This window comes from Staurois parvus, unplaced genomic scaffold (genome assembly GCF_062004578.1).
Source record: "Staurois parvus isolate SC_StPar_1 unplaced genomic scaffold, SC_StPar_1.0 ptg000090l, whole genome shotgun sequence".
In the NCBI taxonomy this organism is placed as follows: Eukaryota; Metazoa; Chordata; class Amphibia; order Anura; family Ranidae; genus Staurois; species Staurois parvus.
Genome location: NW_028317886.1, coordinates 8,899,738 through 9,021,633, shown reverse-complemented (window position 1 = coordinate 9,021,633; position 121,896 = coordinate 8,899,738). Strand labels below are relative to the sequence as shown.

The following is a 121,896-nucleotide window of genomic DNA, read 5'->3' as shown; positions in this document are numbered from 1 at the left end:
AATACATGCTTTTCTGCAGCATTCCCATTGAAGTCTATAGAACCAAAAACGCAACATTGTGCGTAAAAAAAAAAAAAAGTCTGACCCTTTCCAAGAAATGCACCGGGTGAACACGCAGAGGTATGAACCTGTCCCATAGGAAATCATGGTAAATGGACTGTACCGAGTTTCTGCAAAACGCTGCAGAAAACACTTAGGTGTTAACCAAGGGTTAAATGGTTTCTTAGACAATTGTCAGGACAAAGCAACACAATGACCCAGGCCTTTGAGCAGGAGAACTAAATCAAATTTTAGCCATCTCCTGATTAGTGGTGTCAAATCAACTTATCTAAAATCAAAGGCTCCTATCAGTTAATGCTGCAATTATCTAAAACCAGCTGACAGCTGCTGCACATATTCAAAGAATAAGGCCACCCATCTCCCTAAAGAGAAGACTGACAGCAGCCACTAACTCCCAATATTAAAGAGGTCAAGGCAAAGAACTAATTGGGAAAGGGGTGTTGGCGTAAGGTCAGCTTAGATCACCTCATCTGCATAGCAGCAACCATCCCAAACCAAATGATAACATGAAAAATGAAGCTGACAAAATATTTTACAACCACTAAACCTCTCCTGGTTTTGTGTCAAAAGATAGTAAATAATTAAAATGATGAGTAATACAGTTTACCTATGGTATGTGTACAAAACCATTACATTACAACTGACTGCCAACTTACCTTCAGGTCTTTCACAGTTGTACATACTCCTCTTGTGTATAGAAATTGCTTACTCTGATTTTACTGCACACTGGAGTTTATTTACTAAAGCTGGTTCATGCAGAATCTCATGCACCTGTGCATGGTATGTGAAAACAAAAATCTGCACTACACCTAACATGTAATGTGAATAAAAGTGAAAATATATGTATATCTATGAATTAAATAAAAATTTATATAGTGAACTGCAGCTGCTCTCTTCCTGAATACTAGAATAATCATAAATAAATAAGTGCACTGTACACTGATTAATCCTGACACGATAAACAAAAAATGAACCACAAATTCACATATGCAAGTGTACAAAGAATGCATATAAGGTGCTATGAATCAATGTCCGTAACATAAAATACTTAATAAGTCCCAAATTCAATGTGAAGGTGCTGAACATAATCTTCAACAAATTGCTATGGTGTCCACAAGTGCTCGCCACACCAAACAAATCAGCCTCCTACCAAACCAATTTGATCCCAAATCAAGAGATCAAAACGAGCAGATGGTGTCCAGATTCCACACGGACACCCGTGCTATCAATATCGAGGGAGATGGATGGACAGCTACGGGCTCACCTGGACGAATTCCTCACACCAAACCACTCGCCCTACAGTGTAGAGAAGGATTAGAACAGAAGAGACTTCATAGTGCAACCCGATAAAACACAAAGATTTATTCAATACAAATTCAAATCAACTGCGGTGTCGTTCCGCCGGTCAGAACGTGGTGACATCACAGAAGACTCCGTCCGATGAGTTTCTCTTTTGATAGGTTACTACCTGAAGAAGTCACATGACCTTTGGTGAAACATGTTGGGTGGAGTCTAGTGACATCACTTCAAGTCATGCCCAAACCGGCACGAGGGATGTGAGGAACCATTTCGATTGATGGCTGTGATATGCTTTTGATTCAATACTTTTGTGAATTAATTTTTTATTTGAATAAAGTGTTCATATTATATGGGGTTGCACTATGCTCTATTCACTTTATTTTTGATCATATACAGCTTAATTCCACTGGATATACAAGAGCATGTTCCCTTAAAGGGCCAGAACTAATGAAGTAACCAAGGATCGGCAGTGGATAAGCAGAATTTGGTTTCATCCCTAAGCGTTTATGACCTTTTTGTTACGTCAGGGAAGGGGAGTGCATGATGCACCTACCCGGGGATGGGAAACACAATATAGTTGGCACGGTGGAGTAATGCATATATGTTCACTATAATTCAGAATTGTATATAATTTGTTTAATGAGAGTGGATATTGTAACACGTTTAATTTTTGGTTATATAAAACAGTGTTGCACTATGGTATGTTTTTGTTTTATTTTGCACGGATCTGGAGATTAAAAGAAGCATAATACTTGGAAGGAAAACGTCACAGATCAGAAATTTGGAGACACATTTTCCTTATAAAGCAAGTTTTTGGCCTATTATAATTTCTAGGTCAATGGTCAAGGTGAGCAGGGAGTGTGGCCACAAGTCAAGCATGGTGTTGATTTTGCTGGATGTTAATGCAACATATACTGGATTGGACATTTATTATTGGAGTAAAATATTTTCTTGGACTGTCACTTTGTGTTTCTAAAGCTTATGGTTCTATTTATGATGAGATAGCACACCACACATTTTTATTTCCCCATTTATATGGATTACATAGCTTCAGGGAGTTTCTGGCCCTGGGGCACTGTGCATACTTCTACATACACATTTTATCCAAGAGTGGAGTTATTACTAAACAATGCAATATATTTTACACAGATATTTAATAAAAATAAAAAAAAAAAAGGCATGATGGTTCTGAAAACAACACACATCCATAAGTCTGCAAAATGTCCCAAAATGGTGTTATTAAATGTAAAATTCCACCTTTAGGACTAGTATTGTCAAGCAAGGTCAGTTTGTGTTTCATTATTATTCCTCAATGTGAAAGTGCAGCTAAGCACATGGCAAAAGGTATCTCTTACATCCATGCCTGCTAGCAGTTAAAGTGTATGGTATCCTGTCAGGTAAGATGAGAAAGAAGTCATGGCCCAGATCCTGGAAGCTCTGCCACAGGGTCAGTGTTAGGCTGCAAAGACTGATAACCCTCTTTCAAAAGGTTTCGCCAGGCCTTCAGGAAACGGGCATTTTCTGTGCATTTAGCTGCAAGCTCTTCCACCTGAGATGATAAAGTTGATGTTGCTTCAAGCAGTTTGGTCAATGAAAAGGCAGCCTGTAAAACAATCATAGCAATAATAAAACTATAAATGTTTACCAACTTTAACACCCATGTTTTTTTATAGGATGTAAATTTATTAGAGTGGACCTTGAACTTAAACAAAAAAACAAAAACCCTCACACACAGAACACATCAACACACAGTGAAAAGATGCCTATCACAGCCCCCAGCTTTCACCCCATTTGCCTATGTGCCACTGAAATCCTTCAACCAGCCCACAGCCTCATAGGAAAACATGGTGATCCCAAGTCTCATTCTTTTCCACATCAACACTTGGTTGAGGGCCTTCTCCTCAGTACAATTTTATGCCTGCAAATAGGTCACTAAGGCCCCAAGCATGGCATCTTGGAAGTAATGCCTTTGTCACGCCAGCCACCTTGTCGCTAGCGACAACCTATCAACAACAGGATTGCTAGGGTTGGCAGGGAAACTACTCACCATTTTCTATGGCATTGCACACTCACTGCAAAACCAGTGAAGGATCAATGCCATAGAAACTGGGTCCTCTGTAGAAATCACTATTGTGGCATAGGCCTAAGAGGAGAAGGTCCTGTCCTCCCTCATACCTGGAAGTACGAGGTATTTCCATGGGCCCCAGCAGACAAATGAAACAGAAGGGGAGAGCAAAGCAATTGAGAGATAGTATGTTTCAGCTTGTCAAGAGAACCAGTTATTGTTTTATTCGGCAGATTTGGTTTAAAAGCATATCTTCTTCAGTGTTACTAAACCCAGGACCCTGCATTCACTATATCCAGTCTCCCACAGTGCACAGAACATTAAAATGTAATAACTTTAGTAAATATAAACTGCTAAATAACTTATCAGTATATAGCAGTCTTGTGACTTGACTTCTATCAGTGTCTGGGCGAGCACTGGCTAATCTTGGAGGAATTTTCATTCTCTGCTGTTCTATGAGGGTGCATGACCCCTGACCCTCGGTCTGTAGAGCACTGATTGGCCCTGTGCTAATTACATGCACCCCCCCCCCAAAAAAAACCCAAAAAAAAACAACAACTTCCACACACCTCTCTGGCAATACACACCAAACAGAGCATGTGCAGACCTGCCACTGCTGTTTTGTACTACGGCAGATGGATTGGGGACAGAAAAAGGGTAGGATCAAAGAAGTCAGGATCAAAGCCTTTTTACACAATGCAAAGGATCAGCCCCTTTGGTTCCACGGTGAGTATAACTAGCATGCTTTACTGCATATACAGACGCTGGTGGGTTTAGTAACACTTTAGTGAACATTTTCCCCAGGAGAAAAGCCAGTGACTGAGCCCTCTTATGTGGGCACAAATGAGTAGTTACACAACAATCTTACTGCAAACACCACTGACTATATCTACATGACACACAGGTGGAGAACACCCCTGCCACACCATTAATTATACAGGCTAGAAGAATGAATATGCAAAACATTATTGGTTAAACTCAAAAATGTTTTGCTCAGCTCTACTCTTCCATTATATTGTATTTGTTACTTTGCAAATTCAGTATAATAAAAAAAAAAAAAAAAAAAAAAAAAAAGGTTTAGTGGAGTATTACACTTCTATACATTAAAGCAAAATGGAGAACTGAGGAAGAATGAGATACCGAGGGATTTAGTCCCAAATAAGGGACAGTTGGGGGTTAGGAATCAGCAGCAATTATACACATTCTCGGTCAGAAACCACTAAATATCTACCTGTTGCATTAAAGTTTATGTAAACCCTCACTGAACAACAATCTGCTTTCTAAAGCACTGTATCAAACAATCGCCTTTTATTTCATACCATTTCCACCCTATGTTGCAAAGGATATCCTACAGCCTCTCTACAGCTATGTGTTGTTGACATGTATGCATTCCAGGGATGCATGCACGGCATTTCTCAGGGGTGATATTTCCTGATGGTGACAACAGTAAGGCATTCCCTCAGACTAAAGCAGGCCACAGATAAGGCGAAAATCGGTTTAAAAAAAATAAATAAAATAAAAAAAAAAAAAAAATCCCACACACAACCGGCCGATTTTCATCCAGTCTACGGCCGACAAATATAACAGCGGTGTCCCTGCAGAGAGCTCCGCTATTATATTTGACCGTTAAAATTATAGCAAAGTTGCAACATTGTATCTATTTGTATCCATTTCGGATGCAGATGTTTCTATTTGGATACAAATAGATTCAATGTTGCAACCGCAATACTTTTAACTGTCAAATAACAGTGGAGCTCTCTGCAGGGACACTCCGCTATTATTTTTGACATTTAAAAGTATTGCGGTTGCAACATTGTATCTATTTGTATCCGAATAGAAACATCTGTATCCGAAATGGATACAAAATAGATACAGATGTTCTTTCTTTGTCTTCATCTTCTTCTTGTAGGTCACGGCTCATGTGCATTTTTTTTTTTTAATTGGTAAAAATATCGGCCGATTTGCCCATCATTGCCGTGAAAATCGGCCGATCGACAAAATCTGCCGTTTTTTGTCCAACATAACCGATTAAAAAAAAAGTGTCAATCACGAAAAATGGCCAACAAATTCACCCACTAACGATGAGAAAATCGGCCTATTATTCTTTCGGACGAATTTACGCCGATTTTCGACCCATCTATGGCCTGCATAAACATCGCATTACCACGTACAGCTCCCACAAGATACGTATTCAACAAGATGGCAACACAGGAACATAAGTGAGAGACCATGATTCAACAAGCCCCTTTATGGCAGGATCACCAGTTTTTGTTTTTTAAATGAAAACTACAAAATTATAAAAAAAAAAAAAAATTGAAAATTACTTTAGAAACAGTAATATACACGTTTTTTTTTTTTCTTTGCCTCACAGTTACTCCACCCCTTCCCAACCCCGCCAAAAACTTACATGTAGAGCTGACTAGCACTAGGGATGCATCGATATACCAGTGGCCGAAAATAGTATTATCTGCATTTTGCGGTTAGGAAAAAAAGGTGCCAATAATGGCTGCCGAAAACGTGCGATTTTACCACATTTAGGGTGCTTTTCATAGGATGGGACTCGAAAAACAAAACCGCATCAAAAAGGCAGCACGTGTGCGTTTTGATGCAGTTTCAATGCATTTCTGGCCTGGTTCACACCAATGCAGTTTGTGTTTTGTCCAGTTTGCATGCACATTTGACGCATTTTCTGAAATTTTTTTAGCTAACTTGTTGCTGGGCAGATTAAAACCGCAAAATGTGACACGTGCTTTTTTGCTGCAATTTCAATGCACATCAGGCCTGTGACATCACTGCAGTTTGCCTTTTGCACGCATGTTTTTGACGTGCATGGCTTTTTATTTTTTGGCCAGATTAAAAATGCAAAACACATGTTGCGTTTTTGATGCGTTTTCAAGGGTCCCTGACCCTTTTAAAAATGCAGCAGCTCAAAAAAAAAGCATAGATGCAATTGAGTGCCATAGGAAACCATGTTAAATGGACTGTAGTACATTTCTGCAAAAAGCCCTAAAAACACATTGGTGTGAACCAAGCCTCAACAGGGAGGTGCATTTTTGGTGCTCTTTTTTTTTTTTTAACTCGCCAAATATGCACCAAAAAAGCAGCAAGCACGATTTTTCACATCACAATGGACCTTTGTAAGACATACATTGAATTTAAAGGGATGAATTTTTCTTGAGCGTTTGCGCCTTTTTTTTTTGCTCAGTGTGAAAGCAGCCTATTGGCCAAAAAGGTGCTGAAAAGAAATTCATATGCATGATATTAATTAAAAAGTTTAATAGAATATATAGAATTTTTTTAAAAAAACTGTCCATTTTAGTTTTCGGCCAAATGCAACCTGAATTTTCATTTTCAGTCCAATAATTTCAGTGCACCACTAGCTAGCACAAAAGTATATCGCATATTCCCCAAATCCAATCTAAGAAAAAGTGCAGCACTCCTCTCCTTACAGTGAAATTCTGAAGTCTTTCCATGCCACTGGGAGGAGCTTCTGCACTGCCTACCGGAGATCTAAACGACTGCAGTGAGACCAGGCAGTGGTGTGAGTACCAGTACATGCAGTGTTACATCATTTTAAATGGGAGTACAATTTTTTAAGGTCAATAAAGATTAATTTTAAACCAGAGAGCAATACACAGTCCCCCTATATCTCTGAGGAATTGCTATATGCGGTGAAAGCTGCGTTACTGAGCAGGGAGAGGGCTCCCTAGAGAGAACATTAGTGTGTCGGTTGGCATTCTGCAAGGTGTGACGAAGGACTGATTGCAACATCTATACTATGACATTTGACCTTATGTGCACTCAGGGTCAATTCCTGATGGTGAGCCCATTGTTTGCACATGTGTGGTGATCAGGAGGGGTGACACTTTAATGAACCCTGTGATTTCTATAGACACTATATGATCATGAAAACACACACACTTTTTGTTGTGGAGAGACATTAGAATGTCACTATAAGGTGTGGAGTGCTTCACCATTTCATATTTATACATTGTAGATCTTTTGGTCTATAGGTTATTTTGAATTAATTTTAGGACTTCTATTGCTTTATTTTCACCTGGTGATGCAGACAGCAAGTCTTTTATTTTTCAAATTCCTTTAACAGACCAAGCTGTCCAGCAAAAGTGGCAGTTGGAGATTTGAAACCAAAGTGAAACTTTACTTTAAAAAAAATAAATACATCCATCCATTAGAAAGCAGGCTTTTCAATACATACTATGATACTAAAAGCCAACCTATTTTGGTTTATTAAAAAAAAACAAACAAAAAAAACTAATTTATATATATATATATATATATATATATATATATACACACACACACACACACACACACACACACACACACACACACACTTTAACCAGCATAGAGACGTCCCTTACCTCCTCTTCTGCCAATCCCCTGCCAAAGCAAGTCTCCTTCTCCCTCTCCCCTCCTTTGCATGCCAAGTGCTAAGAAGGCATATATGTGTGCACGCTTCCAAGCTGGGCTGTGTGCATCTATAGACACAGAAACCATATCCTTGTTCCCTACTCACAGAAGTTTGACTGACAGCAACAGGAGTCTATGGCTCTGATGTCCTCTGTGTCTCTTCTAAAAGCAGGAAGTGAAGGGAGTAGTGCTGGAGCCATGTGAGGAGTCAGGGAAGGGGTTGGATGGGGTGAGGTGGGATGGATGGGAGGGGCATGTAGAAGAGATAGTGGGGAGCTTTTTACCTTAAAGTGTTACTAAACCCAAGACCCTGCATTCACTATAGCTGGTTTCCCACAGTGCACAGAACACGGAAATGCAATTATTTTAGTACATATAATTTTCTAAATGCTTTTTCTCAGTACTTAGAGCAGTCTTGTGAATTCAGCAGAGCACTGGTTAAAGCTTGTAGGTGGAGTTTTCTTCTTTCTGCTCTAAGAGGATACAGAACCCCTGACCCTCTGTCTGGACACTGCTAATTGGCCCTGTGCTGATCACATGCACTCTCCCAAGAAAAGAAAAAAAAAACCTCTCTAGCAATACACACTAAACTGAGCATGTGCACGTGACTACGGGTTCAGTCTGTCTTATCAGGAGATAAGACGTGGACATTTGAACAAGAGGAGCGGCAGAGAAAAAAAAAAAAGGATTAAACGGTCTTTTTACACAATGCAGAGGATTAACCCCTTAGGTTCCACAGTGAATAGAACAAGCATGCTTTACTGCATATACACACACTGAGTTTATGGTTGTAGGTTTAGTAACACTTCAATGCACAGAATTAATTAAAGTAAAAAAAAATGTTGACTTTGGAGTTAGGCATGTTCACCTACTTGTTTGCACTGTATAATTTTAGCACCTGCCAAGAAGTAACATTATTTTGTCCTGGCCAATCAAAGGGGTTGAAAAGCAGAACAAGTCAGCCAGTAAGCAAGCTCCTGGACACCGCATTACTGGAGTGGGAGCAAGTATAGCTCCACTTTTACATTAAAAAGGGAGTCCTACAATGGTCAGCTTTTATGTAAAACCTTTATCTGTAAAAGAGAGGGGGGGGTACTTTGTAGTTATGTATGTAAAGTTCATCTAGCACTATGCTCTCCTGACAATGCTGCCGTGCAAGGGTGTCTCCATGGATAGAGAAGCCAAAACAGGAAGTGTTTTACCGGCCTGATCGGACGGGGACGGAGACACACACACACACGAATCTGACAGGTACCCACTCCCACTGCGATCACCTAAGGCGATCGGAAGTGGAAGGTGTCCTCCCCATAGTCTTACAGGAAACATGACAGGTCCCAGAAAACTACGGGACCATTCACACGCATGCACAGTGAGCACCTGGCTTTGAAGCCGCAAGCGGTCACAGCAGGGTGCCTACACTGAAGATGCCGGCACCAGGGAGAGAAGACGTCAGTGAAACCGGCCGTGGTGAGGACACCGCTGGATCGTGGGACAGGTACGGGTCAGTATTTTAAAAGTAAGCAGCTGGAACTCCACTTTAAATACATTTTAAAAGCGGTATGGAACCAAAAAAGGTTATATATTGCAGCTTACCCATCGTTAGATGTGGTGGCTGCATTAGTTTTTTTAGGCTTTCCCCCCCCCCCTCTGCTGTTACCTGGTCATCTGCTGACACCTCCTGAATTAGAGCACGTCCACTCTGGGTAAAGGAGCAACAGAGGCAACTTTGGACAGCAGCAGTATCAGTCTGGTGGGAGAGGAGTGTTTGATGGACTAGCAGATTTAAGTACACTAACAAATTGAAGTCAAACTCCAGCTAACACTTTTATGAGCAGTGAGAACAACAGTTTTGTTTCTTTTGGAATAAACATTTTACATAAATAAAAGCTGATCATTGTAAGCACCCCTGTCAGTGTTCAACGGTTTGTCTCATCCCTGTAACTGATACATTCTGCTGCAAAGCTTGTTCTTTTGAGAAAGACTTACAGGCTGGATTACAAGATGAAAATAGAAGAAAGCCTAAAATAAGACAACTAATGAAGCCACCACATGTAGGAATTGTTACGCTGCAATACAATAAACATTTGCTTTTGGGTTTAATACTGCTTTAATAAACAGAAACACATCACTGAATTAACAGGGTGCTGCCAGACTCAGCCACCATTCCATATTTGCCATCCCTATCTGCCAATCCCTCCACTGGCTTTCTATTGCCCAATGAATACATATGCCAGAAGACCCCCCAGTGGGACTTAATTGCAGCAATGAAAGATCATACATATATCCAAACAGACATAGTAAAAAAATTATCAATTACATACACATTTTTTTTTGTTAAAAATACATACATTTCTAAAAGAAAGAAAGACTCCAATGCGTTTTGATCATTCCACATTTTAGTTCTTCCTCAGGGAACATAGAGACAAGGAAACTTTCTAGTAAAATATATAAACAGTCATGAGTGAGTATACCAAAAAATAAACAAATGATCAAAATAATTTTATCACATAGCCAAAAATAGGTCTTACAAAAACATATGTCAGAGCAAAAAAGAAAGGACATCCAAGTGGGAGGCAGGAATCCATGTTGCGGCAGGATACACCATCCAAAATAGCAAGAATGGTCAGATTTAAATTACCAGGAACCAAGGGCAACTAAGGAGCACCAAAATGACCCCCCAATGGGACTATAAGTAGTATAGAGAACAAAACATAATTTCAAAACATCAGACCAATTAAAAAAAATCTGATAAGAAACTATGCATTCAAAAATGGTCCATAAGGAATAGATCAAAAGACTGAACTGACCGTGTCAAAATCAGGCCAGTATACAAAAATAGCTTTCTGCGGCTCTTTACAGACTTGGAAAGCAATAATTTTTGCTGTTTACTTCTTGTATGGTATATTACTATATATTTCACTCCCATATGGCATTGTTAATGTTCAGTTTCCGATGTCACCATTGGCAATTGCTGCTAACTGCATGCATACTATTTTGATGTTTTACATGCTTTTTCGGTCTCTGTCCTATGGGATCTAGCATATTTCAATCCTTTGGAGGAATTAGCATCTCAAATTACCATTCTATTGCCTCGAGTCATATCTATCATAGAGTGAAACTCCATCTATTTTCTGTATATTGGCTTGATTTTGACACAGTCAGTTCCATCTTTTGATATATTCCTTATGGACCATTTTTGAATGCATACTTTATCAGGTCTATTTAATTTGTCTGATGGTTTGAAATTTAACTTATTTTGTTCTCTATACTACTTACAGTCCCATTGGGGGGTCATTTTGGTGCTACTACTTACAGTCTCATTGGGGGGTCATTTTGGTGCTACTACTTACAGTCCCATTGGGGGGTCATTTTGGTGCTACTACTTACAGTCCCATTGGGGGGTCATTTTGGTGCTCCTTAATTGCCCTTGGTTCCTGGTAATTTACATCTGACCACTCTTGCGATTTGGGATGGTGCATCCCGCCGAAACGTGGATTCCTGCCTCCCATCTTGGATGTCTCTTTTTTTTGCTCTGACATATGTTTTTGTAAGTATTATTTTTGGCTATGTGATAAAATTCTTTTGATCATTTGTTTATTTTTTGGTATACTCATTCATGACTGTTTATATATTTACTAGGTTTCCTTTTCTCTATGCCCCTGGGGAAGATCTAAAATGTACCTTAGATTGTACACCCCTTGAGGGTTAGGGACTGATGTGAATGTACAATATATATATATATGTAAAGCGCTGCGTAAATTGACAGCACTATACAAGTACCTGAAATAAAAAAAATGTGGAATGATCAAAACACGTCGGGGTATTCTTTTTCCTTTTTGTGTGGTCTTTGATCTTGTATTAAGAGTTCTTTTGTAAGAACACTGCCAGAGCAATGTTTCTTTTAGAAAATATGTATTTAACATAAAAAGTGTATGCAATAAAGTTGAATATTTTTTTACTGTCTTTTTGGATAGATGTATGATCTTCCATTGCTGCGATAAAATCCCACCGGGGTCTTCTGGCATACGCATTCATTTATGGACAAGCAGCCAGATACTCAACATTTTTGGTTATTGCCAAATGAATAAAATGCAAAACATTAACTATATAAAGCTATTTATAACTCTGCCCCCAATTACATCACCAATCTGGTCTCCAAATATCACCCAAGCTGTCCTCTCCACTCCTCCCACAACCTCCTGCTCTCTAGCTCCCTTGTCTCCTCCTCTCATGCTCATTTCCGGGACTTCTCCAGAGCTTCCCACACCCTTCTGGAACTCTCTACCCCAATCTATCACCTATTCTGCTCACTTTTAGGCGATCTCTGAAAACCTATCTCTTCAGGGAAGCCTATCCTGCCTTCAGCTAATAATGGAATCTTCTACTCTTCCTATCAGTCCATCCCCCACAGTTATTACCTTTTGTACCACCAGCCCCTCCCTCCTAGATTGTAAACTCCAAGGAGCAGGGCCCTCCTATCCCTCTTGTATTAAACGGTATCATTGCTGTATTGTTTCCCGTTATATTGTAAAGTGCTGAGCAAACTGTTGGCGCTATATAAATCCTGTATAATAATAATAATAACAAGCAATGGTGGAAATATAGAGGTGGCTCTGGCCCAAGGGGGAGGTGTACAGGTACTGGCAATGAAGGGGTTAAGGCCACCACACAGCCGCAGAGTGTCCCCGGCCATAGATATGAGTGTCACTGTTCTAGTTCTAAGTGATTAGTAGCGGTCATCCGACCACCCCATACACAATACCCACATCATCAATCTGCAGCTCCACCTCCTCCAGCAGCTCCTGCGGGTCACCTCTCGCCGACTTCGCCATCTCCCTACAAAGACTCAGAATTCCCGGCTCTGCACAGCCAATCACAGAGTCGGCTTATATCAGCAAATCAGAGAACGTTTTCCTATACATTCCTTTTTTTCTTATACAAACTTTATTAGTACAAGCAACGAGGATGCAAAAAGGACGCAGACAGCTGTGCTCTCTATCAGCACAAGGTTGCGCTGCAAAACAAAGCTAAACACTAAAGAATTGGACGCTCCAACCGCTTCTCTATGGTTGTAGTTTTCCCTGTGCAGGCGGTCATCTCCGGGGCGCTGGTCTGAACTACATCTCCCGGTAGCTTTATTGCTGCACATGCGCAGTTGAGGTGGATTGACCTGTGTGTCAGTGCAGAGTACGAAGCTGGAGAGCCAGCTGGGAGTTTATGCGCGTACATAGCGGTCTGTGAGCAGACTATCTGTCAGCATGATGTTACATTTGTGCAGATATACAGCGCAAGGTAAGAGGAAAGCTGGTCACATGACTAGTGGGGGATACATGCAAGTATAGCTGTCCAGGCTGTATGCCTGTGTGGTAACGGGGGGGGGAATACAGTGCAGGTCCAGCTACCCTGTCTCTATGAATGAGTAGTAACTGGGCGTGTATACACTGGAGGTATAGCTGCCCTGGCTGTATGCCTGTGTGGTAGCTGTGGTATGTACATTGCAGGTATAGCTGCCCTGGCCCTATAGCTCATGTAGCATTGAGTGTGTTATACTGGAATCTGTGCTTTGTTCTCCTGTATGAACACCCCAGGCTCCAGCTATGACCCCCTATATATGTGTGGTGTCTTCTGCAGAATGTGCCCTTGCATGTGTGTGGGTGCAGCAGCCCTGATAGTGCCCCTGCTGGTTGAATCCCAATATAGGGGAAAGGTCATCACTACACAACATCCATGTGGAAGGAGGACTCCCAGCTCCTCACGTCTTCTCTAATGACTTCCCTTGGGAGGTGTGCCCTATTTAAACTTCCTCCTTCATATTCACTAACTGCTAGGAATTTTCATCCGCCCATGCGTCCTTGTTTACATGGATCTGATCTTGGCTCACACCCCTGTCAGGTGAACTAAAAATTACACAACGGAGTGATGTGCCTTTCATAACAATCCACAATAGGTCATCCTCACCCTGTTTAACCTATTCTAGTCTGTCCCGTGACAGATTTCTTCATGACTCTTTCATTCTCTACTAATTTAGGAAAGTATTCAACCACTTGCCCTCCAGAGAATTTACCCCTCTTCCTGACCAGGCCATTTTATGCAATACAGCGTGACGTTATTCTAACTGACAATTGCACAGTCATGAAACGCTGCACCCAAATGAAATTTACGTACTTTTTTCCCCACAAATAGAGCTTTCGTTCAGTGTTATTTGATCGCCTGTGCGTTTTTTATTTTTTGAGCTATAAACAAAAAAAGACTGAACATTTTGAAATGAAAATATTTTTGACTTTTTGCTATAAAACATGTCCAGTACAAAAATATTTTAAATCTAATTTTGTCATAAATTTAGGTCTTTGTAGTATTCTGCTTCATGTCTTTGCTAAAAAAAAAATCCCAATACGTGTAAATGAATTGGTTTACATGAAAGTTATAGCGTTTACAAATGGCGGTATATATTCTGGGATTTATTTTTTTATATACTAGTAATGGCAGCGATCAGCGACTTATAGCGGGACTGCAGTGGGCATTTTGACACTGGGGAGGGAACTGACCAACTGTCACTGAACTTTATTTGGGGTTACTCAGAGGCACTTTAAATGATGGCAGGTGTGTACTGACTCCTATTTAACATGATTTTCAATGTGATTGCTTAATTCTGAACACAGCGACATCCCCAGTTATAAGAGGGTGTGCACACTTATGCAACCACATTATTTTAGTTTTCTATTATTACTTCCCTCCACCTAAAAGATTTCAGTGTTTTCAACTGATTTGTACAGTTTATAGGTTACATTAAAGGTGGAAAAAGTTCTGAAATGATTTATCTTTGTCTAATTTTTTTCACATCACAGAAACCTGACATTGTAACAGGAGTGTGTAGACTTTTTATATCCACTGTGTGTGTGTGTGTTTGTGTGTGTATATATATATATATATGTGTATATTTATATGTGTGTATATATATATATATATATATTGTGTGTGTGCAAAACGTATTGGGACACCCCTCCAAATCATGGGATTTAGGTTTTCCAATCACCTCCATGGCAACAGGTGTATAAAATCAAGCTCCTAGGCATGCAGACTGCTTCTACAAACATTTGTGAAACAATGGGTCGCTCTCAGGAGCTCAGTGAATTCACACCCTTTAAAATTATGGACAATCTCAAGGCGCCCCATTATAAAATGTAAAAGTATTCTAATAGTTTTACATAATGCAGCAACATCCACACATGTAGGACACCCAACGTTAGAGGTGATTTATTCTTCCAAAGCAAATATTCCTTTTGCAAACTGGAACTGACTAGTATTTGGTGTTTCTCCCTCACTAATAACCCCACTGCTGATAAAGAGGGCAGGGGAGGGACAAGCAAGGATGCTGTGCAGGCGCCCAATGTCCTCCTTATTAACTAATGGTGTAATTGGTTGTTAGGATGCTGGCAGGTTGTAAAAGTGCGCAATAAAAACCTATGGCTTTGTGTAACTAAAAGGCAGGCTTAATCCTCCTGCTGGCTTGTATACACTTTTTGGGCAGTTTTTAAGCATATTGCCAAGGCAACCCTGAAAGAGCCCGAAGGCACCCCAGGGTGCCTGGACACCCTGGTGGAGAAAGGCTGGTCTATAACACTGTTCTGTAGTCCATAGAGAGAACTGGGAACAATGCTAAGTAATAGTGCAGCAGAGGCAGAGAGCACAGGAAGTTATCAGGTAGCTAGATTTCTGGTACAATTAACAGGTATCAACAGATTATAATACTTATCAAACATAACAAACAGCTTTCATTTGCATATTTTAAAACCCCAAAAGTGAGCAAAAGTAAAAGGATTTACATACACTTTAAAGTGGTGGTAAAGGCTGATTTATTTACCTTAATACATTCTCTGCATTAATGTAAAAATCCTTCTATTGTCAGCTCCCCTCTAGCACCCTCAAATACTTGTGTGAGGTTGATCTTGATCTAGCGCTGTGCCCGAGAGTAGCAGCATTGGTCTCTTCCTCCTCACTGGCTCCATTGGCCATTGGCTCCCTCTGCTGTCAATCGAATCCAGTGACGAGGGGACGGGCTGAGCCTTGTTTGGAGGATTGGGGCTGCTCTGTGCAAAACCATTACACAGAACAGGTAAGTATGACATATTTTCTTATTTAAAAAAAAAAACATTAGCTTTAAGTACAATCAACTTAGGTGTTTGTAGGATAATGATACCTAATATATCCTTAACCTTAATGGTGCATCAAACACAGCCAGCAGACATGTTTTTATGCACAAAGCTTAATGCCTGAAAAGGTGCAAAAACTTCTTTGATGTGTTTAGGGCAGCTATTTAAGTGAATGAGCTGCCCTATGCGTGCCGCACGAAAAATAAAAACCTGCGATCACATGACACCCCGATGTGAATAGGGCCTCAAGGATAAGAATAAATTAAAAAGAAATGGGAAGCCCAACAGCCCTTTCCATTCCATTTACACCACCCAGTACAGACATCAGATCAATTGACACCCTGTACCAGGAGCTGTAGCCTATAATAGGCTAAGCAGCACTCCTGTCTTTCTCAGAGCTGGAGGGTATGTAGTACTGTGCTTGGTGGCCTTTAATTTATTACAAGTACTTCTATAGCACCGTCAATTTACACAGCTCTTTAAATATATATTGTACTTTCGCATCTGTTCATCCTCCTCAAGGAGTTTACAATCTAAGGTCCCTAATTCACATTCATACATATACTAGGCAAATTTAGACAGGAGCCAGTTAACCTACAAGCATGTCACTGGAGTGCAGGAGGAAACCAGAATACCAAGAGGAAATCCACGCAGGCACAGGGAGAACAGGTAGTGCCGTGGTTGGGATTCAAATCAATTATCCTAGTGCTGCTAGGCAGAAGTTCTAACCACTTAGCCACTGTGCTTAAAGCCCTAATGGTGAAGCCTTGTTCCTGCAGACTTGCACGTAGATGACTTCTGTTAGATCCTATGTAAAAAAAGAAAAGAAAAGCCGCTCATGCTGTCTGTAAATTTAGAAACGAAAGAAAAAAAAGATCAAAATGCATTATAGTTTCCCATTTAGGAGCTTGCTTTTCTTGTGATCTTTGAGAGAAATATGAACATGCTGTAGCTTTAACAATGTTATTGCTCATTACTGTCATGTTATATTAGCATGTTAAATATAAAATACCCAGTAAAACCTTTTGCCATCTGTCTGGTCTCCATTAAACATTTAATCGTTTGAGGTACAGTGCAGAAGTATTGATTGAATCAATGCAGTAATATGAAAACTGGAGTAATCAGGTTGTGACGAAGAACAGAAGTTATAATGGTTTCCAAAACTCCGATTACCTCAAATAGGTTGATTTTGCACTGATGATATAATGGCAAGCTTGGCGGGTGTTTTTGTTTTTTGCTGAAACAGCTTAGTACACCATTCTGAATATGTTGGGCGCAGTCTACATGTAATATTAGTAAAGTGCTTGCCACGTGTTGGATGCTGTCCTGTATCCACCACCTCTCTGACAACAGCCCTGTAGCTCCAGAAATCACATCAACACCTCAATCAACTACATTCTTTGGATAAACTGTTGGTTTGGCCACTGATTGGTTGCTTTTTGCAGTGCTTCAATAGTCTGAATTTAAAAAAAAAAAAAAAAGACATTGGGGGGGATTTCTATCATTAATTCCTTTTGTTAAAGCAGTAGTAAACGTCATCTGCTTACTTGCATCTACAGGTAAGCTTATAATAAAAATAATGACAGCTTGCTGTCAGTCAAAAATTGTGAGCGGGGGGCAGGGCAGCGTCATGCTGTGTGTCTGAATGGATGCAATCAGCCCAGCTGACAAGTGCTCCCATAGAATGCAGCTTCCTATGGGGGCACTCAGAAGGAGGAGGCAGGATCAACAGAGGGGAACCCCAGTAGAAGAGAATCAGGGCTACTCTGACCATTGCACAGGGCAGGTAAGTATACAAAGTTTGTTGTTTAGAAAAAATAAATAAAAAGCTTTACAATCACTTTAATGTAGTTTTGTACTTTGTTTGGACAAGGCAGTTTGTAAAATAGGAATATATCAGAACTGGCACAATAAAATGATCTGCCATGTCACACCTAAAGTGTCTTCAAAAATAATATTGGATCACACCACTGGCCTAGAACAGTTATACAGATTGAGAAAGACCGAGTAAGATCAGAAGTCTCTATATGTTTACTAGTATTGAAGCAACAGAGAGTTCCTTGAATAAACAAAGGGTTTGGTTTACTGAATGCAAATAGACTGCGCACTGCGCACTTTGTAAGTGCAGTTGCTCCAGAGCTTAGTAAATGAGGCAAAACTTCTCTTTGCCCAATACCCAATCACATGGCAAAAAAAAAACGCATTTTTGTTTGCACGTGATAGGATGATGGAAGTTATCAGAGTTTCCCCTCATTTACTTAGCTCTGGAGCAACTGCACTTGCAAACAGTACTGTCTATTTGTCTTTAGTAAATAACACCCCGGAATGTTTATGATGGAAAAACAATATCCTCTATGAACCCATCCACACAGAGGAAGTTATGGGAAATAAAGTGTTTTTTTTTGTCCAAAAAGTTCTTATTTATGATTTCTTGTGTAGAATTGGCAGTTTGCTAATCTGCTATTTTTGTTGATTAAATACAAGTCCTTTTTTTTTTTTTTTTTTAACTTTGTTTCATCTTTTTATCTGCAGCACATCAGTGCTTACATCAGTTAAAGCCACTGCAGACATGTCTGCCCTCACTTTGTGTGAAGAGACGAGAGTCCTCATCCACAGTGCCTCGAATCACTACACACTACACCATTTGCCCACGTGAGGAGGACAACAGATGGGAAGGTACGATGCCTTTAAGCTGTTATTGGTAAGACTGGGAACGATTGCAGGCTCCTCTTAATTCATGTAGTAAGCAGAATTAACAGGCAACAACTGAAGGTTTCCACAGAAAACATCTAGCCAATAGCTTGGACCACATGTATAATTCCAGAGGAGTCCATGGTGCTGGGATCTAATCCATTTTAAAGGATTGGAGGGAAGAGCTATTGACTGTAGAATTCATCTGCTCATGACTGTGGGACTGATTACAATTAACCTAGTCCGTTATGGCTCTGTGTAAGGTGACATTATTGTTGTCTGATAGAGTTTAATCAATCAAGTAAAGATGACAGTAGCATGAAAATAAGCCCTACTGATGTTTGCAACAGAGTTGCAGGAAGTAGCAACCCTTCTATAATGTGGCAGGTCACTGCCATGCCTGCTCATTTTTCTTCCTCCTTTATTTTGTCCCTTTTTTCGTATCTGAGCCAGAAAATGGCCGTGGACCATATTTAACCTCATTCATCAAAATTTCCAAAGAACATGTTCTTGCTGCCCACAGCAACCAAAAAGATTCTCTCATTCATATTACAGTGAAAGAATGCTCAGAATAGCCTGAATGGTTGTTAGGAAGAAGACCTCTTACTGAAGAGAATACTGACTGACTGACAAATAAGGTTCAGTATGTTCTTTAGTTGATTGCTGAAGATGTTTGTGTGTAACTGACCCTCTCATTTTCTTTTTTCATTGTGTAGGGATCAATATGGAACGGTTTGCAGAGGAAGCAGATGTGGTAATTGTTGGAGGTGGCCCAGCTGGTTTGTCTGCAGCCATACGATTAAAACAGCTTGCAACTGAAAACGATAAAGAGCTCCGTGTCTGTTTGGTAGAAAAGGCATCCCAGATTGGTGCTCATATACTTTCAGGAGCCTGCCTGGAGCCTCGAGCCCTGGATGAGCTTTTCCCTGACTGGAAGGAGCGAGGGGTATATATTCCGAACAGTATATTTATTATTATTATTATTATTTTCATTATTAAAGTGTTACTAAACCCAGGACCCTGCATTCACTATATCTGGCCTCCCACAGTACACAGATCATGGATATGCAATTATTTTAGTAAATATAAACTGCTAAATACCTTTTCTCATCAGCTGTATATAACAGGCTTGTGACGTCTGTCAGTGTCCAGCCGAGCACATGTTAAAGCTTGTAGGAGATGTTTTCCTTCTGCTGTTGGAGGATTCAGGACCCCTGACTTCTATCTGGACTGCGCTGTTTGGCCCTGTGCTGATCACATGCACTCTCTCAAGAGCAAAAAAAAAACCCCTCTCTAGCAATACACACCAAACTGAGCATGTTCAGAGCGACCCCACACATATGTCTTATCAGGCGATAAGGGGGGGGGGGGGACACTGGAAAAAGGGGAGGATCAGAAAAGTCAGGATCAAACAGAGGATTAACCCATTAGGTGCCACAGTGAGTATAACACTCATGTTTTACAGCATATACAGACTGATTTTACTGTGTTGGGTTTAGTAACACTTTAAGAAAGCTATCCATTAGAACAATTTTGCTAGACTTTGTGTTTAATTTCATGTTTTTAATAATCATTGTTTATTAATCATTTTATGTTGAATGATGTAAATGTCTGTAATCTCACCTTCCTACACGGGCGCTGTTTAAAAACCAAGTCTTTTTTCATAGGCTCCTCTACACACTAAAGTGGCCGGAGATAAGTTTGGAATTTTAACAAAGAAGCACAGAATACCAGTTCCAATTCTCCCAGGTAAAATGTGCTATAAATACAGCACATCTGTTACTCTGGAGTTTGCATGTCCTCCCTGTGACTGCGTGGGTTTCCTCCCACACTCCAAAGACATGCTGGTAGGTGAATTGGCTCCTGTCTAAACTGACCCTAGTATGTGTATGTATGAATGTGAGTTAGGGATCTTAGATTGTATGCCCCTTGAGGGTTAGGGACTAATGTGAATGTACAATATATGTATGTAAAGCCCTGCATAAATTGACGGCGCTGTAGAAGTACCTGAAATAAATAAATACTCTTGCATCCCCATAGGGATGTAACACTGCTTAGTCATCCAGATCAAGAGTTGTTTTTAGGTCTTCCAGATCAAAAATTCCTCTGCATAATACTCATCACCACATATGCATCCACGTGAAAGAGAAAAAACTCTCAATGCTTTATTTATCAGTAAGCAGGATTAAAAACATTCACAAGCAGAGTAATAAAAGCACGTTAAACCGATCCTATATATAGTATGTGAAACAAACAGATGGCACCAATTGCACAGCTCACCACTACTCTCATGGATCCCAGGGAACCCATTTGCATGATGGTGTCAGTAAATTGCATACTCAGCCCCTTTATGCATAGGATCCTTCTCATGTGAACACACCCTTGAAAGCTGCAACTAGTGAGCTAAACGTTTGGTGGTGAAAGCACCTTCTCTGGCTGAGCCGAATCAGCATACATCACTTCTTGTAAGTGAGGATGCACTGAAAGGGATTTGGGTTTTTTTGGGCAGTTGTCAAGACCCAGAATCAGTGATTTTAGGGGGAAAGGATTAAAGCCGTGGTAACTTCAGGTTAGTGCACACCACATCTGGCAGGAAGCCCACCATAGTCTTTTGAGTCTGAGACAGCCCTGCACCTTGAGATTCTCCTTTGGGAGGACTTGTCCACAGAAGATTTCTGATCCTCAACGGCTTCCTCCTCATCCTGAGGATTTTCCTCCGACACTACACACTCGCTCAAAAGGGGAGGAAGGGAAGGAGAGTGGCCCATGTTTGCACCCCAGGTGCTCCAAACCAGTGAGAACCCCTGATGTCTGATCTTGCAGACCAGAAGTGACTGCAGAAAATTCATCCCTTGACACAAGAGAAGTGTAGGATTGTGCCCCTGAGACAATAGAAATATCAGGTAAAGGCAGAGAGGCCATTGCAGGCGAACTGTGCAGGGGTTCTTCCTACATGATAGGGGGTTTAGGGAGCCCACTCCTATCATCCTCCCTTCCCTCTCCCCCTCTCTACCTGTAAAAGTCCATTGGGGGATCGCTCCCCTAGACCTGTAGAGCACCCTGTCGGTGATTTCCCTTGGAATGCTGTATTCAGGAGATTGCTGTCTGCAGGACCCAGTGTTGACTGGCAGCATTACAGGCTATCTCCTCTCTTGCAAACGGTTAGGGTCCCTCTTGGACTGCTGGTTGTAGTGACTGAACTGAATAGAGCCCACCTCTTCCATCTGGGATGTTAGGAAGAGGCCACGTTTTATGTGAACCAGGTGTTATGCCCAGGCAGGGATTCCTTTTTGGGGTTTTTTCTTTGACCAGTTTCCATTCGCTTTAAGGTGGCAGCATAACCCAAGTAGTCACGAACATGAACGTCTCTTGGTCCTGTGATGTATAATTTTAAGAAATCCCTTTTTTTGCTGCTTGGTGCAAAAACGGTAGATGTGACTTTTGTTTAGAAACAAATGTAAACAAATATTGTTTGAGTCAGTAGAAGCAGACCACGTTTTCAGCATGGTGCAACACAAATACAGAGGCATGAATACAGCGCTGAGCGAACTATTGGCGCTTTATAAATACTGTATAATAATAATAATAATGAGGGTTTCATATATACATAAGAAACTGCCACATGTCAAGGTTATGTAGATATGTCGGTGGGCAAAGTTCATGGAAATGTTTTAATAATGCTTTTTAACATTCAACACAGACATCTGATACTTTAAAAACAAAAGTTTCTAATATATTTCCATCTTTTAATTGTTTAATTTTTCTGCCCACATGATCCATCACCACTGAAAATGGCCAGCCATAGTCTGAGGAATCGTACAGCTCTGTTTGTGGTCTTCATTTTTTAATTTATCCAGTTGGCCCTGAAAATTGTATGACGTTTCTAGCATCTTGTATTTGATTGTGAGATAAAAGCAGATTACATGATAAGTAAATTTGTTTAAAGTAAAGGGATTGAAGAGAATGGTTGTAGTATGAAAATTATACATTGCTTGGTACTCCTGTCACTCTACGTCATCACCTTGCACTGCCTTCCTTTTAGGAAGCCCATAGATATGGGGGAATTATCTCTGATATCTGGATATTTCTCATACTTGTAACTGGGCGTAGACATAAATTTGAATGTACTTACTACTAGTAAATATGATGGCTCTTTTAAAAGCCAGATATTATTTTTGCAGACAGTATTTTTATGGGTTAACCAGACTACCTATTATACATTTTTTTTTTTTATTTTCCTCTGCAATTATCAGATGGTGGGGTCTGAGTAGATTGGCGTTTTGTGGGTTACTATGTCTACTTCATCAGAGGTTTTGAAGAATATTTCATTGAACTAAGCAGACAACTGATCGAAGGCGTGTTCAAGATGGCGACCAGAGTGGCCACATAGAGAGGAGCTCTGCTGCCTCGACCTATAAGCCGGATCCATCCTGGGGGCAGTGCTGTTCCTCTCACCCCAGAAGTCCTGTTGCTTGTGACCGCTGCCTGGGGGAGGAGGAGCACGGCCATCTGACCCCCCTCTGGAGCTCCGGATGTCCACGGCCTACCGCAATCAACTGCGGACTACAGGTTGGTGAAGCCTGGGGCCTCTCTGCTTGCTCGGACGGGGTTGCGCTCCCGCTTGGCGCCTGCCCTCCTCCAACAGCTGCAGCTGTAGAGGAGGAATATCAGCACCCTGGACCCCAGGGCCTCTGTGGACTACTGGGATGGCGCTTGAGTGACGCGGCCCAAACCTTTTTACAGGGTGACAGCTGCTTGAGGGAGCCGCAGAGGGAGACTGGTGTCCCCGGCTCCCCCCTTACGGTTACAGCTACAATTATAATCAATCATTCACATTTATGAGCAACACAGGCCAGCTGGTTGTATTGTGAGGCAGTCGTCATGGTAATCAAATTTCTCTATCTGTGCGGATGAGGCCTGGGGATGACTAGAGGCAAACCCTCGACCGCTGGCAGACGATCCAAAACTACACATACTGCTAAGGCCAATAAGCCCGCAGGATCCAAAGGGGTAACATGGCTGCACCTTCCTCTCAGGAGCCCAACCTACCTGCCACACCTGCAGACTTCAACTCTCTCATGACAGCTATTACCAATTGTCAGGCGGTACTCACCGCAAAAATTGAACATCTACAGACCGTCATTGGGCTAAGACCTTGACGCATTCCGGGGCCGTGTAGCGGACGAGCAAAGGGTTAGTGTCGCGGAAGACACCATTCGTTGCCTCTCGGCTGAGATGCACACAATGAGGGTAAAGTACCTCGAGACCAGAGCAGAAGACGCAGAGAACTGAAGTAGGCGCAATAACCTCGATATAGTGGATCTTTCTGACAGGGCAGAGGGTTGAGGATCCATCACGTTTCACAGAGAATCTTCTCTGCTCTTTGTTGCTTCGCATCACTTTCTCTGGCTTCTTTGTGGTTGAGAGGGCCCTTTGGATGCCGGCTACCTGGGGCCCCCTGGCTCACTGCCCCGTAACTTTATTTTTAAGGTGCTCCATTACCGGGATCGTGATCTAGCGCTGCGTGCAGCTAGGTACCAGGGTGAACTCCGGTACGCAAATCACAAGCTGATGCTGTTTCCAGACTACTCGGTGGATACCCAGCAGTAGCGCCGCTCTTTTGATGCTGTCAAGGCCCAACTGCGAGCAAAAGACTTTACCTACAGCATGCTCAGGATGAAGAAACCACACACTTCTTTACTGTGCCTGAGGAAGCGGCTTTGTGGGTGGAAACCCTGCGATCTATGCGATGATCTCAATTTCCCCCCGGGTGATTGCTCCTGACAACTCTGCTTTCTGGCTTTTGCTCGGCTGTACCCCCTGACAGGGGGATGAAGTGGGGGGGACCCCCCTCAGAGCTGGGAGGACATTATCGGGACATTTTCTCAAACCCTATAGTCCCCACATATGCATATTACAGGACACCCATTTGATGGACCGCAGGGTACTTCGCTTAAAGAGCGCTTGGGTCGGACACTACTACAATGTGGCGTCCATCCTCTGATGAAGTGTTGTGACACGAAAGGCCTCAGGAGGAGCCAGTAGCAAGTGTGACTTCCTGACCACTGAGACCATGAGGAGGTCCAGTGGTCTCTGATCTTTACTACTGCCGGGTTAGTACATTTTTTCTCACACTTACCAGTCAGTATATTGGCTAATGGTATCTGTATGTATATGTGACCCTGGCTTTATGATTGTTGCTCCAATAAAATTTTGAACCTACTACACTATTGGCGTTCCCTCTTTTCTTTGACTCTCCTGTTGGAGGGTTTCAGATTTACACCTACCACTTTTTGGGGCACCTGGAACCAGAAGGGTGATCCCTGTCCACCTATCATTTGGGGCGAGAGGGTCTCTGGATCTGGAGGTATTGCTGCACCCAAGGCTGATGTCAGTAATTTAGAGGGAGGATCCATGTGTTTTCTGGAGCTGCATGCCTGGCTGGTCTTCCGGATAAAATCACACAGAGGCGCATTTAAAATGTGCAGTCGGTGAGTGCGCATTTTACCTATTCCAGTCACCTAATGAGGAGGAGGCCTGCACTTATTTGATTTTATTAAGACTTTATGAACTATTTTTATGTATAATTTTATAAATTTTTATTTTTAATCATAATACAGCGCTGCACTATATATATATATATATATATATATATATATATATATATATATATATATATACAATGTTTCTGTTATGAGGTCCAGTGATCCCTTGAAGTGTTTCAGCAGCTGGTTTTTCTGAGCGCTCGCTATATTCACTATTTATTTACTACTACAATGCTACTTATTCTTAATACGCCCGAGGGGTTAGTGTCCTTATTCATATAGCACTGCCATTTACTCTCCTACATCTCAGGCTGGATCATGAGGGTACATATGTTCTTGTGCATGCAATTATTAATTGTTTTGAACGGGTGATAGTTGGCCTTTATCTTCGTCCTCCTGCCTCCGCACGTTCGTTGGCTGCTCTGACCCCACTCTTGGCTTCATACTCCGCATCCCATATTCTCCTTGCAGGCGACTTCAGTCTTACTCCAGATCCTAGTGTGGTTAAATTATATCTTGAAGCCTGCAGAGAGTCGGACCTGGCCGAATGGGCAGGGCTTTATCAGTTCACGGACGTGTGGCGGTGGAAGAATCCTGGGACCAGGGCCTATACCTGCCACTTGGCCTCACATAGAACAATGTCTGGAATTGACCTTTGCTATGTTACACCTCCACTTCTAGCGAGGGTCCAGGAGATCACAGTTATAGCTAAGAAGATATGAGATTACGCCCCACTTACTCCTCCCTTTTGATCATTTCCGATTCCCCCCTCTGACAAGCTTTGGAGACTCTCGCTATTGGATTACTGGCCCGGAGGTTGAATCCCCATAGGGGAGACCTCAGAGCAATACTGGGACTCTAATGCTGATACTGCTGCACCTCCGGTGACTTGGGAGGCTGGTAAGGCTACCCTTAAGGGTCAGTATCGCACCCTGATTAGAGGACTGCAGGCCAAAAGAAGGGCGGAGGTGGAGATAATGGACAGACAGGTGCGAGAATCTGAATCCAGATATATATCCAACCTTGACCCCATTAATCATCATAACTTGAAACTGGCCATTAGGGAAGCCCTAATTTTTGCGCACGGAGGCAACCAGAAAGGCATTGCTCCATCAGAAGCAACACGTTTTTGAACAAGGGGACAAATCTGGGCGTCGGTTGGCTTGGGAACAAACTCCTATGACTAACGTTGCCCTCATTCAAGCTGCGGATGGTTCTATGATCCTTGATCTCAATTAACCACCATTTTGCTGAATACTATGCAACCTTATATTCTTCCAAACTTACCTATACCTCACAGGAGTTGTCCCAGTATGTGGACCTTGATGATCTACCGTCTCTTTCTCCAGCCCAGAGGGAAAAATTGTAGGCTCCAATTTCTTTGGAAGAGATCCAGCAGGCAATTGGTGCTCTCCAGTCTGGTAAAACACTGGGTCCAGATGGTTACCCAGTTGAGTTTTATAAAACTTACATTGATCAACTGGCTCCCCGTTTCCATCACCTTTTCAATACCCTGCAGGAGACAAGAATCTTGCCCCCCTCTATGCTGCAGGCAGTGATAGTAGTGTTTTTAAAGCCCGGGAAAGGATCCGTTACAATGCTCTTCTTACCGTCCAATCTCCCTGTTTGAATACTGACACAAAAATCCTCGCTAAAGTGCTTGCTGGGAGGCTGTGTTCAATTATTTCTATGTTAGTACATAATGATCAGACAGGCTTCATGCCGGGTAAAGGCACTGACATTAACATACGTAGGTTATTCACTAACATTTCTTTTGCCAGTACCAGAGACAGCCCAGGTGTCGTGCTGTCCCTTGACACCAAAAAGGCCTTCAATTCAGTCGAATGAAAATACATGTGGGAGGCTCTTGGGCATTTCAGATTTGGCCCCAATTTCATCTCATGGGTCAAATGCCTCTACAATTCACCATATGTGAGAGTCCATACTAATAGCAATGCTCTCGCTCGCCCTTTTGCCCTCCACAGAGGCACTCGACAGGGATGTCCCCTTTCGCCAGGTCTCTTTGCACTTGGCCTCTCTTATCCGCTCCTCTAAGACCTTGCGAGGGCTTTCTGGGTCGACTAGGAAGATCGGGTTTCCTTGTATGCAAACGACACTCCTCCTTTTTTTTTTTTTTTTTTTTTTTTTTTTATACCTGGAAGACTGTGTTCTGTCTCTTAAAGTGGTGCTGGACATTATCGATCGCTTTGGCCATTATTCTGGAGTACGCATAAATTGGGAAAAATCAATATTACCTCTTTCGTCGGGAACTCTGCTTGTCATTACTTTTGCCCCTATTAAATCTCGAAATGTAAATATTTAGGTGTGGTGGTTCAGTGCAACCTAACTAAATATGTTTCAGACAATCTTCTTCCGATTTGGCAACAGCTGCAGACTAAATGTAGTGCCTGGTGTCTCCCCCCACACTCTATTTTCCTCACTCTCCTTGTTTTCTATTTCTTTCCCCTTCCCTGGCAGGACATCTGCACTTTAGACCACACTAAGTGCCTGTTTTGATGAGTTTGCTCGGGCTGTCATGATGCTATTGTAGGACTCTTCTGTTTTTAGGATACTAGTTTATACAGTTTATCTTGATTTGGTTTTATGTACCTTTGCTTGTTTGTACCACTGTACAATTTAAATAAAAGCAACTATTAAAAAAAGTAGACGACTGATCACTGGAGGAATCCTCCTCACCAAACCTTTCCTTGGGAAGGGGAACAGATCAGACCAAGCCCACTGGGGATCACAGTACCCACCTTGCCTAAGACCTGGACTCCTGTGCAATGAAATCTGCACTGCAGATATAAGTACTCTGTAGAGATGGAAATACTACAGCCCTTCCTATGTATGTCCTATTATCCTGGGCTTGTTGTCTCTCCCCCCCTCCTAAATGAATCATGTTTCTAGAGGGGAAAAGTAACCACCTTCTCTTCTGGTGTCCATTAATGGCAGGTCTTAGGTGAGATGAGTTAAACTGCTGTCAGTAAGGGGGAGCCATTTGGTTCACAGAGCATTTGTGTTTATTTTTGTCACTGTTCCAAGATTAATTTGAAAAATTGGGTTGCCTATGCTACTCGTGACCTGTGAAGTTGTGATATCCAGTCGTCTTGATCTGGGCTGCTCCCCTCCCAAGAGGAGATTCAGTTAGAGAGAGGCCTGCAGTGCTTGACCTTCTGGACATACCAATTTAATATCATCCATCACCATCCCCTATGAAGTGATAATAGTAACCCATGAAATGTTTTGGAACCTGTCTGGACCCCATAATCTGATCAGTATGCAAGAGATTACAGATAATAAAACTACTCAAAGAGACCTAGATTTGGGTAACTAGGGCACTAATGTAGAGCAGTGTATATTTGTACATATTTCCTTTCTTAATACATTGGTGGTGTTGTAAATACATGTTTGGAATATATTGGCCTTATGAAGGCTTGCAAACAAAATAAGTACCATACTTTTCATTGTTGGTAAATATATTTTATATTTTTTCATTTTAATTATTTTTAATTGAAAAATAACATAAACAATTTGATAGTGTTTAAACCTACGTGCATAGTTTATATTTTGTATATAACATCTTTTAAAGTCCCAATAATAAAAAACAAAATTATATAGACTATGAATAGGGATGTGGTGTCCTTTTTTAATTTATGAGGCCAGCTGGAATATGAAGTGACCAGACACCCTTGTATAACATTTTTACACCCAGTAATTCAGGGTGCATAGCACAGTATGTCACCTGTCCATTAGTTTCTCTTATTTACAACACAAAACTAAGTAGTGGAAGTTGCATGTGGAAATGCCCTTCAAGGTTACAACAGTGAATAGGAATTGTCCTTGCCTGTAACAGGGAAACCTCTCCACATCCAATTTCTATTTACTCTTCAAGGACATTCCTTTACAGGGGAAACTAAGTTAAATAATTTTATACTGCTGGAGGTCATGTTTGTTCCTGTGAACAAGCAGTCTTATGATCATGGTGCTCATGGATTTTTCTTTTATTTTCCAAAAACCCTAGGACTTCCAATGAATAATCATGGGAATTATATTGTAAGACTTGGACAATTTGTCAGTTGGCTCGGAGAGCAAGCAGAGGCTTTGGGGGTTGAAATCTATCCTGGCTATGCTGCTGCAGAGGCAAGTGTCCATTTTACGTCGCTTGACTGCCATCTGGCTTCTTTGTTGGGTTTGTACTTTTCTGTACAGAATTTACTCTTTTTAATGAACCTAGTACAAAAATCATATTGAGTTTACTAGATCCTATGATAAGAAGTGCTCAAAGCTTCACAGCAGAAAGACTGCATATGGCTGTGTATTCGTTTTCTGTTATTCAGAAGGGAGATTATATTCTTTTCCAATAGTGTTTATTGGTTTTGTCATAAAAAAAAAAAAAAAAAGATTTTACAAAGAGGTTCAAATACGTATGGCATCCAGTTCTTGGCTAACTCTGGCTAATCATAATGGTTACAAATCATTTGCAAAAAACGACAATCTAAAGTAATCATAAGTTATTTGAGCAAATGACAAAATTAGATCCCAAGTGGGACTTAAAGATGCTAAAAAAACAACCTTGTTACAATAAACAAGAAAATAACATTTATCAGGACATGTTATAGACTGTTCTGGTCTGTATGGCTCGGCGGGCTCCCACCAACTCCCCTTCCATAGTAGGAAAGCCATTAGCCATTAGCTAACTGAATTTTAAAGAAGCATAAAAAAGAAGAAAGAAAGTGAAGAGAAAAAGGGAGGAGGGGGGGAGTAAGCATAGGAGGGGGGAAAATGGAGAGAAGCAGGATTTAGGATGTGCACCCTCTATTTACTCTACACGTTTCCCCACTAGGAGGGATCTGAGCGATATTTTATCCAGGGATCCCAGGGAGATATTATATCCTTTTGAGACCTTCTTTGAGATATAGGCTTACTTTTCAGCCATATGCAAACCTCTCTCTATCAAATTATGCCTTAGATTATGGGGAGGCCATCATTAAGTTGGAGATTTCATGAAGCACAATGATGTGAACATGTGAAAAGGTATACTATGTGAACACTCCTTTAATTACTTTCTTCATATGTTACAGTACAAATCTTTCAGTAGTAGTAGTAGTAATATTATTATTTGTATTTTTTTTTTTGTTTTGTTTTTTTGAGACATACATGTTTTACACGGCATGATTCCCAGCCTTAAAGTTTATCTCCTTATTTTTAGGTACTTTTCAATGAGGATGGCAGTGTCAAAGGCATTGCAACAAATGATGTAGGCATTCATAAGGATGGCTCACCAAAGGTAAAAAAGAAGTTAATTACTAAAAGATAAAGGTTATTCTCTTTTTCTACACTTCTAAAACTATATTATTATAGCATAATGTTATGTAGAATGTGTCTTTATCCAAAACTGTATTTTGAGTGTATCTGTAGAAAAAGAAAGAAGAACCAATTTAATATAATTCTGCTTTGGTTGGCAGTCCTTAATAAAGTAATTGCATGTTTATTTTTTTATTCTATTTTTTAGCTATATCATTTTATAACCTGCAACCTCCTCGATCCCCTACAGTCCGGCTTCCGTCCCCTACACTCCACCGAAACTGCCTTACTCAAACCCTCCAACGACCTGCTAACCGCCAAAGCTAATGGCCATTATTCAGTGCTCCTACTCCTTGACCTCTCTGCAGCCTTTGACACAGTCGACCACCCCCTCCTCCTCAAAAAACTACACTCCCTCGGCCTCAGAGATTCTGCTCTCTCCTGGCTCTCATCCTACCTGTCACAACGCTTTTTCAGCGTTACCTATAATGCTACCACCTTCCCCTCTCTGTTGGGGTCCCTCAAGGCTCTGTCCTCGGGCCCCTTCTCTTCTCCATCTACACCTCCTCCCTTGGCCAACTCATACACTCTCACGGCTTCAACTACCACCTCTATGCCTGACGACACACAAATCTATCTCTCAACCCCCCACCTCACCCCCTCGGTCTCCGCCCGAATCACACACCTACTGAGCGACATATCAGACTGGATGTCGCTCCACTTCCTTACACTGAACGTCTCCAAAACCGAGTTTCTTGTCTTCCCCCAAGCCCAGACACCCCCCCCCCCCCTATGGACTTCTCCGTCACATCCAACAACGCCACCATCAAACCTGCCCCGCAGGCCAGAGTACTTGGTGTCATTCTGGACTCCAACCTATCCTTCCAGCCCCAAGTCCAATCTTTGACAAACTCGTGCAGACTCCACCTCCGCAACATCACCAAAATCCGCACGTTCCTAACCCCAGAAACCACTAAACAGCTCATCCACTCCCTCATCATATCACGACTCGACTACTGCAACTCCCTCCTCACTGGCCTGCCTCGCCGCTGGCTATCCCCGCTTCAGTCGATCCTGAATACGGCTGCCAGACTCATTCACCTTTCCAACCGCTCCATCTCCGCCACCCCCCTCTGCCAATCCCTCCACTGGCTTCCGATTGCGCAACGGATCAAATTCAAAATCCTAACACTGACGTACAACGCTGTCCACCATACTGCCCCGAACTACATCACTGACCTAATATCCAAGTACCGCCCAGCACGCACACTCCGCTCCTCACAAGACCTCCTTCTCTTTAGTTCCCTGGTCTCCTCCTCCCATGCCCGCCTCCAGGACTTCTCCAGGGTGTCACCCATCCTCTGGAACTCCCTGCCCCAACCCATCAGATTATCACCTCTCCTCTCCTTTAGGCGCACCCTGAAAACTCATCTCTTCAGGGAAGCCTACCCCACCCCCTGCTAACCTGCCGACCTCCTCCACTCTTCCTACCACTCCATCCCCCACAGCTAGCTCCTCCTGTACCACTATCCCCTCCCTCCTAGATTGTAAGCTCGAAAGAGCAGGGCCCTCGATCCCCTCATGTTTTGCATTGTATTGGTATTGTTCTGTCACATGTTCTGTCCCCCTTTGTAATGTACAGCGCTGAGCGAACCATTGGCGCTTTATAAATACTGTATAATAATCATAATAAGGCAAATGGCTTAACATAGGTACTCTTTTGATTCCTGCAGTCAAACTTTGAGCGTGGTTTGGAACTCCATGCTAAAGTCACCATCTTTGGAGAAGGCTGTCATGGGCACCTTGCCAAACAGTTGTACAAGACTTTCAATCTCCGAGAGAACTGTGAACCACAGACATACGCTATTGGTCTGAAGGAGGTAATGACTTGTTCTCCTATGCTTTGTATTTCCATTTATTGGGGAATTACCATATTTTACATAGCTGTGTCATTCCAGTTGAACTATGCCTCCAGAAAGAGGAGTAGAAAACAAAGAGTAGAGTCAATCCATTCACTTGTCTGGTACTTGCTAGAGAAGTTAGTATTTCAAGCAACTTAAAGTGTCACCTTACAACGGAGCTCCAGCCAAAACCCTATTTCTTGTTCATTTTGAATCAAGTGGGGAAAGCTTAGAAAACAATTGCTGTCTCTATCCTCAATATGTACATTTCCTCTCACTGAACAGAAAAGTTTAAGATCACCACACAAATATGCGGTCAAGAAAAAGCTTTCCCTGGGTTGGTGATGTCACTAACAAAAAAAATTTCCCCAAGATGGTGGTATCACTGAAAGTAAAACTTTTCCCCTCCTTTGTATCACCAAAATGAAAAAGAAAAAGGGTTCTGAGTTGGTGTCACTATAAGGGAAAAAAACGTCCCCTCAATGGTGATGTCACTGATATTAAGTGTCCCTGAGTTGGTGGCATCACTGAGAACATAAAATTGCCCTGGTCAGTGGTGTCACTGAAAGGAAAATAATGGTCCCTGCTTTGGTGATGTCATTAGAAGAAACACCACTGCACAGCTTCTCTCTACCTCCCCAGCACAGAGTTCTTCCTCAGTCCCAACCCCTCACCCTTCACTACAAAGTTCATTAACAGGGATGAGCTCAGGCACGTTCATACCTAGAATATGTGTGGATGCAGGGTGGGAAAAGCCTCCACCATCTATGATTACCTGTTGGCGTTGACATCTTCTTGGCGGGATAGCTCAGGTGGGTTAGGACTTGTGTCTGAACAAACTTAAGCTCACCACCACTCATAACCCATCCTCCCTCCAATCCCTTCCAACTCACCCACCCACCCCCAATGCAGAACTATTCCATCCACTCCCAGCTACTTACCCAGTCCTCAGTTCAGGAGAAACGGCTGCCAGGGGGCTGGCCTGTCATGCTCTGTGTGAATGCTCCCTGCTGTTCATTATGACAGTCTAGCCTCCTGGCAGCCACTCATCCTTCAATGAGGAGGCGGTGTTGCTTGGAGCATGCTGTCACTTATAAACAGAAACAAGCACAGGAATACAGTTTCTGGTTTTAGAACAAGTGACAGCTTGTACAAAAAAAAAAGCCCTGCTGACAGGAGTGACACTGTAGCCAATCTGTTAGTGAGAGGTAGTATGCGGAGCTGCTGGAGCTCCCTGTGTGACCCCCACCCCCTGCACATAGATCCCAGCACTGGATGGGAAAAACTACCATATTGCTCACAAAAAGAATGGATTTTAGACTTTTTAAACTTTTGCTGCTGTGCCTATACTTGCATTTTGTACCCAAGATGACGGAACCAATTTTTCCTAGGCATAAAAAGAAAATCCACACTTGAAAGTTTACTGCAGAGCTGCCCATTCTCACCTCAAATCCTATAGGACTTTTTTAACCGAAAATAACCTAAAATCAGTACTATTGCACTGACACAATATGATCCTCAAACTTCCTGGTAAATGGAATATATGACACTGCTGAGATAAATAAGAAATAAATTTACACTTCTTGCGTGTTTGGGGAAAAATAGAAAAGCAAAGCTGCAAAATAGTCTATACTCTAATAAAGCATAATGACATCAGTGCCTTCTGATTGCGTGCATGTCTTTTTTGTTGTTTTTTTATTTTGTAAAAAAAACTATATACATTTTTCTGAAAGTATGCATAGACCCTCATCAGAGAGCTTCATGACTGCTCACAAAAAATAATTTTCTAAGTAAATTTAACAAAGTAAGTGAAAATGTGTACTAACTTAAAGTATACTAAAATTTTGCTTTAGGGTTCCTAAAATTGCTAATCAGTTTCAGAACAATTACAAATCAGCCAATATTATTTTAATTTAAAAAATAAAATACACACTGGTGGCATTTTGAGGTGAAGCTGTATTTTAGTTGTGCAATAAAATAGGGTAATAATCAAGAATTTGTAAAAGAAATATCCAGTCTTAGTCTGAATGTTTTTTCTTATGGTGTTCAGCTGTGGATTATTGATGAGAAGCATTGGCAGCCTGGTCTTGTTGAACACACAGTAGGCTGGCCTTTGGACAGACACACCTATGGAGGATCATTCCTTTATCACCTGAATGAGGGGGAACCACTTGTTGCACTTGGGTTTGTGGTAAGCATGCTATTTTTCCTATAAATCCCAGGCTTGTATTATTTTGTCTAAAACCATTGTATTTTTACATTGTATTTTTACATTTGGAGCTATACACTATAACTTTATACTTCAACCTAGAAATCTCAGGGTCCTCCCTATCTAGTCTAACTTGCATATTGTGAAGTGTTGGCAAATTAAAACTGGCTAATGGTATTGGCAACAGAAAAGAAACACTGGTATAGTTGCCACTTTATTAAAGTTTAATTCTAAGCTATTGCCTATCTATGCTTAAACCTGCTCCCACCCCCTTCTAAATCCTATTCTAACCACCCAGTGAAAGGGAGATACTTACAGTGAAGAAAGTAAGTATTTGATCCCCTGCTGATATTGAATGTTTTTGCCCACTCACAAAGAAATGATTAGCCTAAAAATCGAATGATAGGTGTATTGTAACACTGAGAGACAGAAGAGTAACAAAAAATTCAAAACAAATACATGTCTAACAAATTATGCACTGATTTGCATGTTCATGAGAGAAATAAGCATTTGATCCCCTTCACAAAACATGACTTAATACTTGGTGGCAAATCCCTTGTTGGCAATCACAGAGGTCAGACGTTTCCTGTAGTTGGCCACCAGGTTTGCACACATCTCAGGAGGGATTTTGGCCCACTCCTCTTGGCAGATCCTCTCCAAGTCATTAAGCTTTGGTGGCTGACGTTTGGCAACTCGATCTTTGAGCTCCCTCCACAGATTTTCAATCGGATTAAGGTCTGGTAACTGGCTAGGCCACTCCAGGACCTTAATGTGCTTCTTCTTGAGTCACTCCTTTGTTGCCTTGGCCATGTGTTTGGGGTCATTGTCATGCTGGAACACCCATCCACGACCCATTTTCAGTGCCCTGGCTGAGGGAAGAAGGTTCTCACCCAAGATTTGACGATACATTGCCCCATCCATCGTCCATTTTGATGCGGTGCAGTTGTCCTGTCCCTTTTAGCAGAAAAACACCACCAAAGCAGAATGTTTCCACTACCATGTTTGACAGTTGGGATGGTGTTCTTGGGGTCATAGGCAGCATTCCTCCTCCTCCAAACATGGTGAGTTAGGTTGATGCCAAAGAGCTCGATTTTGGTCTCATCTGATCACAACACTTTCAACCAGTCCTCCTCTGCATCATTCAGATGTTCAGTGGCAAACTTCAGACGGGCCTGGACATGTGCTTTCTTGAGCAGAGGGACCTTGCAGGTACTGCAGGATTTCAATCCTTGTCGGCGTAATCTGTTACCAATTGTTTTCTTGGTGACTGTGGTCCCAGCTGCCTGGAGATCATTGACAAGATCCTCACGTGTAGTTCTGGGATGATTCCTCACTGTTCTCATGATCATTGACCCCTCATGAGGTGAGATCTTGCATGGTGCACCAGACCTAGAGAGACTGACAGTTGTTTTGTGTTTCTTCCATTTGCAAATGATTGCACCAACTGTTGTCACCTTCTCACCAAGCTGCTTGGCGATCGTTTTGTAGCCCAGTTCAGCCTTGTGTAGGTCTACAATCTTGTCCGTGACATTCTTGGACAGCTCTTTGGTCTTTGCCATGGTGGAGAGTTTGGAATCTCATTGTTTGATTGCTCCTGTGGACAGATGTCTTTTTATACAGGTAACAAAATGAGATTAGCAGCACTCCCTTTAAGAGACTGCTTCTAATCGCAGCTTGTTACCTGTATGAAAGACACCTGGTAGCCGGAAATCCTGCTGAATGATAGGGGATCAAATACTTCTTTCCCTTGTGAACATGCAAATCAGTGCATCATTTGTTAGACATGCATTTTTTTTAATTTTTTTGTTGCTATTCTGTCTCTCAGTGTTACAATACACCTACCATTTGATTTTTAGACTGGTCATTTCTTTGTGAGTGGGGAAACATTCAAAATCAGTAGGGGATCAAATACTTATTAACTTCACTGTATGCTTGCCTATTCTCATGGCGTTCCGGTCCAGTTATGTGATTGGCTTCAGAGGAGAGGGACAGTTGACAACGGATGCCTCATAGCAAGCATATGGGTGATGTCACAGCCCAGGCATTTCAGCCATTGTCGTAAATCTCTCTTCTCCCCTTAAGCTGGTCACTATGGAGATCACGTGACCGGACCAGAGCACCCTAAGAATGGGTAAATTATAAGCCTCTTCCTTTCACTGGGTAGTTAGAATAGGATTAAGAAGTGGTTGGTTGTAGGTTTAAGCAGAGTTGGGAAAAAGCCTGGAATTACAGTTTAGGGAACTATAGACTCAAAAGTGAATTTGCAATCACAGCACTGTCAATGTTTCTGACCCCGCCTCTGCAGTGATACAGTGCATGGAGATGAAATGAGATTCTTGGAATCAAGATTTTTGTGTTGGATAAAATAAAACAAACATTCTTCAGTTCATTTATATTGCATTGCTTTACTGGGTGGCACCATTCAGCTTTGGTGCATTTTATTTTTCATATGTACAGTAATTTTCAAGAGATCAGGCATACAGGTGAAATTCGAAAAATTTAGAAATTTGTGCAAAAGTTCATTTATTTCAGTAATGCAACTTAAAAGGTGAAACTAATATATGAGATAGACTCATTACATGCAAAGCAAGATAGTTCAAGCCGTGATTTGTCATAATTGTGATGGTTATGGCTTACAGCTCATGAAAACCCCAAATCCACGACCTGGGGGGGGTGGAGCCTAAACATGGCGGTGTCGGAGAGCACGATGTGAGTGCTCTCCGATAATCTCAAACCTGCCCATCCCGAGACCTTCACGGAGTGAAGCCCCACCGGATTGTGGAGGGCCCTGGGAGAGAGAGGCGGGTGTGGAGACGGGAGAGCGGAGCTTGCACGGACCTCCGGGAGGTGAACTTGCTGGGGAGATCCCAGGACAGCTGCCGGGTTGGGCGGTGTGAGCACGCTGCTCGCCGCAAAGGATGACTGGGTAGTAGAGACGCCGGCCGGTTCCCTCGCAGAGAGACAGTGACAGGTCGGCTCCCCTGGCACCACATGAATGGGAACCTGTGCGGATAGAGGAGGAGAGATGCTGCAGGAGTAAGGGGCCAGCTACGGAGGACCCTTGAGGGAAAGTGGATGCTGGCTGGCGCCCTGATGTGACAGGGTGCTTCTGGCGTATAGCTGCCTGTACCCCCTGGCCGGCTGTTTGATCCTGGGTCAGAGAGACCCATAAATATCAGAAGAGCTACTCTCCTTCCCTGAGTCGACTTCTAAGGACCAAGAAAGGAAAGTGAAAGGAGGAGGAAAGAAAGAAATATAGTATCGGAAACCCTGAGGAATCCCCCCCCAGGACTGAGCAGCAGTGAAGACCCCCCACACAAGTATGGAGTCACCGTCCTGAGAAAGGAGGGGTGAGTGAAAAATGTTGGGAGCTTATTGTGTGGTGAACCCCTGAGTGTCATGCGCTACTAGGGGGTGAAGGAGGGGGAGGATTCCCAGGGGCTAGAAGATAAGAAGAGAGGAGGCCCAGGTGTCCTAGGAGAGTAAAGGATATAGGAAAAATTGCAAGTCTACCAAGATATTTAGAGGACATGAAGAATAAAGGTCCCAAGGGAGCAGGGCCCAAAGGGTCCCAAACAGGAACAATAAAGAAATATACACCATATGGAAATACTATGCCAGAAAGGGCCCAAGGAGCAAAGGGGGAAATGGACACTAGTTCAGGAAGTAGTCCTAGATTATCAATGGGCTTGAATAGCAGCAGTAGCCAACAAATAGTGGATGGCCTGGGAAGGAAAGGATCTGAAGGTGAACTACAGGTACCAAATAAGAAGGAGATGACTGAAATGTTTCAAAATCTGGAAAAAACGATAAAACATGAAATAACAGCTATTCGAAACGATTTAGGACATCTGCTAGCAAGAATGGAAGAAACGGAGGAGAAAGTTAAAACCCAGGCCCAGAACATAGATAATCTAAGGAAAAAAATAAGCCAATTAGAAAACAACCAGAAAAAAATGATCTATAGGATGGAAGTTCAACAAAATAAAGAAAGAAGGTGTAATCTTAGAATACGAGGAATCCCAGAGACTGCTAAAGGGGAAATATTATACGAACTAGTCAAAAAAATCCTAAACTCCATAAGAGATAGACCTGAAACAGACGGGATCAAGTTAGACGGAGTATTTAGAATAGGAAAGTTCAATCAGGCTACTGAGAAGGAAAGACCGAGGGACATAATTGTCCAGTTCCAAAAATTTGGGGCCAAAGAGGAGATTTGGAAGAAGACCAAGGGAAGATCATTAATTAAGTTTGGAGACTTGATTATCCAAATTTATGCGGACTTAACAGTAGAGACCCTAAGGAGAAGGAGATCCCTGAAACCCCTGTTGGAGCAAATGAGAAAACAGAATGTGCAGTATAGATGGGGTTCCTCAGCATTTCTAATTGGCTGGAAAAATGGGGTTACAGCGTATTTGCGATTTCCGGAAGATTTAAGAGATTTTTGTTATAGACTGGACTTGCATAGAATGGAGATAGCTGGGTGGGAAGAAGAAAAAGAAGACAAAGGAAATATAACTAATGCAAGAAAAGAGGACTGGCAGCACGTCGGGGGGAGGGAGAATTAAGTAGAGAATGAGGTTTTTTTTTTTTTTTTGTTTTTTTTTTCTCTTACTTCACTCTCTCGCCACTGGTCTTCCTCCTCCGGAGGTCGAGATCCGCTTAGAGGATACGGTTAAGGGTGGGAGGTAAAGAGTAAAGACTCTCGCTGAGTCTAGACTATAGAAAGAGGGAATTGGGCGGGTCGGAGATGAGGCGAGCCGTACATAGGTGGAGCTTACGCCCTAAATTTTAATCAATGGTGGAAATGGATCCACAAATGATTTGTAGGCAGTTTATACGCCTAAAAATGGGTAGGGGAAAAAAAAGAGAGGGTGGGAGGGGTGGTAGGAAGGGGAAAGGAGGGGGGGTGGGGCTAATATTCTGCAAGTCATTTGGGCCTAATAGGAGGAGACGAATTAGAAGAGAGATAAACAAAATCAAGAAGGATGGAAGAAATACAGTTTATAACATATAATGTGAATGGGTTAAATTGCCCTGGGAAAAGATTCAAGTTGTTTAAAGAGCTACATCATAGGGCAACATCAGTGGTATTTTTGCAGGAGACACATTTTGAGATAGAATCTAATGTGAAACTAAAATCCAAATATTATCCTACATGGTATTACGCTGACTCTCCAATTAAAAGAGCAAAGGGGGTGGCAATAGGATTGGCAAAAAATATGAGGTTTGAGTTGGAAGATGGGACTGACCCGGAACGGAGATTCCTGTTTTTGAAAGGTAAACGACAGGGAATTGAATGCACACTAGCCAATATATATTGCCCCAACAAGAAACCTGAGATCTTTCTGAAGGGTCTGCTAAAAAAATTGATAGATTTTAAAAAAGGGCGTTTGATAATAGCAGGAGATTTAAACCTCTGTATGGACCCACAGATAGATGCAACCTCCCTTGTGCAGAGAGAAGGGGGTAGGTCCCTGAGAGCTTTGAGGAAGGTGATCCACGAGTACCAACTGGTGGACACCTGGAGAATAATGCATATGAAGGACAGAGACTATACCTTCTTCTCTAATGCACACGAGATATACTCGAGACTGGATTACATTTTAATAGATCATCAACTCATTGAAATGCTGGTTAAAATAGAAATAGAGACAAGAACTTTTTCGGACCATGCCCCAGTTGTAATGAAAATGGGATGGGGAAAAAGGTGGACGGGAGGTTTAGGATGGAGGTTAAATGAGGCTCTTCTCTTTGATGAGGATATTGTGCAGAGGATCAGTGAAGAGACTAAGGTATATTTCCAGGAGAATGAAACATAGGAAGTATCGACAGCTACAGTATGGGAAAGTCATAAGGTATATATAAGAGGAATCCTGATTGCGATGGGAGCAAGGAAGAAAAAAGAAAGAAGAGAGAGGGTTAGCGGACTCTTAAAGGAAATCCTGGAATTGGAGTGGATACATAAGAAAAAAATAACAATAGAAACAAGACAGAAGTTAGGGGATAAAAAAGACGAATTAGAGAGATTGATGGATGAGGAGAGGAGAAGAGTATATAATAAAGTATTAAGTGAAAGATATAGATGGGGTGATAGACCAGGAAAATACTTAATGAGAGCCCTGAATAAGAAGAAAAACAGGAATTATATAGAAAAGATAAAAAGCCCTAAGGGGGAGATGGTCCACTCAACTAAAGAAATCATTAAAGTATTCACGGAGTATTATAGAAAGTTGTATAACATCAGCCTCCAAGGAACATCAAAAGAAACTAGAGAAGGTATTAATGAAAAAAGGAGGATATATTTAAAAAATGCGGGATTGCCAAAGCTTAGTGAAACACAACTGAACTCCCTGGAGGCAGAAATCTCTCCGGAAGAAATAGAAGTAGCATTAAGAAGTACAGGAGGAGGGAAAAGCCCAGGCCTGGATGGTTATACTGTTAAGTACTCTAAAAAATTTAGTGAAGTACTGTTACCAAAGTTAAAGAAATATATGAATGACTTGGGAGACGGGATGGAGGTGAGGAGGGAATCCCTTCAGGCCCAGGTAGTTCTCATCCACAAGGAGGGAAAAGATCCCTCTCAGTGCTCTAGCTACAGACCAATTTCACTATTAAATACAGATACTAAGTTGTACGCAAAGGTCCTAGCAAACAGGCTGAAAGATCTAATGCCCGAATGGATCCATGGAGACCAGGTGGGCTTTGTCCAGGGGAGAGAGGGTAGAGATAATGGCTTGAGAACTCTGATGCTTATCCAGAAAAGTAGAAAAGGGAAAACCCCGGTGGTGCTCTTGTCAATTGATGCCGAAAAGGCGTTTGATAGAGTGGACTGGGGCTTTATGATAGACAACTTGGAAGGGTTGGGGATTGGAGAGAGAATGCGAGAATGGATAGGTAAACTAGGAGCCCACCGCAATCATCACGGTAAATGGGGAGAGGTCGGAATCCATTGGGATGTCCAATGGAACAAGGCAAGGATGTCCATTGTCCCCCTTGCTGTATGTATTGACATTGGAACCCCTGCTATCAATAATAAGGAATAGTGGAGCGGTAAAGGGAATCCAGATAGAAAATATAGAACATAAAGTAGCGGCCTTTGCGGACGACCTACTGTTTTATGTAGGCAAACCCCGAATAACATTACCAAATATAATGAAGATTCTGAAGGAATATGGGGAACTATCTAATCTAAAAATTAATCCAACAAAAACTGAGATTTTGAACATTAATATACCAAAGAGCGAAAAAGAAAAACTACAAAAAGAATTCCCCTTTATTTGGAGAGAAAAAGATATAAAATACCTAGGCATAAAACTCGCTACCTCATATAAACAACTGTATAGATTAAACTATATTTCTCTGATAAATGAGATTAAGGACGAACTAAAAAGATTAGAAGAAGGAAATCCATCATGGTTAGGACGTATGAACCTAATTAAAATGGTAATTATACCTAAAATACTCTATAGATTTCAAATGATCCCGATCAAACTCCCAGAGGTGTTTTTTAAGATAATGAGAAAAATGTTAACAAGATATATATGGAGGAATAAAAAACCAAGAGTATCATATGAAACACTAAGTAGGACTTAAGAGAAAGGGGGGATGGGACTACCTGATGTCAAGAGATACTACAAAGCAGTAATGTTAGCAAGAATTTATGATTGGACTTTTAATCATAAGGGGAAAAGTTGGGTAAAAATAGAGAATGATCTGAGTGGAATTAATTTGAGCAAGATATGGGTTCCAGCACATTATAGAAGAACCAAAGAGGGCACAAGCACCTACACTTTAATTGTCTTAAGGATATGGGACAACTTACATAAACACATGAAATGGGAATTCAACTCTATATTAATGCCTCTTGCAAACACGGAATTCTTCCCTCCGGGAAAAGATGAGATATCAGGGAGATGGATTAAAAAGGAAGATATCCAATTGAGAGACGTATTGGTAGAGAGGGAATTGAGAACATTTAAAGAATTAAAAGAGATGGGAGGAGATATGTTTACTAAAATAGATGAGTGGAAATATCATCAATTAAAATGTTTTATAGGAACTCTCCCAAAACCCTTGAGATTAAAAAAGGAATGGAACATGTTTGAAAGGCTATTAGAAACACGTAGAGATGGGAAACACGGAGTTACAAAAATGTATAGAATACTCACAGAACTAGACACAAAGTTAATTTTTATAGTAAATTGGGAAAGAGATATGGAGGTGGTGATAGATGAAGATCAACAGAATAAGATATTTAGACTAGTTCACGAGAATGTTAGTATGAGAGACGTTGAGATTAACTATAAATGTTTGAAACGATGGCATATCACACCGAGCACTGAGCACAGGATGAGGGGGGAGAATTCAAACATGTGTTGGAGAGGATGCGGGGAAGAGGGCACGGTGTTTCACATATGGTGGCAATGTCCAAAAATTCAGGTTTACTGGAAGACAATAGTCAAATTAATAGAAAAAATAACTGGAAATGACATAGGATTAGACCCAACCATTTGTCTCCTACATAGTGTTGAGACAACAGTAAATAAATATAAGGAATCAGGTGTATGGTACTACTTAAGTGCTGCAAAAGGGTTGATCCCCAAGTATTGGCGGAAGGTAGAGATACCAACGGAGGAGGATTGGATCAATAGGGTAAACCAGATTAGCAGAATGGAAAAATCTTATCATATTCAGGAAGATAGGATGAAAATATACTATTCACGATGGGAAAAATCGGGATTGAAAGAGAAATATAGAAAACTCTAATCTAGGAAGTTATTCGAAGTTATTGGGCCTAGAGAGATTGGAGATCTTGCAGAGGGGAGGGGGGGGGGAAGGGGGGAAATGGTGGGTTGGGAGGGAAGAGAATAGAAAAGAGGTAAATAGAAGGGACAGAGTAGAAATGTATGGATATTTATATGTATTTGTGTCTCTTTTTATGGATTTTTGTAATAATATGAAAAACTAATAAATATTTAAATTAAAAAAAAAAAAAAAAGAAAACCCCAAATCCACAATCTCAGAAAATTACAATAGTACATGCAATCAATAAAACAAGGATTGTACATAGAACAATATCAGACCTCTGAAAAGTATAAGCATGCATATGTACTCAGTACTTGGTTTGAGCCCCTTTTGCAGCAATGACTGCCTCAATGCGGCGTGACATGGAAGCTATCAGCCTGTGGCACTGCTGAGGTGTTATGGAAGACCAGAATGCTTCAATAGCGGCCTTCAGCTCTTCTGCATTGTTCGGTCTCATGTCTCTCATCTTTCTCTTGGCAATGCCCCATAGATTCTCTATGGGGTTCAGGTCAGGCGAGTTTGCTGGCCAATCAAGCACAGTAATCCCACGGTCATTGAACCAGGTTTTGGTGCTTTTGGCAGTGTGGGTAGGTGCCAAGTCCTCCTGGAAAATGAAGTCGGCATCCCCATAAAGCTCGTCTGCGGAAGGAAGCATGAAGTGCTCCAAAATCTCCTGGTAGACAGCTGCGTTGACCCTGGACTTAATGAAGCATAGTGGACCAACACCAGCAGATGACATGGCTCCCCAAATCAACACAGACTGTGGAAACCTCCCACTGGACTTCAAGCATCTTGCAGTGTGTGCCTCTCCATTCTTCCTCCATACTCTGGGTCCTTGGTTTCCAAATGAGATGCAAAAGTTGCTCTCATCAGAAAAGAGGACTTTGGACCACTGAGCAACAGACCAGGTCTGTTTTTCTTTAGCCCAGGTAAGACGCTTCTGATGTTGTTTGTTATTCAGGAGCGGCTTGACAAGAGGAAAACGACATTTAAAGCCCATGTCCAGGATCCGTCTGTGTGTGGTGGCTCTTGATACACTGACTCCAGCCTCAGTCCACTCCTTGTGAAAGTCCCCAACACTTTTGAATGGCCTTTTCCTGACAATCCTCTCCAGGCCGCGGTCTTCCCTGCTGCTTGTGCACCTTTTTCTTCCACACTTTTTTCTTCCACATACAGTGGGGATCGAAAGTTTGGGCACCCCAGCTAAAAATTTGTATTAATGTGCATAAAGAAGCCAAGGAAAGATGGAAAAATCTCCAAAAGGCATCAAATTACAGATTAGACTTTCTTATAATATGTCAACAAAAGTTAGATTTTATTTCCATCATTTACACTTTCAAAATAACAGAAAACAAAAAAATGGCGTCTGCAAAAGTTTGGGCACCCTGCAGAGTTAATATCTTGTACTGCCCCCTTTGGCAAGTATCACAGCTTGTAAACGCTTTTAGTAGCCAGCCAAGAGTCTTTCTTGTTTGAGGTATCTTTGCCCATTCTTCCTTACAAAAGTCTTCCAGTTCTTTGAGCTTTCTGGGCTGTCTGTCACGCACTGCTCTTTTAAGGGCTATCCATAGATTTTCAATTATGTTGAGGTCAGGAGATTGTGAAGGCCATGGCAAAACCTTCAGTTTCGGCCTCTTGATGTAATCCCCCGTGGATTTCGAGGTGTGTTTAGGATCATTATCCATTTGTAGAAGCCATCCTCTCTTTAACTTCAGCTTTTTCACAGATGGCATCAAGTTACTATCCAAAATTTGCTGAAATTTTATTGAATCCATTTTTCCTTCTACTCGTGAGATGTTCCCTGTGCCACTGGGTGCAACACAACCCCAAAGCATGATTGATCCAACCCCATGCTTAACAGTTGGACAGAGGTTCTTTTCATTAAATTCTGTGCCCCTTCTTCTCCAAACATACCTTTGCTCATTCCGGCCAAAAAGTTCAATTTTAACCTCATCGGTCCACAGAACTTGTTTCCAAAATGCATCAGGCTTGTCTATATGTTCATTTGCAAAGTTCAAACAATGATTTTTGTGGTGAGAACGTAAAAGAGGTTTTCTTCTGATGACTCTTCCATGAAGACCATATTTGTACAAGTATAGTGGAATAGTGTACCACAACTCCAGTGTCTGCCAAATCTTTCTGGAGGGATCGTGCAGTCAAACGTGGGTTTTGAATTGTTTTTCTCACAATCCTGCGAGCTGTTCTGTCTGATATTTTTCTTGGTCTTCCAGATCTTGCTTTAACTTCCACTGTTCCTGATGACTGCCATTTCTTAATTACATTCCGAACAGAGGATATTGACATCTAAAAACGCTTTGCTATCTTCTTATAGCCTTCTCCAGCTTTGTGAGCGTCAACTACTTTTCAGTTTCAGTTTTCTAGACAACTGCTTAGAAGAACCCATGGTTCTGATTGTTGGGGCAAGGTCAGATGAGTCTGGGCATTTAAAACCTTTGAGCTTGACATCACCTGGTCTTCCCAGACAATGATTGAGAACAATCCATGACACTGGCAGGTCTCAGCTTTGCAAAGGGGGCAGTGCATGCTATAAATTCTGCAGGGTGCCCAAACTTTTGCAGACGCCATTTTTTTGTTTTCTGTTATTTTGAAAGTGTAAATGATGGAAATAAAATCTAACTTTTGTTGACATATTATAAGAATTGTCTAATCTGTAATTTGATGCCTTTTGGAGATTTTTCCATCTTTCCTTGGTTTCTTTATGCACATTAATACAAATTTTTAGCTGGGGTGCCCAAACTTTCGATCCCCACTGTAACATTCTATTAATGTGCGTTGATACATCACTTTGGGAAAATCCAACTTCTTTTGCAATCGCCTTTTGAGGCTTTCCCTCCTTATGGAGGGTGTCAATGATGGTTTTCTGAACAACTGTCAGGTCAGCAGTCTTTCCCATGATTGTGATTCCTACTAAACCAGACTGAGAGACCATTTAAAGGCTCAGGAACCCTTTGCAGGTGTTATGGCTTAATTAGCTGATTAGAGTGGGACACTTTGAGCCGAGAATATTGCACCTTTTCACAATATTCTAATTTTCTGAGATTGTGGATTTGGGGTTTTTATGAGCTGTAAGCCATAATCATCACAATTGTGACAAATCATGGCTTGAACTATCTTGCTTTGCATGTAATGAGTCTATCTCATATATTAGTTTCACCTTTTAAGTTGCATTACTGAAATAAATATATTCTAATTGTTCGAGTTTCACCTGTATTTAAATTGCCGTCTTTCTTAGAATCCTGTTCAAAGGAGCTGCAGTGGCTATTGTAGTGAAAGATTTACAAAAATGAACCATGCACAGTATACTTGGTTTATTATTTCACTTAGAATACTATTATGTTTGCTTAAAGTGTAAAAGGAGACATACAGACAGATGAACTGTTTTTTTTTTTACCTTCCAAAAAGAAGAAACTACAATTCTTCATAGCCAGTTTTCTAATCAGGAAAACTCATCCAGACACTACACCAAGATCCAGACCATTCACTTTTCACTACTTCAATCAAAGCAATACAGCTTGGTCAGGACTGATTGCATAGAAACGCTCATCAGTTCACTAATGGTGGCAACTCTGTGTTCTCTCCTCCAACCAGACGGCTTAAAGTGGAACTTAACTCATCTAAACAATAATGTAATTTTTTGTCCCTACCCCCTCCCTCTTACACAAATGCTGTAAATATGTATTTTCTTTTTTTTTGTTTTGTTTTCTTTTTACCATTTTGTTGATTTTGGGTATCAGGCCTACATCAGGCCCCGCTGCTTCCTGGGATTGCTACATCATAGCTAACCCAAGAGGCAGTGTGCTACAAAGCTGTACGTTTGTGACATTTGTGCATGCACAAAATGCTGTAGGGCACTAAAGTGCCCATCGACTAGAAGCTGGCAGCGTTTGTGCGTACATGCTGCAGTCTGCTGCCGGTCTCTGCCAGTTCCCAAATTCCTGGAAAAGACCAGTGGTGCATCAGCACACACAATGTTTAAAAGGAATGGTAGTGTGGAAGAGGGGCAGGAGGTGGTAATTTCAGAGCCATTACGTTCCACATTAAATTGACAGGTTTACAGCACTTGAAATTGTGTGACTGCTATACAGCAATGTCTCATCTCCCAGCTGATGATGTTCAGGGACTTGCAGGGGGATGGTGCCAAGGTAAATTGTACAAGTAAAAGTAAACCCTTTCTTAGAGAGAGATGGAGGCTACCAGTATTGACCTTCTTTTGAATATACTAGTTGCTCAGACACTTCAGTTTGAGTCGCTGACCTGGAACAAGTATTAATATCAAAAAGTAAGTGTAAGGTTTGTGTCCTGGGATATTGAAGTCAGAGGGTTGGCATGACCATGAGGCAACTAGCATTTACGGAATGATAAGTCAGCAACAGCAGACTCAATGTTTCTCCTAGAAACATTTTCCTGGATAATTGGGAGACTGTTACATGTGCCAATGCTTATAGGTTACAAATTTTGCTTTACAAACCACACACACACACACACCAATTGTAATGTGACAACTACAGTACATTGTAGTTTTGCTAAGATTGGCGTCCTATGTAATTGGGTTTTTTTCAGGTTGGTCTAGATTATCAGAATCCATATCTGAGCCCCTTCAGAGAATTTCAAAGATGGAAACATCACCCCAGTGTGGCCCCTACTCTGGAAGGTGGAACAAGGATTGCTTATGGAGCGCGAGCACTTAATGAAGGTGGATTCCAGGTAACTTCACTCTTTTCTGTGTGGTGGGACCATTGGTGGGAGGGGTAGGCAAATGAAGACTTTGATAAAGGTTGGTATTTGGGTAGCTTTTCTTGGGAAGGTGGACTCCATTAGCAAACAGAGAGGGGATGGACAATGTAATTAACTGGTTTTGATTGGCATTGAGGTGATGTGGATTAGATTTTAGGAGTACATAAGGTGCCTTAACCATTACCCGTCCGGCCAATAGCCGTTTGGCGGCTTGAAAAGCGCTGCAGCTTTCCGGGTGCACGCCATTTGGCGTGCTCCCGCACATGCGCGGTTTGCGCGGTTGCAGAGCGACGCAGCAGTGCGATCTGTCACCGCCCGTGCACCTCGGACACGGCCGATGACAGATCCGAGTACCGGCTCCCGTTGCCGGTACCATGTGACCTGCTGTGACCAATCACAGCAGGTCACATGACAGTTGTATACAATGGATGGCTTCATTCATGATGCCATCCATTGTATACTAGTGCCTAGCTGTGAATGGTCACAGCTAATCACATGCACATGTCATGTGATTGGCTGTGACCAAATCACAGCTAAGCACAAAAAAAAAAAAAAAAAAAAAAAGCTGAATGAATCGATTTCATTCAGGTAAATGCTTGCTTATAGCAAAGTAATTCTTTGCTATAAGCAAATTGTGTAAAAAAAAAAAAAAAATACTGATCACTTCCCCAAAGTAGTACAGTGTTACTATGGTAACATTGTACTATTTTGGTCATAGTAAAATATGAAAAAAAATCTTAAAAAAAATAAAAAAAAGTAATAAAAAATTAAATATAATAAAAAAATAAAAAAATTTTTTTTTTTTTTCATACTGTCACCAGTCAGTGTCGCTGCTCACCGCCATGCCAGTTATATGATGACGCTGTACTGCACTGGTGACAGTATGTAAAAAAAATAGTGAAAATAATTTTTTTAATTTTTTCATTTTCCGAAAAATTATGACAAAAAAATACAACTTCAAAAAACTCGCCATGCCTCTTATGAAGTACGTCGGACTGTCTACTCTGCAAAAAGGGGTCATTTGGGGGATATCTGTACTATTCTGACATTCTTGGACCTCAAGAAATTAGATTGGCTGTCAGTACTTCAGGATTGATCAATATTCAGATCTATACCATAGTTTGTGAACTCTATAACTTTCCTACAAACTAAAAAATACATCCTAATTTGGGTTATTTTCACCAAAGACATGTAGCAGAATACATCTCGGCCTAAATTTATGAAGAACAATTATTTATTTGTAAACTTTTATAACAGAAACAAAGAAAAATGTGTTTTTTTTTCCAAATTTTTGGTCTTTTTTTGTTAATTTAGCAAAAAATAAAAACCCCAGCGGTGATTAAATACCACCAAAAGAAAGCTCTAGTTGAGTGAAAAAAATTATCAAATTTTAGTTTGGGTACAATGTTGTATGACCGCGCAATTGTCATTCAAAGTGTGAGAGCGCTGAAACCTGAAAACTGGCCTGGGCAGGAAGGTGTAAAATTGCACGGTATTGAAACGGTTAAGGAATGGAACAATAAAGGTTTCATGCTCTGCAGTAAATGCAGTGTTTCATGAGACCTCATACACTGGGCTTAAAAAAAACACCGCTTTTAGAGGCTTTTTTTTTTTTTTTTTTTTAGCCTGTAAAAGCACCTTTGTGTAAGCCTATGTGTCCATGCACATATTATTGTTTACAGGTGCATTAGAAGAAGAGTATTTACAGGCTTGGAAAAGAAAAACCTACCAAAGGTGTACTCAGTAAAGGGGCTGAAGAGCAAAACAAACGCTTAACTAGCCTACATGCTAGACGTGTCTAGTATTTGAGTGTGAATGCATTCCAGTGGTCAGAATAAGTTAATATTTTGGCCAGTGGAATCCATTAACGCTCAAACAGTTGACAGCCTAAACATGTACAATATGCATTTTTTTACTGCATTTATATGCATCTTTTCTCCTGCCAGGAGTTCTGATGTTAAGAGTGGCTAAAACTGACACCCTGAGTGCATGAGGCCTAACTATAACTGGCTCCCTGCAGCCTTTAGTTCCTTGCATGTAGGCAGCTTAGGCCTATATTCCCAATAGCTTTAGTGGAAAAAACATCTCCCCGATCCCATAAGTCTGCAAGTTATACTTTGTAAATAGCTGTATGCTACTAGCGTGCAAAAATGTTTCTACTTTTGGAAAGTATGGTCCATCTCTCGCAAAACCATAAACAGCCAAAAATGCTAACTTAATTTTATCTCAGCAGTCATTAACCACTTGCCCTCCTGAGGATTTACCCCCCCTCCCCCTTCATGACCAGGCCATTTTTTGCGTTGCTGCGCTGCGTTATTTTAATGGACAATTGCGTGGTTATGCAATGCTGCACCCAAATGAAATTTATGTCCTTTTTTCTCATGAATTGAACTTTATTTTGGCGGTATGTGATCGCCTGTGGAATTTTTTATTTTTTGTGCTATAAGCAAAAAAAGACCAACAATTTTGAGAAAAAACAATATTTTGGACTTTTTGCTATAAAACATGTCCAGTAATAATCAAATTTCATCATAAATTTAGACCAAAATGTATTCTGCAACATGTCTTTGCTAAAAAAAATTCCCAATACGTGTAAATTAATTGGTTTACGTGAAAGTTATAGCGTTTACAAATGGCTGTATAGATACTGGGATTTTTTTTTTTCTACTAGTAATGGCGGCGATGAGCGACTTTTAGCAGAACTGCAGCGGACATTCTGACACTGGGGGGGGGGGGGAATTAACTTGGTGCCACTGTCATCCCCAGTGCCACCAATACAGTGATCAGTGCTAAAAAAAAAAAAAAAGCACTGACACTATACTAATGGCACTGGGCAGGAAGGGGTTAATGTGAGGGTTAATCAAAGGATTAACTATGTGCTGGGAATGTTTTACTAGGGGGCAGGGGTGTGTTCTTTACTGTAAGCACACTGAACGGGATGGTTGTGCTGTGCACAGCCATCCTGAGCAGTGCGCTCGAGCTGACATGGAGGAAGACTGTTTGTAAGTGATTGTTGGTAATCATCAGGCGCCGGCGGGTAATTACCGGCCGGGACCCGGTGAATGACACCTGTAGCTGCAAATGGTGGCGCGGGTAGGGTGCGTACGTGGCTCACGCACACCCCCTACCCAGCAATGCAAAATCGTGTATATATACACGTGATTTTGCACACAGGTGGCACCCTGTAGCAGTACATCTGCTATAGGGCGGTCTTTAAGCAGTTATAAGGCATGTGTAGTTATAGTGTACTTGGTGTCATTAAATGTACAGTAAAGGCTTGTCAAATATAGGAAATAATAACTTTTACCGCAGTGAATGCTTTCCAGACATGCATATGACCGCTAGAGGGAAACTCTTTATTAAATATGTCAGTTTCAATAGTACTTTACCATAAATGGTACAATAATAATTGAAAACCGCACAGCTGAAAAAAAAAACTGTTCCACTTAAGACATCCAAAGCTGGTGAGAGAAATAAATCCTAATTTTTAGACATACTGTATATATGCTTTTCATTTCTAGTCTTTACCAAAACTGACATTCCCTGGTGGTGTGATGGTTGGTTGCAGTCCTGGGTTCATGAATGTACCGAAGATTAAAGGTACTCATACAGCAATGAAGAGTGGTATGCTGGCCGCAGAATCCATCTTTAAACATCTGACAGATGAAAACCTCCAGTCAAGTACTCAAGGTTTGAAAACTCAATACTTTTTAATTCTGTTTATTGCATTCTTTTCCAGTTTATTTAGTACTGGTCCTTAGATCATTTTTAATTGTGTAACTTGACTAATAAAAATGCATTTGTGAGGCTGTGCCACATAATCTAGAAATAGCTGTATATTTGCTTTATTCTTGGGATTTAGGGCTCAGTGTTCCAGAGTATGAAGAGAACCTAAGGAAGTCATGGGTCTGGAAGGAGCTCTACTCAGTGAGAAATATTAGACCTTCCTGCCACAGCATTTTTGGATTGTATGGTGGCATGGTCTACACTGGCATTTTCTACTGGATACTAAGAGGGAAAGAGCCTTGGACACTTACACATAAAGGTAATTGTGTGAAAACAATGAAGGTCACTACCAAAACCCTTTTATCCAAAGTTCAGTTTTTACCTGTCATGAATAAAATGGCTGGGCTGCTGACCTCTTTCTGAAAATGCTAGTTACTTGACTGTTTTGCTGACCCACTAGCTTATTATACTTTTCTGAATTGCTGATGTACGACAAGTATTCAGATCAAGAAAGTTAGGAAAGGTCCACTGTCTTCAAATGCATTGTTGTTCTGGGTCAATGGTTTTAACTAATGAAGGTGGAGGTGTAGTAGCATAGTCACGGTAGCAACTTCACAAGGAAAAACTCTGATAGCAGCCCCCATATTTCACTTAGAATAATTACGTTTACCTACTAACTGCAGAAACATCATTTTAGATAGCTTAAAGAAAAACTGTAAAGAGAGTCTAAGGAGGCTGCCATTGCTGCCTTTTTCTTCTGAAAATACTAGTTGCTTGGCTGTCATTTTTGATCTCCTGTCTCAGTACTTTCTGATGCACTGACCAAGAACAAGTATGCAGATCAGAAGTTTTGACATCAGTCTGACTTTCCTCTCTTCATGCTTCATGTAACTGAGTAGTCTTAAGGGGAGGTCAGCAATGAGAGCCCCTGCATTTCATTCACAGGTTTCCTTTAATACTCGAGAAAGATTTTTTACTTATTTTCATGTTTCTGTTGTTAAGATTTTCTTATTTCCAGTAACTGCAAACCAGGTAGCTATCCAATTCCTCCAAATTTTACCTGACACAGAAAAAAACTGCGGGCCACTAAAGTTCTACAGTAATTATTTCCTTGCACGTGTTTATTATTTTTTAATTTCTCACCAGGTTTAGATTGTAATCAGCTCAAGCCAGCTAAGGATTGCACTCCTATTGAGTACCCTAAACCTGACGGGAAAATAAGTTTTGACCTGCTGTCATCTGTGGCACTGAGTGGTACTAATCATGAGCACGATCAACCAGCACACCTGACACTACGAAATGACAGTGTACCGGTGAATAAGAACTTAGCTGTATATGATGGCCCAGAGCAGAGATTCTGTCCTGCAGGTAAGTAGCTTGTTGTAAATGAAAAAAAAAAAAGCAAGTCTGTGTTTAAAGAGAAATTGCACTCTTCCTAAGTCCTCACAAAAAAATCCCTAACATTTGTCCTTCTCTTAGAATTAAAAAAAATATACACTATATTGCCAAAAGTATTGTGCCTTTACACACGCATGAATTTGAATGGTATCCCAGTCTTGGTCCGTAGGGTTCAATATTGAGTTGACCCACCCTTTGCAGCTATAACCGCTTCAACTCTTCTGGGAAGGCTGTCCACAAGGTTTAGGAGTGTCTATAGGAATGTTTGACCATTCTTCCAGAGGTGCATTGGTGAGGTCAGGCACTGATGTTGGACGAGAAGGCCTGGCTCACAGTCTCTGCTCTGATTCATCCCAAAGGTGTTTATCAGGTTGAAGTGCAGGCCAGTCAAGTTCCTCCATCCCAAACTCGCTCATCCATGTCTTTATGGATCTTGCTTTGTGCACTGGTGCGCAATCATGTTGGAATCAGGAAGGGGCCATCTTCAAACTGTTCCCACAAAGTTGTGAGCATAAAATTGTCCCAAATGTCTTGGTATGCTGACACCTTAAGATTTTCCTTCACTGGAACTAAGGGGCCAAGCCCAACCCCTGAAAAACAACCTCACACCATAATCACCCCTCCACCAAACTTTACACTTCGTACAGTGCAGTCAGGCAAGTACCGTTCTCCTGATTTATGAAGGTTCAGGATCCATGGAAACCATTGTAATGTCTGTACAGTCAAGGCTACATTGTCTGAAAGAGCCTGCACCCGCTGGCTAAATATGCCACAAGAGCACAGTAGGGCTAGTAATGGGGCCAGCACCTTTGTGAACACCCAGGATGCAGATGAAGGGCTGACATAACAGGGCCACACACTGAAAATGTAGAGTGCTCACAGCAAGGCTTAGGAAATGCTGGTGCTTTGGAAGAATGGGGACATGTAGGTATGTTGATGTTCACATAAGCCAGGAATTTCCAGGGAGGAGATGACAAACCTGGTGGATTACATGCAGAATATCTGTGCTCTTTTGGGTTAGGAACCATAAACCAGATGGAATAAAACCCCTGAAGCTTTTTTTTACCACAGAAACTAGGGCGATGACACCCAAAAGGGCTACATGGAGATCTGCAGTTCTGTGTAGACACAAAAAGGTTGGAAATGAGAAAACAAGTAGAGGACTGGGGGGTGAAATTCCAGCTTGTAGCTCCAGGAAACTGCTTCCTGCACCCAAGCACAAAGGCTAACATCGCACATCATCCACTTTGGAGCTGGAGGTACACCTACATGTCAGGGAAGGTTTGTCTAAGGGTTTGGTAGAATTTCATGTTGGGAGTTATTTCAGAAAACTGACATTCTAAAGCAAGCCCGGATTGACTCGGAATCAGTCTCAGAAGCTGTTGGCCATAGGCAGATCACATACACAAACTGCAGGGAAAGGCATGAGCGCAAACTTGTGCATTCTGCAGTTAAGGGCTTCTGGGGATTTTTGCCATAACGTCTTGCATGAGGGGAGGAGCTGTCCACATCCAACAGAGCTAGGAAAGATGAGGGAGAAGAAGGTAACATGATTCCAGGCTGCAGAGATCAACTGCACTGGTGGTTATGCTTCAAGCAGCATCAGCGTCTTTAGCAGAGTGTGAGCTGGAAGCACCCAGTACAGCAAGACTGCCATCCCTTTCCCCCACCCCATCTAAAATCACACATGACAGTTAGGCAATGTAACACTTAAAATGTTACTAAACCCCGGACCCTGCATTCACTATATTTGGTCTCCCACAGTCCACAGAACATGGAAGTCCTATTATTTTAGTAAATATAAACTGCTAAATACATTTTCTCATCAGCAGTTGGAGCAATCTTGTGACTTCTCTCAGTGTTCAGTAGAGCACATGTTAAAGCTTGTAGGTGGTTTTCTTTCTTCTCTAGGAGGATGCAGGACCCCTGACCTCTGTCTGGACAGTGCTGATTGGCTACGGTTCAGTCCTGATAAGACGTGGACATTTGAACAAGAGGAGGAGCAGAGAAGTCAGGATCAAACAGCCTTTTTATACAATGCAGAGGATTAACCTCTTAGGTTCACAGTGACTATAACAAGCATGCTTTACTGCATATACAGACTGATTTTACTGTTGTGGGTTTAGTAACACTTTAAGCACAAGGAAAGTCCTCAGTTACTTACAAAACCCAAACAGCTGGTAGCAGGTGAGGGTCGAATGGCCAGAGGTGACTGTGGGCCACAGTAGGCAGGCGGCTGAAAAGGACAGAAGATTGGAGTGGCTTTTTGCCATGCAGGAGCAACAATAGAGAGAAGCTTCCCAGATGCAGAATAACAGGGAAGAGTGCATGGATGTGGGCCACTTCACCTCCTGGACGATGTAGGTGCTCAGACCCTCACACCAACCTGTTCTGCAGAACTGGCAGAAAGTGGGTATTTTAAAGGCTATAAGCTGTAAAAGCAAACGAGGTGCGTCCCAGTGCTCAGCTCAATTAGCCTATTCACAGCGTGAGGGGAAGCACTGAGGCAATGCCAGCGGAACTGGATCTGGAAAGTACTGCTTCACTTAAGGATATGTTCACGTTTGGGAACATGCTACATGTTTCACCCGTTTTTAGGTTGGAATATGTAACATGTTCCCATAGCTGCAGCCACACCTGCTGCCCCCCTCCCTCAGACAGGTAGTACAGGAGAAGTTTCCCCGTACTATCTGTCAGATTTGAAAACAGCATGGCCGTTCAGGGGCTCCGCCCACGTAGCCGCATCACTCATTTACAGAGGTCTGTGAATGAGTGCCTACAAGTCCCAGCAGCCTTAGCAGCTGTCAGCTTGTAGTTTTCAGTGAACTTTCAGGATGCATCCCGTACGGCATGCAGATGATATGACAGGTCTGCAGAAGACCTGCGTGGCATCAGCGATCTACTGATCACTGGTGCAATGCTTTCCAGGCTCCTGTAGACAAAAATAATAAATGCACATTTTTTACCTGCAAATAAAAGTGCATTTATTATTTTTGCCAAAAAGGTGAACTTCTCACAACTTTCAGCAGGGTTCAATCACAGTACTCCAAAAGCTAGACTCAGGATGTCTGGATGAACTACATCAAAAAGACCAGCTCTAGCAGCAAAGTACAGAACCATCAGGCATGAAAAGAGATTGCTAGTAAAACTAGGTTTGAGACTCTTCCCATTAGACCTAAAGAAAACGCATCCATCCTCTTCGGACATGAAAAAAAAAGTTGGGGTTATCCAGGGCTGGCTTATTTATTTTGTAGTATCCAGTACTCCTGTAGCCGGCAGTATAACCCAAAGGTTAAAGACTTCTTGTTCCTCAATAGACGAGAAAGAAATGTATTTAAGGCATTTCTAAGTAAACTGTTTTAAATCATAATGTGCTGGGGTAGAGGACTATGAAGGGATAAAATGGTGTGAGATTCCTGGTGACATCTAGAAATGGTTACTATCAAGTTGTACAGCTTAACAGATTATCTTTTTCTTTATACAGGTGTTTATGAATTTGTTCCGCTAGAATCGGGTGAAGGCTCACGGTTGCAGATCAATGCACAGAACTGTGTCCACTGCAAGACATGTGACATTAAAGATCCAAGTCAGAATATTAACTGGGTTGTGCCAGAAGGAGGCGGTGGACCTGCTTACAATGGAATGTAATTCACAATGGACAAGCAGTATTTTATCATTTTGTGACTGATGCTACCTTCTGAGACCAGAGAGGAAAGCTGTTAATTGTTAAAAATGTGACACCAAAGCAGGACAATTCTGCTTACGTGCTCCTGAGATTGCACTAACATGTTTAGATGGGCATCTGATTTTTCTGTTTAAAATGGTTTATTGCTCCATAGAATTATTAATTCTATTTAACTGGTTGGATTGAAGGCTTTTGCAAGACGCACTTGTACCATAGTCATGCCTTTTTGTGAATGTAAACTGAAACAGAAGAGCTTTATATGTCAAGATTTTTTTATGTGCCAGAAAAAAAAACAATTTTTACAAATCATTTTTGCTTTGTGAGTTTACCTGTGCTACGGCAAATGTTTGTTACTGTACACCAGGCTGGAATATGTGCAAGGTGATATACAGTTGCAAGAAAAAGTATGTGAACCCCTTAGGATTACGTGGAGTTTTGCATGAATTGGGCATAAAATGTGCTCTGAACGTCATCTAAGTCACAACAATAGAAGAACACAGTCTGCTGAACATAATACTACACAAACATTAGATGTTGCCATGGTTTAATTGCACATAACATGTAAACATTCACAGTGCAGGGAGGAAAAATTATGTGAGGCCCTAGCTTAATGACTTCTCCCAGAGCTAATTGGAGCCAGGAGTGAGCCAACCTTGACTCCAATCAGTGTGATGATATTGGATGTGTTGCTGACAGCTGTCCTGCCCTTAAAAAACACACACCTGTTTTGGGTTTACTTGTTTCAAGAAGCACTGTCTGATGTGAACCATGCCTCGCAGAAAAGAGCTCTCAGAAGACCTACGATCAAGAATTGTTGACTTGCATGAAGCTGGAAAGGGTTACAAAAGTATCTCCAAAAGCCTTGATGTTCATGTGTCCACAGTAAGACAGACTGTCTACAAATGGAGAAAGTTTAGCACTGCTGCTACTCTCCCTAGGCGTGGTCGTCCTGTAAAAATGACTGCAAGAGCACAGCACAGAATGCTGCATGAGGTAAAGAAGAATCCCAGAGTGTCAGCTAAAGACCTACAGAAATCTCTGGCACATGCTAACATTTTTGTTGACACATCTACAATAAGGAAAACATTAAACAAGAATGGAGTACATGGGTGGACACCACGGAGGAAGCCATTGCTGTCCAAAAAGAAGATTGCAGCACGTTTGAAGTTTGCAAAAGAGCACCTGGATGTTCCACAGCACTACTGGCAAAATATACTGTGGACAGATGAAACCAAGATTGAGTTGTTTTGGAAGAACACACAACACTATGTGTGGAGAAAAAAAGGCACAGCACACCAACATCAAAACCTCATCCCCACTGTAAAACATAGCGGAGGGAGCATCATGGTTTGGGGCTGCTTTGCTGCCTCAGGGCCTGGACGGATTGTTGTCATTGATGGGAAAATGAATTCCAGAGTTTATCAAGACATTTTGCAGGAAAACGTATGACCATCTGTACGCCAACTGAAGCTCCGCAGAGGATGGGTGATGCAACAGGACAATGACCCAAAGCATACAAGTAATTCAACAAAACAATGGCTGCAACAGCACAGAATACGCCTTCTGGAGTGGCCCAGTCAGAGTCCTGACCTCAACCCGATTTAAATGCTGTGGCATGACCTTAACCTCCCTGGCGGTATGATTATTTCAGATTTTTGGTGCTGAAAGCGGTACCATTTTTTTGCATGGAAATATGTATTTTTTTTATTGTAGGCTGTAATTTTTAGGAAAAACTCACTGAAATCTGTCTGAACAAGAGTCTAGTAAACATCCCGGGTATGATAAAATTTGAAACACAAAATCATAAATTATAATTTAATAAATAATCATAAAAATAATATAAAAATAATAAAAAATTTAATTCAATAATATAATCAAACCAAAAACACTGAAATGTGAAATAGAGCGCCAAGTTCGCACATTACTGAGCTCAGTCGCAAAATCGTTTTCAGTTTCTGATGACGAATTTCCCCCACGAATCATTATCACTCAATTCTGTAAGTGGTTCTGATTTACTATCGCTGTTCTCTAGCTGATCTAAACCGCTTTTGACCTAAAGGGACACTTTTTGGACGCCATGGACATTTCTCAGTTTCCAGGCAGAAAGAACAGACAAAATGCAGGCAGGGCACAGGACAAAGCACTAGGGACAAAATGTATGTGAAATAGGTTGAAACAGCAATGTTTTACTGTGTAAAATGAAAAAAAAAAAAAAAGACATTTTTTTAAATTTCCTGCCGCCGGTGGCGCCCGTACGTCCCGACGTCACAGGGACAGGACACAGAAGCCGGATGCCGGCATCGGCCGGAGGAGATGGCCGGGGACGCTGCAGGGGACACATCGTGGGAGCGCAGGGTAAGGTAAGTGAAGAACACATGCCGGAGCAGCGCCGCATGGTATTCCCGAGTGTAGCTCGGGGTTACCGCTTTTGGTACTGAAATGTTACCCCGAGCTACACTCGGGAATACCGCCAGGGAGGTTAAGAGAGCAATTCACACCAGACATCCCAAGAATATTGCTACACTGAAACACTTTTGTGAAGAGGAGTGGTCCAAAATTACTCCAGATCGTTGTGCAGGTCTGATCTGCAACTACAGGAAACGTTTGGTTGAGGTTATTGCTGCCAAAGGAGGGTCAACCAGTTATTAAGTCCAAAGGTTCACATACTTTTTCCTCCCTGCACTGTGAATGTTTACATGTTATGTGCAATTAAACCATGGCAACATGTTTGTATAGTATTATGTTCAGCAGACTGTGTTCTTCTATTGTTGTGACTTAGATGACATTCAGAGCACATTTTATGCCCAATTCATGCAAAACTCCACGTAATCCCAAGGGGTTCACATACTTTTTCTTGCAACTGTATAGTAGCCATTATGCATCTGCATACATTAGCTTTAAAAACAAACTGTGTACTTGCTATGGCACTGATACCTACACATGTTGTGAGACTAATTCTAACATGGTCATTCAGTTAGGAAACCATGGGCAGTGTTCAGAATTGTTTTAAGACCAATTCGGGACAGAATTTGTATTTGATATAGCCAGATATGGGCTGGAACGTCTCTCATGTTTTAAAGCTGTATTAAACCAAAAATGTATTCTATTGCAGCTTATCAATCATTGGATGTGGTGGCTGCCTCAGGGTTGGGGGTTGGCTTTTTTTAGTGAGACACAACTCTGAAGGAATGAGCACAGGAGGCACCACAGAGAACAGCATTGTCAGTCTGAGGGGGAGGGGAGTGTTAAAGCACATTTAAATACTCTAAACAAACTGAAGCCAAACTAAAGTTCTCACACTTTTTAATCACTTACAGCAAACCGTTTTTTTTTTCCTTTTGGGATAAAGGTTTTGCATGAATAAATTAAAAGCTGATAATTTTAACCCTGCCACTGATGGGTGGTTTGTCTCATCCATGTAAACTGATACATTCATGCCACTTTTGAAAAACTCGCTGGCTGGATCACCAGATGAAAACAGAAGAAAGAAAGCCTAAAAAGAAAATAATGCAGCCATTGCATCTAAGAATTTGAAAGCTGCAATATAATTGTTTGCTTTTGGGTTTAACACCACTTTAACTGCTGCCCGTGTTTCCATTGAGGTTTTTCCCTCATTCTGCCTGAACAGGATAATCTTTGCAGTGGGAATGCAGACCACAGAAAAAAAAAATCTGACAAACGTTCTATTATTCAGTTATACATTTTTACATTTACATTTGACTTTTCTCTCACTTTCTGATCTGATAGATACAAAGGACTGAGGAAGCAACCTCCCAAAAAGAGATGTAGAAAATGGGGGGGAAATATTTGAGAGGTTAAAATCAGTTTCCAGCTTTATCCAAAATTAAAAAAATATATACACTGCTCAAAAAAATTAAAGGAACACTTTTTATTCAGAGTATAGCATCAAGTCAATTCAACTCCTGGCATATTGATCTAGTCAATACCTGGACCCTACAGCGGTTGCACAGACAGTCCAACTCTTCCAGGATCGCACATCAATACGTGCCATTGCCAGGTTTGCTGTGTCTCCCAGCACAGTCTCAAGAGCATGGAGGAGATTCCAGGAGACAGGCAGTTACTCTAGGAGAGCTGGACAGGGCTGTAGAAGGTCCTTAACTCATCAGCAGGACCAGTATCTGCTCCTCTAGCAGGCCACTGGTGTGAATGTCTCTGACCAAACAACCAGAAACAGACTTCATGAGGGTGGCCTAAGGGCCCGATGTCCTCACTGCCTGGCACCATAGAGCTCAATTGGCATCTGCCATTGAACACCAGAATTGTCAGGTCTGCCACTGGCACCCTGTGCTTTCCACAGATGAGAGCAGGTTTACCCTGAGCACATGTGAGAGACATGAAAGGATGTAGAGAATGTTATGCTGCCTATAACATCGTTCAGCATGACTGTTTTGGTGGTGGGTCAGTGATGGTTTGGGGAGGCATATCCATGGAGGGATGCACAGACCTCTATAGGCTAGACAATGGCACCCTGACTGCCATTAGGTATCAGTATGAAATCCTTGGACCCATTGTCAGAGCCTGCGCTGGTGCAGTGGGTCCTGGGTTTCTTTTGGTGCACAATACCCAGCCTCAGGTGGCAAGAGTATGCAGGCAGTTCCTGGAGGATGAAGGCATTGATACCATTGAATGGCCCCCACACTCGCTTGACCTAAATTCAATAGAACACCTCTGGGATATCATGTTTCTGTCCATCCGACACTACCAGGTTGCACCTCAGACTGTCCAGGAGCTCAGTGATGCCCTGGTCCAGATCTGGAAAGAAATACTCCAGGACACCATCTGTCGTCTCATTAGGAGCATGCCCCGCCATTGTCAGGCATGCATACAAGCACATGGGGCAGCCATAAAAAATACTGAGTACCATTTTGAGTTGCTGCAATGAAATTTCAGCAAAATGGACTAGCCTGCTGTATCATTTTTTCATTTTGATTTTTGGGGTGTCTTTGAATTCAGTTCTCTGTAGGTTGATCTATTTCATCAAACAATGGGGCATCCTTATGTTCCTAACCCATTACCCAGTCCATATCAGTACAGATATCCAGCATGATAGTTTGCCCTATTGAGATCTGATATGTTTTCAAAGTGTTCCTTTAATTTTGTTTGAGCAGTGTATATTTGCATGGAGATAGGCATTAATAGGTTACACAGAGACAACTTTAAAGGCTACATTCACCTTTGTGTAAAAAGAACTAAATAAATGCATGTTTTTCCAAATAAAAAAATGTATTTATTTTTTTCTCTTGCAGACACTTTGTACAGATCTCTGCCCTTACCTCTGTGTGGGCAGTTACTGAACCGTAGTAAGTGTCAATGGGCTACAAAGGCGCTAATTAACACTTTTGTAGTTCATTAATAAAATTGCTGCAGTGGCAGACAGGATTTTTTAGTTTATTCGTTCCCAAATTGAGGGGAGATACCGGTGATTATGGGTGTAACATGTTGCTAAAGGTGAACCTAGCCTTTAAATCACATACAGGTAGAAAGTGTAGAGGTGCATTGTGGAGGCATATTATACAAATTATGTCTGTGTCTCATCTGGTTTTTAAACTATTTAAAATGGAAGGTCAAGTACTCATTAGAGCCCCTAATATTTTATGGATTTACCACTGTGGACTGTGTAAGTAGTTGTTGCCTACCATCTAAATCGAGTTTGTCCTAGGAAAAATGGCTTTCTGTAAAAAGAGTGAGTAAATACTTACACAGCCAGCAGGCCTGTCCCTTAGATCTTTGATTTCACAAAGAGCTACTGCAATTTACACTATATTGCCAAACGTATTGGACGCCTGCTTTTACACGCACATGAAGTTTGATCGTATCCCAGTCTTAGTCCATAGGGTTCAAAACCCACCTTTTGCAGCTATAACAGCTTCAACTCTTCTGGGAAGGATGCCCACAAGGTTTAGGAGTGTGTCTATGGCAGTGTTTCTCAACTCCAGTCCTCATGGACCCCCAACAGGTCATGTTTTCAGGATTTCCATTATTTTGCACAGGTGATTTGATCAGTTTCACTGCCTTAGTAATTACCACAGCTGTTTCATCTGAGGGAAATCCTGAAAACATGACCTGTTGGGGGTCCATGAGGACTGGAGTTGAGAAACACTGGTCTATGGGAACGTTTGACTGTTCTTCCAGAAGCCCATTTGTGAGGTCAGGCACCAATGTCGGACGAGAAGGTCTGGCTCGCAGCTTCAACTCTACTTCATCCCAAAGGTGTTCTATCGGGTTGCGGTCAGGACTCTGTGCAGGCTAGTCAAGTTCATCCATCCCAAACTCGCTCATCTATGTCCTCATGGAGCTTGCTTTGTGCACTGGTGAGAAACTGAGAAACTGTTCTCACAAAGTTGGGAGCATGAAATTGTCCAAAGTGCTTTGGTATGCTGACACCTTAAGCGTTCCCTTCACTGGAACTAAGGGGCCAAGCCCCACCCCTGAAAAACAACCCCACACTATAATCCCCCCTCCACCAAACTTTACACTTGGAACAATGCAGTCAGGCAAGTACCGTTCTCCTGGCAACCGCCAAATGCAGACATGTCCATCAGATTGCCAGACAGAGAACAGGTCTCCACTGCTCTAGAGTCTAGTGATGGCGTGCTTTACCCCACTGCATCTGATGCTTTGCAGTGCACTTGGTGATGTAAGGCTTGGATGCAGCTGCTTGGACCATGGAAACCCATTCCATGAAGCTCTCTACACACTGTTGTGCTAATCTGAAGGCCACACAAAGTTTGAAGGTTGTTACCGGTGACTTCTGCACACTTTGCACTTCAGCATGCACTGACTGCTCTGTGAGCGAGTGACGTAGCCGGGCAGGGCTCTTTTCTGAATTATTGCAGCAGACACGGGGAGAAGACTTATGGGCAGCTGCAGTCCAAGCATAGAATGTTAAAAAGAGGCACGTTATTTGCCTGAAGGAAAACCTGAGTGGGCCAACTAGTAACATTGTTACAGGGAGTGTATTATGACAGAATATTCTCTGGGGTTAAAGAGCCTGTGTTCACACCAGGCGAAATATATCCAGCTATGGTAGTATGTACAGTATTTAATTCAATTTTTGGCACTGAGGCAGGAGGCCTTGATACAGTAGATCTGGCCTGTTTGGAAGAGACCAGCTGTTGTCTCCCAGAACCATGACTGTGGCTCTCTTCCCAGGAGAGAATCAGACTTATTTCCTTCAATTGACTCCTGGTACCCACACATGATTGATATAGATCACTACTGTGTTGTCCATTTGCACCCTGGTTGGATGTCCCTGAAAAAAGGGGTCCAGTGTTTCAAAGCTAGTTTTGTTTGCTATGAGCCCTAGGATGTTGATGGGGAGCTATGCTGGCCTTGGGGGCAGGTTCCTTGAACTGTGAGAGATTGGAACACTCCTTCCCAGTCTGTGAGGCTAGCATCTCTTGCTATCATCCATGAGCATGGAAGAAAGAACTTCTCCATTTCCAAGGTTGGGTTGGAAATCCACCAAACTAGATAGTTCCTTCCTTGACTAGAGAAAAGCATGGAAAGATCAAGAAAGGGAATGTGTTTGTTCAAGACCAACAGAATGTTGTGCTAAGGAAGCCTTGCATGGTCCTGAGCAAAAGGACTAGCCTCTAAGGAGGCTACCATAATGCCCAGGACCCTCCTGGAGAATCTCACAGATGGGTGTCTTTTTGATCTTAAAGAGGAACTGCAGTCTCTGAACTACCACTGTGCTCAATAGCGCCATAGTTTATTGAGAGCTAAAACCAGACAGCTGCAAAAGGCCGCCGGTAGTTGTAGTTTCCCATTCATAGATTACTGTGAGTGACAGAGCTGGGCATGGCTCTTTTTTGAATTATGACAGCAGACATGGGGAGAAGATCCCCGGACTGCTGTTACAGCAGGGACTTATGGGCAGCTTCAGCAGTAACATGTTATACCCTGAATACGGTTGTAACATGTTAGATAAGGTGAACTTATCCTTTAGGGTCCAAGCATGGACTGTTAAACAGAGGCACGTTATTTGCCAGAAGGAAAAGCTCTGAGTGGGCCATGTCCAGAATGAGGCTGAAATATTTGAGACAAGGAGAAGGCCACAAAGTAGAATTGTAAAGGCCGATAACCCAGCCGAAGCCCTAAAACATCTGGATAGTTGTTTGGACATTGGCACATAGTTATGTGGATGAATCCTTCAGAAGAAGGTGGTCTACATAACCTTCACATTTTTGTCTTCTATATGCAATGACTTATGCCTAATTACTATATGCAATGTGTTTTGGCCTTCTGTTGCATACAGTGCCTCATCCCTCTTCATCTATCCAAACCTTGCATCTGCGTGCATCTCTACTACACAGTAGGCTCAAGTCACAAAATCATAAGATATGCAGTATTTTCAGTACCATGCATTATTTGCTTGATTACCACAAGTATCAGGTGAATTTACTGCACACATATATACATAAATAACAGGCAATTCACAAAGATTAAAACACTCCTTAAAATATTGGGCAGCACAGTGACTAAATGGTTAGCACTTCCGCCTGGCAGTACTAGGGTTGTTGGTTCAAATCCCAACCACGGCACCATGTGCCTGGAGTTTGCATGTTCTCCCTGTGCCTGCATGGGTTTCCTCCGGGTAGCTTATAATGAACTTCTACTCTTGCTGGAGTGATGTCAGCATGGCCAATGTATGGGATATCCTATAGGATACCATGGGCAGGTGACAGGTACTCTTTATGCCACTGCTAAAACACAAATACCAGCTTTTAACCGCCTCCCACCCACCATATAAGGTAATGATGGGCGCAAGGTGGTTCTCTCGTTCTGGGAGGACATAATTTGACGTCCTCCCACTCTAACTGTGCATGCGCGGCTCCAGGAGCAAGCAGCGCGGCGATCGGCGGTGCGCTGTGTCCCTCAGACACAGTGGATCACCGATCAATGGAAAGAGCAGAAGATGTCGGCTCGGTCATGTGTTCAGCTGTGTCCAATCACAGCTGATCACATGTAAAATAGGGAAATGCTAGTTATCTGCATTTCTCTCCTCAGGAGCTGTCACGCCGGTAATCGGCATTCCTCGGAGGGGACATCTACAATGATAATCAGTGTGCCCTGATGATCAGTGTAGCCCCGCCAGTGCCACCTGTCAGTGCCCATCAATGCCAGCTGTCATTGCCCATCAATGCCACATATCAGTGCCTACTAGTACCCATCTGAGCTGCCTTTCAGTGTCACCTATCAGTGTCAGTCAGTGCCACCTATCAATGCCATATATGAGTGCTGCCTTTCAATGCCCATCAGTGATGCCTGTCAATGCCCATCAGTGCCACCTACTAGTGCCTCCTCATCAGTGCAGCCTATCAGTGCCCATCACCGCAGCCTCATTAGTGCACATCAGTGGAGAAAAATCACTTATTTACAAAATTTTATTACGAAAACTAAGAAAAACTTTTTTTTTTAAGATTTTCAGTTGTTTTTGGTTTGTTTAGCAAAAAAAAAAAAAAAAAAAAAAGCCCAGGAGGTGATTATATACCACCAAAAGAAAGCGGTTTAAAAAAAAAAAAAAAAAAATTTCATATGGGTACAGTGTTGCATGACTGTGCAATTGTCATTCAAAGTGCAACAACACTGAAAAGCTGAAAACTGGCCTGGGCAGGAAAGCGGTATAAGTGTCCGGTAGGCAAGTGGTTAAACAGTGCTCCATTTAACCAAAGGGCTAATAAGAGTCTATTACACCCCCAATGCCTCCCCTGCCCTACAATGCAGCTATTCAAAACACAGGTCGGGCTTAAATAGCTGCATTCTTGGCTACATTAACAAGGAATGACAGCTGTGACCCCAGGGGTGACGTAATACATGTTGCTTCCAAGGTCGTTAGTCAGAGGAGGGAATCAGGGAACGGATGTCCCTTTGAGAGCCCTGTACAAGTGGTTGGGCGGCTCTTTAGCTACCCAGCCACTTTTATTAGAAATCCCTTCGCCAGCTCTATTAAACCACTTGTCTACCACGATGTGTATAAACATACAGTACCTTGGTAGACAAGCGGATAAACAAACACTGATAGGGAATACAGTAAGTCATGCAGAATGAGTATCATACGGTAGCACCCAGTCCCTAATCAGGCCACTGCTAAACACAGATACCAGCTTTTAAACAGTTCTCCATTTAACCAAGGGCTAATAAGAGGAAATTAACCGCTCTAAAATTTTTGCTGTCATTTTTGTAAACAGTAGTGTAAAACTCCTTTCCTCAATATTACTGAAACATCAATAAGCTCAAACTCAGCCGTGTTAAATCTGACACACTGAGGTGTACAAAACAAAAACACATAGAGCAGTAACAGTCTTTATTAAGAAAGACAGTAACAGGTTTAATCTTTACTCATGTTTATGAGCAAAATCACATTATGCTATTAACACAGAACTGTCATTGCCCTCTAAAAAAGGTACACAGGAAACAATAAGCCTTCCTCCTTCACTGTCACACAAAATAAGACTAAGCAATACTAACAGAAGCCAAATCACAAATTAAATGTTACACTGCACATATCACTTTTTGCATAGTTCATGCAGTGTCACAAAAGAAAAATATTAAAAGATAGCCAAAAAAATGTAAACCGTCAATAACACTTAGGTGAAACATCACACCTGTGTTGAAAACCTATGAAAAAGTTTTTGGTTTAATATCACAGGGTTGCCGCATACAGCTCTTTTGCACCCAGATACCATAGATTTCAGAACTCTGCATGCCCAGTTTAATGTAAACATAGTTATGCAAACATTTTTGCATAGACAGCTCTTTCTTTTTCCTTCTGTTCTTTGATTCTGTGCTTGACCCGAAGGATTTCACTGCTGATAGCTGCAAGAACAGAGATCAGGTGAAAGGACAGAACATACTGTGGCAGTAAGAAAATGATGACAGCAATCCATCATCTATAGCAACATTTCCCAATAAGTCACAGACCAAATTACATTATATACAGCAAAGACCGTATTCGGGTAAATGAACCTGGCAACAGATCAAAACCTGCTCAGAATTCCAAGTCATAACACGAAGTGCTGGTCTGCACTATATAAAGCAGAATCCTACTACCACAAACATGGCATCAAATCAATACTGTGTGGCATGGAGACAAGGTTTAAAGTATAAAAGATAAAACATTTAGTTTTGGATAGAGTGGAGAGGAATTAAGAACGCCTGTCAGGTTTTTATTGCCATCTGTGTCCCCATTAGGGAGATTCACCCCATTTGTCCTGGTTACAGTTATCACAGAGAGTGAAAGAAAATCCTAAAATGTCGTGTTGTCACCATAACAGGAATAGTGAGCAAATCTTCCAATGAAGACACTATCTCTGGTAACAACCAGGATTCCCTCAGTTTGGAGGGACTTCCCCTCACTTCCTGTTTTGCCTATGGATGGGGGGGGGGGAGAGAAAGAAGAGGAATCTCCCCAATAGGACACAGATAGCAAGAAAAAACAAAAAGAAACACTGACAGGGATTACTGGTCTCCCTTACTCTATCCAAAATGAAAGAAAAAAAAAAAAAGTTTTGCTTTAGTTCTACTTGAAAGCACAAATTGATGTCCCCCGCTGTATACATTGCATGTACAGAGTGAACAAAAGGCTTCACCAGCTCTTTACCCAACTCGATTTTGTTCCAGCAGCAGATAGACAGCTGCATCAATTAGTAAAGGGAACTGATCATTTGTGCCAGCTTGGCCCAAATGAAAGGAAAAGTAGATGTAGTAGTTCCTATGCAGACAGCCCTTGTAAATGGTACATAAACTAGCTGCAGTAGCCAACAGATCCTAGGTGTGTCAAAATTCTACTCCAGCTTGCCAGGTGCCCAAAAAACCTATGCAGCAAGCAGATGCCAACTTTGCTCAGCATGCCAATGCCAGCACTCAATTCAATGAAAACGCCTGCATGGTCTAAATATGATGGAGTGTTTAGGGGGACATTGGAGGACCTGATGTAATGTGGGGGGACTCTGATGTAATGTGGGTAACATTTAACAGTGTAATTTCATGAAATAATTTATAAAGGGGCGTGTTTAGGGGCGGAATTAGGGGTGTAGCAGGGTAGGGGTTGGGTGGGGCAACTGGTGGCAAGTAACTCTTAAGGCCTGGCTAGTAGCTCAGGACTTGAAATTTTAAGCCCTGTGTTATAGATCCAAATGCTGGTTTATACAGTGTCTGCCAGTGACTAGTTTTAAGTCCCGTCACCATATTCATTTACATTGCATATTACAGTTCCCTTTGTAATTTTGACCCATGCTAGTGACTTTTACCTGCCCCTCCTAACCTCTCCTTGGGCCTTCACAAAATGATTGGTATTCTATGTACCTTTCATAAAATACAAGGCACTCTGTGAATGGACCTAGAAAAAGAAGTGCAGATAAAAGACAATAGCATGAGCTGCAGTGGGGTGAAAGTGGTTCTAAAGGGTGAAGGTTTACCTTCATGCATTCTATGAATGAAGAAAAAGACCTTCAGTGTGCAGTCGTCGTCGTCCCCCCAATATTTACTTAATCCTGATCCCAATCCAAAGATGTGCACTAGAATAGAGGCTTTCCCGGATCTCTCTCTCCTCACTGGCTGAGACCCTCACTGGCTCCTGCTGCTACAGCCAGTGAGGAGAGAGCAGGAGGCAGGACTGAGCCACACTCTGTGTGTCCCATAGATACACAAGACAGCTTGGGAGCAAGAGGGAGAGACCAGAAGCACCTGCAGGGGTCCTGAGAAGAGGAGAATCGGGGCAGCACAGACCAGGCGAGTAAAATTTGTTTAGTATTTTAAAAGTAAGAAAAAGAAAATAATCAAGACTTTAGAACCACTTGAACTACAGAGGGAGCTGTCGCATATGACACAAACAAAAAGTTAGTGATCAGACAATGAAATTCACATCACAGTTAACTTTTATATACACACCTGGGAGAAAAAAACAAAACAAAAACACACCACACATGTGCCTGGAGTCCCACTATAAAGTAGAACTATAGGGAAAACATTTCTTCTATTTTGGACAGTGCAAAGGAAGGTTATAACCCCTGTCAGATTTTTCGCAATCTGTGTACCATTGCGGAGATTTCTCTTCACTTCCTGCTCCATAGCCAAACAGAAAGTAAGGGGATTCCTTGGGTACCCTTGAGTAACCAGAACTAGTGTCCCCATTGGAAGATTTCCCCTCCCGTACTACTTTTCTGGGGACAACCCAATATTTGGGAATTTCTTTTACTTTAACTTTCAAATGATAATGGTAAATAGGACAAACAGTGAATCTCCCTAACAGGGGCACAGAGAGCGATAAAAACTGAGAGGGGTTCTAATCCCGCTCACTCTGTTGCAAACAAACAAAAGAAACATTTTTGCCTTTAGTTATACTTTAAACCAAAACTCTACCACTGAAATTTTTTAAGTGTGTAAAAGTGAAAAAAAAAAAAAAGCAACACATTTATCTTGTACAGTTTTATGTGATTTAACTCACACAGGACATGGTTGCCTAGTAGCTCAGTATGTAGACAATGGTGCCACTGAAAATAGCATATGCAAGTACCTAGACTAGGAAAATCAACACCCAAACTAAGCCACTGTCAATTGGTTTAGCTAACAATTACAAAAGGCTCAAAATTCTCCATTTAGTGTTAGTTCTACACACAGACGCAAGCTAAAACGAACATAAAATGTACCTTTATCCTCTGGGGAAAACTCATGTGCCTTTTTAAGATCCTCCTACAACAGAACAGGAATCAGTCATCACACATTTCATAGGAATTGCACTGTAAGCCTACACATATTCAAAATGTAATAACTCACCAGTGCTTGTTCATAGTCTTTCAATCCCTGCCAACCTTGGGCCCGTCTATAAAGAGCCTTTGTGTTAGAGGGATCGATTTCAAGAGCCTTGTGGGGGGGGGAAACAAAAAATATAACATGCAAAGGCATTTCTTTCTAAAACACAGTAACTTCATTCTATGCAATCTTTGATAAATCAAATTTGTAAAAATTTATAGTACAGGATATAACTGGAGTAACTTGCTGATCTTCCTTACAGCTGCTGCGGCATAACCACAGATTACTGGGCTACAAGATGTCATTGTTTTTGGATACTTTATCACCTTCACTAATAGTGTCTGGGACTTATAGGCAACATGAAAAACAAAAAAAACATTGGAGCCATTTACTTCATTTATTTATCGGGTTTCCCCAAAAAGTCACTGTACCTATCTGGCAAAGTATGGCGTGGGAAATCCAGGGAGCCAGGTAGCCATTGCAAGTTAAATAAAGCATCTATTGTTTTAGATTGGTGGTACATTTTCCCTGCTCTCCTAAAACCACATATTGACTCAATGCCGGCTGGTTAGCTCCAAAATACTTTTTTTTTTACCTTTGTAATAAGTGATCAGTGGACTCATAGTTTGTGAAGGACTGTAATCGAACTGAGTTTGATTTCAAATAACTCAGTCACCAAGGCTTTCCCAGAATGGTCTGTGTAATGCTGTTATAAATAAAATACCTCTTTGCAGCTTTCGATTGCAGCTCTGAAATCAGACATTTTCAGCTTACAAGCTCCAATATTCAGATTACAGCTTACAGCAATAGGATTTAACTTTGAAATGTTGTCATCTCCGGTGACATCTTTACAGCTCTCTACATATCTAGAAAATAAGATAAAAATTGGACATTAATATGACTTTACAATTATGCTATAAGGTGTCCAAACAAACAGTAAAACTAGAATGCAGACACCTGCAGCTCTAGTAAGTGTTTATGTTGATGTTCAAACCAGTATTTAGGCAACCAGGGAGCCCCTAGGTCCCAGCTGAACACTACTTGGAAGAACGGACTCCAATTTCTCTTTTTTATTGATATATTTACAACTTGAATTTGCAAAAAGCTTTTTTATTGTAAAAACATTAAAAACTTGGAAAATGCCAAGGGAATGAATACTTATTCAGGGCACCATGTAGAATTTGATACCAAGCCCCACCAACCAAAAAGCACAGGAGTTTTGGTTGTTCAATCCAGTGATAGAACCGCCACAATGCCAGAACCAAGGTGCAGGGAACTATTTGCATATACTTACCCAAACAGGCTGAGATAGCTTATTGCAACATAAGTGTTCAAACACAAGCTCATCCTATTGCCTAAAATATGGGGCAACTGCCAAGATGACTTCTCTATTTAGACTTAAAAATGGTGCCTGAACTCCGTGAGGAGTAAAATACATGATTGCAAACATCTCACCTAGCCAATTCATTAAAAATTAGAAGAATGCATTTATTATCCAGGTAAGCTGTAAATCATTTTTGCACACCATAACATACCTTAGAGCTTTATTATATTTCTTTATTGCCATCTCCCAGTTCTGGCACTTGAATAAACTATTCCCAATGTTCTTGACATCTTCAGCAATACTGACAATTTTTTCAACCTGTTAAGCAGAGTAAGGAGGAGTTGTATTCTAGGCAAACTATAACCCATGTGTACATAGATGTTTGTGCACTGTAGTACTTTTCCCATCTACATACATGGGTCTCATCCAGACACTTAAAATACTGTTTATGAGAGATTTATTTACTTGTATAAAATTACATAAATTACATACATCATTTAATTCAACATCAGAGTCCTCTGGGAAGTCAGGATGAATGTCACCAGAACCATCTGAAGGAGCCATGACCAACTCATCTCCATCTTTGAAATCTCCACATTCTGCTATTACACATGGCTGATAAATAAAAGAAAACTAGGTTAGTTAAAAGCGACAATCGTCTATCAAAACCAGCCCATTATAGACAGCATAACCTGTGGAAACGTAAAGCAAGTTCCTATACAGGAACTTCACTAAAAAAGTAGAATTTTTTTAAATGTTCAATAAATGTAAAGGTTTGTCCTTAGAACCCTTTTATGCAGAGGGTCCAATGCCAAGTCACCGGCCATGAAGTCCCTGCAGAAAGATTCAGTGGAACTGGCAAAGAAACACTAACTGCCAGTCACAGCAGGTCTTCAGCATAGACCACCTAACCAATGCACTGGTTACATGTCCTGGTGTTGACCAGAACAAATATTTAGAAAGGTTACCATTTCCATTCTCACTTTTATTTTATGGTTTTACTGTATGTTACTGTAACATTTCACTAAAACTGCAAGGTTTCATTTTAGAAATACTTATGCATGGCAGCTTACCTTCTTAGGCTGTTCACCCTGAAGTTCAATATTTTCCAGCATTTTTACAATGCCATACCCTTTAAGCACTTGGCCAAATACAACATGTTTCCCATCCAAGTGGGGTGTCGTCACAGTTGTGATGAAGAACTGAGAGCCATTGGTGTTTGGTCCTGCATTAGCCATACTAAGCAAGCCTTCCCTGTCATGCTGAAGAGAGAAATGAACACAAGATAATTTATTAGGAAAATAATGACCTAACCAAAACATTTCTGACTTCAGTTTCCTTGCATTTATTTAAATCACAAATAGGGGTTAGTTGAGCAAACCATATACCTGCAGCATAACTCACTGGAGGCCTCTGCTCTTGTCTCGAAGTATCCAGTCTTAAAGTGGTAGTAAACCGCCCCCCCAAAAAAATTCTAAAAAAAAAAAAATCTTCTCCCTGCAAGTTAAGAGCATAATGTGCTAGTATGCATCACATACTAGCACATTATGTAAGACTTACCTGAAAATGAAGCCATCCAGCGGAACACTGTCATGGCTCCCCAAGGCTTCCATCTTCACCCAGTCTTCTTTTCGAGTTCGCGAGCTGTGGCCATTGGATTGGCCAAGCTGCGATGTTGTCACTTCCGTGCATGCGCGAAGAGAGTTTTGGCAGCGGCATGGCTCAACGGACGGCACGCCGACCATTGAGAGTGCAGTGCGCATGCGTTGGTAACATAACCGGTGCTTCTACAGTATTTTCAATTTTCAAATATATATCCCATAGTTTGTAGACTTTCTTACAGACTAAAAAAAAATATACATTGCTTTGGGTTATGTTTACCCAAAAAATGTAGCAGAGTACATTTTGCCTAAAACTTATAAAATTTTGCAAAGAAATAATCCTTTCTTAACCAAACTAAGCAAAAAAAGTTATTTTCATTAATATAGCAAAAAAAAACAAAAACCCAGTGGCGATTAAATACCACTAAAAGAAAGCTCTGTCTCAAAAAATGATAAAATATATCATGGGTACAGTCATGCAAGAGTAATTGTCACTCAAAGTGTGACAGTGCTGAAAGCTGAAAATTGGCCAGGAAGGGGGTGGAAGGGACTGGACTTAAAGTGGTTAAAAGGCTAAGATCACCTTTGAGGAAAAAATTAAATGCATATAATTTTGCAAGGAAAAAAAAAAAGAAGACGCACACTTATTACTATTTCCCCCAGGAATCTGCCAAGCATTGCGTCTGCGACCAGTGGATGGCGGATGCAATGTCGGGCTCCTGTACCCTCCCCCTCCAGCATTCCTTCCCACACCTCTGTATGGGCTGTTAGAAAGTGTAAGAGGAAGTGTCAATGAACTACAAGGGTGCTCATCAGCAGTGGCAGACAGGACTTACTTACCCGAGCCCCATCGCGATCCAGGAATGTGCACGAGAGCCTTGGCTCTCCAGGGACTCTCGCTGGAGCCGCTGCTGTCAATCACAGCCATGGGCCAATGAGGAGAGAGAGATGGGGCCGAGACGCAGCTCTGTGTATAAATCAACAGGCAGAGCAGCGGCTTGGGTGACCCCATAGCAAGTTGCTTGCTCTGGGGACACGTGGCGAGAGGGGCCAGCAGTGCAGGTGGGAGACCCAAGAAAAGAATCTGGGCTGCTCTGTGCAAAACCAATCCACAGAGCAGGTAAGTATAACATGTTTCTTATATTTAAGAAAAAATAATTCCCTTTATCATCACTTTATTTTTATATTAATAGAAAACAAAAATAGTCTTTGTAATATTGCAGCTACCTTATAAAGAAAGTTTTCATCTTCAAACTTCTCTCCATATATACTTTCGCCACCAGTTCCATCTTGGTTTGAGAAATCTCCACCCTGAATCATGAATTTTTTGATAACTAAAAAAATAAAATAAAAGTGTAAATAAAAGAAAAAAGTAAACACTGTTTTTTTTTTAGATACAGTAAGCATCTCTTGATAAAACATAACTTATAAATGCCTTCTTTAAAAACACTTACTCCTATGGAAAGGGCATCCTTTGAAATGCAGAGGCTTTCCTGTTGTCTTCCCTATACCTTTCTCCCCAGTGCACAGAGCTCGGAAGTTCTCCGCTGTTTTAGGAACAACATCTGCAAACAGTTCCAGCACAACACGACCAACTAAAAACAAAAAATGCATACATCGTCTATAAATGACAGTCAAATAAGAAATATAATGAACTATAATGCACAGTCAGAAAAACAAGACATGCAGGGTTCCCTCTCTATTTGAAAAAATGAAATTGTTACTTCTTATAATCTAACCAGTCCCTTTATTGCTGGTTTCCCCATCTTGTCATATTTTTTGGAGGAGACAATAAAATTCCCTTTTTTGTATACTACTTTTATTAATAGGACTTTAAAAAAAATGAAGGAAACTGGTTATTAAAGCCATCCCTGTTAATTATTTTATTAATTAGAAAAATTGGTTTCAGCAACCACATTTATCATGCCTATTATGAGCTTCTGGCAGTAATGCTGCATTTTAGATTAGACTTCAAAAAAAAAAAAAAAAAGTTTTTGCCATAGACACATAAAGAAATAAGCTCCAAACACTGATTACCCTATTGCTGGTCAAATCTTAGTAACTTACAGCTCGAATTTACTGGCAGTGGCCTTCTTTGGGTGCTGCTACTGACAGTTCCAGCACTCATACATTAACCTCTTCCAGACTGTGCTGTAGCCAAATGACGACTACAATGCATTCTTCCAGTTCTGGGAGGGTGTCGTATGATGTCCTCCCAAACTCCCCCCCCGCCCATGGCACACACCCCTTGTTCTCTGACCACTGTATCCTTTGGACACAGCTGATCACAGGACATGGGAAAGGGCCAATCACAGCAGCCTTTTACCAAGTGATCAGCTGTGTCCAACCACAGCTGATCACCACGTAAATACACTTGCCGGTTATTAGCAGTACTTAACTCATGCTGTCACAGTGTGAGGAAAGTACTGCCGATAATCGGCAAGTCTGAAAGGAGACATCTACACTGGTAATCAGGGCACTGGTTATCAGGGCAGCCCCAAAAGTGCCCAGCAGTGCTGCCAATCTGTGCTTCCTCATCAATGCTCACCAGTGCAGCCTCATCAGTACCCACCAGTGCAGCCTATCAGTGCTCATCAGTGCAGCCTCATCAACACACATCAGTGAAGGAGAAAAATTACCTGTTTGCAAAATTTTATAATAGAATCTTAGAAAAAAAATTAGTATTTTCTCCTTTGTTTAGCAAAAAATAAAAAACCCAGAGGTGATTAAATACCACCAAAAGAAAGCTCTATTAGTGTGGAAAACAAATTGTAAAAATTTCATATGGGTAGTGTTGCATGACCGCGTAATTGTCATTCAAAGCGCGACAGCGCTGAAAGCTGAAAAATGGCCTGGGCAGGAAGGGGGTAAAAGTGCCCGTTAGGTTAGTCGTTAAAGTGTTTCTAAAGACAAAACATTATTTACCTTAATGTACTGCCTCCATTATGATAAACATCTTAAGGATTTCTGTCCTCCCTCACCTCCCTAAATATTTACCAGAGTGCTCAATCAATCCAGAGCTGTGTACGGCTGGATTTGTTCTCTCCCCTCTCCCTCTTCACACAGGAACTCTTGCAGCAGTGGGAACCATTGGCTCCTGCTGCTGTAAATCAAATGCTGTGAGGAGAAAGTAGGGGGTGGATCACAACTCCATAGACACAACCAGCTCAGGAGCGAGTACACAGTGTTTCCCCATAGCAAGTGGCCTGCTATGGGGGCACACAAAGAAGAAGAGGAGCAAAGATCTCAGGCAAGGGACCCCATAGGATTAACACTTTACTTGTCGACTTGTAAAATCACTGCGGGCGGGTGGCTCGAACAGGCACAATCACTTACCTATACGCCGACTGCTCCTTCTGGGTTCAGAACACGCCCCCACCCCCTTCCCAAATCTCACACAGCAGGATTTTGTCAACAGGTTTCAGCCAATGAGTCATGGATGAGGCCTGCAGATCAATTGTACCCAATCACAGCCCAGAGCCCTATGTTGACAAGCACACTGGGCTCTATACAGAGGGGGCAATCGGTTTCTTCTCCCTGAAAACCAGGGAGAAGGAACAAACAAATATTTAGTAGAATCAGCACACATTAACACTTGTTTGAAACACACTTAACCCCTCGATTAACCCAAGATTTTAACCCCTTTCCAGCCAGTGTTATTAGTTGTTACAGTGTATAGCATTATCACTGTATTAGTGCCGCTGGTGATATCAGTGTCAGTATACCTTTCAGCCAGCATCTGTTAGTGTCAGATTGCCCTCCGCAGTATACAGGGTATGGTTGATCATGTGACTTAATCCTCCATGCCCAGTAATAGGTACAGTGCTGTTATAGGGGTAGGGAAGGTATGTGTGTAGCTTCAGATATTCAGTTAGGAGCTTACACAGCTTTCTGTCCTGGTAGCTAAACAGAGCTACACAGAAGTGAAGAAAGATGAGTACATTTTGCTGGGAAGTTATTCTTCTCTGTAATCTGCTTTACATACCTAGAAACCACAAAACGGCTGTTTACATTGTGGTCAGAACATACTGGCCCTGATCCAACCCTGGGACTGAGTTCAGCCTGTCACTGCAGCATGCAGGGGGGCTCAGATGTCAGTACAAGTAACACCAATGAAGTGTAGATGACACCCAACAAGGTTCTCACCCTGAGTCATAGCAGCACCCATACCTTGCCTTTATGAAGCCCTTGCTGTGCCCCATTATGACTGATTGTTCTCCCTTATGGTTCTAGCAGCAGTCCACTATGCCAAGGTCAGGTAAACACTTGGCAGTCAATTGCAACTCCACTACTCAGCCAATCAGAGATAATCAGCTGTAATGTGAGCGCTGAGAGCGAGACTGACCAGTTGCTGACCCCCATTGTCAGTGTTTCCTTTCCTTTATGGCAAATTCACACTAGCGTGTTGATCTGCATTTCAGCGCAGCTCTAACATGCAGGTACACCTAAAAGAAACGGTTTTGCATGTGTCCTGTTCACACTACAACACTGGGTGAACAAAGATCAACACATGTAAAGGGCAGGTCAATGCAACTAAAGTGTTACTAAACCCAGGACCCTGCATTCACTATATCTGGTCTCCCACAGTACACAGAACATGGAAATGCAATAATTTTAGTAAATATAAACTGCTAAATACCTTTTCTCATCAGCAGTTAGAGCAGTCATGTGACTTCTATCAGTGTTCAGCAGAGTACTGGTTAAAGCTTGTAGAAGGAGTTTTCTTTCTGCTCTAGGAGGATGCAAAACCCCTGACCTCTTGTCTGGACAGTGCTGATCACATGCAAGAAAAAAAAACTAGCAAAACACACTAAACTGAGCATGTGCTGAATGGCTAGGGTTCAGCTTGTCTTATCAGAAGAGACTTGGAAATTTGAACAAGGGGAGGATCAGAGAAAACAGGCTCAAACTGCCTTTTTACACAATTAAGCAAAGAAAAAAAAATTGCTTTGTGATTTTTGTGACCCACAGGGTGTGATGTCACAGGAAATCCTACAAAATGCAATGCATTTTAACATGCATCAAAGCACATCCAAACGCACTGAAAATGGATGGAAATGTACATAGATTTTCCCTGCATTTTATGGCAAGTCAGTGTGAATTCAGCCTATTACTTCCACCAACATCACTTGTTTCAGGGCAGAAAGTGACTGCAAATCTCTCTAGTGGGGGCAAAGTCTGACATGATCTGGGGGATAGGGAAGGGGTAACACTTGTGACGTTTTCGCTGCTGTCTGTGCCTTCCTGTCCTGGAAAGGCCTTCCCCCATTTATTGTAATGGAAACAAAAGGACAGGAAGTGAGGGGTAATCTCCCCAATGGGGGGTCACTGTCAGAAATGACATGACCTATGTAATGATGAGATCACACTGTCCACATACAGGAGGCGGACACCGAGAAATACTGGACTAGTGCAGCCCACGTGCTTCTGATTCCAAGCATGGCTCTACACTGAGGACTAGGACAGACCACACAATGGAGGGGAGGACACACATGGCAGTGTGCTGAGCGACTCCACGTACACCATGGGGTCATCCTATACCAACACAGGGACTACAAGACCCAGCCAGCCCCCACACAGAGGACGGTGCTGGGCCTGTGCGCCCCCCACCCCTGCACATCACTCTGGCCAGAGGTCTCGGGGAGATGCCATTCAATGACTGGCCGGACTGGTGAAGATGGCGTCCATTCATTCTCACCTGGCTCCCCTCCAACATCTATATCAAAGAACACCCGCGGATTGCCGGGGTCGGACGGCTTATTGCTCGGGCTCGGATTGGACATGATTCCCGGCGTGCTCTGTACAATATGAGAACACCGGCTTCAGCACCTGAGCACACTTCCGCTGCGGCCACAGCTCGGCTTCCGGTCCAAAGTCCCCGCCTACTCCGCCAGGATTGTCTGTGCATAGACAGAGGGGAGAGTGTGGTGTGTGTCCTACACAGTGTTCCGGAGCCCGCCACTATCATGTACCGTGTACACCTCACTCATATCTCCTGTATACCGTGTACACCTCACTCATATCTCCTGTATAACGTGCACAGGCTCCGTGATATCTCCTGTATACCGTGTACACCTCACTGTATACCGTGTACACCTCACTCATATCTCCTGTATACCGTGCACAGGCTCCGTGATATCTCCTGTATACCCCCACTGATATCTCCCATATACAGTGCACACCCCCACTGATATCTCCCATATACAGTGCACACCCCCACTGATATCTCCCATATACAGTGCACACCCCCACTGATATCTCCTATATACTGTGCACACCCCCACTGATATCTCCTATATACAGTGCACACCCCCACTGATATCTCCTATATACAGTGCACACCCCCACTGATATCTCCCATATACTGTGCACACCCCCACTGATATCTCCTATATACAGTGCACACCCCCACTGATATCTCCCATATACAGTGCACACCCCCACTGATATCTCCCATATACAGTGCACACCCCCACTGATATCTCCCATATACAGTGCACACCCCCACTGATATCTCCTATATACTGTGCACACCCCCACTGATATCTCCTATATACAGTGCACACCCCCACTGATATCTCCTATATACAGTGCACACCCCCACTGATATCTCCCATATACTGTGCACACCTCCACTGATATCTCCTATATACCGTACACACCCCCACTGATATCTCCCGTATACCGTACACCCCCCCCCCCCACTGATATCTCACGTATACCGTGCACACCACCACTAATATCTCATATATACAGTACACACCACCACTAATATCTCCTGTATACCATACACACCCCCACTGATATCTCCTATATACTGTTCACACCCCCACTGATATCTCATATACTGTGCACACACTCCTCTAATATCTCCTATATACCATGCACACCCCCACTAATATCTCCTATATACCGTGCACACCCCCCACTGATATCTCCTATATACCGTACACACCCCCACTGATATCTCCTGTATACGGTGCACAACCCCAATGATATCTCCTGTATACCGTGCACACCCCCACTGATATCTCCTCTATACCGTGCACACCCCCACTGATATCTCCTATATACAGTGCACACCCCCACTGATATCTCCTATATACAGTGCATGCCCCCACTGATATCTCCCGTATAGTGTGCACACCCCCACTGATATCTCCGGTATAGTGTGCACACCCCCACTGATATCTCCCGTATACCGTGCACATCCCCACTGATATCTCCCGTATACCGTGCACACCCCGACTGATATCTCCTGTATATTGTGCACACCCCCAATGAGATCTCCTGTATACTGTGCACACCCCCATTAATATCTCCTATATACAGTGCACACCCCCAGTAATATCTCCTATGTACTGTGTATAGACCCAATGAAATCTAATATATACTGTGTGTCAAGAGAACCAGAGAGCACACAGAGACAGATTGCACGGAACCCAACGTGCAGCGTTTATTGGGGAAGTTTTTGGGGCACAGTTCCGTTAGTCCACAGATCCACACCGGACACAGTAACACAGTAAAGTTCTTTGGGAGGCAATATGGAACAACAGGGGTATGGTAATCCACAGGGTGTAGTAAGGCAAGGGCGGGGTGGCTTTGTGTGACTTCAGGTTCCTGGGGAGAATTGGGCTCAGTCTTTTGGGCAGCATGGGGTTAGTCCACTTACTGGATGCGGGGAGCCGGACACAGAGGGCTACAGTCCACATCGGCAACACAGGGTTAATCCACACAGGCAGTTCCAGGCAGGGAAGGGTTAAGTCTGTTCGGCTCACGGGCAACAAAGAGTTCAATCCAGGCAGGGAAAATGTCCAGCCCGCAGGCTCACAGGGAACAAGAGGTAAGTCCAGCCAGGGAAAATGTCCAGCCCACAGGCTCACAGGGAACAAGAGGTAAGTCCAGCCAGGGAAGAGGTTCCAGTCAGCAGAGAGTTCACACCACATCGGAGAGGATCCAGCAGCAGACGTACAGTCCGGTCAGTCAGGGAGATGAGGAAGAGTACGGGGGATAGTCGTATGAGAGAAGCTGGCGCTCAGCACAGCCTTCTCACACACATACACACACGCAGCCAGGAGAACACAAGAGGGGTTTTCTTTGCTCTCTCTTAAGTAGGGAGCTGGGCGCCTTGCTGCTGCAGTGGTAACCTGAAACTTCCTGTCGGGTTACCATGACAATGGGTCCTGTCTCCCAGGTCTCCAGACCCGCCCAGGGAACACGGCCTCTGGCATGGAGCCTGGGAAGATGTGAATGAGGGGGAAGGGAGGAGAGGGGCCTGTTTGTGGATTCCTTCAGTAGGGGGCCAGACTGCCAGGGACAGGGGGGTGAGGGGCTGCTGAGGGCTGCCTGTGTAAGAGACACGGAGGACTAGAAGTCCCAGCATGGATGGGACAGAAGAGTGAGGGGCTACAGAGGAGTGGGGGGTGGCAGGCAGAAAACCTAGAGGATGGGGGAGGAAGGACCAGCTCCATGACAACCCCTCCCCCCTCCATTCTACAAGTGCCGCCAGGGGAACCTCAACAGGTTCCCGTAGAGGCACTTGTGGACTGCATTTACTGGGGGTCTTGCTGACGGGACAGCCCATCTGCATTGTGGTAATGGCTTCCCCGTCGGTATTGGATAGTGAAATTGTAGGGTTGTAAGGCCAGGCTCCATCGTAAGAGGTGGCCATTATCCCCGGAGACCCGATTCAGCCAGGTGAGGGGGTTATGGTCCCTGAGGATGGTGAACTCCCAGCCATACAAATAGGGTTGAAGTTTCTTCAACGCCCACACTATGGCCAGGCACTCCTTCTCTATGGTGGCATAGGCCACCTCCCGGCCTAATAGTTTCCTGCTAAGGAAAGCCACAGGGTGCTCCTCCCCCTCCTCATTTACCTGGCTGAGGACGGCCCCCAGCCCATAAGTGGAGGCGTCCGTCTGCACAAGGAACCTTCGCTGGTAGTTGGGCGCTGCTAGGATGGGGTCATGGGAAAGGGCCTCCTTCAGCCGATCAAATGCGGTCTGGCAGGCCGGGGTCCAGGTTACCATCCGGGGCATGGCCTTCTTGTCGAGATCTGTGAGGGGCTTCGCAATCGTGCTGAAATGAGGAACAAATTTGCGGTAATAGTTAGCAGTGCCCAGAAACGCCATAACCTGTTTCTTGGTCTGGGGGGTGGGACATTCCCTAATGGCTTCTATTTTAGCTGGTTCTGGGCGCAGTTTACCCCCTCCCACCCGGTGTCCTCAATATTGCACCTCCGCCATCCCCATCTGGCACTTGTCTGGTCGAATGGTGAGGTTGGCCCCTGCAATTTAGTCCAGGACAAATCCCATATGCTGGAGGTTGTCTTCCCATGTTTTGCTAAAGATGGCGATGTCATCCAGGTAGGCGCAGGCAAAGTCATGACAGCCCCGCAGCAGCTGGTCCACTGTGCTCTGGAAGGTGGCAGGAGCATTCTTCATGCCAAAAGGCATGTTGAGAAACTCAAACAGGCCGAAGGGGGTGATGAAGGCAGAGCGCTCCCGACCCTCTGCAGATAAGGGGATTTGCCAGTAGCCCTTGCTCAAGTCTAGAGTAGTGACATAGCGGGCTCCAGCCAGCTGGTCCAGCAGGTCATCGATACGGAGCATCGGGTAGGCGTCACTAACCGTGTGGTCTTTGAGGCGTCAGTAGTCAACACAAAAGCGGATGCTACCATCTTTCTTGGGGACAAGAACAACAGGAGAGGCCCAGGGGCTCTGGGAGGGCTTAATAATTCCCAGATCCAGCATTTTGTTCAGTTCCTGTCTCATAGTGTTCTTAACGGTTTCGGGGACACGATATGGGGCTTGTTGGAGGGGCCGAGTTCCCAGGATCTCCACATGGTGAGTGGTGATAGTGGTCTTTCCAGGCGGGATGAAAAAGCGGAACTGCGCTGGCCAGGGACAGCATTCATGGCCCTCTGTTGCCCCGGGTTCAGCTGCAGACTCAGGGGCACCTGGTGAACGTCAGTTGGATGGCGCGCTGCTTCCAAGAGGTCCGGTACGGCCTCTTCCTCCTCCTCAGAGGGTATTGGACAGACGGCCATAACAAGGGGGTTTCAGTCATGATACTCCTTGATCATGTTGACATGCACCATTTTCTGCCATCTCCCCCGATCATCTAGTCCGAGAATATAGTTTGTGTCATTTACTTTCCTAATGACACGGAAGGGTCCCTCCCATGTGGTTTGCAATTTGTTCTGGGGATTTGGGACAATCATGAGGACCTGTTGGTTCTCAGTAAACTCCCATGTGCGTGCCTTGCGGTCATACCATGTCTTTTGGTGGGCCTGGGGTGCTTGGAGATGGTCAGCTGCGAGGCCGGCTAGTTGTCCCATCTTTTCACGCAGTTCCAAGACATAGGGCACCACAGGGACCCCGGTATCTGGTAGTTGACCCTCCCAGTATTCCTTCAGCAGGGTCAGGGGGCCGTGGATTTTCCGCCCATACAGCAGTTCAAAGGGGAAAAATCCGGTAGATTCCTGGGGCACCTCCCGGTAGGCAAAGAGGAGGTGGGGCAGGTATCTTTCCCAGTCTGGCTCTAGGTCTACAAAGGCCCGTAGCATGGCCTTCAAGGTCCCGTTGAAGCATTCACACAGTCCATTGGTCTGGGGGTGATAGGGGGTTGTCCGGATGGCCAGCACTCCACAGGTCTGCCAGAGGGACTGAACAAGGTCTGACATGAACTGAGTCCCCTGATCTGACAGGATTTTAGCAGGGAAGCCCACTCGTGTGAAGACGGTAACCATGGCTTCTGCAACTTTTGGGGCTGTGATGCTGGTCAGGGCGACTGCTTCGGGATAATGAGTAGCATAGTCCACAATGGTCAGGATGTACCGCTTTCCGGATTTGCTGGGGCGAGCTAAGGGGCCCAGAATGTCAATAGCTACTTGTTGGAACGGCTCCTCAATGATGGGTAGGGGCTGTAGAGGGGTCCGAAGTCCACCCGTTCTTCCATGTCGCTGGCAGGTACCGCAGGTACGGCAGTAGCGAGCTACCGATTGGGGCATCCCAGGCCAATAGAAGGCCTGGGCCAACCTCTTTTCGGTCTGTAGCTTTCCCTGATGCCCAGCCATGGGAATATCGTGGGCAAGGTGTAGCAGTTGGGTCCAGAATTGTTGGGGAACTATCAGCTGTTTAGCCACGGTCTGAGGCCCCCCTTTCAGTGTTGGTCTCCACCACTCGGTACAGCAACCCATTTTCCTGTACTATTCTTTTGCCGGTTCCAGGACCAGTCAGCCCTACTCGGGCCCAGAAGCTTGTCAGAGTAGGGTCAGTGGCTAAGTCCCCCGTGAAACTTGTCCCAGTCCCATGTCACCCCAGTATTGTCAGCAGTGGAAGTTGAGTCACTTACCGCGGGCAGCGGAGGTCCATCCACATGCTGGGGGGCCTCCTTCCTCTCAGCGGTTTCCCGGCAGGCCTGACTTCGTGTGACGGCTCCCACAAAGTGGCATTGAAGATTGCCCACATCATTCCCAAGAAGCACATCTACAGGCAGTCCTCCCATTACACCTACGTTGCAGCATTTAGGCCCCAAGCCATAGTCCAGATCGACAGTAGCACGTGGGCTAAAGCGTTTGGTGCCCCCTGCTAGTTGAATCACTATCCAAGGGCCAGGCTGCACAGCTTTAGGGTGCACCACTCAGGGGTCCACAATGGTGAGGAAGGCCCCTGAATCTATGAAGCCCACCGCCTTTTGTCCATCCACAGTGACCTCTTGCAAGTGTTTTCCTTGGAGGCTCTGGGTAGGGGCCTCCCCCGGCTGTAGGCCAAAGACTCCTGGGGGGTGCCCTTGTCTGCGGGAGCGAGATCCCAGTCTGAAGGGGGTGGTGGCAAATCCTCGGGAGCCTGGTACCGATCCACAAAATGTACTGGCCAGGGCAAGCTAGGCCCGAGAGTCTGTTTCTTGGCGGGGCAGCTGGCCTGGTAGTGACCAATCTGTCCACAGCCAAAACACCGCCTATCTAAGGCCGGCCTGGGGCCCCGTTGCAAGGTGGCTGAATGGAGTTGGAGTAGGGGCTGTAGCGCTGGCACTGTTTGTGGGGGCATCCGGCGATGGGGAGCCTTGTAGGGCACTGATGTAGGATTGGGCATCTTCCATTGTGGGTTAATGAGGAGCGCCTCATCCGCTAAGGCTGCAGCTTCTTCCAGGGTGGCAGGTTTCTGCTCACGCACCCATTGTCGCAGCTCGGGGGGGCACTTGAAAAGGAATTGTTCCTTCAGGATGGCCTGGATGATCTGCTCAGGGGAGGTTGCCTTCTCTCCTTCCAGCCACCAGGGGCAGGCTACCGACAACTTGTGCGCAAACATTTTGAAGGAGGCCTCTGGGAGGCGGGGGTTAGTCCGGAACTGGGCCCGATATTACTCCGATGAGACCGCGTAGTAGTCCAGTACGGCCCTTTTTATCTCCTCATAGTTCCGTCTTTTGTGGGGGTCCATCATTCGGTAGGCATCAGCAGCCCCTCCGTCAAGCAGCCCTACCACATGGCGAGTCCAGTCTGTGGGTGGGACCTCCAGTAGTTCGCACTGATATTCAAAGTCCTGGAAGAACCCTTCCACATCTCCGGTGTGCTCTTGGTAGGGCTTAAAGTCCTTCCTGGATATTCTCTGGTTCTCCCATGCCACAGGTACAACCACAGGAGCAGCTGCTTGATTCTTTGCAGCTTCCCACTCTTTTTGTCTCTTTTGAGCCTTTTCAATGGCCGCCATCTTTCTATCTATGGTGGCATCCTCCCCTAGAATGTCCATCTCTTCCTCATACCCTCATACCAGATGACCCCAGAGCTCTTGCCGCTTGTGCTTTGAAGCTCTGATCTATCATCTGCCATCTCGAGTGCTCTCGTCCCGCCGCTGCCAACCAGTTGTCAAGAGAACCAGAGAGCACACAGAGACAGATTGCACGGAACCCAACGCGCGGCGTTTATTGGGGATGTTTTTGGGGTACAGACAACAGTTTGTTAGTCCGCAGATCCACTCCGGACACAGTAACACAGTACAGTTCTTTGGGAGGCAATATGGAACAACAGGGGTATGGTAATCCACAGGGTGTAGTAAGGCAAGGGCAGGGTAGCTTTGTGGGACTTCAGGTTCCTGGGGAGAATTGGGCTCAGTCTTTTGGGCAGCATGGGGTTAGTCCACTTACTGGATGCGGGGAGCAGGACACAGTGGGCTACAGTCCACACCCAGCAACACAGGGTTAATCCACACAGGCAGTTCCAGGCAGGGAAGGGTTAAGTCTGTTCGGCTCACGGGCAACAAAGAGTTCAATCCAGGCAGGGAAAATGTCCAGCCCGCAGGCTCACAGGGAGCAAGAGGTAAGTCCAGCCAAGGAAAATGTCCAGTCCGCAGGCTCACAGGGAACAAGAGGTAAGTCCAGCCAGGGAAGAGGTTTCAGTCAGCAGAGAGTTCACCCCACACACCGGAGAGGATCCAGCAGCAGACGGACAGTCTGGTCAGCCAGGGAGATGAGGAGGAGGACGGGGATGGTCATATGAGAGAAGCTGGCGCTCAGCAGAGCCTTCTCACACATACACACATGCAGCCAGGAGAACACAAGAGGGGTTTTCCTTGCTCTCTCTTAAGTAGGTAGCTGGGCGCCTTGCTGCTGCAGTGGTAACCTGAAACTTCCTGTCGGGTTACCATGACAACGGGTCCTTTCTCCCAGGTCTCCAGATCCTCCCAGGCAACACAGCCTCTGGCATGGAAGATGTGCATGACGGGGAAGGGAGGAGGGGGGCCTGTTTGTGGATTCCCTCAGCAGGGGGCCAGGCTGCAAGGGACAGGGGGGTGAGGGGCTGCTGAGGGCTGCCTGTGTAAGAGACACGGAGGACTAGATGTCCCAGCATGGATGGGACAGAAGAGTGAGGGGCTACTGAGGAGTGGGGGGTGGCAGGCAGCAAACCTAGAGGATGGGGGAGGAAGGACCAGCTCCGTGACAGTGTATAGACCCAGTAATATCTCCTATGTACAGTGCTCACCCCCACTAATATATCCTATGTACTGTGTATACCCCTCTAATATCTCCTATGTACTGTGTACACCCCTCTAATATCTCCTATGTACTGTGCACACCCCCACCAATATCTCCTATGTACTGTGTACACCCCTCTAATATCTCCTATGTACTGTGCACACCCCTCTAATATTTCCTATGTACTGTGTACACTCCTCTAATATCTTCTATTAACTGTGTACACCCAACTAATATCACCCTCAATTTAATATTTGGTAGCACACCCCTTGGAAAAAATAACTGAAATCAATGGTTTTCTGTAACCATCAATGAGTTTCTTACACCTCACTACTGGCATTATGGACACTCTTCTTTCACCAACTGCTCCAGGTCTCTCAGATTGGAAGGGTTTTTTTTCCCAACTGCTGTTTTGAGATCTCTCCACAAGTGCTCTATGGGACTGAGATCTGGACTCATTACCGGCCAGTTCAGTACTCTCCAGTGCTTTGTCAGAAACCATTCCTGGGTGCTTTTTGACATGTGCTTTGGGTCATTGTCCTTCTATAAGACTCATGACCTCTGATGGAGACCCAACTTCCTAACACTTGGCCCTACATTGCACCCCAGAATTCTTTGGTAGTCTTCAGATTTCATAATGCCATGCACATGGTCAAGACATCCAGTGCCTGAAGCAGCAAAGCAACCCCAAAACACCAGTGAACCTCCACCATGTGTGACTGTAGGGACTGTATTCTTTTCTTTAACAGCTTCCCGTCCACCCTATAGCAGAAGTACTTCTACAGGGCAGCACGGGAGCGCAAAATCACATAAATATAAACGTGATTTTTCATTTCCGGGTAGGGGGCACGTGCTGGCTCTACCTGCACCGCCATTCATGGCCACGGCTGTCAGTCACCGGGTCCTGGGGCTGGTGATTACTTGCTGGCGCGCGGTAATTGCTGAGGATCTCCGATGGGGGGGGGAGAACTGTTAGTAAACAAAACAGTTCTCCTCCCTCTCAGTTCCTGCACACTGCTTTGCATGGCTCTGCACAGCACAGGGAAGCACACATACTTAGCCCCATAGTGAAACAGCACACAGTGATCCCTTTGATCACCCCAGATGTTAACCCCTTCCTGCCCAGTGCCATTAGTACAATGTCAGTGCTTTTTATTAGCACTGACATCCCCAGTGACACCAAGTCAGTTCCTCCCCAGTGTCAGAATGCCCACCGCAGTCCCGTTATAAGTCGCTGATCGCCACTATTACTAGTAAAAATGTAAAAAAAAAAATCCCAGTATATATACCGCCATTTGTAGACACCATAACTTTCACGTAAACCAATTAGTTTACATGTGTTGGGATATTTTTTTAGCAAAGACATGTAGCAGAATACATTTTGACTTAAATTTATGACGAAATTTGATTTTTTAAATTTTTTTACTGCACGTTTAATAGCAAAAAGTCAAAAATATGTTTTTTTCCTCAATAGTGTCGGTCTTTTTTTTTTATAATGCAAAAAATAAAAAACACACAGACTATCAAATACCACCGAAAGAAAGCTCAATTTGTGGGAAAAATAGGATGTACATTTCATTTGTGTGCAGTGTTGCATGACTGCACATTTGTCAGTTAAAGTAACGCAGGTCCGTAACGCAAAAAATGGCCTGGTCGGGGAGGGGGGTAAATCCTCTGGAGGGCAAGTGGTTAAAGGCCTCATTTCTTTTTCTGAAAACAGTAAAATGATGGGCTTTACCAAACCGCTGTCATTTTGTTTCGTCTGTCCACAGCACATTCTTCCAAAAGCATTTTGGCTTTTTCAGGTAAGTTTTGGCAAACTCCAATTTGGCATTTTTGTTTCTCTGTCAGCAGTGGGGTCCTCCTGGGTTTCCTGCCATAGTGTCCCTTTTCATTCAGATGACAATGTATTGGGCGAGCTGTATCTTGTGCCTGAAGGTCAGCTTGAATTTGTCTGGAAGTTGATCAAGGTTTGTCATCTATCATTCGAACAATGCTTCGTTGCAATCTTTGATCAATTTTTCTCTTTTGTCCACGTTGATAGAGATTAGCTACAGTGCCATGGGCTGTAAACTTCTTGACAATGTGCACAGTGGACACAAGAACATTAAGATCTCTGGAGATGGACTTGTAACCTTGAGATTGTCCATGCTTTTCCACAATTTTTGAACTCAAAACCTCAGGCAATTCTTTGCTGCTCTTTCTCTTCTCTATGCTCTATGTAGCACACAGAGACACACAGCAGAAAGGCTGAGTCCATCTTTCACCATTTTAACTGGTTGTCCATGTGATTTCTATTTTGTCAGCACCTGTTAATTGATACAGGTGAGTTTAATTACAAATTACAGGAGAATCCCAAACTTGGAATGCAATTACTTTTTCCAGTTTTGCCAAAAGAGCCAATACAGTAGTTTTGTCCAGTCCGATTTTAGGGTTTTGCATGGATTGTGTCAGATTTAGCCTTTTGTTTCTCCACTTTTTTGTGTCAAACCAATAGAAACAAAAGAAATAAACATGAGAATGCCTAAACATTTCTAATTGCAACAATTTTCTGGGTGAAGAGGTGCATTGTCTGACAGGAATGCAGGGGGGACAAAGTTGGTGGCCATGACCGCATATATTGTGCACACCACCAATATCTCCTATATAATCCCCTCCCTATATACAGTGCACATATTCACTAATATCTCCTATATACCGTGCCCATCCACACTAATGTCTCCTATATACCGTGCACACCCCCACTTACAGTATATCTCCTATAAACCGTGCACACCCCCACTAATATCTCCTATATACTGTGCACACCCCCACTAATAACCCCTATATACAGTGCCCATCCACACTAATATCTCCTATATACTGTGCACACCCCCACTAATATCTCCTATATACAGTGCATATCCACACTAATATCTCCTATATACAGCGCACATCCACACTAATATCTCCTATATACTGTGCACATCCACACTAATATCTCCTATATACAGTGCACATCCACACTAATATCTCCTATATACAGTGCACATCCACACTAATGTCTCCTATATACTGTGCACACCCCCACTAATATATCCTATATACAGTGCACATCCACACTAATATCTCCTATATACAGTGCACATCCACACTAATATCTCCTATATACAGTGCGCACCACCGATAATATCTCCTATATACAGTGCGCACCACCACTAATATCTCCTATATACAGTGCACATCCACACTAATATCTCCTATATACAGTGCACATCCACACTAATATCTCCTATATACAGTGCACATCCACACTAATATCTCCTATATACAGTGCACATCCACACTAATATCTCCTATATACAGTGCGCACCACCGATAATATCTCCTATATACAGTGCGCACCACCACTAATATCTCCTATATACAGTGCACATCCACACTAATATCTCCTATATACAGTGCACATCCACACTAATATCTCCTATATACTGTGCACACCCCCACTAATATCTCCTATATACTGTGCACACCCCCACTAATAACCCCTATATACAGTGCCCATCCACACTAATATCTCCTATATACTGTGCACACCCCCACTAATATCTCCTATATACAGTGCATATCCACACTAATATCTCCTATATACAGCGCACATCCACACTAATATCTCCTATATACTGTGCACATCCACACTAATATCTCCTATATACAGTGCACATCCACACTAATATCTCCTATATACAGTGCACATCCACACTAATGTCTCCTATATACTGTGCACACCCCCACTAATATATCCTATATACAGTGCACATCCACACTAATATCTCCTATATACAGTGCACATCCACACTAATATCTCCTATATACAGTGCGCACCACCGATAATATCTCCTATATACAGTGCGCACCACCACTAATATCTCCTATATACAGTGCACATCCACACTAATATCTCCTATATACAGTGCACATCCACACTAATATCTCCTATATACAGTGCACATCCACACTAATATCTCCTATATACAGTGCACATCCACACTAATATCTCCTATATACAGTGCGCACCACCGATAATATCTCCTATATACAGTGCGCACCACCACTAATATCTCCTATATACAGTGCACATCCACACTAATATCTCCTATATACAGTGCACATCCACACTAATATCTCCTATATACTGTGCACACCCCCACTAATATCTCCTATATACTGTGCACACCCCCACTAATATCTCCTATATACAGTGCACATCCACACTAATATCTCCTATATACAGTGCGCACCACCGATAATATCTCCTATATACAGTGCACATCCACACTAATATCTCCTATATACAGTGCACACCCCCACTAATATCTCCTATATACTGTGCACACCCCCACTAATATCTCCAATATACAGTGCACAGCCACACTAATATCTCCTATATACAGTGCACACCCCCACTAATATCTCCTATATACCGTGCACACCCCCACTAATATCTCCTATATACCGTGCACACCCCCACTAATATCTCCTATATACAGTGCACACCCCCACTAATAACTCCTATATACAGCGCACATCCACACTACACTGTATACAGACTCAATGATATCTCATATATACTGGGCACTCCCACTAATATCTCCTATATACCATGCACATCATCGCCAATATCTTCAATATATTCTCCCACTCCCCATGTCCTATATTCGGTACACGTATTCAATAAAATCTCCTATGTACTGTGTAAACCCCTCTAATATCTCCTATGTACTGTGTACACCCCTCTAATATCTCCTATGTACTGTGTACACCCCACTAATAACTCCTATGTACTGTGTACACCCCACTAATATCTCCTATGTACACCTCACTAATATCTCCTATGTACACCCCACTAATATCTCCTATGTACCATGTACAGACCCAGTGATATCTCCTGTATACCATGCACATTCCCACTAATATCTCCCATATATTGTACACACCCCTACCAATATCTGCCATATCCCCCCCCCACGTGTCCTATATACAGTGCACATATCCACTAATACTGTATCTTCTATGTACTGTGCACCCACCCCCCACTAATATCTCCTATATATCATGCACACCCCCAGTAATATCTCCTTGTGACGGATGGTTGGCAGGACAGAACACACAGAGTAGATGGCAAACGCACAAAGCTTTATTGAGACAAAAGGTGACAGTCACTCAATAGAGGGGTTCGCTGGAAGGGTGACCTCGGCAGCAAGAGAACAGCAAGGAGGGGCTGAAACACTTATAGTCCAGTATAGGGGCAAGGAAGAGTCTCTGTAGCAGATTGTAATCCAACAGGGGGAGTAGGGGGGTCAACATGGGAGCAGTTCAAGTAAAACAGGGAAAAGCATATGCCCACGTGTCCGACAGGATGCCTGGTCTCCCAGGGAGAGAAAGTAAGACACAGGTACCTGGTGAGGTCTGGAGTAGGCAGGTGGTCTCTCCTTTTAGACCGGGGCAGCTGGCAGGCAATTCCCCCTGGACTGGGGGTCTCACGCACTGGCAGGCAATCCCCTTGGACTGGGGTCTCAGGCACTGGTAGGCATGCCCTGGGATTGGGGTCTCAGGCAGGCTTGGGTGCGGTTCCCCCCCTTTGCTGGGGTCTTGGCAGAGTCTAGCCATGAGGGTCCCGCTGCAGCTGGGCTCCCTCCTTTGGCTGCACAGCGGAGAAGATGACCGGAGCGCCCGGCATCAGCTTCTTAAGCTGAAGCAGGATGCTCCCTGGTCATCTTGGTAACCGGGGCGGGCTGGAGCTGGCATGCCTCGTTGCCTGACAATGAGGCATGCCCCTGGACATGGGCCGCGCTTCTCGTGAGCGCGACCTTTGTCCAGGGACATCCGCAAGCGCGGGCACTTCCCCTGTCCACGCTGCGGATGACAGGGCTGGAGTGGCATCAGTGAGACGCCGTAGCCCGGAACATCCCTGCAATAGGTTCGCACCTTCTCCTCTCTGGCCGCACCAGAGGGGGGAGAAGATAGTGGCAGGGGTGGTGAAAACCGCACCTCTCGTCCATCTGCGGCAGGATGAGAGGTGGAGGAGGGTCAATGGACCAAAGGGAAAAATCCTGCTTGGAGACAGGGGACCCAGTGAGGGGGGCCTGGATGACACTGGGCCCCCTGGGGACATCAGAAGGACCTGGTGCAGGAAATTATTTAATGCAATTTGGGGACAAATGTAGCAAGCTGGCAGGGAGGGGAGAAGCTACAGTAACTGAATTTGGCCATTTGGCATGGTGACACGGAGGACATACAGTGATTGAATCTGAGGGACATTTGGTACAGGGAATTAATAAGGGGATTAAGCAAAATCAATAATTGGCAGGGGCCCCTATACCATGACACTCCCCCCCCCATTTCACAAGTGCCGGCAAGGAGGACCCAACCGGATTCCCTTGAAGGCACTTGTGGGCCCTAGCTTAGCTACTGTGGGTCTTGTGGCGGGAAAGGCCATCTGCATTTTGGTGCTGGCTTCCCCATCTATATCAAATGGTGAAATTGTAGGGCTGGAGGGCAAGGCTCCACCTAAGGAGACTCCCATTATCCCTGGACACCCTGTTCAGCCATGTGAGGGGGTTGTGGTCGGTGACAATGGTGAACTCCCGGCCATACAGGTAGGGTTGTAGCTTCTTCAGGGCCCAGACTGTGGCCAGACATTCCTTCTCCACCGTAGCATAGGTAACTTCCCGGTCCAGTAGTTTGCGGCTGAGGAAGGCAACGGGGTGTTCCTCCCCAGCCTTGTTGACTTGGCTGAGAACGGCCCCTAGGCCGTAGGTGGAGGCGTCTGTCTGCATGAGGAAGCTTCTGTTGTGGTCAGGGGCAGCCAGGACGGGGTTGCTTGCCAGGGCGGATTTGAGGGCACGGAAGGCAGATTCACAGGCCGAGGTCCAGTTCACCATCCTGGGACTGTTTGTCTCGAGCACTGATGGCGACCTCTAGTGGCCCACTGGCCGGAGTCCCCCAGGGCGTGGAGTCTAAGCCCAGGTCTGCTGGTTCACCACAGCCCCTGATGGTAGGGATGGACTTGAAGCAGACCAGGACCAGGTTGCGACCCCTGAGTGACACCAACCGTGGTAAAGGCAACTGCCAATGGCGTGTAGCAGGTAGGAGCCAGATGTGAAGAGGTGTGATGTGGTCAGGCAAGCCGTGTAGGTAACAGCGAGGCAGACGGTACAGATCGGTAGACAAAGAGTAATCGGGTCACAAGCTGGGTTTGGTAACAGCAGGTCAGACAAAAGAAGCAGGCAGAGGATGGTCAGGGCGAGCCAAAGGTCAGGGCAGGAGAAGACAGCAGTATCAGGTCCAGGCAGGGTCAGCAACAAGGCAATCAGCATACAGGAAGAGCAGGAACACAGGAACAGGGAGAAGACCATCAGGCAACTTGTGTCTGTGCAGGACTGGTTTAAGTAGCCCGCCGGGAGCTGACAGGCGCGCCTGGGTCCTAGTGCCTACCCAGCGCCGTCATAGGGGACAGGCGTGCCTAGGTCCTAGTGCCCGCCTGCCTGCATGTCTTGTCAGACACCTACGCATGTGCAGACTCATGCGTCGCGGTGGTCCCTGACATTGCCCCCCCCTTACGGGCAGCCTCCGGATGCCCAACTGACCTCTCCTTTGTGGGTGGTTACGGTGATACTGCTGGATTAATCTGGGAGCGTGGATGTTTTGGGCAGGTTCCCACAAATTTTCCTCCAAGCCATAGCCCTTCCATTTAATTAAGTATTGTACCCGGCCTCCCCTCCTTCTGCAATCCAAAATTGCCTCCACTTCAAATTCCTCCTCTCCATTAATGTCCAAGGCTACTGGAGGTCTTGACTTACGTTCTGGGAAGGGATCTGGAATTGCTGGTTTCAACAAGGATACAGGGAATACTGGATGTATTCGAAAGGACTCAGGCAAAGCAAATTCAAAAGCCACCTCATTGATTTGCCGTTTTACCGAAAAAGGGCCTATAAATTTAGGTGCCAGCTTTTTTGAAGGGCAAGCCATCTTCAAGTCGGTAGTAGCTAACCAGATCTGGTTTCCCGGGCGTATAGCAAATTCTTCCTTTCTCCTCCTATCAAATGCTCTTTTGTTATCCTCCTGGGCCTTAGTTACTGCTTCCTGTAGTAATTTGCTGTTAGAGGAAAATAATTTTACAGTATCTTGCGCTGCTGGTACTGGGTTTTCCGGAATTAAATCCGGAAGGAAAGTGGGATGGAACCCATAATTGGCATAAAATGGTGATTGTTTCGTGGCTGAGTGCTTTGCATTATTGTAGGCAAACTCAGCTAGAGGTAGGCGTGCCAACCAGTCATCTTGGAGGAAGGATGTATAACACCTGAGGTATTGCTCCAACGTCTGATTGGTCCGCTCTGTCTGCCCATTCGTCTGTGGATGATATGCCGAGGAAAATGATAACTTGATTTCCAGCATTTCACACAAGGCTCTCCAGAATTTTGACGTGAACTGAACTCCACGATCAGATACTATATTTCTAGGTACCCCGTGCAATCTTAACACTTCTTTGATGAAAAGCTGTGCAGTCTCAGAAGCTGATGGTATATTTCTGAGTGGCAGAAAGTGGGCCATTTTAGAGAAGCGGTCAACCACCATAAATATTGCTGTGTGGTCTTGCGAAGGTGGCAGCTCCACAATGAAGTCCATGGACACCATCCTCCATGGTCTGTCAGGTACCGGTAAAGGTCGGGGTAGCCCCCAGGCTTTACTCCGTGTAGGTTTGCTCCTGTTGCAAATGGTGCAGGTCTTGACGTATGTTTCACAGTCTTTGACCATACTTGGCCACCAAAACATGCGCTGGGTCAGTTCCAAAGTCTTGCTGATTCCGAAATGCCCCACCAGTGGATGGGCATGGCAGTAGCCCAAGACCAGAGTTCGAGCTCCCTCAAGGACCACAATCTGTTCCCCTTTCCATAACAACCCTTCTCGACTTTGTACTGGGATTCCAGATGGGTTGGGGGCCCCCATAGATGCGGCTTGTAGCTTGGACAGGAGCTCGGACTGTAGTAGCAGGAAGTTTCCTGCGGGCAAAATAGTATGAGGCTTCAGAATTTCTTTTCGGTCTTCAAACATTCGTGACAGAGCGTCGAATTTCGTGTTTTTGGAGCCTGGCCGATAAGTTATGTGGAAGGAGAACCTTGAGAAAAACAGCGCCCAACGGGCTTGCCGTGGTCTGAGGCGCTTGGCCGTTCTTAGGTACTCCAAGTTCTTGTGATCGGTGTAAATCAAAACTGGATGCCGGGCACCCTCCAGCAGATACCTCCATTCTTCTAGTGCGGTTTTGATTGCTAGAAGTTCTCGATCCCCAATATCGTAATTCTTTTCTGCGGGGGAGAGTTTCCTGGAGAAGAAGGCTATTGGAGGCATGAGGTCTTTGATGCCGCTTCTCTGTGACAGGATAGCCCCTACTGCGCATTCTGATGCGTCTACCTCCAGAATGTAAGGTAGAGATGCATCCAGGTGACTCAGGATGGGGGCTGTCGTGAATAATTTTTTCAAGGTCTCGAAGGCCGTCTGTGCTTCTGGCGTCCAATGGAAGCGTAACCCCGATTTAGTAAGCTGAGCAATGGGGGAGACCAAGCCCAAGAAATTCTTAATGAATTTTCTGTAAAAGTTCGCGAATCCTACGAACCATTGAACTCCCTTCTTGTCTGTGGGAACTGGCCACTCCAGGATTGCGGAGACCTTCTGGGGATCCATGGCAACCCCTGAGGTGGAGATGATCAATCCCAAGAACTGGATGCTATCTTGCTCGAAGCAGCATTTCTCCGCCTTGACATACAGGCCGTGCTGCCAAAGCCGCTCCAGCACATTTTTGACATGGTCTCGATGAGTCTCCAAGGACGGGGAGAAGATTAAGATATCGTCAAGGTAGACGATCACGAAGATATCCAAATTGTCCTTGAAGATGTAATTTACAAAGAGTTGAAAAGTTGCTGGGGCATTGCACAACCCGAAAGGCATCATCAGGTACTCGAAATGCCCAAATCGGGTACGAAAGGCCGTCTTCCACTCATCTCCCTCACGAATACGGACCAAATTGTAGGCACCTCGAAGATCCAACTTAGTAACAATAGAAGCCGCCTTTAACTTTTGAAACAACTCGGGAACCAGAGGAAGAGGATAACGATTCTTCACAGTAACCTTGATTAATTCCCGGTAGTCTACACAGGGCCTCAGCGAGTGATCTTTCTTCTCTACAAAGAAGATCTTTGCTCCTGCCGGTGATGGGGACGGCGGATAAACCCCTTATTGAGACTCTCCTCAATGTAATCCTTCAGAGCCCCTAACTCTCGTTCCGGCAGAGGGAAAATCCGGCCAAAAGGAATCTCTGATCCTGGGAGGAGGTCTATTGGGCAGTCATATGCCCGATGTGGGGGAAGGATGTCTGTTCCTCGTGGGCTGAACACATCAAGATAGGAGTGGTAAGCCGGTCGGATTGTTTGGATCAAATCTTTGTCCATGGTCACACAGCCTAGGGACTGGGTGACTCCGGGCATCTTGAGGCAACAGTATTTTTGACAGTAGGAAGACCTAAACTGAGTTGCACCAGTCTTCCAATCAATGTGAGGGTCGTGGGCTCGCAGCCAAGGAAGCCCAAGATTACTGGAAATAGGGGTGACGTGATGGCGTCCAAACGAATGAACTCCTGGTGGTGCCCAGCTATTGTAGTGTGGATTGGAGGGGTCTCTTGGTTTACCAACCCGGACTTTATGCGAGACCCATCTGCCAAAAAGATATTCGGGCCCTGCTCCTTGGTCTGCAATGGAATCCGTTGCTGCGCTGCAAAACCAAGATCGACAAAGCAGCTACAGGCCGCCGAATCAATTATGGCTGTCGCTGATACGACTCGTCCGGGAAGTTGGAACAAGACAGGCACAGCTAGATGAGTTAAGTTGTTTAGACAGGCAGGAGATACAGCAGATGCAACAGACAGACATTTACTCATCTTTTCAGGGCATGTACGGACTATATGACCAGCTGCTCCACAGTACAGACATAACCTGTTCAGTCGGCACCTCTGACGTTCCTCAAAAGACAGAGAGGGCCGCATTAGACCGATCTGCATTGGTTCTGGACCTTCAGCCCTTTCCTGACCTGGATTTCTCATTGGGGAAGTATAGTGAAGTGGAACTCCGGGTAACACCCATGTGGGCCTAGCCACTTGATTGGCCCTTTCTTGTCGGCGTTCCCGAAGCCTGCGATCGATTTGGATGGCTGTGTGGATCAATTCCTCCAGGGTGTCTGGAATGCCAACTCTGGCCAGCTCATGTTTGAGTGGTTCGAACAGGCCCAGACGGAATTGGTGACGCAGTGCTGCGTCATTCCACTGTGTGTCCCCACTCCAGCGCTTGAATTCAGCCGCATTATCCTCGGCTGCCCGGCGGCCTTGTTGCAGGGAATGCAGGGTCGCCTCAGCAGAGGCAGCTCGCTGTGGATCATCGTGGAGGAGTTCCATAGCCTTGAAAAAGGATGACACAGAATTTAAACTGGGATGATGATCCTCTAATAACCGATGGGCCCAGCCTTGGGGTTCTTCCTGTCATAACGAGATGATGAACCCCACTCTTACGGATTCTGAGAAAAAGGTTCGGGGTTGGAGGTTGAAGTACCGCAAGCAGGAGTTCCGGAAGGCATGGAACTTCTTCCGATCCCCATTAAAACGCTCTGGCGTAGGTACCCGTGGTTCAGGTGGAGCAATGGTGAGTACTGCTCTGGTGGGGAATTCCGCAGATTCCTGGGTCGCAGATGGCCCTGCTGTGGTTGCGGGCGTGGCTGTTGGTCCGGTGAGCGTCTGGATTCGCCCCTCCAGCTGCGTGTATCCCTTTTGCAGGGTTTTCACCGCCTGGGTGAGTGCCGCCAGATGCTGGCATATTTCATCCAGCAGGGAAGGACCTCTTCCTGACTCAGTCATGGCCTGATGGTTCTGTCATGAACACTGATGGCGACCTCTAGTGGCCCACTGGCCGGAGTCCCCCAGGGCGTGGAGTCTAAGCCCAGGTCTGCTGGTTCACCAGAGCCCCTGATGGTGGGGATGGACTTGAAGCAGACCAGGACCAGGTTGCGACCCCTGAGTGACACCAACTAAAGGCAACCGCCAATGGCGTGTAGCGGGTAGGAGCCAGATGTGAAGAGGTCAGGCAAGCCGTGTAGGTAACAGCGAGGCAGACGGTACAGATCGGTAGACAAAGAGTAATCGGGTCACAAGCCGGGTTTGGTAACAGCAGGTCAGACAAAAGGAGCAGGCAGAGGATGGTCAGGGCGATCCAAAGGTCAGGGCAGGAGAAGACAGCGGTATCAGGTCCAGGCAGGGTCAGCAACAAGGCAATCAGCATACAGGAAGAGCAGGAACAGGGAGAAGACCATCAGGCAAGGTGTCTGTGCAGGGCTGGTTTAACTAGCCGCCCGGCGCTGACAGGCGCGCCTGGGTCCTAGTGCCTGCCCAGCACTGTCATAGGTGACATGCGCGCCTGGGTCCTAGTGCCCGCCTTCCTGCATGTCTTGTCGGACACCTACGCAAATGCAGACTCATGCATCGCGGTGGTCCCTGACACTGTTCTTCCGGGTCAAGTCGGTCAGGGGCTGGGCCGTGGAGCTGAAATTAGGTACAAATTTATGGTAATAGCCGGCAGTGCCGAGGAATGCCATCACTTGTTTCTTGGTCTGGGGGGGTGGGCCAGTCATAAATGGCTTGAACCTTGGCTGGCTCAGGTTTCAGTGTCCCCCCTCCTACTCTGTGCCCGAGGTACTGTACCTCAGCCATTCCCAACTGGCATTTGTCTGGTCTCATGGTCAGCCCAGCCCCACAGATGCGGTCCAGGATGGCCCCCACGTGGGACAGGTGCTCCTCCCATGTGTCGCTGAAGATGGCTATGTCATCTAGGTAGGCGCAAGCAAACTCTTGGCATCCCTCTAGTAGCTGGTCCACAACCCGTTGAAAGGTGGCGGGGGTGTTTTTCATGCCAAAGGGCATGACGAGGAATTTGTACAGGCCAAACGGGGTAATGAAGGTGGAGCGCTCAACGCCCTCCTTTGTGAGGACGATTTGCCAGTAGCCCTTGCTGAGGTCTAGGGTGCTAACGTATCGGGCCCCAGCTAGACGGTCCAGCAGGTCGTCTATGCGGGGCATGGGGTAGGCGTCACTGAGAGTGTAGTCATTCAACCTCCAGTAGTCCACGCAAAAGCAGGTGCTTTCATCCTTCTTTGGAACGAGCAAGATCTAGGGGAGTGGTGACCTTGGTGGCTTGTAGGAGGTTGGGCAGGGCACCCTCATCTGCTCCGCCTGTGGAGGCAGGGCAAACAGCTAGCACGGTTAGAGTTTGATCATGGTACTCTTTCAACATGTTGATGTGGACCGTGCGCTGCTGGCGGTCGCGGGCGCCGAGACTAATGATGTAACTAGTCTCGTCTAACTTGCGAAGGACCTTGTAGGGTCCTTCCCAGGTGTGCTGGAGCTTGTTCAGGGGTTGGGAACTATCTTGAGCACCTGCTGCCCTTCAGTGAACTCGCGACCGTGTGCCTTGCGGTCGTACCATACCTTTAGGCGCGTCTGGGCCGCCCGGAGGTGGCCGCGGGCCATGGTGGCCAGGCGGGTCAGTCTCTCCCGCAGCTCCAGAATGTAGGGGACGACGGGGGTACCTCTGGAGCAGGGATAGGGGACCGCGGACCTTCCGCCCGTACAGGAGTTCAAAGGGGGAGAACCCCGTTGACTCTTGCGGTACCTCTCGGTATGCAAACAGCAGGTGAGGGAGGAGCTTCTCCCAGTCTGCCTCCCCATCAACGAAGGAGTTCAGCATGCTCTTCAGTGTTCCACTGAAGCAGTCTCAGAGGCCATTGGTTTGGGGGTGGTAGGGAGTGGTCCGGATCGCCCGTACCCCGCACGTGAGCCAGAGGGATTGGAGCACCTCGGACATGAACTGGGTACCCTGGTCAGTCAAGATCTCGCTGGGGAAACCCACCCGGGAAAATACTGTGACTAGGGCCTCGGCCACTTTAGGGGCGGAGATGCTGCACAGGGGGCAGCCTCGGGATAGCGGGTGGCGTAATCCACCACCGTGAGGATGTACCGCTTTCCAGACTTACTGGGCCGGGCCAGGGGCCCCAGGATATCTACAGCTACCCGCTGAAAGGGCTCTTCAATGATGGGTAAGGGGCGGAGCGGGGCCTTGGGGTGGTCCCCTGTGTGTCCCTTCATCTGACAGATGTCACAGGTTTGACAGAAGTGGGCGACAGCCTGGGAGATACCTGGCCAGTAGAAGGCTTGGGTCAGCCGCTGCTCTGTTCTCCTCTTGCCCAAGTGACCGGCTACTGGAAAGTCATGCGCTATCTGGAGTAGCGGGAACCTAAACCGTCTAGACGCTACCAGTTGTTTGGAGCTAGCAGAGGGTTGCCTCGGGCGGCTTGGGCCTGCCTCACGGTACAACAGCCCCTGCTCCCACCAAAACCGGTCTCCACCCTCCTCCTGCCGCCCCGCTGCAGCCTGGGCCTTAAACTTGGCCAAGGTGGGGTCTGTGGCTACTTCCCTCTTAAAGGTCTCCCGGTCCCAGGTCAGGGGAATATCTGGGTCAGGTGGGGGGTCACTCACTGAGTCCATGCGGGGGGAAGGTCCCATGGTGGTTTCGTCTGTAGAAAGACCTCATCCTGCTTGGCTCCAGGTCACTGCCCCAACGTACTGGCATCGCAGCTCCCCTAGGTCATTTCTGAGCAGAACATCCGCCGGGAGGCCGCCCATGACGCTGATCTGGCACTGTTGCTCCCCCAAACCCATAGTCGAGGTGTACGGATGCCCTGGGGATATGATGCCTGGCTCCTCCTGCCAGCTCGATGGCGAATCCGGGGCCGGGTCACTTGGGGGTCGGCGATGGTGAAGAAGGCCCCCGTATCTCGAAAACCGGTGGCAGGTGCCCGTCCACCCATACGGCCTGCAGGTGGTGTTGTTTCTGGGTGGGGTATGTAGCCCCCGGGGGGTGGACACTGTAAACTCCCCGGGAGTGGTTGGCTTCTGGGGGGCCCATCCATTCGCTGGGGGGCGCGGGCAGGGGATCTTCTGCGAGATGTAGCTCCAGGTAGTGGACCGGATGGGTGAAGTGACAGCTTCTGGAGGTGGGGCAGTTGGCCTGGAGGTGCCCCGGCTGGTTGCACCCGTAGCAGCGGAGGTCCATGGGTGGCCCTGTGAACCAGGCCCTGGGTGGCGGTCCCGCAGGGTTGGCAGTGGTAGGTGGGGGGCCCTTTTTCGCAGAGGTGGTGGCAGGATGGAGATGTGGCCGGACGGGGGCGGGGCCCTTGGCAGCTCCGGGGCCCGCCGTTTCCAATGTGGCTTGATGGCCAGGATCTCGTCGGCCAGAGCAGCGGCCTTCGCAAGGGTGGTAGGGGCTTTTTCTCTTACCCATCCGCGCACCTCTGCCGGGCATTGGTTGTAGAATTGCTCCTTCCGGAAGGCCTGGATGATTTCTTCTGCGATGCGGGCCTGCTCCACTTCTAGCCACCGCCGACAGGACTGCGACATCTTGTGCGCATACATTCGATAGAACGGCTCTGCATGGCAGGGAAGGTCGCAGAAGCGCGCCCGGTGCACTTTTGGGGTCACCGCGTAATACTCCAACACAGTCTGTTTGACCCGGGCGTAATCTCGGCTGTCCAAATAATCCAGAGTGCGCAGGACCCCTTCATCAGGTCACATGCCTGATGAAGTGGTCCTGCGAGACTCCGAAACGTTGCCTTGCTATAACTATATGATCGTTTATTAAAACCTTTGGACCCACATTGGTGATCCTTGGTGTGCTGGTGACATTTTTTCCCTACTGATCACAGGCACAATGCTTTACGGGCTCCATAAAAAAAAAAAAACAATAAAAACAAATTTTTTTACCTACAAAAAATGTGCATATATTATATTTTTTTTAAATAAAATTTAACTTATCCTTTAAGGCAAAGTTTTCATTTCTTTTAGGTGATTCAGTTTTTCTATCTCGTGTAAACAATTGAAGGAAGCTTTGTTGTAATCTTCCTTCAAGATCAAATCAATATTATTTTGATGTGTTGTTGTGGGGCCCTTAAATGGCATGGGGCCCATAGGTCAGTGCCTATTCTGCCTATTTGGTAATTTGGCACTAAGCAGAAGTACAGGACCTGGAAGCAAGTGGCTAACACAGTAGTAGTGGCAACTAAAAGTGTTGTTCAAATCAAATCGGAACTTTTGAGTTTATATAATAAAAGAACAAATTTCAAGGAGTGGAAATTGCATTTATTTTCTGACGTACTTCCCTGCTACATTTATACACCTATCCCAGCGTTTGACTAATACCTGGTAAGCATTGACAAAGAAAGATTTGTCGGTACACCTGAACCATCTTAGCCTGCTTCATTTTGACAGGTTATGTGTCGATTATCCAGGATTAGGCATTTCAGGCGCAGAATGTTCACAGGAATGACTGCTGTGGGCTGGAAACCACCATGGCTGGGATCATCACAGACATACAGCCATCTCTGAAATGTTTATGCCATTGAAATGTCTTTCTGCGGCTTGGCATCTCATCACTGTACTATGCTTCTGTAGATATCCGTGGGTTTTATGCCTTTGTTCACAAGAAACTTCATCACCAAACATTGCTCTGTACATGCACTAACACTGTTGTCTGCCATCTTGATTAATGGTCTCTGGACTTGCCCGTGACACCCTATCAGTAACAGGACACACTTACCACATACTATTGCGTCTAGTACCGCCACGCTAGCATCCCTTTTTATACCTGTAAAATTAAAAATCCTGGTTAGACTTGAACGCCCCTCGTACTACATTTATTTCCAATTCCACAGAAATCCCACAAGTATGGCAGATACATACTTATATTGGTCCAAGCCGGACCAACGTAAGTATGGAAAAATATACATACCTATTGTACATTGCAGCTTTAACCCCCTCTTGCCCGCCCCAGAATTCCTTTAACTGGGCTATTGCATCTGAGGGGTGGGAAGGTCTCTCAAATCATGTGACCACTATGATCGGCTATCACAGTGGTCATATGACCAGGAGCCAGTTCTGCTGGTTCCCAATCATTATTAGTCCTCTAGCACATGGGAGTAAAAAAAGACACTTTTTTTAACTGATTTAAAATTGATACATTGTTGTCTGTGGAACCATGCACACAGCTGAGTAAAGATCAGTAAAACTGCGATGAGTACAGAGCAGTAAAACAAAAATAGAAAATTTTATATTTGAGTGCACTGATTTATGTGCATGCACGTGTTTATTCTTCTATATCATGTTTACGTGAGTATAAATGAGTATATTACAACACTAGCAATGAAGAAGATTTGTACTCGTCTATACACCTATGCACCTTTACGCGCTTATACTCATCTGTTTACGTAATGTCTTTACGGAACATTTAAGGCTAGGTTCACACCTATGCAGTTTGCGTTTGATCTGTTTCTGCAGTGCTTTTTGTGGTGCATTTTGCGGTTTTTCATGTGCATACTTGCTGTGTTATTGATGCGTTTTGCGTTTATTTTCCCAACTTTTTGCTGGGCAGATTAAAACCCAAAAAGCATAAAAAATGCATCAGAAACATGTCAAAAGCACATAAAAATGCACTACATTCTTTTTTGCAGTGTCTCCATTGAAGTCTAAATTGCAACATTTTGCATTTAAAAAAAGTCCCTGACCCTTTCCAAAAAATGCACCGGGTGAAAACGCAGAGATGTGAACCTGTCCCATAGGAAATCAGGTTAAATGGACTGCTGTGCATTTCTGCAAAATGCAAAATGCAACAGAAAATGCATAGGTGTGAACCTAGACTTACTCAGGATATTTCTGTCAACAAGTTCCTCAGTATAAACATCAGGAAAATATCACGCCTGTGTGCAACTGATACAGACAGGGCCAATCACAGCCCATCTGTACCATGTGATAATCACAACAAAAGACAATGAATGAACCAGTTTCATCCAGGATAAAAGGTTGCTAATATTAATGAAATATATTGGTATAAGCCAGGGGTATCCAGAGTATGGTCCTCCAGCTGTTGAAGTACTACAAGTCCCATCATGATCTGTCTCTGGGAGGCTTGCCTGTGGCTGTCAGAGTCTTGCAAGGCCTCATGGGACTTGCAGTTCCTCAACACCTGGAGGGCCATAGCTAGAAGACCCCTGGTATTAGCAATCAAAAAAAAAATTGTAAAAAAAAAAAATCCTGATCACTTGCCCAGAGTATGGTAACATTGTATTGCTCTGGTCACAGTGTGTTGAAAGACAAATAGTAAAAAAAAAATTACTGAAAAGAAAAAAATTATAGAAAAAATAGAGAAAAAAAATTAAATAAGTTTCTTTTTTTCTACAAACTTTCACCAGTCAGTGTCCCTGAGCACCAACACACCAGTTATGTGATAACACTTTATTGGACTGGTGACAATATGTAAAAAAAAAATTAAACAAAATGTGAATTTTTTTTTTAATTTCTTCATTTTCCAAAAAAAAGTTACAAAAATTACAACTTTAAAAAACTCACCATTCCTCTTACTAAATACCTTGGACTGTCTATCTTCCAAAAATGGGGAGTATTTGTACTATACTGGCTTTTCGGGCTTCAAGAAATTAAATTGGCCGTCAGTACATCAACTGGTACAACATGGTTGAACTGAAAGGACTTTAGTCTTTTTTTCAGTCAAACTATATAACTATCAAGACTGATCGATTGTCAGATATACATATACCATAGTTTGTGGACTCTATAACTTTCCTACAGACTAAATACACTAATTTGGGTTGTTTTCACCAAAGAAATGTTGCAGAATACATTTTGATCTAAATTTTATGAAGAAGGCTTATGCACACTAGGCTTTTTGATAACGCTGTGTAAAGTCACGTTAAAAACTTTTTTAATCTTTTTTTAGCATCTTTGCATTAGCGTTTAGCAGTGTTTTGCCGCAATTAGCGGCGTTTTCCTGAATTTTTCCACGTTTGTGTTTTTTAGGGTCAAAATAAGTCCAAAAATACCGTGTTTTCAGCATTAGAGCGTCTTTACAGTTAAAAAAACTCCTCTAGAAACCCACTAGCTCTGGGTTTTTTATTCAGTCAAAAAATGTCCCAGCCAAAAAACGTTTATTTCAGTCTATGTGTGCATGGACACATACTGGGGGGTTTACTGGCTGGAGAAAAAAAACATCAAAAGCCAAAAATAGCAGCTGTAAAAATGTCAAGTGTGTATGAGGATGAAAGGTTATTCATTTGAAAAATGTTATAACAAAAAAAAGCCTTTTTTTGGTTTTTAAATTTTGTTTTTTTATTTAGTTTTTGTTCCTTTTAGCAAAAAAATTATATTTAGCAAAAAATAAAAGAACTCAGTGGTGATTAAATGCCACCAAAAAAAGCTCTACTTGTGTGAAAAAAAAACAACTTTTTTTTAATGCGTACAGTGTTGCATGGCTGCGCAATGGTCATTCAATGTACGACAATGCTGAAAGCTGAAAATTGGCCTGGGCAGGAAGGGGGTAAAAGTGCCTGGTATTGAAGTGGTTAAGCCCCATTAATATCAACTGAGTGTCTTCTGAATGCCATGATGTGCTTGAGTGTTGTTGCTGGTCATATGATCCCCTGAGGGCCACAGGTTGAGTACCCATGAGATAGGTATTCCTAATGGCCACTGATTGTATACTAAAATATTAATAGGAATTAAACAGTACACTGAAGAATAATTGTGCTAACATATCATTGTTAGGCTGACCATACATGTTTCATTTTTTTTTTTCGTTCAAAAAATGAGTCGATTCCCCCATCCACACATTTTATTCACTCCCACTGTGGTATTTTATTGAGACAGCGAATTCTGAAAGAATTTTCTTTCAAAAATCTTTTCTAAGAATTTTCGTTCAAATTTTGCACCATACCTTAGATTGTACACCCCTTGAGGGTTAGGGACCAATGTGAATGTACAATATATATCTATATATGTGTAAAGTGCTGCGTAAATTGACGGCGCTATACAAGTACCAGAAATAAATAAAATAAATAAGTTAGTGGGCCACAGCAACGGCCGATTTTTGAGCGACCATTGAATTTGAGTGATGGGGGATGTTGGAAATTTAAAAGAAAAAAATTAATTTCTAATCAGTGATGGGAAAGTCATATGAGAAATGTAAAAAAGAAAAAGAAATGTGACCTGGAAAGAAAAGAAAATTATTGGCCACGAAAATTCTTTTCTATAGCAACATGAGATGAAATTAAAGACTTGGTTGGGCAAATTTTGAAATCAATGGTGTGCTCAGAATCTGGCGCAGCTGTGCATGGTTGCCAATCAGTTTCTAATTACATCTTGTTCAAACGAGCTTTGGCAGTAAAACCTGGAAGCTGATTGGTTTTCTATGTAGAGTTGCACCAGATTCTGAGCACATCAGTTTTAGTAATACAGGCCATACATGGCTCAAATTCTGAAATAATTTTCTTTAGAAAATCAGAAATTTAGTGCGTTTTGTAATCTGATGGTGCCACCATTGATTTAGAAATTTAACCAACCAAGACTTTAATTTCACCAGAATTTTTGTGGCTAAGAATTTTCTTTTCTTTCCTAGTCACATTTCTTTTTTACATTTCTCATAGGGCTCTCCCATCATTGATTAGAAATTTGTTCATTTTTCAAAAAATGCTGTTGTCGGTCAATTGTGTAAATCCAGGCTAGCCCATACATGGATTGAAATTCATCCGATCTCTGCTGAACCAACCAAATTTTGGTCCACCTATGACCGGCTTTCTTTTTTTAAATGCTCAATATTTCAGTTTTCATGTGACCACTAACAATTTATGCCTCAGCTAATCCTTGAATGTACACGCTAGTATTCTTCCTCATCCTGATTAAGGACATTATCCTTCCTTAGAGTGTTCTGCAATAACCCCATTCTTGGTGACATGTGACAGCTGTGTCCCCGTGTTCTGTGGTTTTCTTGTTGCTCTTCAGCTGGACACATTCTGCTGAGGTTCCTGATTCACTCTGACCATCACAGCATCTGGCAGCAGATTTATAAGGGGTAATATGACTGAGGCAGGCATGATGTAGGATTCGGAAGTCTAGTATGTGGATCACAGGGGATTTAAGAGCCACGCCACACAAGAAAGACTAACTGAAGAGCTGAAGCATCACTGTGATCATGGCAAATGATACAACGCAGTGCATCCACATGTCACTGGAAGTGAACTACAGGTCTCTGCTATACCTCCACAATTACTGGAAAAGGCAAGTACCTTTTTTTCTACTGTCACAGCCAGGGGGCAGCACTGAATGGCATAATCTAAATGTTCTGCTTTGTTTTATAATGGGTAACCAAAAATTATTTTGTGAAACAAATCAAATGACACATCGTTTCACAAATACATTTTTGTTTATGCATATTATTATTGCATGCTTGTTTTTCTAATAACCGACTTAGCCCTGATTCACACCAGTGCTACTTGCGAGTTCTAAGTCGCATCCTCTATCTATCTGTTAATGGTCCTGATACAATTGGTGCGACTCAAGTCTCAGCAACTTTACAAAAGGGTCCTGCTTTATTTTTGTGCAACTTGCTTTGACATCTGTTAATGAAGTCACACTGGCAGCAAGTTACAATGAAGTCGCACAGAATTGTCAGCTGTCAAATTTGCCTGACTTTATGCCTAGGTTCACACTACAGTGGTGTGGTAAATCCCATGTGATTCGCACAGGAACCGCACCGCATTTCTGTACAAATCATATGCGATTTGTATGCGGTGCGATTAGAGTCATACATTTTGTATGGCTCTATTCGCACAGCACCCGCACCAAAAACGTGCAGGACCCTTTTTTTGGTCCGCACTAGAATTGGATCGCATGGGTATTCACACCTATGCGATCCAATTCTGCACATCGCACCGCATTTTGTGGACCGATGTCGGGATGTTGTTAACTTAACATACACACTCGCATCGGTTTGTATGGGGAAAAAAAATGAAACTGAACTCCAGGCAGATATAAATGACACAAAATAATGTGTGGTGCAGAATTTGCACTGAAACCGCTTCAGTGTGAACCAGGGCTTAAGCACAGTGGCTAAATGGTTAGCACTCTGCCTGGCAGTACCAGGGGCATTGGTTCAAATCCCAACCATGGCACCACCTGCCTGGCGTTTTGCGTTCTCCCTGTGCCCACTTGGGTTTCCTCTGAGTACTCTGGTTTCCTTCCACACTTCAAAGACATGCTGGTAGGTTACATGGCTCCAGTCTAAATTTGCCCCAGTATGTGTATATATGAATGTAAGTTAGGGACCTTAGGTTGTACACCCCTTGGGGGTTAGGGACTGATATGAATGTACAATATATATGTAAAGCACTATGTAAATTGGCAGCGCTATATAAGTACCTGAAATAATTAGAGATGAGCGAATTATTCAAAAATTCGATTCGGCTGATTCGCCGAATTTGCGGGAGAAATTCGATTCGATGCGAATTTATTCGCCGCGAATTTAACTTATTAAAAGGGTTTCTAGGCTTCAGAGAGCCTTTATATTAGTGCAGAACACTGTACCTTTAATTTAAATGCCCTTGGAGTCTGCTGGGGAAGAGAAATAATACTGTCAGTCAGTATGACATGCAGATGAGTGCCGTCGATCTTAGAATCACCGCACGCTTCACTCATTTGGGCAGTCACGGGGCACGAAGAAGAAGAATGAAAAGAAGAATGAAGAAGAAGAATGAGAAGAAGAAGAATGAAAAGAAGAAGAAGAAGAAGAATGAAAAGAAGAAGAAGAAGAAGAATGAAAAGAAGAAGAAGAAGAATGAAAAGAAGAAGAAGAAGAATGAAGAGAAGAAGAATGAGAAGAAGAATGAAGAGAAGAAGAATGAGAAGAAGAATGAAGAGAAGAAGAATGAGAAGAAGAATGAAGAGAAGAAGAAGAAGAATGAAAAGAAGAATGAAAAGAAGAAGAATGAAAAGAAGAAGAAGAATGAAAAGAAGAAGAATTCCAGTACAGTAAAAAGTGTATCTGCAGAGAGCTCCGCTATTTCTGACAGTTCTCTGACAGTTCTGACAGTTCATTTACAGCGGTTGAAACATTGTATCTATTTATTTCCGAATAAAAACATCTGTATCCTAAATGGAAACAAATAGATACAATGTTTCAACCGCTGTAAATGAACTGTCAGAACTGTCAGAAATAGCGGAGCTCTCTGCAGTGACACTTTTGCCGGCTGATCGGGGAAAATTCGATTCGTGCATCCGAAGTTTGCTAAAATTCGGATTCGATGTGAATCGAATTTTTCCTAATATTCGAAATGAATTCCACTTCGCCAAGTTCGATTCGCTCATCTCTAGAAATAATTTTAAAAATAGGCCAGATTCCCACTAGCCTATGCTCTAAAAAATGATCTTCAGTGGATCGCTTTTCAGATTGCAGTTAAGCAGCCACGATCAGGTGATCCTACTAGTTCCTGAATGGTGTTTTTTTTTTTTTTTTTTTTTTTTTTTTTGGTCAAACACCTTTCTACAATCTGGCTAATGCATTACAAGCGCGAGCCAAGCATTTGGCTCATGGTTGTGGCACAGCCCTATTGACTTAAATTACCAAGATTGACAGGCACTCCTGCCTGTCAACTTGACATGTTAAATGTGCTGCTGTCATGCTGTCACATCTAAAGACTCCTGTTTTTACTGCACCTTGGCCATCCATGTGAAAGAGGCCTTATTTACAGAGTCTATTTTTAAACTATGTGATCTGAAAGTCTGCCGTGCTAAGAAGCTCTAATAAATAATAAAATGTGTATGTATATATACACAAAATACCCAATACTGTATAAAAAGATTTAAAAATGAATTATACAGTATATACTCCCACTGCTGGAAATTCAATTAGTGGCAAAAAAAAATTATATACATTCATAACCAAGTTATAATATGTTACTTCTGCCACATTCTTAAAGAAAACAAACCAATAAAGCGCACCGTGAAGTTGACACTTTGCACTTTATTTTTAACCACTTGCCCTCCTGAGGATTTACCCCCCTCCCTGACAAGGCCAATTTTTTTGTGATATGGCACTGCGTTACTTTAACTGACAATTGCGCGGTCATGCAACGCTGCACCCAAATGAAATATGTCCTTTTTTCCCACAAATAGAGCTTTCTTTTGGTGGTATTTGATTGCCTGTGTTTTTTATTTTTTTTGCGCTATAAAAAAAAAAGAGACTGACACTTTTGAGAAAAAAACAATATTTTTGACTTTTTGCTATTAAACATGTCCAGTGAAAACATTTTAAAAATCAAATTTCATCATAAATTTAGGCAAAAATGTAGTCTGCTACATGTCATTGCTAAAAAAAAAAAATCCCAATACGTGCAAATTAATTGGTTTACGTGAAAGTTGTAGCATTTACAAATGGCTGTATATATACTGGCTTTTTTTTTTTTTTTTTTTTTTTAATACTAGTAATGGTGTTGATCAGCGACTTATAGCGGGGCTGCAGCGGGCATTCTAACACAGGGGGAGGAACTGAACTGACATCTCCAGTGACACTAATCCAGTGATCAGTGCTTAACTGTGCTGTTTTATTGTGTGCTGTGTGTGTGTTTTACAGTGTAAGCACGCTGCTTTGTATTGCTGTGCTATGCAGAGCAATACAAAGCAGAATGCTGGAGCTGACGGGATAGATCTATATTGTTCACATACAGACCTCTTCACCGTCAGTGATACTCGACGATTGCCATGTGGCGGTGGGGAATCAGCGGCTAGGACCCGGTGATCGACAGCTGAAGCCGACAATGGCAGCGTGGGTAGGGCCACCTATCTATCACACTTATAGCTAAGAAAATAGAAATGAAGTTCTAATGGCTGTAGCTCATATTAAAATCACAGTTCCTTTAAAGTAAACCTGTCATGGGGGCTGCCATTGCCAGCCGTCTTCTGAAATACTACCAGTCTGGTACAAGTCATAGACCTGAACAAGCATTTAGAAAGTAAAGTCAAAACTCCTAACATGCATTCCAGGTACTTGACTGAAGCGGAATTAGACATCTGTAATAAAAAAATAAAAAAATATTGGGCCCCCAGGAGCTTTTAGCTATAATATGCTAGTGTGCACAGTATATTTCCACATTAGGGCACACTCATCTTCCAAACGATCCCATCCAGCACTGAGGCTTGGTTCACATATATGTATTTTGCATTTTTTTTTTTATTTTATCTTTATTACATTTTTACAGTACAAAAATATAACAATCCAAATATATCGCATTCACAGGTTCATAAAATCTTTTACAATATCATATCTCCCACCCCTCCCTTCCTCCCACTATCCCCCCTACCAAAATACCCGTCTAGATCTTGTTAACTCAATTCTTGCTCCTTTATAGACTTGTCCATCAATTTCTATATCTCCTTCCCTCTCACTCTTTCAAGCTCTCCATCAGGCTCCCTCCGGACTTTTCCCCCCTGAGCTCCATACCAATTCTAAGAATCTTTTAGATGTTTTAAAGTCTAACCAACTACTCCACATTTTCCTGAATTCTTCCATTTTATCCTCCTCCATATAACACAGTTCCTCCATCCTAAAAATATTTTCCACTCTACTTAACCAATCATTTATTTTTAGAGGGTCCAAAGCTCACCAAAACTTGGGGATCAAGCCCTTCACCGCACTGATTAAATAACATAATACCATGTTTTTATAATGTTTGCCAATGGGCTCTGAAAAAAATAGAAATATCCACGGGTCCATTTGTATAGTGATCCTGCTGATTTCCTGGATACAGTTAATTATTTCCTTCCAAAAATCCTGTATTTTCGGGTGATCCCACCATATGTGTTCCATTGTACCCTATTTCCCACAACCTCTCCAACATAAAGGTAAAACATCAACTTGCTGTTTATGTGCCACACTTGGTGTAATATACCATCTCATCAAACATTTAGAATTCATTTCTGCTGTGCTCATATTTGTCACCCCATGTGTTAATTTAAATATTTTATTCCTTTTGTTGTTCATTCAGTTCTGTTCCAAGCTCCTTTTCCCATTCCCAGAAGGATCAGCTCCCTCCATATCAATCAAGATCTTATATATCCTGGAGGTGGCTTGTTTTGGAGCTGTATTAACATTCAACAGTTTTTCAAATGGGTACATATCTTCCGAGGTCCTGTGGTTGAGGGAGTGATGAAACAATGTCCTAATTGTCCATACCGACACTCATCTAATGTAAAAAATAAATAATTTTCCCCCTTTAACTCGATATGTGTATAATTTCCCCTTATGCAAAATATTCTTCAAATATGCATTTTTATCTTTAAACCATTTACCAGAAATTATATCCTTCCCTGGAGGGAAATACTCCAAAGGAATCAAACCGGAGTGATATTTCCATCCTTTCTGCTTATAGATTCTATCCCACACACTTAACACTTTTTTTGTTAAAGGACTAATATTCCCATCTAGTGTACGAAATGTATGTGGTATCCATGCAATCTTCCCTTGCTGTGCTTTACTTAGTGTTCCTTCCATATTTGCCCATCCTTTCCCTTGTGAGTAAAATGTCCAGTCTACTATTCATGATAATAACACTGCTAAATAATATTTCCTAAGATTTGGCAACCCCAGTCCCCTGTTTTTTTACCTTACACAATACATCATAACTAATTCTGTTTCCTATTTGCCCATATAAACCTGAGCATCAACTTCTTTATTACCCCAAAGAAAGACCCTGGCAGGCTTATTGGGAGCAAATTAAACTTATAAAGGATTTTTGGGACTATCACCATCTTTACCAGGTTTATATGACCTATTCAGGAAACTCCTCCCTTTGATAGTCTCCTCAACTCACCCTTTATTTAATTAATTAAGAGGATGTAATTTGCCTGGTATAAGCTTTTTATTGAAGGAGTTGGTTTTATTCCCAGGTAGCCTATTTCCTTTTCCTTCCATGTGAATGGAAACTCTTTTTGAAGACTCAACTTCTCTTGCTTTGAAATGTTAACATTTAAGATCTCTGACTTTGCAGGGTTTATTTTCAGATTTGACAGGTCGCCATATTGTTTTAATAATCATTAAATTGGGCTACATTATTCTAGGATTACTATATAAAGTAACATATCATCTGCATATGCTGCCACCTTATGCTCCACTTCCCCTATCTTCATTCCCACTATATCTACACATCGTCTTACCCTTGCCAAGACAGGTTCCAGTGATAATACAAACAACAATGGAGATAGTGGGCATCCCTGTCTAGTATCGTTATGTATTTTAAAAAACTGGGAGAGGAATCCATTGACTTCTAACATCGAACATAAATCCCCAGTCGACCCTGTCAAAAGTCTTCTCGACATCTATCGATAGAAATATTGTTGGCTGTTTCTCTCTCCTTACTCTTTGTAAAAGGAGCAATGATCTCAGACCATTGTCCTACCCCTCTCTTCCAGGAATAAATCCTACCTGATCCAGATGTACCCACTCCGGCATCAGCTCCTTCAATGTAGTTGCCAAAACTTTAACAAGCAATTTTGTATCGACATTTAGTAAAGATATGGGTTTATAGCTAGCACACTGTGAGCTGTCCTTGCATTCTTTATGATAATTATATGTGCTTGCAATGATTCTTCCCTCATTTGCATCCCATCTCCTATTGCGTTCTTGTAACCACACATCTCTGAATTTTTTTAAATAACCCACAGTATATCCATCTGGACCAGGGCTCTTTCCTGGGGCTGTGCTCTTTAAGGCCATACTAATTTCCTCCAGGGTAATAGTTCTCTCTAGGGCCTCTAGTTTTTTCTTCTACTATTCTTGGCATCTCTACCTCCTTTAAGTATTTCTGCCTCTTTCTCTTATCATCCTCCTTTCTTTTTGATTTCTTGGGCTCACATCATAAAGCCTACTATAGTATTCTTGAAACCTATTAGCAATATCAGTGGTGGAGTACACCAGTTCTCCTTTTACCAGTTTGAATTTTATCTATATAATTTTTGGATTTCTTTTCCTTTCAACTCAGATGTTTTCCAGGTCTACTCCCCCACTGATATCTTTCTTTTAATACCCTATTAAATATCTTCCTCAACTCCTGTTCCGTAAGATCTTTTAGTTCTTCTCTTTTATGGATTATCTTCTGATAAATATCCATACCTCTCATCGTTTTTATTTTTTTTTTATGTAACTGTTCTAACTTGTATAGCTCATCTGTCACCTTCTTTATTTTTTACCACTTTTATTTCTTTTTTTGGCCCCAATCGCTATCAATATTCCCCTGATATATGCCTTATGAGCCTCCCACACTGTGGCTGCAGATACCTCCTTGGTCTCAATAAGCTCAAAAAAATTCTCAATTTCCTGTATAATCTTTTTCTCTATATCAGGATCTTGTATAAGCATCTCACTTAGTATCCAAGTATTTTTTTTGTCCTGCTCCACTCCCACATGAAGTTTCGTTGTGACAGAATTGAGATCAGAGATAGATATAACCTGTATATTAAGCTAACCAGCAACTCCAGCTGTCTGTGCTCAATCAATATATAATCCAGTCCTCCAAGAATGTTACTGGATTTTTATTCAGACAATAGATAACTAATGTATATTCAGTTCCTTGTAATCTTCCCTTCAGGAATAGAAACCGACACTTTGGGTCCTTCAATTTCCCTTCTGGGGTGAAGCTAACAATTTTTTGAAAACCCCATTGCTACCCCTTTAGCCCTTTTAACTGGGGAATTAGCATAATACCATGTTGGATAGTACTTCTAATATAATATAACGTTTGTATTATAAGTTATGTGTCTTTTGTAGGAGTGCTACATCTATGGAATGTTGGTATATTTCCCTAAGTATCGTATGTCTTTTTATTGGGGAGTTTAATCCTTTTACGTTATAAGTCATAAACTTAATCGAGCTAATTTCTGGTGTTTTCTCTATCTTATCCACTTGCCCAACACAGGGACACAGATATAACCAATTTTAAGATATGGACCTTCCCCTCCCCCTCCTACAACCTCCCCTCCTCCCCCCCCCAACCACCCCTCTATCGGACCCTCCTGGCCTACATATTGCCCTGGAATCTGTTGTGGATATATTCCACTGGTGATTCCTAGTTTGGGGTGGGGCTCAGAACACACATGTCTGCTCCAATCCCTAGTTTGTAACATTGATTAGATTGGAGTTTGACAGCATGTCCGACCTCCAGGCTACCTGCCTGAACAATTTTTCTTTACCTCTCCATCCCTCCTGACCATCAGCACCCTTAGGCAGGGAGGGACCAAGGGCAGGGAACTCATGGCACAACCGAGAGAGGGCCAGACAGCATTGGAGAAAAAAAAAAGGTGGGGAGAGGGAAGAGACAGGAACAGCACCCCCTTCTCCAAAGCTATACCTAGGGACTCTCTTCCTCACCCGTCCCCAAACCTCCCCCACAGTCTGATTTTCCCCTCCTGCCCTCCCTTCTGCCACACCCATCCTTCCTACTTCCTCTTCCTAGTTACCCCCTGCCATTTTCCTACCCCCTGCCCAACACTCTAAAGTCTCTCTGACCATCCTTCAAGTTCTATTTTTTGTAAATCTAGCTTCTTGCAGAAATCACTGAAGTCTTCAGGAAACCTCAGTCTTGCTCCAATAACGGTTTCAAGGATCTTCTTGCCAGTGTCTCTACTGAAATAAAATATGAGGAAACAAAGTTGCATATTTTTTCTGACATCTAGTCACCGGTCACACTGCTGTGATTTAAAATCCCAAAACTTGTGTGCGATTTCTGAAGACTTATTGCTACTTTTGTGTGATTTCCAATATATTTTATGTATGTGAAATTGCAGAAAAAGTAATGCGAGAACTACTTTAAAAATTGCGCTGCAGCACAACACTGACATTCATTAGATGTGATTTTCAATTCGCAAACCGCACTTGAAATCACATCGGAATGACCGGGCACTTAGGCTCCATTCACACTTATGTGACTTGTCATGCGACTTTGGGGTCCAAAGTCCCATGACAAGTCGCCCCCCCCCCCCATATTTCCCAATGGGTACCATTCATATCTGTGCGACTTCAAGTCGCAGCAACTTTCATGTAGTTCCTGCACTACTTTGGTCCAACTTTCCTGCACTACTTTGGTCTGGCTTTCATGCGACTTGAGGGCCATAAACTTCAAAGTAAACCTTCCAAAGTCGCATGAAAGTTGCACCTGAATGTTGTATATGCGACTTGTGTGCAGCTTTGTACAGCAGAAACAATTATCCTTGGTCAAAGCTAAATTCACACTCATCCAAAGTCGCATCAAAGTCGCAATGTAAACTGCACAATTTTAAAGTTGCACAAGTGTGAATGGAGCCTTATACCCCAGTCATACTGGATTCGAATTGGCATGCAATTTGCATGACATGCGACTTGCAAATCGCACTCGATTGTCTGCAATTATAGCGGTCGTATCAGAGCGGTTCCGACTTGGTTGGAGCCGTACCGATTTCTAAAATAGTACATGCACTACATTTGGTGCGATTTGCATAGACATCTGTGTCAGGTGTCTTGCAAATCACCCCTGAAATTGGCATGTCAGCAGACTTTGAAATCGTGCAACTTCACTGTAAGTTGCACGATTTCAAAAGTCGAGTTTGATGTGACCGAGGTATTAAGCTGGCCATACACATGTAGATTTTAAGACGAGAATATCTGTACGAAAAGTCGTAAGAAAATTCTTTGAGCATTTGGTGAATGACTGAATCTTCGAAAATTATCATTTGCTTTTAACAATTGAGGTTTAAATTAATGTAATTTCTCAACGATAGCCACATACACTGGCTGAAAATTTGTTTGATCGAGAAGTTTTCCTGGCTGCCTCTTTGAATTTTCCAATCACTGCTGTCAAACATCGATTTGACCCCATTAATGATTACAAAATCAAACGAATATTCTTGAAACGGAAGTACTCGAACGAAAATCTATACGTGTAGGGCCAGCTTTAAGCACCAGGCACACCGCTGCAAATTAAAATTGTGCGATTTCTAAAGACTTATTGCTACTCGTGAAGATTTTCAATTATGTCTTGCAATTTGCAGTGCGATTTCCATTATATTCTATTTATGTGAAATAGCAATAAACTGCAGAAAAAGCAATGCAGGAACTACTTTAGAAATCGCGTTGCAGCAAATCTCACATGGTAGGACACTGACATTCACATTCATTAGATGCGATTGCAGGTGTAATTTCAATTCGCAAATCTCACCTGAAATCGCACCAGTGTGACCGGGCACTTAGACCCCGATCCCAACTTTGAGATCGTGCGAATTACAGTGAAGTTGCATGATTTCAAAGTTGGATGACATGCCGATTTGAGATGCGATTTGCAATACATCTGACACAGATGTCTATGCAAATCTCACCAACAGTAGTACGTGCACTACTATAGAAATTGGTGCGGCTCTGACCAAGTCGGAACTGCACCAATTTGACTGCTGTAATTGCGGACAATAAGGTAAGACTGCCATGCGATTTGCAAGTCGTATGGCATGCAAATCGTATGCCAAGTCACACCCGGTGCACCTTTTCATGTGATTTGCATGCCCTGCGACTTGCAAATCTTATGCCAAGTGGCACCCTATTGTCCGCTATTAGAGCAATTTCTAAAGTAGTGCATGCACTACTTTTGGTGAGATTTGCATAGACATCTGTCAGATTCATTGTAAGTCGCACAATTTCAAAATCGGCTTTGATGTGACCGTGGGCTTAGTCACTGGTCACACCAGTGCGATTTAAAATCATGAAATTTTAGTGTAATTGCTGAAGACTTTATTGCTACTTGTGAAGATTTTCAACAATTTCCTGCAATTTGCAGTGCGATTTTGATTATATTCTATGTAGGTGAAATCGCAACTAAACTGCTGAAAAAGTAATGCAGTAACTACTTTAGAAATCGCACTGCAGAAAATCGCACATAGTAGGACACAGACATTCATTAGATGCGATTTCAGGTGCGATTCAATTCACAAATCTTACCTGAAATTGCACCGGAGTGACCGGCACTAGTCACCGATCCCACTGCTGTGATTTAAAATCGCATGACTTGTGTGCAATTTCAGTTGCGATTTCTGAAGTCTTATTGCTACTTGTGAAGACAAGTAGCCCCCCATGTTTCCCTATGGGTACCATTCATATCTGTGTGACTTCAAAGTAGTTCCTGCACTACTTTTTGTCTGACTTTCATGCGACTTGAGGGGCAAAGACTTCAATGTAAAAAAAGTCACACCTGAATGTTGTACATGCGACTTGTGTGTGGCTTTGTACAGTGGAAAAAATGATCCTTGGTGAAAGCCAAAGTCGCACTGTAACACCCTGGTCACACTGGATGTGAATTGTGATGTGATTTGCATGCCATGCGACTTGCAAATCATATGCCAAGTCACACCCTATTGTCTGCAGTTACAGCGGTCATATCAGTGCGGTTCCGCCTTGGTTGGAGTTGCACTGATTTCTAAAGTAGTACATGTACTACTTTTGGTGTGATTTGCATAGACATGTCAGATGTCTTGCAAATCGCACCTCAAATTGGCATGTCATCCGACTTGGAAATTGTGTGACTTCACAGTAAGTTGCATGATTTCAAAGTCGGGCTTAATGTGACTGGGGTGTAAAGTCGCAATGAAAATTGCGTGATTTTTAAGTTGCACAAGTGTGGAGTGTCCTGGTCACATCAGGTGCGACTTGGCATGCGATTTTGCATGCCATGCGACTTGAAAATTGTATCCCAAGTTGCACCCTATTGTCTGCAATTACAGTGGTAAAAGCGGTGCGTTTTTTTACTTGACTGGAGCTGCACCGATTTCTGAAGGACTACATGCACTACTTTTGGTGCGATTTGCATAGACATCTGGGTCAGGTCTCTTGCAAATTGCACCTGAAATCAGCATGTCCCCGGACTTTGAAATCACGCGACTTCAATGTGACACCCCGGTCACATCACAGCTGATTTTGAAATTGTGCAACTTACAGTGAAGTTGCACGATTTCAAAATTGGGTGACCTGCCAATTTCAGGTGCGATTTGCAAGACATCTGACACAATGTCTATGCAAATCGCAACAGAAGTTATGCATGTACTACTTTAGAAATCAGTGCATCTCCGACCAAGTCCCCAGTCACATGTGGTGCGACTTGGAATGTGATTTGCATGCCATGTGACTTGCAAATCGCATGCCAAGTCACACCCTATTGTCCGCAATTAGAGCGGTCATATCGGTCCGGTTCCAACTTGGTCAGAGCTGCACCGATTTCACATGTAGCACATGTACTACTTTTGGTGCAATTTGCAGACATCTGAATCAGGCGTCTTGCAAATCGTACCTGAAATTGGCGGATCCCCTGACTTTGAAATCCTGCGACTTCACTGTAAGTTGCACGATTTCAAAGTTGGGCTTGATGTGAACAGGGGCTGACAGCGGTTCTGACTTGGTCAGAATGGAACCGATTTTGCTACTTTTGATGCGATTTGCATAGACATCTGTATCAGATTTCTTGCAATCGCACCTGAAATCAGCATCTCACCCGACTTTGAAATCGTGCGACTTCACGTCACAGGATTCGAAATTGAGCTGCAGCAAATCGCACGTTAAGACGACATTAGATGCGATTTCAGGTGCGTTTTCGATTCACAAATCGCTCCGGTATGACCAAGCACTTTGTTCATCCACTCCCTCCAATCAGACGTCTAGAAGTAACACTGTCCATTGGCTCCGTACTCTCCCCTACCTCGGATGATGGGGCCATAGTCCAGGGCGGTGACGCCCGCTCCCTATAGCTCATCATAGACACGTCACCACCGTGCCAGGAATCCTCCCCGAGCCGACAGCCAGGAGATCCCCGGTGACGTCACCGCTCCTGGATTTCGGGAGGGGCGGGGACCCTCGGACTGAACCCCGCCCTCTGTCACATGAGTGTGGGTTCCATGCAGGAGATAACGCGTTTCTGTGGCAGCACCATGGCGGGGAGCCGTGAGATGGGGATGTCCCGAGCTCCGGGCCCGGCGGACACTAAGCTGTGATAGAGGCTGCAGCGGGGGCGGTCTGTGTGGCGGCACCATGACCCTCCTCCATAAGATTTTCAGCAAGAGAGGAAACTCCAGCTGTACAGCCGGCAGAGGGACCAGGGAGGGCGCCGCATTCAGGTGATATTACCTCCCCTCCCATATGATGAATGATAGGTGCGGGCACCATGTACAGGGTA

General features: G+C 43.5%; 4 protein-coding genes across 4 annotated transcripts in view; 2 read left to right on the top strand and 2 right to left on the bottom strand.

Moving 5' to 3' along the window:
* Positions 1–1,973: 1,973 nt before the first annotated feature.
* CUNH4orf46 (chromosome unknown C4orf46 homolog) lies at positions 1,974–12,751 on the bottom strand. Its single transcript, XM_089670399.1, has 2 exons — positions 12,622–12,751; positions 1,974–2,962 (listed from the first exon to the last, which is right to left on the bottom strand). Exons 1-2 carry the CDS (start codon positions 12,685–12,687, stop codon positions 2,774–2,776), a joined length of 255 nt encoding a protein of 84 aa, XP_089526525.1. The 5' UTR covers positions 12,688–12,751; the 3' UTR covers positions 1,974–2,773.
* Positions 12,752–12,996: 245 nt separating this feature from the next.
* ETFDH (electron transfer flavoprotein dehydrogenase) lies at positions 12,997–57,339 on the top strand. The gene is made up of 13 exons (XM_089670398.1): positions 12,997–13,147; positions 18,538–18,681; positions 19,413–19,642; positions 20,364–20,445; positions 29,266–29,384; positions 30,454–30,531; positions 32,282–32,428; positions 34,500–34,640; positions 48,048–48,191; positions 51,743–51,911; positions 52,084–52,266; positions 53,094–53,315; positions 56,830–57,339. Exons 1-13 carry the CDS (start codon positions 13,114–13,116, stop codon positions 56,991–56,993), a joined length of 1,857 nt encoding a protein of 618 aa, XP_089526524.1. The 5' UTR covers positions 12,997–13,113; the 3' UTR covers positions 56,994–57,339.
* Positions 57,340–67,343: 10,004 nt separating this feature from the next.
* Positions 67,344–79,601, bottom strand: PPID (peptidylprolyl isomerase D). Its single transcript, XM_089670397.1, has 10 exons — positions 79,430–79,601; positions 75,186–75,326; positions 74,959–75,065; positions 73,204–73,392; positions 72,623–72,745; positions 72,342–72,448; positions 71,531–71,672; positions 70,831–70,917; positions 70,704–70,746; positions 67,344–67,872 (listed from the first exon to the last, which is right to left on the bottom strand). The coding sequence occupies exons 1-10, from the start codon at positions 79,512–79,514 to the stop codon at positions 67,784–67,786; spliced, it is 1,113 nt and encodes a 370-aa protein (XP_089526523.1). The 5' UTR covers positions 79,515–79,601; the 3' UTR covers positions 67,344–67,783.
* A 41,950-nt stretch (positions 79,602–121,551) lies between these two features.
* The window catches only part of FNIP2 (folliculin interacting protein 2), a 133,910-nt gene continuing 133,565 nt past the window's right edge, over positions 121,552–121,896 (top strand). Inside the window, exon 1 of the mRNA XM_089670394.1 lies at positions 121,552–121,837. Coding sequence (XP_089526520.1) covers positions 121,752–121,837 — 86 coding nt within the window. The 5' untranslated portion in view covers positions 121,552–121,751. The remainder of the gene's footprint in view (positions 121,838–121,896) is intronic.

What these genes read in the sequence shown, in the direction of transcription:
- CUNH4orf46 (XM_089670399.1), bottom strand. Translation starts at nt 12,687, where the DNA reads ATGGCGAAGTCGGCGAGAGGTGACCCGCAGGAGCTGCTGGAGGAGGTG. An exon ending in TGGAGCTGCAGATTGATGAT is followed by an intron (nt 2,963 to 12,621) that starts GTGGGTATTGTG and finishes ATTGTTTTACAG; the next exon opens with GCTGCCTTTTCATTGACCAA.
- ETFDH (XM_089670398.1), top strand. Translation starts at nt 13,114, where the DNA reads ATGATGTTACATTTGTGCAGATATACAGCGCAAG. An exon ending in ACCAGTTCCAATTCTCCCAG is followed by an intron (nt 20,446 to 29,265) that starts GTAAAATGTGCT and finishes CAAAAACCCTAG; the next exon opens with GACTTCCAATGAATAATCAT. An exon ending in GCAGAGATTCTGTCCTGCAG is followed by an intron (nt 53,316 to 56,829) that starts GTAAGTAGCTTG and finishes TTCTTTATACAG; the next exon opens with GTGTTTATGAATTTGTTCCG.
- PPID (XM_089670397.1), bottom strand. Translation starts at nt 79,514, where the DNA reads ATGTCCAATCCGAGCCCGAGCAATAAGCCGTCCGACCCCGGCAATCCG. An exon ending in AGGGTGAACAGCCTAAGAAG is followed by an intron (nt 72,746 to 73,203) that starts GTAAGCTGCCAT and finishes TTTATTTATCAG; the next exon opens with CCATGTGTAATAGCAGAATG. An exon ending in CTGATGTTGAATTAAATGAT is followed by an intron (nt 72,449 to 72,622) that starts GTATGTAATTTA and finishes TCTGCTTAACAG; the next exon opens with GTTGAAAAAATTGTCAGTAT.